The sequence below is a fragment of the Orbicella franksi genome, chromosome 6 (assembly GCF_964199315.1).
Source record: "Orbicella franksi chromosome 6, jaOrbFran1.1, whole genome shotgun sequence".
NCBI classification, from domain to species: domain Eukaryota; kingdom Metazoa; phylum Cnidaria; class Anthozoa; order Scleractinia; family Merulinidae; genus Orbicella; species Orbicella franksi.
Genome location: NC_138150.1, coordinates 21,167,907 through 21,312,085, shown reverse-complemented (window position 1 = coordinate 21,312,085; position 144,179 = coordinate 21,167,907). Strand labels below are relative to the sequence as shown.

Genomic DNA, 144,179 nt, shown 5'->3' with positions numbered 1-144,179 from the left:
AACATATAGCGTAGAGCGTAGAGGGTTAACTCAATACAGAATTGTACTTTAAAAAGATTATTAAAAAACTGTAAACCGTAATAACACTAAACATTACCCGTGCGCTTTAACATTTGCTACAATAACTGTAAGCCTCTACGCCCGTACATAGAACCATAGAGCGTCGAGCGTAGATGGCGTAATAACACTTTAATATATATGAGATATATGCGAGGAATATGCTACAAATTGAAATCAAATTTTACGAAATAGGCAGGTAACCATAGTAACAATACACAACTACGGTAAAAGCTGTGAAGTAGGAGGTAATGTATCTTTCCAGTACATAGGAGGGGACTGGTGACAAGAGCGTAGAGTCGTAGAGCTCTACGAAAATTTCTACGCCAAATCGAGCTTCACAAAACGGGCACCAGTTGCACTTGCTTTGTCGGGATTGCTATCTTCCTGATAACCACCACCCGTACAACCACTGCCACTACAACCACCACCTCCACCTCTACTGCCACGTCCACCAGCACTGCTGCGTTCCACCCCCAACACCAACAAACACCTGAAACATGGAAGAGGGTGGGGATGGAGGTGTTGGAATTTCATCTTTAAAACTTGAAAACTTATCTTCTCTCAGTTTAACAGTTGTAATTCTGACAATCTCAGCTATCAGTTAGACCACATCCAGCCCTTGCAGAATAACATCGCTCTTATTTGCAATACTCTTCCTGTATTTCTGGTTTTGGACACCATTTTGTTCAGATTGATTACCCAAAACAGTTCTACTTCAAGAAATAAAATAAAATGAATTATGATATTTAGAGAGGAAGCCACATCCGCCTTAGCTGGTTTTCATGCGGGTGACCTCTATCTTGGTCAAATTGGAATTTTGAGTGTTGGTTTTGTGGAGAAAGGAAACTTGAACTGGAGAACACGGAGAAAAACCGTCGCGAGAACCATTAAAGCAAACGCAACCCGCGTATGGCGCAGGAATCGAACCTGGGTCACATAGGTGGGAGGCAAGCACTCGCACCACAGCGCTGGCCATCCCTGCCAAAACTGTACCACACTTGCCTAAGTTCTACTTGCCTAAAGGAGAGCACTCTAATCTTTTGATGTTTGCTTATGTTTCCTTCAGATCTTCATGGTATCTGACAACTAATAAAACGTATTAGAAATATTTTGATTTAATATTGCGTTGTCCGCTTTTTAACAGATACGACTCGCAACATGGGAGATCTCTGATTCCTATCATCATTTACCTAGTCTCCTTGCTGATGGGTCATACTCGGATGAATTAAGAGATTTTGTTGTTCAATGGTATGTTTTAAGTCTAGTATTCCATATGTCTATGGTGCTACGCCATTGTGCTCTTGATATCTACCAATAAGACGCAAATGTTTGCACTAAGAATTTAAAGTTCTGAGAAATGTTAGAAACTAGCAGCCAATTTCCCAGACATTATAAAGTACTGACATTTTGTAGGCATGCAAACAGTCAGCCATTCGTGCCAACCATACCTTGTAGAGACACTACATTTCAAACTTCCCTGTGATAAGTAAACATCTGTCCTATGTGATCTTCCTTGTTGCTGGTTTCAAGAATATCTACTAACATGAAATTTGAGTGCTTTTAACTTTGTTTGTAATAAAAAATTCAAATAGGAACCTCGTGATAATGAAAGAATAACAGTAAGGAAGAGATGGATGGCGAACTTGAGGATATAATAAACTGTTCTTTTATTAACTTGACTTGTAGCTTAAAGACGCGTTATCTTGAAGGACCTAACCTTGCCTTACTTTTGGTGAGTATACATCGAAACTAAGCTAGACTTAAATCGGTGGCAAGGTTGTTGTCGTGACTTGAAACAACCCCTCCCAAGGACAGTTAAGTTAAGAACCTTGTGAAGGAAACATTTGTGAAGGAACTGAGATATCTCATATATCTCTGAGTTTCCAGGGTGGTGGACTGGAGGTAACATTATTCACTAGATCACGGAACCCCAACTTAAGAAAGAAATGCTTATTTTATTCCAGCCCTTCCTCCATTATAACTAATTAATTTACTCTATTTCTTTTTCCTCATTTACCAGGAACATGCGTTCATAAAAGGAAGCAACGCACAGAACAATTTTGACACTAAACGTTGGGTAACAACTATTCTCCAAGAACTGGAACAGCCCAGTTAGTAGTAAATATAACTTCAATAGATAAAAAATTGAAATCAAAACGGTCGAACCTCCCTTAAGCAACCGCACCAAATGCCAAACCGTCACTTACAAGAGGTCAGACCACAGGGGATCTAAATTTTGGATCAAAGCCCGTAGTCGTTTAATTTCAAACCCAAAATGTATTATAGTACAAGAGCACATCTAGTAATTTGAAGAAATTTCGGTGCGTCCAGTGCATTTTCCAAGCTGTAATACTGACAGCGTTTAAATGAATCAAAAGTCCCTCGCAAATAGCCAACGGATATTTTCATGGAAGAACAAACCTTATGATCTTATCACGTTTGTAAGGCGTCTTGTTACTCAATCACCCAGCCAATTGTGAAAAACAGCTCCGAAAAAACTGTCGGCCGACTGTTGGCCGTCTATCGACTGACTGTCGGTCGTACCAGAGGTTAAAAACAATAGAAAATTTCAAACCGTCAGCCCTAAAAGAGGTTACGGTCAAGTCACAAGAGGTGGTCGCGTTCATGGAGTTCTAACTATAGTGATTTGACAAGCAAAATTTTGGCGTTTGTGAGAAGTGGTCGCTTATGGAAGGTGTTCGCACAGGGAGGTTAAATTGTAAATTGTATTTTTATCATTTGCAATTTTCATTGAGATAACTCAATACGTAGATATTTTTGCCCAGGTGACGTATTTCCTTCAGTACTAGCAGAAGATAAACTTCTGTCACTAGATTGTAATAATTACTATCAAGAGATTATCAAGATAAGAGATTGAATCCCACACATAGGCCTTACACCCAAGGTAATCCCTCTTAAGTTATTTTTAGACATTGTACCCAGTTCTTCCGCGGATATTACCCGCGTGTTGCGTGGATGTTTTCGTGGAGGATCTGTTCATGTTTCGTTTCGTTTCGTTTCGTTTCAAAGCAAAGGAAAACCTCCAACGCTGTGGAGATATCTTCTTTGATGTTTTGATTACAAGCAAAGGAGCTTCGGCTCTCGGTGTGTTTTAATACATTTCTATACTTTAATAGGAGTTTAAATAAGAGACGGATGTCCCCTGCTCAAACAATAATAACTGAATGAACGGCAGAGAAATGTTTAGACAAACGAGTGCAAAGCAAACAAACGCCCAAACACAAGCTAGGCAACCGAACAAACAGATGGTCGAAAGTGCAGGCAGACGCTCGCCGCCCAAGAAGCAAAAGGCGGTTTAAGCAGCAACGGCAACAACGCCAAAGACAACGTCGATTAAAAAATGACTTGATACTCATTCAGTTTTTCTATACGGTCTGAAATATCCCAAACAGAATACGTAAGACAGCTTCAAAGTTCGAAAAAAAAATTAAATGCTGGTCGTCGTATAGTTCACGTTCTCTCGAATATGCGGAATGTGGCTGTTTCACGTTGTTGTTTTATGACCTTTTGTAAACAACGGCAAAAAAATGAACAATGAATTATAACGCACGCTTACACAGCCATTGTACTCCTTGCCGTTGCGTTAAAGTTCAGCTTAATTTAAACTCCCTAAAACCGAATAAACCGCAAAATAATGAACAGCCAAACGAGCACAAAACAAAGGAAAGCCCGGCCGAACAAAAAGGCGGCTGAGAGTGCAGAAAACATTTCTGGTATGAAACGAAACCAAAACATATGAAATGACGTTCCCGCCATTTCGTCTCAGGTAGTTTCGAGAAAAAAGTCGCTTCGGCTGCCACGCATTGCGCGAGTAACATCCTCGGAAGAACTGGGTACCGTGTCTAAAAATAAGTAAGAGGGATTACTTTGGGTAGAAGGCCTCTATAGGGGATACACTCTCTTACCTTGATAATCTATTGTTAATATCAATAATTATGTTCATTTAAAGGTTAACACTTTCCTGCTCGGTAAGTGAAAGAAAAGGCAAAATTTTAAGTTCGGTATTGGGACAAGAAAGATAAAATGTTCATCATGTCACCATCGAACGTGAAACAAAGAAAAATGTCGAGTATCCGAGGATAGTTGAACCGAAGAGCTCCCAAACACTGGGCAGGTGTTCTATTCAGTGTGCCATGAAAATACTCATCATAAGGAAGGCAGTTTACTAGGTTCATAGGCGACTTTCGTGCTTCTTAGTGCTAGGATCAGCAATTTCTACAGCATACCGTATTGTGATAAATGAAGAAAGATGGAACATTTTATCCTTGGTGGTGAAATGAGAAAGATGTACTGTCCATTATGTCACAAGCGTGGGAAAAGAAAAAAGTTCTGTTTTAAATAAAATATTCTGAAAGTGCAGCTGCCGCGGTCCGTTCTTTTAGCAAACGCGGTTTTACAAGGCCATAGACATACACATTATGTTTTTAAAAGCAGTTCTTTCCATCAGGCTAGGTAGGTCTTCTAAAGATAAGTGAAATGCTTTCCTTGTTTTTGACTGGAGTTCGTTCACCTAATGTGGCACCCTTTATTTCCACAGTAGTACCTCCAGAGATTACTGTACGAGGACGTTTGGCTTTGGAAGCCTACAAAAGGGCCCTTGCTGAAGGAAAGACTTGTGACAAAAGAGTGCCAGTCATGTTGATTGGCCAGGACAGATCAGGAAAGACCAGCTTAAAGAAGTCACTCAGGGGAGAGCCTTTCAACCCAGATGAAGAGAGCACTGTAGGGATAGATGTTGATCCTTCTCATTTCAAAGTGTCAACTGAGATTTGGAAGATAGGGGAGAAGGATCAAGAAAGAAATTCGGAGACGTCTATTTCCTATGAGTATCATGCAGCACGAGCAACTGTTGAAAAGTTGAAGGAGGAACAAATGGCTCCCAGTCCTAAGGAGAGGGTTCCAGAGACCAAACAGTCTGGAAACATCCCTATGGTGGACAAAGTCCCAGCAAGTCCAACCGGTTCTACAGTAAGACAAAACGACAGATCTGATGAGATGTCAAACGATCCAGAATCTGCTCAGGCATCCAGATATCCTGTACAAGATGACAGCATAATGCCAGATGTCACAAAAGATACAGGTAACCAAGGCGACAGATCTGATGAGACTTCCAACGATCCAGAGTCTGTTCAGGCCTTCAGATATCCTGAACAAGATGACAGCATACCAAAAGATATAGAAACCGAGATTACAAAGAGACTGGAAAATGACAGTAAAGTGGAAGACGAAGAAGCTGTACATTCCGTTTTGTGGGATTTTGCTGGACAATCAGTTTACTATACGACACACCCACTTTTTCTCACTCCAAGAGCGATCTATCTTCTGGTGAATGACCTCAGCCAAAATCCCAGTGAAAAGGCGAAACCTGTTGTGAAGCAAGGAATGTACAAGGAATTACTAGACAGTTTTGGTTTGAAAACTAACTTTGATTATTTGGATTTTTGGATGTCTTCGATTGCTTCTCTGGCCAGTCAAGAAGAAAGTGATCAAGAAAATGTTGAATCTGAGGTGTTACCAGAGAGACTTCCTGCAGTTTTGTTGGTGTGTACGCATGCTGATACACCTTACAAAAGCCAGTCTGATCCAATTACACTAGCCAGGGAGTTATTTGGGTCTCTGCAGACCAAACCATACAAAATCCACCTGCATGATCTCTTCGTTGTGGATAACACCATGTCGGGTCATGGTCACGAGTGTCCAGAAGTCGTGCGCCTGCGTCAAGAAGTACTTGTCGTTTCTAAAGCACTGCCTCAAATGACGGAAACCATTCCAATCAAGTGGCTGAAATATGAGAAGGAACTCCAGGTCATGAAAGAAAGTGGTAAGAAATGGATAGACCGAGACGCAGCGACAACAATCGCATCTGAAGCTTGCAACATTTTTAATGATCAAGAATTCCAGACATTACTGAACTTTTTGCATGACAAAAGAATTGTGATTCACTTCAATGACACTCCAGAGCTGGATAAATTGGTAGTCTTGGACCCACAATGGTTGATTGACGTGTTCAAAATGGTGATAACCGTCAGGCCTTATAACCCTAAAGAGAAGAAATTTGTAACACTTTGGGATAAGCTTGAGAATGATGGAATCCTGGAGGAAAAACTTTTAGAGCGTGTTTGGGCTCCTTTATTTGGCGACAGAGAAACCTTTGAGAGTCTTATCGCGATCATGGAGAAATTTAGCTTGGTTTGTTCTTGGCCTTCATCTGATGCTTCATGTAGCAAGCAGTATCTGGTACCGTCCATGTTGATGTCACATCCACCCGAGGGCATAATGAGCTTGGTTGCAGCAGCTCGTATTCCCCAACTTTTCCTTAAATTTGAATCTGGTCAAGTTCCGCCTGGCTTGTTTCCCCGACTTGTGCTGCAGTTCTTTCAGTGGGATCAAGAAGAACAAGGGAAGCCTCAACTGTACCACAATTTCGCCAGATTTTACACCTCTCAAGAGGAAGACTGCTCCGTAATCCTTCTGTGCCATTCATCTTCCATTGAAGTTGTTGTTCACCAAGGGACGAGTCAAGACTTGGCAGACAGTCTACAATCAAATCTCTCTTGTTCTGCTGATGTCAGCTATGACACATGTGAGGTGACCTGTGCTCATGCAGTGCGTAGGCAGCTGGAATTGATGCTTGAGTCCATTCGAAATGAGTTCTGTTGGCTGAAGAATATGAAATATGAAGTCAGCTTCATCTGCCCAGTCTGTTGTCAAGGAGGTGCGGTTATCTTCTGTCGTAAGCATGCTACGCAAGGCTGCAAGCAAGAGGAATGCCTTCACTTCTGGTCTGAGACTCAGTTGTGTGATGTCGAGAAGGTCGTCTGTTGCACCAAATCAGCTGTTGCACAGAGTAACAGAGTTGACATCAAGCAGTTTACACCATGGTTTGCCCCTCCACGAAATCAGGTAAATGGCGCAAAACACTATCATGATTGTATCACAGTTGTTTTCATGTTTTCATGCAAAAGTCCCAGAGATTAAAGTACAACGTTAATGATAAATTTATGATATGTTATCATTGAATACAAAACAGTTTTATCGTTTAAAGGTAGGTCCTAAATGCATGTTTGACACCCCATATGTATTCATTGGTTACTAAGTGAATAATAATGTGTAATAAGGCCGGAATGCAATCTTCCTGTTTTCTGTTGTTATTTTTTCCACAGCTGACAGTTGTTGATAAGCATAATGGAGGAGATTTGGCCAATATGCAAGGTAACCTAGTTTGATAGTGATCAGGATCTAAATGCCTGAACTAAAGATGGAAGCATTGGACCACTTTCCACGTTTATTTAATTCCTTCCGTAATGAAGCAAAGAACCGTGCAACTGAAAGTAAACTATATACAGTTGTTCCAAATCTAACCAAGGATATTAGTGTGGAGACTTTCTTCCACCTGGTAAAGACCATTTTGGTGAAGATGCTTTTAAGTGTAGCTTTTAAAGGTATTATATCAAACACAAGAGACCATGTGGTATCACATTACCAAACACAGAGAGGAGAGTCTGTATACTACAGGCAGCGGAGTATTTTTGCAGAACTTCTAGTTGTGTGGAAATGTGATTAAACACTGCATACTCTTAATCAAAGCTAAACCTTAGAAGAAAAGGGAGAAATAAAGTCGTGCAAATCTATGATAATCAACATCACTGATCAGATATCTATTATGGCTATGATTTCCTTTCGACTTGAAGAAATATTAAAAAGTTTGAGAAATATATATATTCATTCTAGCTTCTTAGTATAGTACTTTATAACCCCTTTGTGTATTGTTTAGGTAAAGGGTCCCTTGGATAACCGAGCCTTCGAGCTCAATGGCCGACCCTTCAAAAATACATTCAACACTTCTGTTAGTGTAAATATGTGTTGTAAGGGCCGGTATATGTTCATACGTTCGTGAAGACAGCTTTCAAAGCTTTCAGCTTATACTGCTTAAGGATTCTTTCCTCTGCAAATTGGATCAGGAGGACCAAACTACTTAACTTTTGTGTGTTACTGTAGTATGTCAACTTGAAATATGTGACACAATCAACTCTGAATACTTTCATCTGAAAAGCTACTATAGAAAGATCTAATTTTTGTGAACTGTCCTTCATTCGTAGGAAGTAAAGCAATTGCCCTTCCTTGTGAGGTTCGAGAATCCCTTTTGTGCCAGACGTCTGATTCCAGAGAAGTTGTTCGTCAACTGCAAGAGACTCTACAGCCGGACCAAGCCTCACTGAAAGAGCCAGAACCTGAAACCAAGCAATTGATACGTTGTCTAGCAAGGGCAGCTAAAGATTCAGACAGGCTTGATGTGCTCGAACATTTGAGAGAGATTACACCAGCTGGAACGACTGGTTAGTCTTCGTAGTAACATCTTCCAATTAACCCGTATCCCGCTGGACCAGGGGGTCTTTGTGTTTGTTTTGCGTGGAAGTATGCGAAATTGAATTCATGTCGGGGTCGAAGGAACATATTATTTTAACCATAAATTCGCGCCAAAAGCTCCCATCGTTCCGAGATTTCACCAAGAGCATGCTCGATAGCTGCCCTGACCATGGCTTTCCTACATCGCGGACCGAGTGGGAATTTAAGCTCGCAAATCTCACGGACATTTTTCATCGCGACCCATCGCGAAGCCCAACGAATTTACCGAAGGCGGAAAATAGCCATGAATTTGCTTGAAAAGCTTCCATTGCCTCCAGGTTTCACCTTTATATAAGAACATGTTTGATAGCCGGCAGGCAAACGAATATTTCTCATCGCTGCCCGTCAAAACCTGGGTCAAAAACACTGGAAAACAATGACGCCAAAACTTCCTGAAATCGCTTTACTTCGACTTTACTACCAACACTACCTAAACCAACAGCATAAAAACGAGTTACATAAACAAAGCCAGGGAAGGCGATTTCAGTGTATTTCTTTTCCACAGTGAAAACTTTGAAGCTACATGAAAATTTAAAATTCGAACCGAGGGGGGAGGGGGGCATTTTTATGTCTCTTTGACACAACAATAACAATGTGGACAATATGTATACTCTTACTATCAAATATGTACAAATTTGAAGGCGAATCACATTCTGTTATCTTTTTGTTGAAGAAAATACAACTGCAAAACTGAATGTACATGTTAGCATTTCCGTTTGGATTTATTTCTACGCGGAAAGCTATTCAAAGTTAATGGCATTAGCACATCGACCAAAGCATCCCGCGTGAAAGCCTTTAGGCTTCTTGCTTCCCTATAGACATCCATCATTTAAGAAACATTTCAGCCTGATGCCGAAAATCAAGGGCTTTTATATCTTGGTTTTTACTTCATCGCAGTTAACATTGGGCCAATGGAAATACGTTTGTGTGTTGTAGTTCTTTGACGTTAAATAAGTTTAAATTGTTCTAGTGACTTGTTTGTTAAATTGTGCTTTATAAGCATTTCATATTAAGTATGATCTGAAAGACAGAATTTCCGCTGTTTGTCAATAACCAATCTCGTTATAATCTGACAACATACTCAGAGGTTGCATGCAGTACCACCTTCAACTATTCGTTCATCTCTAGGGGATCTACCCGGCGTGTCTTGGGTTGGTGGAGAAGTTTGCGTGATATGGTTTGCTCTGGGGCCCTACGTCCGTGCGCCCAGGAAACATCCCTCCCCCTTTTTTTCCCTCTCTTATTATACTCTTTTCTTTTCTTTAGGTCCTCGGATGTCTGAGCACCTTGATGTCCAGAATATCCCTGGTTCTAAGAGAAGAGACCTCACAGTTGATTTGTGTGGTAAGTTGTGTAGAAAAGGTGTCTGATTTAGACATTTAGTGGAGCGAAAACGTTTTTTGTATTCGTGACTTATTCTAGATCACAGGAATGAATGTTTGATTTTGTGTGTGTGTCGTAGGTGGAGAAGAGTGGAAATTGGTTGCTGAGGAACTGGGCCTCACTCCAAAAGAGATACGTTTCCTTGACAAACGTACTCTGAACCCTCTTGACGCTGCCCTGACTTTCGTTGCTAAGCAGCGTCACATAACTGTGGGAGATTTGTATGACCTGTTAAGTGATTGTGGCTTTCCCCTGATAGCTGACCTTACGTTATAAAAACGACTCTGCGACGTAATTCATCAGCTGTCCTGAGATGCAGACGTAACTTAGTGATGACATCAATGAAATCAATGAATAATCGCTCGGTAGTCGATTGGTAATCAGTTAAGTAGTGATTAGTCATTTAGTAGGTCATTAGTAGGTTTTAATTATATTAAGTGTCCCGATTAGTAGAGGGATGTTTCCTCTCGCCTAAACATTTCGGCATGTTAATAAAGTTTATGTTTGTATGTATGATTATCATCGATCATCAATTAATATTAAATATAGTTCATAAGTAAAGTAAATGAAAATAGTAAAAAGTTAAGAAATATAGAGCCGTAGGAAAACAAAATTTGTATGCGATCGGTGTCCAAAGGGTAACAAATGAGTCGGCTTGGTTGCCAGATTAAGCCCTCAGGCAGGTGAGGACAGAGTACATTGTACAAAGGTTTTAAAAGTTTTCGAATCAAAGCATTTCTATGAACGTTTCTGGTTCACTTTTGCAAAACATGTTTCTTATTCAGCGTGGATTGGGCTTAGGGCTATGCGTATACAACTGTTTGGTACTACAACTGATTACGGGCACTGTATGGGGTAAGCTGTCATTAAAAACTTACAGCGTCTCCAGAATAGAGCAACATTTATAATAGAAAGAAGGGTTACGATCCAATGTTAGGTTGGATAAATTTATAAACAGTGAAAAATCCATAGGCGTATTTTAGTCTTGAGATTTTTGAATGGTTTAGTCCTATAAAAAATAACATTCACGTCACAACACTAGACATAGAAACTACATTCAGTTGCCTAACCATAAATTAAGTTTAGGAAAAAACGCATATTCTGTGTTCGGTCCTTTCTCTTAAATTCCTGAAAATAATGGAAGAAGCTGCGTCGCTCTTTTTTAAGAACAAGAAAACAACGTTGACCAGTTCTTTTGTAGCCGGTTTTAATCGATAGTTAGAAAATGTAGTTCAGTCCTAGTTTTAGTAACAATTATTGTACAGATTTAATAAGCTTTTTAAAGTTATATATATATTCTTTTTATATTGTGATATTTTTATATTGATAGGCTTTTTATCTTGTTGTAGCCATAAGTTACGCCGGGCGGCCCCTATTGATTTCAGCCCAGTGCTGAAGGGGTCACCCCGCATGAATAGAGAGGACTTGACTTAGCTTAATTCGTTTTCGTCCCCAGAGTCTGCGCTCCTCTAAGTGAGCGTTTCTTGGTGCTGACCAAGAGGAGCGCGGACTCTGGGGACGAGAATGGGGTTTGATTTGAATAGAGAGGATGAAAAGTAAAGGCCAGTTCACACTAGCGACATAACGACATAAACGACATAATGACAGCGACATTTAACACTTAATGACGGGTCCCGAGGGAAACAGTGAATTTTGTTTCCTGAGAAGCTCAATATTTGCCGAGACGAAGTCGAGGGAAACATAGAGATTGGAGGGAAGCAAAATTTACTGTTCCAATGGGGACCAGTCATTAAGTGATTGATATTTAACAAAACAAATGGGTCAATAATCACTTTATTGACAAATGACGTGCAACAGCGGTCAACATTTCGCGGGTAACCGTGAACTGTGTCCGTTTGAAGTCATAGTTTTCGCAATGCTGCCCGCTCATGGCTTTTGGTGGGAAACAGTTTCATCGTTAGATGTCATGTGACCATGAACTAGCCAATGAATGGGTGCGCTGTAGCGGGTAAAACACCAGCTATACAACAAAATAGTTTATGTGAACATCGGCATAAAAACATAAGGAAAAGATCTTTTTTTTTTTATCCTCGTGTCGTTATGTTCAGGTTGTTTTGTTGCAATTGTGTGACTGTGTCAGGATGTTCACATTGCAAACATAAAGACATAACGTCCTTCTGATGTCGTTATGTTTATGTCGTTAGAACGGTTTTCATTTGAGTGTCGAAAAGTAATTGGTTTTGCATCAACTACGCTTCACGATTGGCTTAAACAACTCGCGCCTTTTTCTCATCCAATCAGAAGTCAAGCCAAGACCAATCATAACAGATTCGCCCACGTTTTCCCGCGCTTTGCGTCAGCTACATGTAATTACTTCGAGTTTTGATTGGTTCGCTGTATTGTCTGTGTCCTTTGTGATTGGCTAGAGTGATTACTTTGGTTTTGGTTTTACGACACTCAGTTGAAAACCGCTCTATATCGCTAGTTAGAATTAGGTCTAAGAGACTTTATTCCTCCATTTAGGTCTGATCCTCTCAGGTTATTTTTAGACATGATACCCAGTTCTTCCAGTCAGCACAGAAATTTTTACCTTTTCCACGCGCGATGCGTGAATAGTTTCGTACAGTATTCCTTAGGGTCGAAATTCTCATAAAGCCACTCGGACCGTCCAGCTGAAAACTTTGCGTCACGAGATTGGCTTTTTCTAGACCATCCCTGGATTTCCGAACGAGGGAGTGACCTAAAAATAACTTATGAGGGATTTCGTTGGGAGTAAGGCCAATATGGTGAATTAACTCTCTTATTCTGTTAACCAGTCATAATCCGCGTTCAAATTAGCTTCCAAAGCATACCTATGGTAAAAAACAACCGACCAGTGAGTTTACATACAATAGAATCCCAATGTTTCGGACCTTCAAGGAAAACGAAAATTGGTTTGAAAAATAGGGTTGTTCGAGAAATCAGGGGTAAAATTGCAGTGTTCGACTGAGGGGAGGTCCGAAAAATCGGGGGTACGAGACGTGCGGGATTCCACTGTATCTTTTTTTAATAAATCAAATCTCAGTGTAGTTAAGGGGTATTTTTAGTATTACAAGTTAATTGCTGTAAGAATCAGCCGCGTTTATAAACGGTAAATAAAGGTAAATAAATTCTCGGTAAATGTAGCGCCTTCTTTTACATAATCGTGCAGCGACAAATCTGATGCTTTAGTCACGAGTCATACCTGTGGATCAAAAACTTGGATGACGGTGCCCGATTTTAAAAGCATCGAATTTGGGCGGCGCGGTGGCCTCATGCTTAGTACACTCCTCTGCAGATCGAGCGGTCCAGGTTCAAGCCCTTCGAGTCCTGGTCGGCGACATTGCGTTGTGTTCTTGGGCAAGACACTTTGCCTATCTCCACCCAGGTACGCATAAATGGGTAACAGCGAACTTAATGCTGGAGGTAACACTCCCATGGACTAGTATCCCATCAAGGGGTGTGTGTGTGGGGGGGGGGGGGGGGTAGAAATACTCCTAGTCACTTCATGCTACAGAATCCGGGATAAGCTCTGGCCTGATGGGCCCCTTGGCTCTTATGTAGACCTCGAAACGTCTTCTGAAATCTTCGGAACAATCTCTTACCTCGAGTCTTCTTCGTTCCTTACTGTGCAAGTTTGAGGGGACGAGCAACGCTCGAGAGTTTCGTTACAGGATCAATTTTGATCGATTTTAAAAATAAGAAAACTGACCGGAAGTAAAGCACGAACGAGCCGACCGAGTCACGCGTTTCTCGGCTACGTATGCGCAATTGATCCGGAAATCCCATATTTTATGATTTTCTAGGATCGCTCGTTTCCTATACGTTGGTGAAGAGGAACGTCTCACTTTTGAGAACATTAGTGTAGCAAATAAAATACCCAGTTGCTAAGTATTAATCAAGAAATTTATATATCAAGCAGCAACGTTGTGGTGAACTTCACCGCAGCACCTCTGAATATACTGTAGTTAAGGTGGTATGGTACCCTCAAATGGACCAAAAAGTTTGTTTAAATATGGTGAAGAAAGATCAATTGTGTGCTATTGCACTCAAGAAGAGAAATTAAATTTCTAGAGTTTTACTCAAAATGGTTGCTATGGAAACCAGCCACAGCCTTTTGAAGTAGTGTTTTATAGTATTGACGCCAACACTTCCTGCTCTTTTACAAAACAAGATTTGACTGTCAAATAAACATATCATGTAAGTTCCTGTTTTGTTCTGTGCAATGAACCTAAGTTTTGACAGTTAACTCTTATTTTCAGTGCTTTTTACAGCTTTATTTGGAAATAACCTTATTTTTTTACCACACCCAGTGGACAGATCATCTCAGGTCACGTGACAGACCTTAAAATGTTACGATTTTTTGATCAGCCCAAGTTTCGGGAATTCTACTTAAAAGCCTTGCAAAGTAGAAATGTTGGCGCGAAGTCAGTCGGCACAAAAGTAAACTTTTGAGAAAAATGCACTTTAAGTTTCTTACACGAAGTATTAAGCATTTAACGAGCCACAAATAGTGGGGGGGGGGGTGCAGATTGGATCTCGGGGGAGGGGGTGCAATGGTTGTTCTATTTTGTAAAAAGTTACCGCAGTTGTGGGAAATATTCCTTGTCATAGGGGAAATGAATGAGCCTGTGATGGCAATTTGAGGCAAAGTTTTTCACATATAATTATACCAATCGAGTTGTGCATGTCTTAAAAAAATTTTTTCTAGATAGTTTCGTTCATATAAGTTAAAAATAATCTATATTTTTGGTCACGTTCTTATAGTAAACAGTCGTTGCTATGGCCGTTGCCACGTGAAAAAACTTATACCACTGTGTACTTTCCTTAAATTTCACACTGGAGGGAAATTCGGCAAGATCGTTTCAAAATGTTTTTGACACGTCCTCAAGGGTCTTAAGTCTTGTATTTCCAAGAAATTGAATTTTTCATGAACATCGCCATATTTTAGGGTACCAAACCCCCTTAACAGTGATATAAGAGGTAGACCAAACTTTGCGACAAGAGGTAAGAGAAACATAAGGGTTTCACAACCTAAAAGTGTGAATCCGGCGAGTCGCCTGCGTGGAGCTTTATCCTCTCCCCCCCCCCCCCCGCCGCCCCCCCCCCCACCCCCCATGTCCACGGGAGAATCGTTTTCCCTCGGTCGTTTTCCCTTGTTTTTTTATATCCCTCTGTATTTATGTGATCTGCATGGGTAGGCAGCCGTCGAAGAAAGATTGCATGACTTGTCCAGACAATTGTGTGCGTGTTACGTGCGTGCGTAGGAGGCGAACATACGTGACTATCACGACCGAAATGGAGTGTGGGACTTCTTTAGCATGTAAAGCCTTGGAATCTCACGTAAGCGCTACAGTGGATGATCATGCAGTTTTCTGCGTACTTTGTCAGTACAGTTCTGATGTTATTGAACCTCTGGTGAAATTGTGATGTTCAGGAAGTGATATTGGTTGTCTTGCATTGGTTTCTATCGAAATGAGACCTGACAAATAACAGTTGACGACACGGAAGAAGAAAAACATTGCCGAGAGGTTATACGTATCAAGTATTCAGCGTGAAAGACGAACAAACTCATCCTGTAAAGTAACTTGGTATCATTCAATCTTATTTGGCAAACTAAGCCTCCAACGTAACATGAACAACTGATGACGGCTTGAACCAACACAACAAAAGGAAGACGACATGGAAAATTTGTAGTTCGTGACTTCCGCGGACACAACTTGTTAGAACTTCAATTTAACTTATACTCACACTTGATCGTAAAAATGAATATTCCATCGTTTGTTGGGCCTTTGGCCAGCGCGTTATTGTTTCTGTTAACTGTCTTCGGATGTTGCTACTATTATTGTTACTTCAAGCCAAAGAGACAAAGACGAAAGGACGCAGAAGGTAAACGTGCAGTTTCAAACTCAAGTACTGGATCGCCAAGTTTCACTTCACGCTCATATCCCACTGGGACGGCGAGGAAATATAGTTACGACGAGGAGTGTTATTCGGGGTTGTCCCCATATTCAGCTGGTTACTGTTTTCATGGAGGCTTTCCGATTTCTTCCTCATATTATGAACCAAACTGGCAACGTCCAAGTAAATTCCAAGGGCCTGCAGTTGTTAAAGTAATAAATAATAAAACGGGAAGTGGACAGAGCCAGAAACCCAAAACACAGCGTGGTGAGCTTCGTATCGACATGTTAAAGGAACGATGTCACGGAACAGTAGTACCAAAACACGGCATTTCTCGTCAGTTGAGCACAGAAAGTCACGGGAGTAGTAGAAACTCATGCCATCTCCAAGTTATCCAAGAGTGCGAAGAGGAAAAGGAAGAAACCGAGGAAATCTCAGAGACCAACAACAAGACGCCAGACGAAGGGTGTGATATTGTTAACACCTGTAAAAATACTTGTTCTGTTACGACTTGAACTGTTTAAAACAGATCGAGCTCCAACAGTAAGACTTCCAGTTCCTTTGGCTGCCTAATTTACTGTAAGAAAGGTAAATTATTTCAGTAGCCGTGGTAATATTTTTTAAGAAGGCAAAGCATTTACATCCTGTAACATAATATTCTTGTACATTTAGTTAGTAATTAGAAGATTATGAATGTAAATATGTTTCGGGTAAATGATCCCGCCTTTAAATTTTTTGGAGATTTAGGGTATAAATTCTCTCTCCAATTCACTCAGTTGGGAATCATAGAAAACCACATAGAAGGCTTTCACTTATCAGCATTCCTTTGAAGCAAGAATGCTTTCTATGTTACCTCTTGTAGCCTGCATCAAGCAGTTGTGGCACTAAAGTTACAAAGAATGCAAATTTAACTCTCTAATACTCTGGGTCTAAATCCCAGGAAGGGGGATACTTTGGGAATTTCTGGGTGGGGATGTGCCGCTGGGACCCAGGGACCCTTAGCCTATACCAGAGCTAATCAGCTGAACTTTGCTACCCTAAACTAGAGTGAACTCCCCAAATCCCCCCATCTATCAGCACTGTTGAGGCTGAATTGCGTAAATTTAAACTTGCTGATTTGATTTTTTTATATTTTTGAGTGTCAATTCCTGGTTTCCTTAGTCTAGATAAACTGTTCAACCAAGTAGTCAGTTTTGTAAAAAATGATGCCCTATTCTAGACCTAAACGCTCTGATTTATATACCCTATCCTAGAGTAAACTGCTTGAAAACCATACCCTTCACAGCGGCACATACCCATATAGCCCATATATGGCAGTGCCCCTCCCTAAATCTTTGTACTCAGAGGGCAGCAAAGGGGTGTGGGGGTATGATCACGTTTTGTGCACAAATTTTTAGAAAATTCATGGTCATATATACTTTTAGCTGCTTTTAACAATGGTTGTTTCATAAATTCATGAATCACATGTGTCTTTTAGTTGCTTTTCATTGTCACACGCTAATTTTTGCCCTCATCACGTCTCATTGTGTGTCTCGCATTAATTTTTTTCATGTCAGGAAAACATTAGAAGACATGTTATATACACCTTAACAATAGTCACTGGAATGTCAAGAGCATGAGTAGAAGATGGCAAAGGGTTAATTAACCCTTTGCCATCTTCTACTCATGCTCTTGACATTCCAGTGACTATTGTTAAGGTGTATATAACATGTCTTCTAATGTTTTCCTGACATGAAAAAAATTAGGACTTGGAAAAACTTGAATTCCAGCTTGCCCTTCGGACAAACAGCTTTCGAATTTTTTCTTGCCCTGGACAAATCTTGGTTTACTTTTACATTGATTAAGTTGGCAGATGACTTGCTTAGGCCCTTACCCATAGACTAATAAGAAGGAAAAGTTACTTGCCTGACATGAAAATCTACTCGTCTTGGATGACCGGATGGTACTCTCTTGAGCCATGCCCCTGGGAAGATTTCTATAAAAATGTGGTAACATGAAAAGTAAATTGATTTTAGTTTTGCAAGTTGTTAGGAGAAGTTGTGAAATGATTTCAAAGAAGAAACTGGGTACTTCAACTAATTGAAAACGGGTATGCTTTTAGATGAATGTCATTATTTTCTTTTCTTTGTTAAAGCTTTTGTAAAAATTGTAAGAACACAATTTTTTAAAATGATACACTAATATTGATAATGATAACAAAAGATCAGTGATGGTAGTGTGTAGTCTTATCGTTATAATGTCTGCAGTTTGTTTGTCAGTTCAGTATTTGTTAATTAACTTTGTAATATTGCTTTGGCCTTCACAATGAATTGAGTCAAGTTATTGTTAGCTCTCAGTAGTTAAGTTATAGTGTTATTTTTATAGTTAGAGTTTCTGTAGTCACTATAATGGGTGATCTGATGATGTGAATCAGCCTTTCTGTTGTGAAAGGCCAGTCCATGTCAAGTCAAGTCAAGTCAACACTGGCTGGCTATACTCTCGGTATTTACAACATCAGCTTGAGCCATTGGATATTGGATCATATGTACTCAAGGCATCCATGGTTGAGTGTCGTTCAATATCCTTGATCGATACCCTCGATTGACCCGCAATTGACATCTCAATCTACACTTGACTGACATCTCAGTCAATACCCAGGCAACACTAGATTAACACTCGATCAACATCTCTGTCAACTCTCAATCAATAGTCTTTCAATAGTTGGCAGAGTGTCAACCGACTCACATGTGTCGACCGACACTCGATTGCACATGTGCAAAAAGTAGTTGACTGTCGTCAGACTGTTGACCAAGATGTCAATCGAGTGTTGACCAAGTATAGATGGATTAATGCTGATTAAGTATTGATTGAGATGTCGATGCAGTGTCAATCGAGGATTGATCACGGGTATCAGTCAACACATGACCGCAGATGCCTTAAGTACACACGACCTGAGCCAATTGATCTGTCACTCCTACACAGTCAAAGCTAATGAAGGAGACACATCCATTGGCAGGATAATGTATGTAGAACAGATAAAGGATAAAATCAGATCAAGAGACAAAAGGTTTTATTGAAGAGTTCACCCTCTGTAAAATGGTCTTATTTGTAACTAATTATAAATTAAATTATGGTGAACATTTTTATGAGTATGCATTTTTGATTAAGATTTACTATTGTGATTTTAAAGTTCTGGATCAATTTTTCAAACAATCATTGTTTAGTTGTTTCTGTTGTTTTCTCCTCTCCCATTTTGCCTATCCCAAGATACTGGTAGACTGGATGCCCTTCCCTGGGGTGGGAGAGAGATCATCCGTTTAAAAAGGGCAGGGGTGCTCTTCATGCTTTTTAGGGGTTAAAAAAGCAGGTTTGGTGCCCTTTAGGGTGTTCAACCTCAAAAGGTCCAGAACGGGAGCTTTTACAGTACCTTTTAGGGTACTGAGCCGAAAAAATATAGCAGGGGATAATGTGTTGTTTTAGAATTAGTACCTCTTAGGGGTGAAAAAATTTCAGGCCACGCCCACAAAACAGGATCTTGGTACCTCTTAGGGGTTCTTTTCAAAATTTCTGACGAGCATCCCTGTCATTTTTATATGGGAGCCTCCCTCCTGGGTGCACTTATAGCAGGTCTTTGTATACCATAAGGTCCCAGAGCCAGTTGTTCAAAGTGTTAGTAACTCTAACTGCTAAATAAAGACTATCCAATAGATATGGGCAAAGCAAAGTACACTATCCTCTGGATAGTGAGTTTTCTAGTGGATTGCATTATCCACCCTTTAAACTCCTCAGGGCCTGGTGGCTTGATAAGTGGAGTTAATATCACTTGTTAAAAACTGCTGACTACGATAATTACTATAAATTGTAACATTCAAATATGTTGTCAACACAATCTCTGTAATATTAAATTGTATATTAAGGTAGATATAATTTACCTTATTAAGAATAATTACGAGTAGTTTAGGAGCAGAACTAAAAATAATTTTTGTTTTCTTTTTTCTCTCCCCCCAGTATTAAAAAAGATTTATCTGAGTACCCTCTTATAATATTTGTTGAATAGAAAGGCAAATTAAGTCTGCAATTGAGCCAACGAGCCCAACAGGGACCCCAGCAGGCTAACCCTTGCATCAGGTTTTAGTCGGGCATGAACATGCGTCCATTATCCAGAACCTCCACCTCCCATGCTAACCCTTTGAGTCAACGTTTTCCAATATCTTTCTTTTTCTTTAGGAAACAGCTCTCGTGGAAGCTTTCAATCAACCCCATTTAAATAGTCAATCATACCCAAGCAGGAGCCCATGGGCTAAGAATTACCCTTTCTAATAACTGGACATAACTGTGGCAGGACTGGGATTCCCCTTTGGCCTGGCCTCTTCCAGGCGTTCATATGGTTGAGGCTTAGCATGAGAAACGGCAAGCAAAAGAGGAAGAGAGGGGCTTGGTGAGAAGAGGGCACTGCGCCTTCCCGTGCCAAGGTTCTCCCCCCATTCTTTGCCAGCCATTTTTTGCGCTGCGCCCTAACTGAACGCCCACCGTTGCATTTTTTATTTGCAGAGATAAGATATTTTGTGGGAAACCAGAGACCCCTGTGGTAAATACAGTTCTAAAAATAGAATGATACGGGGAAGGGTAGACTCTTAGTTATAGTACGTATGGAGGCTCCTAGTAATGGGCTCCTAGCATGAAGTGGCAAAGACAGGTGCAACCAGGACAAGTCGCTTGTCTCTATATCTTTCTAGAGACGTGATTAGAAAGTCTAATAAGGCCCTTACAATATTGTTTGTGGCTGGGGATTGGTGCGAACGGCGCCCAGGGCCTTATAACGTAGGCAATCAGAAATCAATAATTTATCAGCATGGAACTTCAGCATGGTTCATCGCGCTTGTCTTGTGGTGTTTGACCTACGACGATTTTGAAAAAAAAAAAAAAAACAGAGACATCGGTGAAACTTCGTATATAAAATAAATCTTCGAACTGTTAAGTCCGAGCAAAAATTTGCGTTTTGCGTGCACGTCCTGGTGACTTCACGTTGATCCACCCACACTGCTCTGTTATCCTGGGTCTTATTCGTGTGCGTGGTTTTATACTTGGGTAACAAAAAACAACTTGAATTTCAATAATTGTTTTGAAAGTCAATTATGCATATGAACTTTTAACACTGGCAACCAGGGGGGGCAAAAAGCACACAAAAGCAAAACGCACCTGGAAGGAGCCTTCTGTTTCGTCGACGAAGAGCAATTTTGTTGTCGGCCGGCCGCCGCCGCAGCGTATGATACGTGATGAGCCGCTTACTCGCAAGCTAACACAATTACGATCTCAGTAATAGCTAGTAATTGTTTAGACATTTAATTGCTCGCATCCAACCTGCGTAATAATTTAATTGTTGCGCTGAAAATGAGAGATGTAGAGTATACTAAATGAATTACATTTTCCGGCGTGGCTAGTGCTGTTAATATAGTCTGTAAAACCATTACTTCTTGTTTTTAAGAGATTCAGAAATTTCGTGCCTACTCAAGTGGTTATAACTTTTTTTCTGTTTATCCAAATAGCATTAAAAATCATTCAAATACGAAAACAAAGCACTTGGAATAGCATATTGACAACAAAGCAAATATCAGAGGCCATGAAATGCCAAAAACGCAAAGATGTCGTCATAGACATCTTCTTTTCTCTTCAATTTTTGTTCCACTTCAATGATTCTCTGCGTGAAACAAATATTCAGGAATGTTAGTGAAATCTTTTCTCTTGTTTCTCTTTTTTCAGTTTCCTAAACACCTATCACCCCTGGAGTTTTATACATAATTAACTAATTTCGACGTTGTGAAAGAGGATGGAGATGTTTCCTAGCCATAACAAAGAAAAGTACGGCGGCAAGTTGAGAAAATTCATATTGTTTCGAAGTGAGGGTGAAAAATAAAGGACGGATAATGGGATGAACTGTCAATCGCGAACTGGCTTAATGTAGCGTTCATCCTTCAAATAAAGGTAGATTTCATCTATAACGGCGAACGTCGAGGAGAATTTTATTTATAGTCGGTCGCAGACCTTTTATTTGAACACCTGCTTTTTACACGGAAAATACCTTTTATTGCACAGAAGGAACTCTCTTCATAATGGTCTCAAAGTATTTATAAACGGTAATTTTAGACTTAAGGTCATGCCTTAGACGGTCCCTTATCTCAACCCCTCCCGCGCCCCACCCAAAACACACATACTGAGTTACTCAATGGTCAATACACAAAGAGCACATAGCCACATGGTATATGTGCAGAATTCGAAGTCAAGTTGCTTATCTTAAATTGTTCTAAGATGACACCCACGAAAGATTAAAAGAGCTATGGGATATCACCTCCACTGAAAAGCATTAAGCCTAATTTTTTTACATGCCAGTTATGTAATCCGTGTCTTAATCACCTTTGGTCGAACTTAGCTGCTCTTTTTAATTCCTCAGTACAGCTTTGCGTACACTGCTTACCACCCCAGGCAATGAGAAACGTCGAGGGGAGGGGAGGGAGGGACTACCGTTTTATGTCACCCTATTGCCATTTATTTTTTTCATCTTGATTCACTGCACCCGGATCATTATTCAGTTGACGTTTCCTTCCACTTATATGGCTTGATGATGCGGTTGATGTTGCCAAACTGGGTCCGTCATGCTAGCCCCGTGCAAAATGTAGTCTTCACGAAAATAAAGCGGCATTACATATAATGTAAACAACGAAAATAAAGGTTTTCCCTCACGCAAAAAACCTTTGTGACCACTGAAAGAGCTATCTAAAGAAATAAATAATAAATAATAAATAAATAAATAAACATATTTATGCAGGATGACCATTTCAGTTATAAAAACTGCTATCAACATGGGACTTGCGTAAAATAAATAAATGAATAATTAATAATAATAAAATATAAAATATGCAAAGATCTAAAAAGCTATATAAGAAATCTAAAAATATACATATAAAAAGAGATATAAAAAAAACTGGAACTAGATTGATATACAACCATGATTAAAAAGATCTGCCCCTTTATAAAAGAAACATGTTTTTTAGTTGATTCTAATTTAACACTATCAATAACTAATTTGTTCTTAGTCCTAACGTCATAATCATGAATATTATGTCTTTTAAGTTGAAAATATTTGGAGAAATAACTGGGGGCCGTTCCCTTTAGGCACTTTTCAGTAACCAGTTCAACGTTGTGGTTTTCTTTTCTTCTCGTAAGATTGTCCCAACAGAGACTTGCAACCATCTGTTCTGTGGACAAATGGGCAGCTTTGTAGGAATAATGATGAAAATTTTCACATGTAGGTAGTAATTTCGATCTAACAAGATTGAGACTGCCACCCCTTGACTGCGATGTGAAAAATAGCCCTGCCTCGCAGTGAATGAGTCTCGATCGCTTCAACAAGCAAGTATCGGCAACAACAACAGTTTCAAAATTTAATACCGGCTGATTCACAAAAGCGCAGTATTATGGCGGCGGCAAAATTATTATATACCACCTCTTATTTTACTGATGATCAGTCGCTCATGTGTATGTAACTCAGTAAGCTTTCTGTTGCCTGGAGAACCCGGCTGTGTTGATTTTTCGCGGGAACTGAGAATGAATCATCTTCCATGGAGGAATTGCAATTGATTTTGAAAATAAATAAATAAATAAAAGTTAAATGCCAATATGAGAAAAAGAGAGGCGTTCATTGATAATTGGAGAAAGTTATTCCCTTGAATTTTCCTCTGCAAATTTATTCGAAACTCTACCAGACAAGTTAGTGGCACCTGCAGCTACTTGAAGAGGATAACGTTTTCGTACTTTATCGCAACTGAAAGAAAATCGGTATTGAAACACCTTTTCATTCACTAAAATTTCATAACAAATTAATAAAAGACGGTATTTTCCAATTTTCGCTAAAAGTGGTCAAAAGGTTTCGATAACGATGCTGCACTTGGAACACGTGCCTAGAATGTTTTGGCAAGAAAATATCGCTTAAATTTACGGATCGAAACTTTGCCGTTTGGTGTGTTCTTTAGGGCGTCAATTTATTTCTACTGATTCGTATCTCTAAGATATCCGTTGATATGGCTGCTTCTTGCCTTAAATATGTTGAAAAAACGACACGCCAGTCTGATACGGTTTGTTCAGTTCTGGTGAAGATAACGTGCGGCTATCTTTTGCCAACGAAAAAGAAAACAATGACCGGTGGTTTTATTTACACTCGCGCTGAGCCCAACAAAGGGGCTGATTTGTCTTTTTACAAACGCGTTAATCCATATATTCATCTTCAACGAATGCATTTTTTAAAAAGATTCTAATCTCGTTTCGAAGCTTGGAGGAAGTTTTTTTTGATGATAAAAAGTTTGACAGCTAGACCAAACACGATCTCCATTTGTCAGAATATATAGGTGGTCTTTATAGGTCTCTTTCAGCAGAGCATTTTTAAGATTAGGTACAGTTGGGAAACACCTGACAGCAGCTAACTGTAGCTTGCTTAGATCATGGACAGTTTCGAACATAGCATATGCAACAACACGAAGCTGCAGAGCATCGTAAAGCGCAACGTTTTAGCACAGTCTCCTTTGCGTCGTTGAAAATGCACTCGCTCCAAGTTGTGCGCGGCCATGTTGTAGAAAAAGCTGCCGTATAAGGAACGCCTGCGTGACGTCACTTAGTTAGCGGAAAACCAAAGGTGCAGATGGTTGAACGCTAACATGGCGGACTGGAAGGAAACTGGAAGCGCCAGAATAGCCAGAGGAATAAACAGAAGAGGCGCGTTCAAGCAGAAAAATGTAGTGGCTGTCAAAGACCACCAATTTATCGCTCGGTTCCTGAAACAGCCAACGTTTTGCTGTCATTGCAAGGATTTTATTTGGCAAGTGTTCAACGGGTGTTATTTTCTGTTATTTTATTCTTCATGTGCGTTTCTATTGTCGGAGATCTATGATGTTTTCTCTGATTTTCACGTTAAGGTACCTGAATGGTTATTTTAAATCTGTTGTGTTGTTTTTACAGGGGTTTCGTTGGAACCCAAGCCTATCAATGCCAGGGTAATGTTGCCAATTTTCGATGCTGTAAGATATCTGTGAGGTTTGAGCGTAACAAGCTTAACCCTCTAAAGCCGAACAAGACATTGTAAAGTGACAATAACATTGTGGTAATGTTTATCTCTGTCTTGTTTAAAACTTTGCTGCAGTGTGTTCGTTCGTGGTCCATAAGCGTTGTCACGGGTTTGTGTCGTTCGCTTGTCCTGGCTCAGAAAATGTCACTGGTGCAGAGGTAAATAATAATGGAAGAATTCTTAATTTTTGATCTGTATTTTTTGGTGCATAGCTTGTTTTCAATATTCGTTTAAGGGGTAATTAGTCGAGATTCGAATCGCTCGAAGCGTTTCGGTTAATTGTAAACTTACGATCTCTCTGTCTTTAATTTAGTATCCCGAATCACCTCATCAATTTAAAGTTCACACGTACAACAGTCCTACGTTTTGCGATCACTGCGGATCTCTTCTGTATGGTCTCTTTCATCAAGGGTTACAATGCACAGGTACGAGCTGTTACCTTTCAAGTTTCCATAATTTCTCTTATTTTACTTCAATGTTGTTCTTCAGCGCTATGATCTCAATGGTTCGTTAACCTAATTGTGAAAACTTTCGATTGTGCCTTGATCAACCGTGAAGAAGGAGATAAGTGATTATTATTACGTTAGCTCTTCCAAAGCCAGAGGAATAATCATAAGGACCTAAGCCTATATTTTTTTCGCAGTATGCGAGATGAATATTCACAAAAGATGTGAGATTAACGTTCCAAAGCTTTGCGGTGCTGATCACACAGAAAAACGGGGGAGACTACATATAAAAGTTGCTGTGGAAGAAAAGGGCGATGGAGGATCTGTGCGAGTGGAAGGTATGCAACATTTGCATATTATGTTTTGTCAAGTTTATCCTTTACGACACGAATGTAATGTTTTCGGCTTAGTGATAAATAACTAATTTACAAGTCGCTCCTAAGATCGGCACACGCACTTGCAAGAAATTATAATGTTCACGTATTCGTTTGCAAACCCTGATTCGCGTTTACTTGCCGATATTTTCGCTTTAAACATCTTGAGATTTACCAGTTACTTCATTTGAGCAACCATTAGCAAGATTTTTCCTTCACTTTAGTTTAATTTATAAAAGTAAAATTATTTTCCTGTTTTACGTAAGCATTGGTTCGATCGACCTGTCAAATGGAAATAGAATCGACACCTGCTTTTGAGGATCTCGTATTCCATTCAGTGTTGAGCCCTGAATAGTATTTTTGGTTAAATATTAATCATGTCAAATGAAATTGTAATCGTCTGGGCTGCAGGCTCTATTGGTGTTTTTGAGTTAAACTGATTATAGGACTGGACTTCAGTTGCAGAACGTTGAATTTACATTGTACTTATTTTTTTTTCTTGATGGGTTATCAGTATAAAAATGTTTTATTAAGAACAAAATTTTTAGAGGGAGGGGGTGCGGTATGAATTCTTATGAATTTTTCTTCCCTGTGGTGTGAAAAATTTATTTACTCTTGTAAGATTTTTTGATCTATTGGCACAAATTTTAATAGATCCAATATCCCCTTGTGTAAGTAAATATATTTTGCTATGGCTTTGTGATCATTAATTTTGCAAAGAATATTTGTTGCAAATTCACCAATGTGGTTAGAGCTTGTAGTATTGTAAAAGGAGAAAAAACATATTCTGTCTTAACTAACAACTGTATGTATGTCACCATAATGATTTTTGTCTCCTGGAGAGTTTTTCTTCTATCTGTTGTGCTACTGGCTGTTTAAAAAATATCAGATTGATGATTGAAAGTGAAAAAAATGTAAATGTATGTACATAATGCTTTTCCCTTCAAAGTGAAAAAGAAAGAAACTGTGGCATGCTGTTGGGCAAACTAGACTGTCATGTTTTAGTGACAATGAATTTTATTGGTCTCATCTGACATCTGATAGGTAAATATCCTTTTTTTTTTACAAAAAACATGCAATTTGTGAACCGAATAAGTGTACTGGTTTTTGTAGTGTTTTCATATTTTCAGTTTTAATATGTTCAGATGTACCAGATGGTCTTTGTTAGGAAGAGTGAAAACGAAACAAAAAAGAACGAAAAAACATGTAGACTAACATCTTGTAGAACTGAAATAAATATGCAGCCAACAAGTTTATTCTTTTAATTTTTTGAGATCAGGGTCAACAGTGAACACTTTATACATGTTGGTAGCTGTCTGAGCATGTGTAGTTAAGTATTTCTATACAAATTAATACCTTAATAATAGTAATAATAATAATAATAATAGTAATAATAATAACAATAGTAATAGTAGTAATAATAATAATATTAATAATAATACATGTAATAATAATAATGATAATGATAATTAATATTTTGGGAGGAGACATTCAATCACCTAGAGTTGGTTTTTAGGAGGGTCCTCTAAAAGACATTCATCAACTGTCTAAAATACAGAATTAATAAAAACTAAAAACGGCTAAATGTACGGTTTAAAACTAGAACTAGGATTAAGAATATTACAGCTAACTAAGATTAAAAACGGTTAAGTAAGAACTGTTTCAGTTTGTGTTTAAAAGTCATTTTTGGCATAAGTTTCTTAAGTATGCCAAGACAAATGTAGCAATATTCAATATTGCTATATTTATTTAATTCAATCCTTATTCATTCAATTTAATTTCCATATTCATTCAATTCAATCCTTGTTCATTCACTTCAATTCCTGTAGTCATTCTATTCAATCCTTATTCATTTAATTCAATTTTCAGATCCATGCAATTAAATTTTTGTATTCTTTTGATTCAATTTCTGTATTGGTTCAATTTGATTTCTGTATTCATCCAGTTCAGTTTCTATATTCATTCAATTCAATTTGCTATATTTATTCAATTCAATTTGTAATTCATTCGATCCATTTTTTATATTCATTCAATTCAATTCATCTTTATTCATTCAGTCTTTGCTCTCATTTATTCAATTTTGGGGTCTGGGTCAAGTGGGAAAATTTAGGCGGGGAGCTGGGACCTATTTGGACAAGGCTACTTGGATGAGGATGAAGATTCCGTGGTGAAGAGTTTCTTTGAGTATGTAATAAGCAGAACAGAGAAAATTCTGAGTCAAAATTCATTTGCTAACAGCGAGCGCTGCATATCTGAGGTTTTAACCCATAAAGATCTCTTGGAGAGAATGGTAAGATCAGTTGGTGAGCATAGTTACCGATGATACTGAAGGAAAACAATTAAATGATCTGATAGTGGTGTTTTCTGAATTACTTGAGAAGTTCCTCCAACACTTTGGAAGCAGTGTGTCAAGGCCATCGTGAGTTACAACTGTCCCTTGTCAAACAGTAAAGAATGGACCCCAAGGTAGACAATCGATACATAGTCTATCTCGTTGGACAATAATGTGTTGAGTTCGGTTGTTTGACCTAGAACATTTATGCCTCTTCAGCACCATGACCAATGAAGAAATAGACAGTATTATTTGCGACTTCATTGCACGACAACGGTCAACCACAGGCGAAACGTATCTACGAGGACACTTTAGAGCAATGGGGTACACTCTACAAAGGAGGTGGTTCAGTGGGAGCCTGAACCCGCTGAAGAGGCGATACGCTTTGCATGGAAAAATGTGACTCTTGAGTCGCTAAAGGAACTCGCACATTCTATGCCTAGGCGCTTAAAAAATGTCATTAAAAATAAAGGTGGGCATTCTGGCTACTAATAATTTGAATGACCAAATGAAAAATAAGCAAAAATAAATATACCTAAATTTCAAAGAGGTAGGTTAAATAAATAATGAAATGTTAGAAGAAAACAAATTGGAACGAACTTTTGAAACACACTGTACAGTGTATACTCGTCGGAGTCCCTAAAGCGGGAGAGTCCAGAAGCGCTAATTAGAACGTATTTTCCTCGCTTCAAAAGTGTCAGAGTCCACATGTATGTCAGTTTAACAAATTGATGTCAGTTTTTCATACGTTTGTCCTATTATTGATCATGAATTCCGTCATAACATTGTCAAAGTAGCTCCTTAGGCAATTTATCATCAATAAGATCCAAACAATCAACTAAGGAGACTAAACTGACACAACACATGCTTTTTAACTCATTTCAGACAGTTTAGAATGACAGCTTTAACATGATATTCTTTAGATGATATCTCGCCAAGCATTTACAACAGAGCTGTTAACCATATCTCGTTTGAAAGGAAACAGAAATAACCTCCTGGTTAAAAATAGATTGCCTTCGTAGAAAATAATACTTCGTTTACAAAAATTCCAATCAGTAGAACCAGGGTATAACTGGGCGTCTGTTCTTTACTGTTTGACAAGGGACAGTTGTAACTTGCGATGGCCTTGATACACAGTTTCCAAAGTGTTAGAGGAACTTCTCAAGTAATTCAGAAAACATTAGATCGTTTAACTGTGCATCAGTTTTGTCGATATTTTGTGGGTTATTGATTATTCATCGATTACTGATTGATCATCGGCAGTAATTAATACCTAATCAAGTGATTACCCATTGATTACCTATTGATTACCTATTGATTACCCATTGATTTCATTGATGTCATACTGAGTTTGTTAGAGATGTGCTCTGGTTTAAGCCCAGGTTGGGGTCTTTGCAATGTGTCGATTCTTGGGCGAGACAGCAGCTTTATTATTATACCCACACTGCATCTCACCATCTAGGTCTGTAACTAGGTTCTGCCAAATTAATGCAAGATGTGCTGTAGGCTTTGGCAAGATGGTACATGTACTTTGGCATTAAGGCTGCCTATGCCAGTTCAAACCAATTTCATTAGATTAAATTTTGAATGTTTATCCTCTGCTTTGTAAATCTAGGCTCTTACTTACAAACAGTTCCGGTTGGGAAAAGTTTTGTTATGAGATCAACAATAAACTAATATTTCTCTCAGCTGGCAATTAAAAGTCAATATTATTTATAGTAAATAATCTTTTTCTACAGCTTTTTTTGTTTCTGAAATCCCAGTACTTATTATTTCAAAGAATTTTCAATTGATGAATTTTTCGTGATTGGAATCCACTGTAAAACTCAAAATATTTTGTCTAGGGCGAGAGTGCCTTTGGCATCTGGTCTGTCAATAAAGAAATTAAAATTTAAATTAAATGGTTGCTTGGATGTGGGCTATTTTGAAAACAACACATAATTGATTAAATAATATTTGCTTTATACAATGTACCTTAGTTTAGAGTCATGCAGACAGGTGTACGAGATATGTTCTGAGCTCAAAATATCAATTCCCTATTACATATTACATTACATTTTGTATATTGTTTACTGTGGGAATTTAGTATTGCACGAAAATAATCTCCTTTAGTTGTTGATTTCTTAAATCTTGTTAGCTATCTGCTCAGGATCAATATTGTAATAAACTTTAGGGCATGGCAAAAGTGAAGTCTGGTAGCTTGGGGTTAGTGGCAAAAAATGTCTGTCTTTTTTATAATTTATTATCATAAACTTTAGAGAGGATTGCATGGCAGACATTCCTGACAATTAACAGTTGTATTTTGAGCTAGCACTTCTTGTTACACAGCCCCAGGCCAGTAATGTAAATTAAACTGAGGTAACTTGTTTTCATCTTCGTCACTTAAAATGAATCCTGATTTCTTGGGTACTTCTTTGAACCCTTTATAAATTAAATATGATTTCCAGTCTGTACTGCATATTACATTATAAGTCTCACTTGATGGAATGCAAATTGATGTTATTTATTATGAACCACATACCTTATCTTTGAGTAGTGGTGTAACAATTAATCGAATTCTTGATTAATTGTGATTATGACTGTTTGGTTTGATTCACGATTCTTTGATTCCACGTTTTGCTTTTGGTTCAATTTTTTTGCATACCTTTCCCAGAGTGCCCTCAGTGAGTTATTATATTGTGAAATCAGAATCCAGAACTCTTTACAATGTGCGTTTTTGATTGATGAGTAATGACGTTTGCAGTTCCTGCGCCATTTTGTGTTGCGTAGTAAAAATGTTGCCCTTCTTCCACCCCTTGAGAATTTCCAAATAAGGCAAACTATGTGCAACACGCTCATTGTATCCTAAAATTGAGGGTTTAGGGTTGTATGTTGTAACTGGCATTGTGTATCATGTTGAAAGAATTAAAAGACATTAATATTTTGCATAATCGAATTGAAATGATTGAAATTGAAAGGCGATAATCGAAATTGAGTTGAATCGCAAGGAATATGAATCGTCACACCCCTATCTTTGAGGCCTTTCAAATTCTTTTTCCAACAGCTTCATTGATTTTTGCAGCTGCGAAGTTGTTTCATCAAGTGCCATGAGAAAGAAGGAAGCATGAAGCTTCGCATCCATAATGCCATTGACATTTACTTTGTGTAAGTGGTTGCAAAATGTTTACATTTTGTGATGTCTTACATGAAACAATTTCACCCTTGGTGACCAGAAATTCTGGGTTAGATGCCGTAATGGTGACTACATTTCTCTGTGTAGACAATCAATAATGATTATTTTCTCAGACGTTATGTCCTTCCAGAAATACATAGTGAAAGATCTTTGCTTCTAAAACATTCAGCATAAGAAAGTCTATTCATCCCTTTGCTTTGCTTAAAAGGATTCTCTTGCATCTGCAAACTTCCAAATGGTTGACCACGTTCAAAATTGCCATAATATATAGATTTAGTGAAGCCTAAAAGTGGAGCTCCTGATTGCAATTACTAACCATAAAGAAAAAGAGGATTTGTTTTCCTTGGATCAGAAACTAAAAAAATGATTAACTGTGAGCATGTACATACATACATACATACATTTTATTTGTTATCAAATTAAAATTACAATTGTAACATGCCCGCGGATAGCTGAGCTAATCTAGGCGGGTCGTGTAATTGTTCCGTGTGTGGTTTCGTTATTTTTCCCACTTAAATTTTTACAAACTGACAAGAGGATAATGGATTGTTCAAGGAATATGTGGAAAGAAAAGTCAGCAACATGCCAGGAGTTAATTTGTGCTGAAATTTTGCCTTTGCAAGTACTTCCTCCCTCTCCCCCAGAGTAATAACCTGGCTTTAGCCCACGATCCAATCGAAAAACCAGCCCCTGGTCAGCAGTCAACTTCAAGCAAACATGCAATTAACCATAACGTGGATGCTCAAAATCAAAGATGTAGCTATGGTAATGGTGCTACGGACGTACAGACGTATGTACGGACATATGTACGGACAGTCACGTGACAACCAAAATTTTTTGGATCTATGGGTTGCCAAATTTTCTAAGGTATGGCATGCATAGGAGCTCCACTGTAATACATTGCAAGCCCTTGAGTATTGAGTATTGTCTCTTGTAATGCACAGATCCTTCGTAATTGCATTGGCAGACATTAGCTATGTTTACAAAATTAGTGGCCAAAAAAGACTTGGAAATTTTTTTCTTTACAGATGTTAGGCATTGAGTCCTTTTCAGAATAAAATTCCTACTTGATTTTTATCACTTACTCGCCATGTGGTGAACTCAAGAATTTTTTAATTTTGAGCCCTGGACTCTGACAGTTTTAGCCGTAGTTGATAGGTAACTCATACATGTACATGTACCTAAGCGGAAGTGTTCCTCTTTCCTGTAAGGCAGGTAGGTTAAGTCTGCATATGGGCCAAGTGGCTCATCAGGGTGGAGCTTATCCCTGTGTCTGTAGTATGAAGATTTCTGCTCCTCCCTGGATAGGATGCTAGTTCATCGCACAGTTACCCCAGCAGTTCGCTGATACGCATTTATACAACTGGGTGGAGAGAGGCACTGTGAAAGTAAAGTGTCTTACCCAAGAACACAATGTCAGCGCCCAGGGCTTTAATCTGGACCGCTTGATCCGGAGACAAGCATACCAACCTTGAGGCGACTGGGCTTCCCAGTCATCTCTCCTGTACTTGCCAAATAAAGTACTCTTCAGAAATCACCCTATAAGCATTATATGCATTGTGATATGCTGTAAGCAATTCATGTATGTACATGTGCTGTACCCTACAGTCAACTTTGGTAGCATTCAATATAAAACTAGCAGGGTTGCTTGAATAACATATAGCCAGGAGATGACCAGGAGAGATTGGTGCGGTCATCTAGTGGACAAAGTAGTTACGTAGTTAATCATAAATGACAAATATTTCAAATTTAAATGTAGTTTTTAATAATTTGTATGGAAAATCTTTATGCTAATGAATTTCATTATGCTAATTGAATATACTAATCAATATTATTATTTTTTATGATAACTGCAGAAATTCTCGCACGCTCATTGGCTAATTTGCATTGTCAATAAGTGGACAGACACATGAATTTATAATTTATGCGATGTGCCAATGAGCGAGAGCGGGCAATTTGACAATTTGTTAATCGTAAAAAACAAATTGTGGTCAGTTTTTTATGCGTCTGTCCTGTTATTGACGATGAATTTCATGATAACATTGTCAAAGTAGTCTGCAGATCCATTTTGCTATCACCTCATGGATCCACAGCTACTTTGACAATGTTATGATGAAATTCATGATCAATAACAGGACAGATGCATGAAAAACTTCTGTCAATTTGTTAAATGCTAATTGATATCTGGTCAAATAGATAAGATGTCCGACCTAAATGATGATTTGAAAGGACACATGTCTGTTAAGAAAGAAAAATTATTTCCAGCACTGTAACAATGGAAAGATGAACTTAACTGGTTTGAGTGGCCGTATAAATGGGGTAAAAATTTGAAACGATTATACAGGTTGGGATTTTAAAAAGTGGCTGTTGGCCATTTTAACACAGATTAACGGGGTGGCTGCATAAACAGGGTTTTCTTATAAGGAAATTTGTGGGCATTTCGCCAGGATTACAGTAGGTAGTTTATCGGAAGTGAACCATGATACTCTGGATAAATACTTTGGAAAGCTCAAATATTTTTGTGGCTACTAAAAGTTATTACATGGGTTTAGATGGGCATAATTTGCACGAGGGGTAAGTCTTTGCAGTTACCATATGCCAATGAGGCAAAATATTGACCCAATATGGTGCAAAGCTCTCATAAAAGACCACTTCCTGTAAGCCACCACCTAGGCTTCGCATTTTGGGTGGTCGCTTACAGGAGCTTCCACTTTACCTTCTTCAGCTCTATCTTTAGTAATAGTGGTATATAATACCTGGGTTATCTAAAAGTAATTTTGAGGTCATCTTAAGTTTGTAAAGTGCTTGGTTTTGACAGATTTCCCCTCTCAAAGAGTAGTCAAGATAGTCTTTAGATTGATTTACCAGCTGCATCTATTTGGTTCTGTTTTGGCTATATATATATATATATATATATATATATATATATATATATATATATATATATATATATATATATATATATATATATATATATATATTTTTTTTTTTTTTTTGTATTAATACCTGTGTTTACAGCATAACAAAATTGATAGTATGTTACATTTAAAGTCACTGGTCTCTTTTAATGGTGTCATGATAATATATTTCTGTGAGATGTAGCCTACTTGTTCTCAGTTATTGTAGTGTACATGTAGTGTAATTTGGTGCCATGTTTGATTTTCTCAAACATCTATTTCTTGTCATGCAATTTTTCCACTTTGAAGTCTGCAGAATCAGGTTTCCTTTGTACATTGGTGTTTCCTATTGAAGCAAATTTGGATACTATGATCCCGGATAGGACAGCTAGCTGATTCACTTCAGAATTTGTTTTCTTGTTGTGGTTATCTTGCAGTGCGGGAGGCAAAGAATCTCATCCCTATGGACCCAAATGGCTACTCGGATCCCTATGTTAAAATCAAGCTCATCCCTGAATCAGCCGAAATCAACTCAAAGATGAAGATGAAGATGAAGACCAAGACTATTAAAAAGTCACTGAATCCAGTTTTCAATGAGTCTTTTGATATGTAAGTTAGTTGTTCTGAGTTTGAGTCACCATGCAACAGACCATTTCCAAGTTGCTTTTTTCCTCTGTGTCAAAATGGCTCTTCGTGCAAAACCATTCATATGAAAATGTGTTCCGCTTTCAAGAAGGTTCATTTTCTTGTAAATTGAACTCATATGCATGTGAAAGGCTTTACACAATGGCTCGTTTTGGGTTACGTTTAAGGTTTACTGAAAAAATGGCACATTCAGCATCATACAGTGCTGGAACTCACATAGAGTTTGAAGACTGTTGTAGATTAAAACATGGATTGTAGGCTTAATATGCTCTGTCGAATGTCAAAACGTCACGATATGGCATTTAAAACTGTCTTAGTGTTAATATTTTTGTTAATTTTCTCTGCTAGTGCCATCTGCGAATCCGATGATGATCGGCGTTTGTCTGTCGAGATCTGGGACTGGGACAGAACGTCTAAAAATGACTTTATGGGGTCAATGTCATTTGGAATATCTGAGCTGAAGAAAGAAGGAGTGGAGGGTTGGTTTAAGCTTCTGAACAAAGAGGAAGGATGTTTTTATAACATCCCTATTATTGATGATGATGAAGGACAAGCGGTATCAGAGTTAAGAAATAAGTACAAAGTAAGTGCATCAGATAAAAAGTGTGTCTAAGTGGGTGGGGTGTGTACGAGCTTGGGGCTTTGATCCTGGATCCAGAGAAACGGCCTATGCCCCCATCTCTGCTTTAAAATACATGGAGTGCACTGTGGCTCTAGAGAGCAAACTTCGTAACCCTCTCAGCCCCCTTCTTGAAATGTTGAACATGATTCAGGGTTGTTATTAAGGACCAGAACCCCTAGTATAACTTAGTATGCTTGATAGGCCCTTGATGTTCTGAGTGAACTTGCCTGTTATTGGTTTAACTCACTCAGAAAGGGACAAATTTGTTATGGGTGCGAAGATCCAGGTAACAGGTGACTAAAAAACTTAATGACAGCCCCAAGTATACTTTTTGAAGAGCTATGTCCCATCCCCTCTAAATGCTAGGAGTGATTGATGGTAAGGGAAGTAGAAATACTCTTAAACAGGAGTAAAGAGATGGCATGACGAGCCCTGCACAGATTCTCCTTACTTATCTCCATACACCTCGGAGAACGTGATCATGTGTTCTTTTCAGATATGCTCTGTTAATGCGCAGCTCTTTTGTAAACAGAAGCTTTAATTTTTTGTTTCACTCCCTGGTCCTCTTTGAGTGGAGCATGAGGCTGCAAACAGCTTTCCCCTGGAGCAATCATTGTCCTCCCACCCATGAGGAAACTCTCATCAGGGATGTCATGGGCCACACCCTAGATAGCATTTGTTACTGATGTAGTCTCTGTAACGGATTGAATTTTTATGGGAGTGGGTTGCTGGTCCTTTACCCAACCTGATTTTGTGGATCAGGAAACTCATTGATCCATGTAGCACCATGGGGCACATAAGGCCCTCACAGTCTCTCTCTTCAGTGGGAGAGGTGTTGCCACCTTCCTGATTGCATTCCAGGTCAGGTGCACAGACTTAAGTTCTTTCTCTGCTGACCCTTTCCAAGTTAGTCTTTGCCTTCCCAATTAAACTGGTAGCCAGTTATGTTTCTTGTTTGCCATGTGCACAAATTCTTCTATTATTAAAATGAAGATCTTTTCCTCTAAACTTGAAGAGTTATATTTTACCACAGACTGTTCAATGCTAACAGATTACATTGCTCTTTAATTAGTTTATGCAAGCTCAGTTAAAAGAAGAAGAAGATAGACAGGAGAGGGAGTACAGTACAGCGCATGCAAATCAATATGACGGTGAGGGTGCAATCAGGTACAGGCCAGAAGATTTTCATTTTCTCAAAGTTCTTGGAAAAGGAAGCTTTGGCAAGGTTGGTAGATTCATGGTTTTTCTTTCAATGGTTTCAGTTGAGGGATACTCTTCTTTAAGCTTATCTAAATCATTTCATAAAATTAAGACAAGTCTGTCAAATTATTATGTCAAGTTTAGGTTTGCATCAGTCTGGATTGCAGTGGCGGGTGCCATAAAGGACCAAATAATTGTACATGAATGATTTGTTTCTAGCAGGCTTTTAGCCAGGGTTTTAAAATTGGGTGTCTGAAATGTGCTAAGGGCCTGCTGATATGAACAACTTATAAAAGAAAATTTGAAAAATGAGACATTGTTCATTCAAACGTGGGTGAAATAGAACATTGGACGCCCAGCTTGGTAAACGCCGATTTTCTAGCCTTATTTTCCACTGACGGAGGGAAGGAACTGAGTTGTCATGTTGAAGTAGACAGTTTCACACTGTTGCCACCGGTTAGGAAATGGTCAGGGAAAAAAGAAATTCCTCGAGGTCAGGGAATAGTCGGAATTTTATTTTGAGTCAGGGAAAATACACATTTTGAAATAATTTAACATGGCTGAGTTAACACCGTTGAAAGCTGGAAAAAACTTTTGGGGTCACTGTGATCTCAAAGATATTTTTACCCAATGAATGAGTGTAAAGGATGTCTGTAGGTTGAGGCCAGAAGGTGCTACAGGATCCTATTTATTTGGTCAGGGTAAAATATCTATTTTATCAGGGAAAAGTCAGAGAATTTTGAAAAGTGATTTTTGTGGCAGCCATGTTTCACTTAATGTACATTGTGTGTTTTCTTTTAGGTCATGTTGGCAGAGCGGAAAGGGACAGATGAAGTTTATGCCATCAAAGTGTTAAAAAAGGATGTCATCGTTCAAGATGATGACGTTGAGTGCACCATGACAGAGAAGAGAGTTCTTGCATTACACGGCAAACCACCATTCCTCACATCTCTGTTCTGCTGTTTCCAGTCTTATGTGAGTCGCGTATTCTTTTAATGGATATTATCATTCGCCACATTTTTTCTTCCTTTTCAATGGCCGAGAGCCCAGCATGTGACTTGCAAATGGTCTGTCCATGCGTAGTACTGTCTAATTGGGGTTTGGTGCTAATAATATTCTGCTCGTGCACAATGAGTGTTGTTACCACGTTCTTGTGTGAAAAATGGCAGATCGCTTCACTGAGCTTTCAGAGAGTGATTTATATATGAAAAAAAAACTTGGTGATTGAATGGTAAAACGTTTATTGAACTTGGTTATCACAAAATAGATTTGATCATTTTCAAAAACTTCCGTTTTCATAATGTTCTTCGTCCACAGTAGAACACAAAACCTGCATTTTCAGATTTCGTCCAGTTTGAAGAGGGTTTTTGAAAAGCTCAGTTTTTGTTGCGGATTAGTGTGGATGGCCTAAACGGTAAAAATAAAGCTGCAGAGCTGGCTATCAAGCCAGGACACTGCAAATGGTTTAACAGTTGGATAGCCAGCCCTATAAACTTTAATTCGATATAGGAGTTTAGGTATCTAGAGTTTACAGTGGAGGCGCTACATCACTTGGACATGAGACACCTCTAAAGGTATATGGTAACGTTTCTTTTCCCTTACACTGCCCTCCTCATAACGCAACGTTTCAATCCCAAGAATACAATGCAGGGATCCTGCCAGGGCTGGAACTCAGTTCAATTGATCCAGCATCTGGCACTTTAACTGTTACATGTAGGTCGCTGTATGGGATATAATTCATGGTAGGACGCATGTTTATAGTTTGCTTTTATTTACTGCCCTTTGCTTGCAGTTAGCATTTATATACTGTGTTTGCTTGCGATTAGCATATATTTACTGCTGTTTGCTTGCGGTTAGCATTTAAGGGGTGAAGGGGAAGGCGACTAAATGTGTGTTACCATGAATTATATGCCCACTGTACCCTGGGGTTTCATGGAGCCCGGCTGGGCACCAGGCAAATTGACCGGCTTTTGGGGATGATTTGACCATTTAGAGGAAAGTTTTTCTTACAAAGAAGTCCAGTTCAAAAAGTTTTACAAGGCTGTAAACCCAGTTGCCCTCCTGCTGTAAACGTTAATGAAACCCTTGTCAGCACCTCACACACACTCATGGTGTCAACTCATGACTGATATGCTCAACACGTGGTAATTCATTGCAGGATCGACTTTATTTTGTGATGGAGTTTGTAAATGGTGGAGACCTGATGTTCCACATCCAACAGCTTGGAAGATTTAAAGAACCACAGGCTGTGTAAGTAATGCAGTGGTATTTGGTAGTGTTGATGAAATGAAACAAAATGAAATGAACCTTGTTGACGCAGTCGCTCTGTCGACACTCCTGCATGGTCTGACTTTGTGGGTGTCCAGTCCATAATGTGCCAAAATGGAGTCCATTTATTTGGAACAAAATGGCTGTTTCATAGAACTGCTTATTATTGCAGTGTCTTTGTTGTAAGGATGTCAGTTACAAACTTAAGGTATTTTAATCTCTGTCTGTCTGTCTGTCTGTCTCTGTGTCTGTCTGTCTGTCTGTCTTTCTGTCTGTCTTTCTGTGTCTGTCTGTCTTTCTGTCTGTCTGTCTGTCTGTCTGTTTACCTATTTGCTGAGGGGCCACTGAAACCATTACCAGGTCCCCACCCTAAACTAGGACAATGGATGGGAGTTCCTAGCAATCTACCTGGAAGTTTTGTCACGTAATTTTTACTGTGCTAAGTCATAATAAAAAAACTCTGAACACTGTCACCTAAATCTTGACGATTTTGTGAGGAAATCAAAAGCATGTGTGCTTTTGTTGATATGAGATCCTGATAACACAGTCTAATATTTTACTTGCTTAACAAAGCAAATCTGATGAGAAAAATGTCACAAATTTGTTTTCCAGTTTCTATATAGCAGAAATTGTGCTTGGCTTGCTGTTTCTTCACAAAAGAGGTATAGTGTACAGGTAAGGAGGTACAGTAATCTCTTTCTGTCTTGTTCCACAGTGGTCGTCGGAGATGACGTGGTATATCAAAGTTTGACCACACTTTCAAACACCGAGAAGAGAGTTGAAAATACGACGCGCAGCGGACTATTTGGAAATGTGGTCAAACACTGTCTCGAGTGCGTGATATATATCTTGTCAATCGAAACTAAAACTAAGGAGTAGACGGAGAACTAAAATCGTAAAAATCCATGCTAATTAAGATCGGATATCCAAACACTGTCACGGTCATGATTTCCTTTGTTTGAACTTGATGAATGACTAATGCGTTTGAGAACTCAGAAGTATCCTGAAAGTCCATTAAATCAGTTGATGTTGAGATCCCGGCTATTTTGAAGTCACTGTGAACTATTTCAAAACCGACCCCGTTGATTTGGAACTCCATCAGGCCATGTGAGAACTGGCATCCCTTGATCAGTAAAAGCCCGTTGTGTCATCACCATTTTTTCGCGTTTCTTCGTCCTTCAAATACATTACTCGCAAAACATTTCGGACGTGAAAACTCGAGACGTTTAATTTTCGAACACTTTTTATCGCATTTCGGGCAAAAGTTCCGGGCACTTTGCGGAAACATAACGAAAGTAAATTTATGCGTACGAAACGCGAATAAGACTGAAATGATAGTTTTACCGCACGCTCAAGGTTTTACAGATTCTGCTTCAGACTAGTTCGCTCCATAAAGAGCACTAAGAGCTCTGAAGCTACTTAAAAGTTTAATTCTGTATTGTAAATATTTCGGACGATAAAAGTTTTCGAACGGTTTTATTTCGAACACTTCTTTCGTCCGAAATTAAAATCGTGCGAAATTGTTGGCAAGTGATGTTAACCCACCGTGTTTGAATAAAAGATGTTATTGTTGTTGTTGTTGTTGTTGTTGTTGTTGTTGTTGTTGTGATGTAAGGGCTACGTATGTAAAGGTAGTCTTATGAGTGCGGGTGGAATTAAGGATGCAGAGTACACATGACATTTGAAAATTCTTTTGTTTTAACGTAATGTTATAAGTATCCCAACAAGTCTTACTCATCTATTTTAAACCTTTTCAGAGATTTAAAATTGGACAATGTAATGCTGGATTGTGAAGGTCACATCAAGATTGCTGACTTTGGAATGTGCAAGGAGAACATGAACGATGGGAAGACGACACGGACCTTCTGTGGAACACCTGATTACATTGCCCCCGAGGTATAGTAATGAGAAACTACGTTTAGCTTACCGTTGCTAATGTTCATCAAGTTGATCAAATCTTTTTTCTGATAGTCTGTTTAGAATTTGCTCTATAGGGCTGATATTTAGTCTCGGTTGCCCATATTACTAGAAGGGTTCGCATTACAGTCAACTCTCGTTACAGTGGACACCCTCAGGACTAACTTGCGATCAGGGGGTCCTTTTTTCCCTTTCATGTGCGCCGAAAAAAAAGAGATGAGAAATAAAAACTTCATTTATTCAATACGTCCAGGGTATATGTCGTAACGAGAGAAGAACGCATAATAAAAATATTACTTTGGGACCACATGAAGTGTCCGCAATTCCGTATTAGCGGGAGTTGTTCCTATACTTTTATTTGTAGTTCGGCCGGGAATTTAGCTTCTTCCCGAAATAGCGTGTGTCCGGAAATATCTCGGAAAGTCCTAAATATCCGAAAATATTTAACAGTTATTCACCGAATTGGAGGTAAATATCCATCACTTTCACCGACACTGAGGTGAATAATTGTTTTAGTATATACCACACAAGCTGAATAATTAGCGGACCAAAACGTTATATTATGTGTGACAAGCGGTCGGAAATTTTAAAATCTCTCGCGGCGGCTGCTCGGAGGTGAATAGTACTTGCTAAATCACCTCCAAGTTAACCAATCACAGCGCGCGAAAAGTCCTATTCACTCGTGTGGTATATACTAAATCCAGATATTTGTGGTAATTAAGGTGGAGCTTGTTCAGCCAACTGACTCAGTCTTCTTTCTATTTGTGTCGCAGATTGTTGCTTATCAGCCGTACAGCTTTTCTGTTGACTGGTGGGCCCTTGGAGTCCTTATTTACGAGATGTTAGCCGGACAGGTCAGTGAGAAACTTCCACTCTCTGTTGAAACAGTAGAAATCTAATTTAAACTTATAAGAAACAATGTGAAGGAACTGTGTCCTCGGAAAATGGCTACTAAATTGAGTGAAATATAAAAATAACCACTTGAAACAGTGAAGGAGCATTTCAAGAACACAACAAGTACAAAAAAAGCCACGGATGGAAGGAAGAGGAGGAAGACGTAAAAACTTGAAATCAAGAACGTAAATTATATAACTATAGAATATGTTGGCAACCCCGTTTCGCCTTTCAATGTTGTAACTATAGTTTTATCAGATGAAAAGTGTTTTTTCACCATTTTACAGGCGTGGGAAAAGGCAAAATGGGTAGAGGTAAAGTTTTCCAGCACTTTTGACCAAAATGAAGCTAGCATTCAACCATTACAAGTGCTCATATCGAAAATGTATAACATTATGTTAGTTGTTGTCCATATATATGTCTGAAACGTGGATAAACGGCAAACAAAAGTCATGCATTAACCAGGAAATAGGTATTCTCCTAGCCACAAGAAAGATCGTGGCGTGTGACAAAGTAGAGACAAAGGGGAGGGGTGGTTTATCTGACTCCACCTAGACCCATCTTCCCCTGACCCGCCCCCTCCTCTCTATTCCAGTGCTGACATTGTCATGAGGTTGTTTTTCTTGATGTTTTCGTAGCCTCCTTTTGATGGCGATGATGAAGATGAACTGTTCAACTCCATTTTGGAGCACAGTGTGTCATATCCTAGATCAGTATCAAAGGAGGCGGTGCTCATTGTCAAAGGGGTGAGAAGAGTCTTAGAAGACGTTTCAGAAGACTGCGGGTAGTCCCTCTCGCTTAGTCCGTCGTTCGTGACGCGAAAGGAAACAGCGAGAAAAAAATATGGCCGCTCGAAATCCTGGGGACGAGAAAGCGCTTCTTGCCCCCAGGATTTCACGCGGCCATTTTTTCCTCGCGTTCTCGACGGACTAAGCGAAAGAGGGATTACTCGTAGTCTAGCGTTTTAGATAATATGTCAAATCATTCTCGCATTGGGATTGCTTAAGCTTCTTACTTATGTTGCCGTGTGTCTTTTCAGTAATAGATCATTGAGGACGTCAAAATGTGGTAAGAACATCAGTGATGCACTTGGCTATCCCCTCGTGTGCCACTTTTTTGTTCTTACCATGTTTTGACATCATCTGTGATCTTGTACTGAACAGACGCACGGCTATATGGAATCTATTTGTTGACTAGATGACTTCTTTGTACTATGTTTTCCATTTCTATTTAAGCAGTAGAGGACTTTTTTCCGTGTTTACATAGCCCCTCACGAGGGGGGCTGGGAGAATTCGAGACAGTTATGCAAACCCGGGACGCAGTCGAGGGTTTGCATAACTTTCGAGAGTTCTTCCAACCCCCCATATTTTTAGATGTGGTTATGTAAACACGGAAAAAGTATTCTGTTGCTTTTATATAATATTTCTCAAACATACACGCGAATCCAAAACGTCACAACCGTGCCGTTTTACATACTCTGATCTAAACACACCTATCGACCAATGAGAGCGCGCGTAGTATTTCAGTTGTTTTATAAATACGTGTAGTAACAGTGAATACTTTAGAGCAGCTTTCAATTGAGTGTAGTATAACCAAAACCTTACCTATTACTTAGCAATAAGACCAGTCTTTTAGCCAGGATTTGAAAAGTGGGCGCCCAAAATGCGCTATCGGGTGTGCTCAAATGAACAATTTGTAAGCAACATATGAAAAATAACGCCTGGAAGTTCATCAGGCTAAAAGCCTGAATAAGACTACTCGGCCAGTCTTGAACCGCAGTAAAACCAAAACCAAAACCAAAGTAATTGCGTGATTACTTTCGACACTCAATTGAAACCCGCTTTAAAACTGTGTATCACGCATGAGTTGTAGCTTGATTTTGTTGTTCCTTGCAGTTCTTGACCAAGCACCCCGCCAAGCGCTTGGGCTGTGGAGAGAACGGAGAACAAAACATCAAAGACCACGTGTTTTTCAGGCACATTAATTGGTTGAAGCTTTTTAATAGAGAAGTTCAACCGCCATTCAAACCAAAAATTGTAAGTATTCATGCAGGTAGACTACGAGTAGTCCCTCTTTCCGCGAAAAAAATAAAAAAATGGTGGCGGGGAAACCCCAGGATTTCGCGCGGTCACGTTTTTTTCTCGCTTTTTTCTTTCGCGTCACGCACGACGGACTCAGCGAGAGAGGATGTACGTGACTGTTTTGTATCTTGATCTTTGGTATTGGCGGTTTTCATACTAGGGACGCTTAAAATCTGCCTCAGTGGACGAACTTGGGCAAGGTTATGTTTTTTTAGTGTAGAGGGGGTAAGTTTCTAAAGAAACTGTGGTGCTGCGTCGGTGGAGAGTATAACAAAATGATTTGGTTTTATCAACTGGGTTGATAATGTGAATTGGATACCGTAAAGAGATCCGAAAGCTTTTTTTGTTTTAGTGTCTGATCATGCGTCTCAGTAGAAAGGCAAGCACAATACGGATTAAATTTCAGTCTGAACCATCCTACTTTGGTTAAAGTTTTATAACAAGGCTGCAAACAAAAAGAAATCGTCTAGAAATATTAAAGTTTGTCTGGAGAAATTAAAAATGGCGCCAACTGGTAGCAGGGAGATGTTGTCATTAGGAGAGAGAGAAAAAAACAGCAACAACAAAATGTCTTCGCAGTAAAAATTTCAGTCCTTGATTGAGTTTGCATCATTGAGACACTACTCTCAACAACTTCCTCGACCCAGGGGGTCCGTTTCTTGAAGGTCCCGAAAAGTTTTCGCACCTGGGAAACCGTAGCAAAATCTCAAACGTTATGATTACAGAGCTGTTTTATTCACATATTCCTAATATTATCAGAAGTTCTTAGAAGTTTCAGGCGTATGCACCTTTCTGTTTTTAGACACAGATTAACTAAAAACGGCTTTACGGGCCCGAAAAGTTTCCGGGGCTTTCGAGAAACGGGCCAGGTGTGTGAATAAGGTACGGCCATGAGCTAAATGATAGAGACTTGCTTGTAGCAGTTTTCATCCCAAGCACTATTTATTGTGGCCAGAATCAGTTCTATTTTCTGGATATTCAGTTTTTGCTTGTTTATCAACAGAAATCCAAGCGTTCCTTTGACAATTTCGATCCCGAGTTCACAGACGAGGCGGCTCGACTGACGCCGTGCGACAAATCATTCATAGCCAACATTAACCAGAACGACTTCCACGGATTTTCGTTTGTCAATCCTGAATTTGCTGCCAAGGAAAAAGGAGCCCCAAGCAACAGTGACGTTAATGTCTAAGAATTGCAGGGTAGTTTTAGTTAGTTAGGAGATCAATTGTATTCAGGAAATATTTCTGGAATTGTTCGGAGAAGTGGTAAATATATCTAGTATTATTATGTAAAAAAAAAACAAATTTGGTTAGTAAGTTTACCCTTGGAAAGCGCGTGGAAACAAATCGCAATGTTCTTGCGCTGGTGAATCTGTGAATGGGAATTCAGGGGTGTCCGGCTTGCTTTGGGGGTTCCGCGGAATTCCCGGGGATATGTTTAGCCCGACCAGATGTGGAGCGCGAAAAGGACGTCCGTTTTGTGTCCCATCACTCGTCAACCTTGTTTTCGTTATGTTTGGTATTAAGCAATAAGTGTTGTGTATATCAACAGGTGTAAGGTTGAGTGGTATAAATAGTTGTTCGGCAGGGACCTCTTTGTTTTTCTCGTTGGTCAAGGGAAACGATATGGTTTGTTGCTTCACTAAGCAAAAAATAATTCAGTCATTGACTGGGCAATCAAACCAAGATGTCTGCCTCTTTGGTGGCCAAGGAAATGGTGGATAAATTTTGAATATAACTTAAATTGATAGCAAACCGATAGGGTAGACCTTATAAATTGCCATGTTGGTGAAAGAATGTGAAATGACGTTAACGGAGCTACGTCACGGTGTTTAGCTTAAATTTTTCAAGTTCGTCGTTTGTAATCCGTGTTAATCTTCTCCATCCCTAACCGTCCTTTTTCCTTTATGGTTTATGATGAAGTTTTTGGTGTTTTCATTTTAGTAAACTACTATTTTCAGGTTTCCTTCAATTTAAAAATAATTTGAATTGGCCAAAAATAACTCAAAATACCGTGACTGAGCTCCTTTAAGTGAACTGCTTAGTCATTTGAGTTTTAGTGTACGATAAACGAATTTAAACGAATTTAAACGAAAGAGCCAGTATCATAAAATTAGTTTTTGTGATAATAGGGTCAGATATAGAATTGAATTGTTTTTCCATGGGTCCAGTCGTGATCGCGGCGTAATGAAATTAAATTCCAGATGGGCCATGCCGCAGTTTTAAGTTTTTTTTTTTTTTTTCATCGCCATTCCAAAACTGAGGCAACCTTTCTTGCGATTGCGGGTAAATGTGTTATACATGTATCACAGTTCATTGGTGTTACTGTTGTTCGTGTCTTTGTGTCATTTTATTGATAGGGGTGAACTTGTTTTGGCGTGGTGGATGGTGATTTAAAAATATATATATAAATCCTACAAGCATACTCTTACCAAAAAAAATTCGTGCACGCGACCACTAAACTCGTTTAGTGAGCTGAGGGAAAAAACATGTTACACAGTGCATGAAAGGGTTGAAAAAATGTGTCTGTACCAATCACTGACTCACTCGCACCCTCAAACGTCAAATGGTTCACCACTAAGGTTAAAGCTTACGCTATTTTGATGCTGATTCTGTTACATTTTTGTCTTAAAAATCAAGTCAAACCTTTCAAACACGATTTTGAACGAAAGTAACCGGGCTGAACAGAAACCCTTAGAAATCATTGTAGAGGTGAGGGGTGACGGAGACTGGTCAGATTAAATAAGATTAATTTAACCGTCGAGAATGTCAATTTCCACGAGATCTTGGTGAGCAGTTTAAGATCAACGATGGAGGGAACCCTTAGAACATTAGTATGGCCCTTTAAGATTGTGAGCGTGCTAAAGGACCGTTATATTGTAGGACGTTAGTTAGCATTCTTTTATAGGCCTTGAAAATTTTCCAGTTAACCTGGCAACTTTTATTAAGTTATGGTCATCAGTCAGAATAGAATAGTGATCAATATCTGACCAGCGAGGTGACGAGAATTAAGAAACTGGTCAGCTTTACGAGAAAAACCGGATTTAGCCACTAATTTCCGTAGTTCAGTTTTGACAGAACAGAATTAGATGTAAACACACTCTGCTGTAAAGAATTCTCGTTCGAGAGGAGATTTAGCAATTCTTCCAGCTCATAGCTCCGCGCAAAATGTCTCGTCGTTGCCTTCCATAGATTTCTCAAGCTCATTAATAATTCATCAAGTTTAAACAAAGGAAATCAAGGGCGGCGTTTGGATATTTTATCTTAATTAGCATAGATTTTTACGATTTTATTTCTCTGTTTTCTCCTTAGCTTTAGTTTTGATTGAGAAGATATATCAAACACTCAAGACAGTGTTTGATCACATTTCTAAACACCTCGAAGTTGGTCAAAAATACTCCGCTGCGCGTCGTATTTTCAACTCTCTTCTCGGTGTTTGGAAATCTGGTCAAACACGGCCTTTCGTGTTTGATATATTGCGTAATATGGTTTCGTGAGAACATTTTGGAAAACTGTAATTCAGAGAATGATCACGTAATGCACGTCATGGCAGACAGCACTTTATAACCATAATTGCGTTTCCCTGTACTTACCATTGAGTATCTTTAATAAGATTCCATGGGATATTTAGCTGTATCGTAATGATGTCAAGACTGAACAGTTGGTATAATTTGAAATTATCCACCTATTATGCACTTACAGTAGTAACCTTAATTTTTGTTTTTGTTTCTTTTTTTTAATTTTAAGCGACGCACGTGCATACGAAAGTGAATAAGGCCTACAGTGGGTGGCTGAATTTCTCAGCTCTAATTGGTTGAAACGCAATTTATTTATCGCTTATAAGGTCACTGTTATCTCCGTGAATATTCGGAAGATATCCGAGCGTTTCCGAAGGCCGAACGTTCACTGCTGGACGGTAGTAACCGCTCTAAGGTCCTCGGAGATGTAAAAGTACTTTTTACTTGCTCTCGGTTGGACAAGATTGATACATCTCTGTTTACAACATCAAATATCTGTCATTTAATCATTCCTCAATGCGGTTATGTCCAAGAGAACAGTTGTAAAAACATTTCTTGTATCCGTTTCATCTATTTACATTTCCCGCGTTCCTAAATTGTATCTTTTTTTTTCGCAGGGAATGTGGTTCTCGTACCACATTTCCTGTCTGTTCATATCAACGTTATTTATGAAATTTTTTATCTGCCCTCTGTTTTCAGATTGATTTAGCATTTGTCCACGCCTTTTTTGTCAATATTTGTGAATTCTTGGAGCTTAAGTGTATCCTAGTTAACTTCTGTGAAAGATCCTCTCCGATGTACCTCTCTTTTTCGATATATACATAATACGAATTTTTAGTAGACCTGTCCAATCTGTTGTAGAATAATCTTATGTTAGCACTTTGCAGTCTCAGCTTGTCAGAGAATTGAATTAACTTATTAAAGGTTATATTTTACCGGCATATACAATCAATTTAAGCTGCGTTAAATTCTTTTATTGATTTTTCGTGAGGGGAATTTCTTGTCTTTCACTTAAAAGTAATTTAGCGACAGAGCGACGGTGTTGTAAATGCTCAATAAACAAGCACAATAAATAGAGTGAAGTCTGTTGTTGAGTTCAATGCATGCGACCATTTACTGAGTACAGCGGTCTTCCACTGACTGTTGTAAGCAGGCGCAGAAGCGGGTACTGTTTGAAGCACGTTTCCAGGACTCTCGCCGGTAACCAATGGCAGTGTAGGCCTTGTAACAAGATCATGATTCCCTCTTCCTCTCTTCCCTCTGGTCCACGCGAGACTAAGCTCCCGGGAAAATTCTCTTGCCCTTTTTCAGGGAAATTGATCGTAATAATTTTTCCGAGAAGCAAGCTTGATTTTCACAAGAACGCAAGCACTTGGGCTGGGAATGGAGCTGCCACTCATCGTTCCTGGCCGGAATTGGCTACTCCAACACAAAAAGCCTGGTTCTCATATGCCGCCGACAAAACTACGACGTCACCGCCGGCTGCAACTGACAACGTTTGGCGATCTGTTCCAGTCGGTCTCCGACGCACCTACTATGGATCGCCGACCAACTCAAATTATCGTAGAATTGGAGCAATTTTCAACCATTCCATCTGTAACCATGGATCGTATCAATTTTACCCGTTGGTCGTTATAGTGCTCGTGACAGAATTTGTCACATAGGCCGGTACTTTCGTATTTCGTCCATTAGCATCGGTTGATTCGGACCACGGGACCTCTTCACATTTCGCCATTTTGAAAGTGGGGAATTGTGGGAAAAAATCGAGTTGCCACGTGATACATTTCGCCGCCGGTTACCGTAGATGATGTGCACAAAAAAATATTTTCACCTGCGACAACCGCCAGCTTGCCTGCGAAGTTTACTGCGACTCAACTTCGTAAACTGGCGGTCAGTGTCTGGGACAGATTATTCTTCGACGACAAATGTTCACATAATGCCGTAACGGTATACCAGTTCAGGTATGTGCCAGGCATGTCGCGGCATAAGGAAACTGGGTAAAAGAGTTCTAACAAACACTCGCAAAAAAAAGGGCAACCACAAGTCAAAGGGCCCTGGGGTCGATAATGGCCGCACTGCGCCCAGGGTGTTAAATGACGGTGCATGACCCACACCATGTTGAAGTAAAGTTACTCGCAAAAGCGCCGCCCTTAAAATGAACGAGACATTACAACAAAAATACCCAGGCCCCGTCCATACTACGCTGGAGAAATTTGAAAACGCGGCTTTATTGAATTTCTACGGTTAGGCGTACCATTCCCAATGATCGTCACGAAAATGGAGCTTTTCAAAAACGCTCTTCAAACCGGAGGAATTGGAAAACGCCGGCTTTACGTTTTAGTGTGGACGGAAAACGTCTTGAAAATGGAGCTTTTCTAAAGCGAAGATATTACGATTCACGATAATCATGTGATTTTCCTGACCTGGTTTTCCTTAAACACAAATCCAGAATAACCGATGATTGTGGCGTTTTCAAATTTCTCCGGCGTAGTTTGGGCCAATTCTGTGAAATTCTTGTTGTCAAAGAAAAAATTTTTTGTGCAAGCCGACCACCTGAAATCCATCGCTTTTTTGTTTCCGTGATTGAGATACTTCAGTAGTTTCAAAATGAAAGATTTCTTCCGATGTTGTCCTGCATGTCAAAGATGAGTCTTTGGAACGAAATAGGTCCAAGGCATATTATCGACATTTTACTGCTCATTGGCGCAAATCGAGCATTACTTCTGCCTTTGGACAATCCACTTTTACGGACAAGTTAATTTCCCGGCTGAACATTCAAAGAAATGTCTGGACCGAAACTCCCGCTATTACGAACCCCAGCTTTTACGGAACTGCGGGCACTTCAAGTTGTCCCAAACAAACATTTTTATCGTTCTTCCTCATAACATACAACTTAAACGTATTGAATGGCATGATTATTCTGCAGTCTTTTTTGGTTCTTTTTTCTTTCTTTTTTTTTTTTCTCATCATTTCATTATATTTACCTTATATTTATTTATCATTGTTTACACTGGTCCCGAAAAGCCCCAATGGGGAGTGGCCAATTAAGTATACATACATACATTTTTAAGAATAAATTACATGATTATGGATCAAATAATATACATGAAAAAATTACTCGATGCCGATTGGGTGAGAGAAGTTCAGTTTAAGTGTAACACCAGTGAAAATGATACATAATTCTGGATTATGATCGGCTGAAAGACTATAAGAAATTTCCTAGGCCAATGATATCACGTATTAAAATGATGACGAAAATTTTGTGCGGAAACTTTGAAAAAAGTTTTCTCGAATAAGAAAAAATGGCTTCAAGAAAGATCTTCCGGCAGTTCCTCCACGCGAATTTTTTTCATGTTTATTTTATTAATAAATAGAGGATATTACACGGTGGCTCGAAGATATGAATTTTATGTTCTCGTGGCAAGAACAATATCTCACGAGTGAGCGAAGCGAACGAGTGAGATATTGTTCTTGCCACGAGAACATAAAATTCATATCTTCGAGCCAACGTGTAATGTTCTTTTTATTATATGGAGAAACCAATTCAACAAAAGCAAAAGGCGGGAATCGTGACTTCATTGAACGATACGACACTCACAAAGGTGACATACGGAAAATACGCCACTCGGGTCCCGGATGAAGTGGCGTATGGAATCTACGAGTGGTTTAGTTCCCAGTAAAACACTCTTCTCCATATAATAAATAATCATACGGTTTTTCTCGTTCAATTTGGAATTAATTTGCACTTGTGAGTTTTTTTAAAAGTCACTCGTGCAAATTAATTCCAAATTGAACTGGAAACCGTATGATTACCTAAACTAACTAAATGTGCATTACAAATTAAGAGAAACTGGAGACCTTAAATGAGTATAACAGTATACGTTATATTGTACACTTCACAACCAAAAATAACGGAGTCTCGCTATTACGGACACCAAGTGAAGGTCGCGAGGGTGTCCGCTGTAACGAGAGTTGACTTTATAGTGCAATTGTAACCATTCATAAGTGATGACCAATTTGTAAAATCCCTCCAACACACACAAAAATATGTCAGTGTTCCACGAAGGGTTTCAAGTAAATATTTTGTTTTGTTATCTTAAATTCTCGAAGAAAATATCCTTTAAAAGCAAAATATAAACAATTTTTTTTTTTGCATTTCTCTCAGTGGGAGATAAATTGAAAAGCTTTGGAAGCATGCAAGACAAAAGAATTGAAAGTAGAGTTAATTCAGCTTAAAAGGCATTGAAAATGAATTTTGTTTGTTTGTCCGTATCCATGAGAATCAAAGAAACGTTTCAATCAAATCTATTCTTCGAGAAGTCATTCTTGTGTGACCAATCCATCCGAGGGGATTAAGATGAAAAAATATGAGCGAACAAACAATGGCAGGTTTGCTTAATCGTTTTTATTTTGTCTTTTTCAAGTGCGTTTTCAGAAAAGACTACAGCAAAGCGATTTATCACTGCAACCAAAATCTCAGGCACAAGTGCCCCAATCCAACATTTAACAAAATGTAAATGTTATCATCCCTTTTGGATAAAATAGGGCCCGTCTACATGCATTTCAATCTTGATAGAACAGCTGGGCTGTAAAGGACAGTTTAATCAGTAAATCGCCATTTAAACCTCCGACAAACTTGACAAATATAAACATACGGCTTGATTTTTTGATCCTTTATTCCTTGCTGAAACCATTCCTGATTTTCCAGTTACTATCATGGTTTCCTGGAAACAAACTGGAAACTATGAATAATTCATACTCTTCCGATAGCTGTATGCTCTCTGCGTTTACATAATTATTAACTATCCGCTATAAGACCACAATTGTAAGTGCGCAATATTTCTTCGTTGGACTAGATGGCACAAGTTGAACATACACTGGTTTGAACATCTACTGGTATTGTCATCACTTACTGAAGATGAACGCTCGCGTTGCACCTTTCGTAGGTAAGTTTACAGAATGTGTCCTCCGTGTAATTACAACGCTACGTAAGCTTGATAAGCTTAAATATGTGCGAGATGCACTTCCTTAGCTGTTCCCTGCGTTGCCTTAGCTGGCAATTGCTCTTCGTTTAATAACTTGTTGCCCCCTTACTTAACGGTGCGAGCAGTTTCAGTTTGTTAACAGTTATCTATGTTTGAAATCACTGATGCAGATTTGGAAGATGGTATTGTCACTAAAGACCACGATGTAGAGCTGACAGAGGCCTCGCAGCTTCCTGGCCAAACTGCTCAGACGTCTGTCCACGACAACACGGCGTCTAACCTACGGAGAAGAAACTCTGGAACCAGAGGTTCTCTGAAAGACAACACTGAGTTGTCACTACAGAACCTGGCCATGACTCAGCGGTTACCCAACCGTAGTTCACAGAGGTCTGTACATGGAGTCGGAGTCAGGAGAAACTCTGCTAGACGAGCTACTATAAGAAACGACATCGAGCTCTTGTCCGCGATTGATGTTGTCGACGATTTAGACGTGGAAGAAGAATTGGCAGATCCAAAAATTGTTACGCGGCCAATGTCAGAAAGGAGGCGATTGAGGTAAGATCAAGTCTGTCACTGTCTTAATGAGTTAGTCACAAAGCTCTTTATCTTTATTTATTTATTTATTTATTTAGTTATATTTTTATTTCTTATTTTTTTTTACTGTATTAGCTAAATAAAGATATAAGTCGGCTTAGCACATCGCACAGTTCAATTGCGAATAAAATCTGTAAATATTAGCCAGCTGGCATGGCCGGGCTTCATTATGTCACTTTAAACGAGTTTGACGAGCACACTCTTTCGGACTTTTTCGAAAGAAAAGTATTTTATCACCCGCTGATTTTCTGTAATGTCATGATTAAGGTTCAATGATCAAGTTTTGAAAGGTAGAATTGTTTACTCGGTTCTGCACCTGTCGTATAGCGTTTCGTACGTGGTATAAGGTTCGTTGACGCACCAGCGTAATAGTTTATTGTTTCACCTCGTTGTTTGATGAACTGATTGTAAAGACTGAATTAATGTCGAGCAATTGAAAAACTTTGCGTAGCATTTGCTATTTATACAAGCAGCATTTCATAGTAAATGGTTTTAACCCAGGAGTATCAGAACCCAGGAGTATCAGTAGTCACCAACAACAGTTCTTTTCAGAACTACACTCACCCGGACGATCACACTATACGAACTACAAGCAACATTTGTCAACAGGATAAAGTTTCGATGAGTTCAAACAAAAAACGGTTCAAAAAACAAACGGTTTGGCTGGCAAATTCATCTGTTTTGTTATGCACCGATTGTAATCATGGCAGAAAGAAGTGTGAATAAATAATCTTGATTCCCAAAGGAGGGCGCGCAGTCATTTTGATTACCTTTCACATGGCAAATAAAGTTTAAAGTGACACTATAGGACGGTTACACTTCAACCAAAAGTTCCGAACTCTCGAAACGGGGGTAAATGGTACAGAAATCTCTTAGGAAAGTTTCCGGAAATTCGGAAAACTGGATTCACGGAAACGCAGCTTAATTTCTACGGTTAGGCCAACCGTCCACACTAATCCGGCACGAAAACGGAGCTTTTTGAAGACGCAATTCAAACCGGTGGAATTTGAAAACGCCGGCTTTGCGTTTTAGTGTGAACGGAAAACACTTTGAAAACGCAGCTTATCGAAAACGATGACTTCACGACAATCAAGTGATTTCCCCCGCCCAATTTATTTTTTTTAAATACGAATCCACAATGACCGGTGATTGTTGCGTTTTCAAATTTCTTGGGCCGGCGCAGTGTGGACGGAAAACATTTGATGCGTCAGTCAGGGTGAAAACGCCATTTTCAAATTTCTCCGGTGTAATTTGGACGGGGCGTGAATTTTCGTATCGTGAAAGATTCAACCAAAAATTCCTGAAGAAAATCGAACTGGACAGAAATTCCCGATAAAAAGTTTTCGAAAATTTGGGCATACCTCTTAAAGTTGTCTACTTTTACTGAAATTCTGGAATATACTGCTCCATTCGCCACTAGAAATTTCTGGAAATTCAAACCGTGCCGCAAAAGGCCTTTAACTCGATCGCGCTCGCACTGTTTCCGTTTTACTAGATAGCCAGTGCTGAGGAAGCCCAGAGAGATAAATTAAAACGGTTCTCCGTGACTGCAATTTGGTCCAGCATTTTAATCAAATTATACACAGTTCAAACAAGCGTAGTCTTTTAACTTAAAAGGAGAACAGCGTGTTTCAAATTCACTGCACATGCGCTAGGCCTGCCGTGAAGTGCCGTTCACTCAGAACTCAAAGTAACATCCCGGACCGTCCTAACCGACCGTTCTTTTAGCGTTATTCAAGGACTATTGGCTTCCTATACAATGCCACACCAGAAGTTGTTTGTCTCGTTCAAATGGCGTGTAGGTGTCCATTTCAGCAATAGACCTTGGCACATATTATGATCTCAAAATTGAGTTCAATTTCCCGCCTTCATTTGTGTCATCTTCGAAAATGGGCTATTATGATCGGAATTATGCTCGACTCTGGCTACTATGCTGTGATTGAGACAGTTACTTCGTTGTTATTGGTTGCTATCGGACTCAATTTTCCTCCGTAATTTTCTTAGTAATTGTCTAGTTAATTTTTCTTTCAAATTTCACTCGCCTGAATTCGAAGATTCGAGCAACTTTGAATGAATTTTCAATTGTCACTCGTACTGTAAATCCTTAATTGCAGTTGCATTCATTCCATTACCTAAAATAATTATAACAAGACAGAAGGTTGTCAAATTGAACAGATGTAACTGGACACCCCCAGTATAGCGCTGCAATTGCTAAACGAACCAATCTGAAACACGAATTATTTTGTTATCCCACGATTTTGTCACTACTTGACTGTGGTCATCATCTTAATAAATCAAAGAAAAATTATAGCTCTCAAGCCTCAGTTTACTGTAATTCGGAAATGGCATTCATTGTGTAAGGCTATTCCGAGGAATAATAATAAAGTTTCTTGGGGCTGCATGCACGTGCGATAAAAGAAATATTTACCGGAGACCAGGATAAAATTGACTTTGTTTCCATTTAATTCAGGCTGATTCGTGTGAATTTCTCTAATTTCAGGAAATCAATTAAAGACAGAGAGAAAGTCGTCAGGGGATTGAAAAAGAACCGCATCTCAAAATGGAAAGAGTTGAAGATGCGAGTTGCCATGGTTAGTAACAGTTACTAATGTTAGTAACGTGAAGTCTTTTGTGAATAGCTTCCTTTATTCCACGCGTGTAGTACCGAGGGTCTCGGTCAATAATCTTACGCAGACCCATAGAGTATATTAGCCGGTTTCACGCGCCGACGTAATCAGAAACGGTAGGGGTCTGGGTTGGAGCAAATCGCGTTTCTCAGCGGCCGTGTCTGTTGTGTGATTTGATTCTCTCCCAGTCTCCTGTATAACTCTGCTTGCTTCTCCGATGTGTCATTGCCGCACTAACAGGGAATCACGAGACCCACGCCATCTTGGTTGCGCTCTTATTGATAATTGTCCAGTAAGTCCTTGTGTCTTCCGGAGATAAGTTTTCAATTCGTTTGCTTATGAACACTTCACTTCACTTTCGTGTTTGGGGATAACAAACGAGTCGTTTTCTATCTTTCTAGGCCGAGTCATTTGGATCCAATTAATTTAACATAAGTCAGTCAAAACTTTACTTCGCTGACGAAGATTTAAGAAGGCTTTCCTCGTCCAGCGCAGGCTCGTTGATAGCTGACGAGGCCTAAACGAGATAGACAGGTCCTGCCACAATGGCCGCGTTGGGGGAGGGGGGAGGGAAGGAGAGAGATAGGCAGGGATGAGGGGGGAGGATAGGGGCGATGTTGGAGTATTTCAGTTGAAAAATCGGTCCAATTTTAATCAAGGATTAAAATCTGTTAGAAGTTTGAATTTCATGTGAATAAAGGTGCTTTACTAAAATTTTATAAGCTGAAAACAAAATTAGAATGACTCGACAAAAGTTCAACAGAATCAAAAACAATTTGCCTTTTGCCTTTTTTGCCTTGGAAAGTGGGGTTTAGTCTCTCTGTCAGAGCAGAGGGAGGGGTGGCTTAGTTGACGGTGGACTTCCACCTTACCAAAAGGTAATAATAATAACAATGGGAATCTAGAAAAATAAATCGCGTTGTTCAAGTTGCATGGATTTAGCTGGCGTCTTGCATTCAATTCCTTTAACCTGCCATTCCTTTTCTTGTCTGTCTTAAGTCGTGGAAGTTGACTAAATCATCAATATCACATTGGAGTCGGGATTATGAGGTGTGGAAAGGGCATTTAAAGAGAGTGGAAGGTATGAAACAATCTAACAATTGGTGGACTTTTTATATTCTATTTGGAATTGTCTCTGATCCATCTCGTGAGATCCACGCTTGAATAAAATGATCGTAATTATCTTGCTCAATCAGTCAATCAATCAATCAATCAATCAATCAATCAATCAATCAATCAATCAATCAATTAATCAATCAATCAATTATTTATTTTAACACGTTTCGTCGAGGAGCCAAGAACTCGTTCAAAATACGAACGAGTACAAATGATAACTATAGTAATTACAACTAATAATATTATTCTGTTCTAGCTAAGAATAATGTTATTCTATCTTAAAATAACTTCATAGATATATATAAATTAGAAAATAAATACATAATATATAATTTGCTAAGCCCTACAAAAAAGGAAAAAAGTAAAACTATAAGATAGCTAAAAACGTGACAGAGAAGCTATAAGACACGTTTTAAAAAGCTACAATCTTGCAGTGTACTTATGAAATCATTTACATCACTTGAAAGACGTACCTGAGAGGGCAAACTGTTCCATAAAAAGAAAAACTGAAACTGTAAACGCCGCGTCTTGATAGAAATGTACGTTCATCCCATTTCATACTTACCACTAATACACACAGAAATGGCTCGAAGTTTTGATAATTCCCACCTTTAAAAGTCACACAGCGGCACGCTACCGCTGTCTAAGTAAGTAATTATTACTGAAGCAGTTTCATTAGGTATACTATTTCATTTCTATTTTAATCAAACCAGCCGGGGGAGGGGGGAATTCCGATATGGAAAGGTCGGGGATGGTCGTCAGAGAAATTGAATTAAACCCCTAAAGGAGAACAATTTAGACGTAGCCTAAGTTCTATTTGACCTCTAAAAGATACCAGTTAAAACGGAATAGGTCCGATGACCAGCCTCTGCTCAGGAATGGAACCCCGCGCTAGTAGATGGGACTCGAGAGACCGACGGAAATCGAGCCTGGTATAAACGGCAATAAGCGCCCCGACCTCGTCATATGGGTGTCACCCCGGGAAAACAAGTATCTATACAGACGAAATAAGGTACAAAAATGCTTCCCACATAATGTTAGAACCTAATTACGTGTCACGTTGTTTTACAGGTCGTTTTGGAACTGGAGTTTCCTCGTTCTTTGTTTTCCTTAAGTCACTGCTCTTCCTTAATATTACGACCTTTATTTTGGAGTTTGGACTGGTTACACTACCATCAGTTATCATCGAGAACAACATCACTTCTGGTGCTAACACAAACTCCTGCTATTATGACGAGCTGCACACTCAGAATAAAACAAGTTTCATGACTTTAACACAGCAGGCTGCAGACTTCATTTCAGGGAAGGTAAGGAGCGCCTACCCGAACAATTTTCTGTCCGTTAGAAATGATTTTGTTTGAAGAAGTGTACAATCATTTCAATACATAAGATTTTAACAGTTGAGTGTAATTCTAAAAGGAGGTCGATGTTCACGTCTAGCATTTGATCTCTTTTCTACTGAGAATACATTTAACGAAAATCTGTAAACTTTAGTTTTCGCGAACTAGTTTGAACAACCAATCATAGACCGTACCGTGTTACGTCTCACCAAGGAATTTTTCAGGTAGAGTTCTAAGACGCCCCCCGTGTCTTACACTGATCTTTCTGTTTTGGTGAAGGTAACAATTTGGGCGCAAGATTAGAAATAGGGATTGTAACGGGTGGAGTACAATTCTGGAAGTAATCGCGCGTGTAATTTCCAAATCGGACGAGCGCGCAACGCGAGGCCGATTTGAAATTACGAACTCGATTGCTCGCTGAATTGTACGACATACTTTTCTTGAGCGAAGTCAGTAGTAGGAAGTCATGAAAGCGCAAGTAATCATAAGTATCCAACGACATAAAATTGTAATGGAATACCTTTAATTAAGTAGAAAGAGATTCTTCGTTCTCTGTTTCCGAATCGAATTTGAATTTGGGGGGTTCAGTCAAGAATTTTGCTATAGATACGTACGGTTAACAATGTTAATTACTATTATCGTTTTAAATTATACTGTACTGTAAGGCAAGAAGCATGCTTAAAACGCTGCTACACACGTGATAGTGTTTGTTGAATTTCAGGGCTGGATTAACAGAACTGTTATGTTTTATGCTGGGTATCCTGCCTCCATGTTAATATCAGACGCTGGTGTCACGTACAACCTTCCATTAGCTTACCTGCTGGTTGGTTGCTCGTATTTTGTTTGCAGTCTTTTTATGGTGGTAAGAAGGTCAGTCACATTGAGATTCTCTTCACGATGCCATTTTTTCAAGCAACAGTTTGCCTAAAATATAAAACACGAAAGACCGTGTTTGACCACATTTCCAAACACCGAGAACAGAGGTGAAAATACGACGCGTAACGGAGCATTTTTGACGGGATTTTAGGGCCAGGTTTTTTGAAAGGCGGTGAACGCGTGCGCTAACCCAGGGTAAAAAGTCATCAAAGTATTAATATTTCCTTAAAATAAAAATGTTTTGCACTGCTTATGTTTTGTGTAGGTTAAGACTATTCAAAGCCAAAACCGAGGACAAACAATACTAACAGAAAAACTCACCAAGAGTTACAAAACTGGAATCAAAATTCTCGCTTATCCTGGGTTAACTTAATCGGGCTTTGAACAACCCAGGCCAGGTGTTTAAAAACTTGCATGGTCAAACACCGTCTTGCGTGTTTGATATCTCTTCTCAATCGAAACTAAAACTAAGAAGAAAACGGAGAAATAAAATCGTAAAAGTCTATGCTTATTAAAAGCATATATTTAAAAGCCGTCATGGTCATAATTTCCATTTCTTAAGCTTGATGTGTTAATGCCTAATTCCCTCTACGAGATGGAGAATCATAAAAGTTGTATCATCAACTTGGCCCACCATAATTCCCTGCGCGCGCGTTTTAAGGAGGGAATCAGCCATCTTAATGATTCGAGAGAGACAGTGCAATCAAAGGTTTCACAGGGCTTAATTTAATAAGGTTTAACAGGCTCAACATGCTTTCATCAGGGTTGTACGTGCATATTTGACAGATCTTTAGAGCCTGGTTTTACATAATTACGCACAGTTTCATTTAGGGTTCACATGGATTCATATAGTTTACATATATCAAGGTTTCTGGTAGCAGTTTCTCACTACGTTTTCACCTTGTTAACATCACACATATTTGGGTGGGGATTTAAATTGAGTTTCATTTGGTGTGACATGTTTGCTTAGGGTTCCAAATGATCATTTGTGATTTAAAGTGGTTTTATACATGCATGGTTCAGAGATCTGGCTCACAGCGTTTCATTTTGGTTTTTGGTGTTTAAACTGCGTCTTACATGAATTAAACGTGATTTCAAACGAAATTATATGTTTTCACATGGCTTCGTAGAATTTCCCGTTTGTCAGTGTTTCAGTGGGGTTTCATGTAGGTTCCGCAGGTTACCTGAGTTTTATTAGGTTTTTTTTTTACCAGATTTTTCAGAATTCCACAGGGTTTTAGAAGACTTACCAACGTTTTATCAAGATATCGCTATGCTGATATGATTCTTGTCATCCTTAAAGTTGGCGGTTGTTTGACTTTATTGTTTAAATCCTGTTTGTTTAGTTTAGGAACGAGTCTCCGAGAAAGCTACGTAGAAAGCGGCGGAACATCCACGTCTTGCAGTAACAGTATTTTTGCTGCCTGGGATTTCTGCATTACACATGAAAACACTGCCAAAGCAAAAATTCAGACCATTGCACAGAACTTCAGGGTACGTTCCTCTGGAATAACTTGATTTCCAGTTTTTTTAATCATCCCTTTGCTGCTCCTTCTCTCTCACTACCTCCCCCTCTACCACGCCCCTTTTCTCCCTCTCTACCATTACGTCATGCCTACGTGTTTTAAGGTTTCCATAGCACCTGTGGGGGCTCGTGCTAGTTTTCGATTGGATGGTATGATTCGGACTTCTGCAACTCCCCCTACGGCGTGACTGGTTCCTCAACTATGAAATGAGCGCAGTAACCATAGAAACAGTTCGACCTCAGATTGCGTGACGAAAATAACAAAACCTTATTGTTACTTATTCGAGAGGGAAAACTTAACTTGGCGAAAATGGAACTGGCATATTTCGCAAGACTTAAATTTCGCGATTTGGCCAAAAAATACGTTAAAAGGAACTAAATTTCGCGAAAATTTTCGAAATGCTAATTTTCATTCAAAACCAATTAGCCTCAGAATTGGTATAATAAATTTTCTATAGCAATAGTTTCCAATGATACTTAACAAAACCATATAACAAAACTAATACTCAAAACAATTTGACATGCTCCTTTCCAACAAAACAAAACCGTACAAAGTGCATGACACGGTCTATTTGCGCTTACAGCGGTAGGACATTGTCAATTTCTTAAAATGAATCCTGGAAGGAAGAGATGACTCGCCCTTTACTACCCCAGCAACTCTTGTCCTTTCCCATCGCTCATTGCTAGTCAAGTAGTGGTGAAGGCTTAACATCCACGTTGTATAAAGAATTATGTAGTAGGTTATCAAATATCGTGCGGTTAATATCCACTATAATTAAAAAATTGAGAAGTCTGGCGAAAATAAGTAGCAAGAAGGTATCTCTGCCGGCTTCCCAATTCTTAGTCAGTTGATTGTCAATCTCTGGGCGAGAGTTCGCATTCCCCTTTAGTGCTGCATTGATAGTAAGAACCCATGTCACGAACTCCAATACGCGGTATCTAAGCACGAGATAGGCTAGATTACCAGGCGCCGTCCTGGAAAGGTGCCCGCGCTCCTCCGTCAAAGTCTCCTCTCGGGAAGGAATACAGACCAGACACGAGAGAGCAGCGGAAATTGAGCGTAGTCACGAGATGACTGTAATGTATGTTGTCATTTTTAGGCACAATTTGCAGAAGAGGAACGACGGATCAAAGTAGAAAGTCGAACAACACAGGAAAAGTGCGGACTTTACACTTTGAGAACGTTGTCCACTCTGCTGGTATTGGCGCTGTTAGGAGGTGCTATTTATGCCATTGTTTTTGCCGTTGCAATCTCTACAGACCCTGTAAGTACACTTACTAATATACGGCTACCACAGAATGACACAATACTGTCACTGATTGGCGATTAACATAAAGGCGCTCCAAGACCACACGCTCAAAATTAAAACAAGTTATATCAGTGTGGTCACGTGCTACAAGAAGCAATTCGCGCAACTTTACCCGGGTTAAACGAGAGGCTTTGAGAATCTGTCGAGGCTGTTAGCTCTCAGAAGAATTAAGAACTGTCATGGCAAGAAAAAGATAAATAATGAAATACGGTAAACTTTCAGTTCGGTGAATAAATGGCAAACGTGAAATGTTTATTTTCTCAAGAGCGTGAGACAGAGAAATAATCTAAGTCACCGAGAGGATTCGAACCCATGACCTCCCAGATACCGGTTTGGAGCCGGCTCTAATCGAGGTCATGGGTTCGAATCCGGTTGGGGACTCAGATTTGTTCGATGTCCCACGCTCACGACAAATGCAAATTTCATCTTCATAAAAGAACAAGATCATTATCGTGTTTGATAGCCTCCCATAAAGACGCTCTTAGGGTTCGTCCCGCGTTCCTTCGTGGGGAAGGAACACGTGACGAGCCCTAAGAGCGTCTGCACGGGAGGCCACGTAATAGACTGTTTTCGATACATTAAAATTCAACTCGGCAGTAAGGCCTAGAGGACACTAACAAAGGGACATGATTGACATGTTTATTCAATTCTTTTGTTTGTGTCCTCTAGGTCTCACTATCAAGCTGAATTTTAATATGTCGAAAGTGGCCTATTGACTGTTATAGCTAAATTTCGAGAAAAATGACATGACTGATAGTTGGGCGCGTGCATTGCTCGCAATGCTTTAGATAATGCTAAAACATACGTTGAACTCACTGTACGGCAAGAAACTTAGTAGCGCCACTGTAATGAATTCATCAGTTCAAAGTTGAGTGTTGCTTCGGCGCTGATGCTGTTGATAAGTCCACACCTTGAGGTTGTTGCGAGCAATGTCAGTCTTACAAGTAGAAGCCGATTCACATTCACCTGCCACACAATGTTGAGCGGAACAATTTCAGGCTTAGCACGCGTGTAGCTGGGTGACAAACCTCTGGTTTAGGAGCAAAATAAAAATTTTACTGACAGTAGATATGAGCGATCAAAAGTAAAATGTTTTGGAGCACAGAACAAAGGTACAAACTTTTTGCTCAGAGTTAATTGACCAGAGAAACAAAATGATCAATGTTAAAACATTGAGGATCACAAAGACGAATCTTGGCCTACATCGATTCACTCGCAATTGAGCTATTAAACTTTACAATTGCACTTTAGAGACAAGACGGATTCTTTATCTTGCCTCAGTACGTTGTTTGGCCATCTTTCCTTAAGCGGAACAATGTATGACTGAAAATGTTTTCGTTATTCAGGTATACGAACAGAAAGCGAGCGAAGCATTTGAAGGAGGAGAAAAACTGTTACTTTTTGGACCCTCCTTGGTAATCACTGTTCTCAACTTGGTATTTCCTTTCATCTTCGACTTTTTATCGCGATTTGAAGACTGGAGCCCAGGCTTCGAAGTCAACATCACCTTGTTTAGGTAGGCACCCTCATGTTAGTACTTCGTGTATGCCATAATTTAAAATACCACTGCACCACCTGTAGTATTCACTTACGTTTATTAATATAAAAATCGCCAACCAAGTAAATGAGGACAATAAATTCCACATTGCAGTTATTCTAGTCGCCTTGATAAATAAATCTTGCATCAGAAAATTTATGTTTGTAAAATTCGCGAACACAATGTACCCACTGAGAATAACCCTTGGCCTATTGGAATGCAGTGGAATTCCAATTTTTCGAAACTCCATGTGAAACGAAAATTGGTTCGACCGAGGGGAGCGACACGACTTTTGGCTCGAGTTATTGGGAGGTTCGAAAAATTGGGGGTTCAAGAAATCAGGATTCCACTGTACATGTTCCTTTATCCACTGTACATGTTCCTTTACCTCCTGTTACATTGCAGGATCTGATTGGTAAAGTTAGCAAATGTGTTCCCTCAACTTACATTTAATTTTGCTTCTTGACTGCTCTCTTCCGTTCGCCTAGTTGGTACAGACGGCCTCGTTTCTCACAAACTCTCTGTTTTTACAGGACTGTCCTGTTAAGGCTGGCGTCATTAGGTGTACTGATGATAAAGATCTATTCAAAAGTTGATGAAGCATGCGAGGACAATCCACAGACATGCTGTCAACAGGTGCGAAGTTTCTGTGCATTTGATCAGATTGTTGTCGTTGTCGTTGTTGCTTTTATTAGCAGCAGCAAAGGCTTATCATTATCCAATTTGAAGCACAAAGAGCAAACTCATAAGTTCATCGATTTATCTCTTCAATTTGATGAATCAGTGGTTTTCTTAATTTGTTTCAGAACTGGGAGAACGAAATCGCTTCTCAGATGTACATGTTGATATGGCTTGACTTTTTCTCGCATATCTTTTCATCCCTTGTGGTCACTTCAATCAGGAAGTAAGTTCATTAACATTGTAAATGCTGGTGACTAGTGAAAAGAACTTCCAGAGCGTTGAAAATATTTTACAAGGTATCGAGTTTTCCATATGATCGTCGGTTCTCTCGTGCACGAGACGGGAATACTTCACCATGAGCGTGACGCGCGAGTCTTAATAGTCCAGGGACTGGGGAGCGAAGGATCTAGACTTGAATCATTTAACAAATTGACGTCAATTTTTTATGCGTCTGTCCTCTTATTGATGATAAATTGCGTCATAACATTGTCAAAGTGGCTGTGGAACCGCGAGCCGCAACTTGCCGTAAACAAAGATAAGTGAATTTTATTCAAAATGACGCGAACATTGGTCAGTAGCTTTTCTCGCCTTTTAATTGGCTACTTAAAAAGTCAATAAAATCTTATTGGTTAAAAAGTTGGCAGTTTGAAAGCAGGAAGTTGAACTCGAAAGCTTGCATAAATTAAAATTTTATCCGTCTGTACTCTTATTGATGATAAAAATGAGCTAATCAGCGCGCAAGAAATTAAACAGTTATTGTAAAAAATAGCTTCGCACTGAGGCAGGAATGTTTGTTTCACTGTCACACTCGCGCTTCGTGTACGTCACGCGTGTGTTCCTTTACACTTGAGCGACGAATTTTAACAAACAGGCGACTTTAATTTTAGACCTTCAACATAAACACAACATCCTTCGACATATTGACCTCGTGCTCGCTGTCACGCTCGCAAGTTCTTCTGGTATATAGTTACTACAATTCTAATGGCCAGCGGCCGCTCCAGGCGCTTAATGCCTTCCTGAACCACTCGTGTCTAATTGAAACTTTCAATTAACAATTGCGACAATGCTCTTAAAACGTCTAAGAATCTTTGCATGCAAATTTAAACCTATCATTTATTTAATTTCACCTTATTTCAAATTGCCGATGATTTATCATGATTAGAACTGCTAGTTGCATCAGTGCTTTCCAAATAGTTCCTATCCAGATTTAAGTAGCGTGTATTTCAGTGTTAAGTAGTGACCTGTCTTAATTTGAACTTCTTTCGCAGACTGTTGTATAAATACACAGAGTGTTTCAAAAAAGTTGGCTTGCCTGTCTTTGACATTCCAAAGCAGGTTTTACGACTGGTGTACGGTGAATGTCTAATCTGGTGAGTTGTTAGACTTGAAGCAATAATTGTCACAACTATCTAAACACGGCACTCACAACCACTAGAGCGGTTTTCAACCGAGTGTCGTAAAACCAAAGCCAAAGTAATTAGTCTAGCCAATCACAAAGGACACAATCAGGCAATACAGTCAACCAATCAAAACTCGCACAAAGCGTGGGAAAACGTGTGAGAACGAGTTACGACTGGTTGTGGTTTTACTTCTGATTGGATGAAAAAAAAAAGCGTTAGTTTTTTAAGCTAATCGCCATGAGTAGACTTTCCGACACTCAAGTGAAAAGCGCTATATTAGCACACTAACCTTATCAGAACACGCAACCGCTAGTTCCACGCGTGAGAAAACTGGAGGAAAAACATCAACTAGCGGGTACACAAACGAGGGTGGGGACGTTACAAGGCTGTTTCGGCCACTCCAAGATGGCTGCCAATTTTGGGCTCAACGTGCCGAATTCGAACAGCTAAAAAAGCAGTTTTCGCATACCGTTCGCGAGAAAAGTGGACAACATTTTAAAGTAATCTCAGATACAAAAGTTTCGTTGAGTAAAACTCGAAGAGCATGTTCCTTTACCTTTTTTAAAGTTATTTCATATTATAACTTTACAGCTAATTGAGGGCCAAGCAAAACGTAAAATATAAAAATCAGTGTTATTTTATAAAAGGGTTTAAGACATGATTACGTCGATGATTATAAAATCGTAGCTAAAGTCTATGAAAAGAAATGGTCTTGTAAGCTACAGAACTCAGTAGTGACTGTTCACAGTGAAAATCTTCCAGTATCGTTGCTGACGTTATTGGTCTTGGTGTAAACGTGATCAATGATCAGGCTCTCCTTTCCAACATCAGAAATACGAGAAAGAGCGAAGGAAACAAAAGAGAATGTACAGAATGTTTCCGTACAGGATATGTTAATGTGAATGTTCTTTTTACTTGTAGGATTGGAACCTTCTTTAGCCCTGTCATGCCAGCGATGGGGGTTGTGAAGCTCTTTATTATATTCTACGTTGAGCTGGTATGAGCTACATTTTAACCAAAGAATTACATGTACCTGAAGGACAAGTTTAAGAGTATTGAGCTATTTATAACAGCCGTTTATTCTCAAGGTGTTATCCTCAAAATTGTGGTCCCGGTCACGTGCTACTTGTTTGCACCTAATCGAGTGAGCCATGAGAACTCCGTCAAATCTCTCGAGTTTGGCGCTTATGTTATCTTTGAAACACTCTAAATTCCAATTCAGCCAAGTGATCCACTTGAAAAAACCTAGCATTTCAGTAAGAATAGTATGATATAGATAGGTATGAATATGATTTGAATATGCATGACATCGCCTTCAGAGACATGCATATTAAATGCAGGTTTTCTTTGACAACATAACATTTATAATATAGCATTATTAGTCCGCACAGCATGATAGCATAATAAACCTTTGGTCCGCAATGCGTGCAGAGACCTAAATCTTATTTAGCATCATAGGCTTGCAATGCTTACCCAGAGCTACATAATATCACTTTTGGTGTACACTTTCACGAAAAGAGAACTTCTTAAAGTAGAAGGGTTCCACCTGCATGGCGTGTGTCATGTCGTGTCTCACCACAAGCTAAAATTACCTTTTTTTTCTTTTAAGCTTGCAGTGCTGTTAAACTACCGGCCCTCGCAGAAGGCGTACAGAGCAACTCGTTCCAACCACTTGTTCACTGTTTTACTTCTTATCTCATTCTTCTTGTGCCTTGGTACTGTCGGCTGGGGCATCGCAGGGTAAGCTATACAAACCGTTAGCTTTATGGGTTACTACAGATTACCATAAAATATAAAACATTTCCTGTACTCAAAGCGCAGTATATATCTATGGTTGTCAATTATACTTATTCATTAAAGCCTAGCGCATGAAGAAATAATTTTTATCTTAAGAAATTCTTTTTACTCTCTGTGCAACTGTATTCCACTGGGGTCATCCATTAGAATAGCTTTGTTTTTTGGACGATCCTAACTCGCTCACAGTTGAGACGTTATTATATTTAGTCTGTATTTGTAAAATGCTGATTTATCTAAGGTTTAATCTGTGTACTCCATAGTTAGCTGAACTGCGCGCAGTTCAGCTAACTACGGAAGTCCAATGTTCTCTTTTTGTCTCGTGTTATCGACTTTTGAAGAACTCTCGAGTGCATTGCTGGTGGGTTGAGGAAGGGCTGAAAGCGCCCACGAGTAAGAACATAAATTTCCGGTTGCCGTCCGTTCTTCAAAAACTATGTTCCTAAGTTCTCTGTAAGTCAAGCCGAAAGTCATTCGGCCATGCCACGTGACTGATTAAGTTTTGTTATCGACTGGGCGTAAAATATATACCCAAAGATACGGAACTAGTGAGTGTAATGTGATTTTTGTTATTGTATTTTTCAGCGTGAGGCCATCATGTCTTGGACCTTTTAGGTACGTATTATGAGAACGAAGTTTATTAAAAACTCGACAAAACACTAAGATTATGAGCTCGAGGCCCCTAAGAGTGAGAGGTGACAACTGTGGAAAAATCTGAATGAGGTATTAATACTACCCTTGGGTGCTATTTCAGTGGAGACTTGGAGTGAAGCAACCTAGCTCTTTAGGCTTGATCTAAGCCTGTGATGGGCTCGATTCACCAGCCGCTGTTCGTGAAAGGAGCCCGCACTCCTCACCCCAACCTGTAGATCGGACTCGAAAGAGCGGCGAAAATCGAGCTGAAGCCTGAAACTGTCTGGTGTTGTAATTGAACCATAACAGTTATCAGTTTCTTTTTTCCTCTTTTTTTCAGCAATGTATACTGTAAAGCAGATGCCAGGTTCTATGACGTTCTTCAAGTCGAAATCTCATCTTGGCCATCATGGATTCAACAAATAATCAACTTCGTGACCACAGTAACCTTTATTTTCCCTATTCTGACAGTGGTCTGGTTAGTATTCAATGCCACTTTTTCTGTTACGTTAGAAAATCTGGTGAACAGCTACAGCAGCTTCAGCTATCATAAATTGTCAGGTTGAACTGCATAAGGGACCTGGTTATTCCGTAGCGCTCACCAAAAACTTGCGTTTTCTTTTAACAGCTTGTTGTTGTTTTACTTCAAATCCATGACAACGTCGTTGTTGCTTACGATCGAAACGCTGAAGGATCAGTTGGCGCTGGTATGTTACTCTATTGTTATAGACTCAGATTCCGTGCTTTTGTGTGTGGTCAGTGTTTATATTCAGTCCCTACCTTATACCTTCGTGGGAGGCGCAGGGCCTGGACCCCGGATCGGAGCCCAGCTGCGCTCAATCCTTGCCGTCGAACCCTCAGGCCGATATATTACCCCAGTTACGGCCCGCGTGCTTGGTTAATAAGTCCTGATAACTTCACTGAGAACTGCATATTAACTTGAGGCTCTGGATGCTTATAACTAATAACTGGTCAAACATGACTGTCAGCTGAAAAATGAGACATTTTTTAAACTGAAAACTGTTATCTGAAATCTGCAATTTTTACTGACAGTTGAGACGTGGGCTGAACTTAAATCGGGCATGATGGCTGCTATAATCGCCGAAAATTTAACTGAAAACATAAATTACAGTACACCCATGCAGGCCGTCTAACATAACCCATATGTAGAGTTTGGGGATACTTGATATACTACGACGATTTAATTGGTTAATCTCTGCATTTGAATGTAAAATTATCTGCTTGGTGTTTCAGGATGGTAGAGACAAGAGATTTCTCATGGAAAAACTTTTTCGCTACGAGATGGTACATGGTAGAGATGTGGACGATGAGTTGTACTCAGGCAGTGTGAAACCGAAGAAATTGAATCAAGTGAATTTGACAAAGAAACGAGAATCACTTGCGCCACCAGACGACCTCTTGTTCCAAGTGAATCAAGTGAATTCGCCCAAGAAAAGAGATTCACTTGCACCTCCAGGCGACCTCATGTTCTAACTTAGAGATATAAAGTAGCAAGCGTGTTCTTTCAGTTTAGGGTCATCAATTCAATCTTTCGTTCGAAGGGCGTCGCTGATGTCACTTCCGATGACGCACGTATACGTACCGAGCACCTCAGACTCGTTTGGTGATGAAATTCTGAACGCCATATATCAAGGAGCAGCCAGTCGCTCCTCAACTCAGAATAAGCTCAAAAGGGTGATGTCAGACGAGAGAGGATGGTGAATGACGTAAATGAATTGGTGACGATCGACGCGCAACTGAATAAATTTAATTAGAACATATATTTTGCATTCAGTTCAGTTTTGTCAAAAGTCATTTACCTCTCAGAGAACTTGCCGAATTCGCTCTAAACCAGCTCAAATAGAGTACATTGTGATCATGGTGCACTGGCATGGAACGTTCAGTCGAATCAGGCACAAGCGAGATTTCTGCGACTCTAAGATTCTCTAAGTACATTCGACGTGAATAAAATACGACTTACTCGTCGGGCGTTACCTTTTAAGTAAGAAATCTCAAAACAGAAGTACGTTAGAATTAAGTGTAACCAGAGCAAAACCAGAAATTCAAGTTAAATTTTCTAAGATATGACAAAGGTCCTTTCAGGAGTATAGGAAAATTTCCTTCTGTTACATCGTTTATTCTGTAATTATGAAATACATGCATGACCCATTCATTGGGGGCCGTTTGTGACGCATTTATCTTAAAATGATTATTTACATAGATGGTTTTTATCAGTAGATTGACGAGTGCAGAGTGACAATCTTTTGAAAACTTGTTTATTTATTATTTTTAATTACCTAATTAATATTTATCAGCTCATTTTTTATTTTATAATATTTTTGCTCACTGTATGTAATATATTGTAACCTCTGTAAAGGAACATCAATGCAGTCGTTTTACCACAATTGCTACTAATCTCGAAATCTGATTGGCTAATTTGCCGTTGTCGATAAGGGTACAGACAACGCTGTACGCGTCAATGTGTCACGCAATGCCTTTTTAGCTCGCGCTCTGACAAAAACATTTTCTTTGACGTTGATATTGTGGTAAAAAACAAATCGAAATGTAGTTTAGCGTGGTCTGTACTCTTATCAACAACGATACAGTCGCTGCGCCCTCGTGAGTCCACATACAACATTTTGATCACTGCGATGACGCATATCGTTGTCCATAAGAGTACAGACCACGCTAAACCACATTCGATTTGTTAATTCGACTGTACGTTTTTAGTCGCAAGTCTCACCATAATAAACCATTTCCGAGTAACCTTGTGCCTCTGTTTCAAAACGAGGCCTCTTGCAAAACCTTTCACATAAAAATAAGTTTGATTTACATGAAGATGAATCTGTAGGGGGAACACATTTTCACATGGATAGTTTTGCTCGAAGAATCGTTTTGACACAGAGGTAAAAGCCAACTCGGAAATGGGCTATTATGACGTTAGCAAGAATTTCATGCTCTACTCGGGTTTTATTTTAATGTACTGAACCAAACAGAGTGAAAGACATGCTATTTGTCAAGTGGTGCGTGAAAGTTACTTGAAGACCGGAGCTGCGGGCAGCGGTCACATTAAAGAAAAGGTTACCAAAGCAAACCATATGACGTGTGTTCTTTTGTAAAAAAAGCGATGATACCATGCGGTTTTCTTAGGTTCCGTGAAGAATGGTGAAACAGCTGAATGTCCTGGGCTGGGTTGTTCGAAAGTCGATTAACGCTAACCCAGGATTAAAAATGAAGCATTAAATTGTCTTTTATAAGATTTTTTACACTGCCTACGTTTTGGGAAGTTTGAGACTATTCAAACTCAAGACTAAAGGACAAACAAACAAACAAACCAACCAACTAACCAACCAACCAACCAACAAACAAACAAACAAACAAAACCCCACCTCAAAGTTACAGAACTCAAATTCAGTAATCAAAATTCTCGCTTATCCTGGGTTAGCTTAATCAAACCTTGAACAACCCGCCCAGGAGTAACTGTCCACGGAGGCACAGAATGGGATTAGTTTGGTAGACATATAATACGAAAATATGGCGGGGCGGAACTTCACACTTTTTCAAAGTGAATTATATCTTTGCTTGACTGGCTATGAGGTTAACCTATTTACACCCGAGCTATCTTGAAATTCGTAGCTATGCCATCCCTGATAAACATTGTAAATATACAATTGCATATTTATATAGACCCTATTCATAAATGGCTGCCCATTTAAAATTCTTTTGTGTGCATTTAAATTAGCCCAACTAAACTCGTTTGAGAGTGAAAATTCTTTTGAATTATCAACTCAAAAACGAGGTTAGTTGGGCTAATTTTAATACTCACAAAAGAATTCAAATTTAATCATGTGGCAGTCATCTACGAATAGGGTCTACTCTCTATTTTCCAATTGCCCATAATTCACTCTGTTTGCCCCCCAAATTTTGCATAAACTACTGTTGCGAAATTCTCTTGGGAACCTCCCAAGAGAATTTCGCAACAATAGTTTATGCAAAATTTGGGGGGCAAACAGAGTGAATTATGGGCAATTGAAAATAGAGAATATAAGGCTGATTTACCCCAGATAGTACCAGATAGGAGCTGGCAGTAGATAAAGACGGGCAACGTTCTCTCGCCTGATAGATACAATGATGATATTTTCAGATCCTTCAATGTATAACAAATAATTGTTGTGAAAGTAAAGACGTTTTTACACTAGGCAACATCCTGAGCAACTTTTCGGGCAATTTTTGTTGCGCCGTTATGTTGGCAGAAGGCATAAAACGTTGTGGCAGCTTTGCCAAGATAATCGTTACGAAAAGTAGAACTTAATTCGACTTTGTGCTATGCCTGCTGCAACGAAATACAACCTGTCATCAGTGTCGCAACAAAACTCGCAAGGCAAGTTGCCAGTGTAACAAAAACCGCATGTTTTGGAGTCTTGTCACGTTTTCTTTGTTTTCTCCTTTTTGTCTAGACGGCACATCGTTTTTTTTTTTTGAGAACGCAGGCGGGATTCGGACGAAAGGTCTGTAAGGATTATTATCAAAACGGAGGTTTCACTAAGCAGTCAAGCTACTCTTCTTGATTTCTTTTCATTCTGTTAATCATTTCAAGGCCCACTTAGGAATAATAACACGAAAACGCTTGCCGCGCTAAAATATAGACATCAAATTACGTGTGAAAATCTGCGAAAACGAGAAATGTTGCGAGGTGACACGAATGGTATGAAAGAGTGCACTGTTAACACAGGTTGCCACCTTTCGTCTTTTGATTCGTACCCACGCCAACATTCTGAGGTTAAAACGTCATCTGGAAAACGTTCTTAGATCGATAGTCGAGGTTAAACATAGGATTTTACATCAAGTAAGGTTAATGAAGCACGCGGCAGCACTTTTGAGAATAAAACATTGTCATAATATAATCCGTCCTGTAGCAACATGTTGGATCGTTTAGTCAAGAAATGGAAATGCCCGGTAAACACTGTCAAGAGTGAGTCATTGTCAATTACAAACACGGGCCTTTTGGCTATTTCTTTGGTAAATTAAACCATTAGAAAACAAGATATGAAAGTTGAAAATTGGTCGCCGAGATGAGATATGACTCTTACAATAAATATGAAAATGGATAAATATGAAATCACGGTAGCATCCAAGACGATCCAATGGTTGTCAGAATACCTAGAATATTGAAAGTATGCTGTCAACACGATCTGTCTTATTTGTGATGTTCATCAGCTGCTGAAGGACCATTGGGATCACGATTAAAAAAGCCATTAAAAATGATATTTACAAATTGCAAAGAGGTGCCAACAGAAACTTAATCCTCACATTAAGCTGACTCTCAGATCTAGGACTGTTTGAAATGAAAAAAAAAAAAATTGATTTCCGAATGCAGTCAATTACACGAGTATTGATGTAATTACAAAACTCTTCTTTACTAGTTCAGGTTTCCGGAAAAACGCAATATTCAAGACTGAATTTCACCGATGACTGGATGCAATGTACATCGTCTCTTATCAGTTTGTTTTTCAAAATATTGGTTGCTATTGAAAGATTTTTGGCACTGTATTTTAGTCCGATTGACGGCAAACAACCCACTTGTGTTTCTAAAAGTGGAAATGATATTACAAAGAGAGGGTTAAAGTCTCTCTGATAATATTGCTTCCCCGGGATTGCTTCTCAATCGCCGGGGTTAAAGTGGACAAAAGTAAATATGGCATACGTTTTCACGTGAAGCGATAGCTTGGTTTCTATTCTACTTGGTTATCGCACAGTATAGGAATAACTGATTTTTTAGGTCCCTTAGTGAATCAGGGCGAAATACTATGCTTAAACGTAATTAAATGATATTTTGAAATCTTTCAAGAGTAATGTGTTGTTTTTGCCCGTGACCATGAAATCAGAGGGTGTCGTTTACGTAGCAACTACTTTACCAATCGTCGTCGCTCATTGAAAATTCGTAAGACCAATCAGATGTCGCGTTTTATTTAGCACACGCTCACACTGAGTACTGTTCATCACGTTTCAGGAAGTTCGAGTAATGGCGCGTAATGTTTATGATTTTGCCACCATTTTGGCAGGATAACTTTAGATTCAGCAATGTTACAAGTACTACATGAACTTTAGTGTTCTTACTCTTTGGATATGAACGGTCGAGTATCACCAGGTCGCAATATATCGCAGTCTATGGAACTGCATAACATCGCCCCCGATGCACCGACCGAGTGTGAGTATCGCTCCTGAGAGATTTTCTGTGTTGATTGTCTCTTTTATCGCATCGTCTTGTGAACGATCACGAGATGTTTATATTTAGCTAGCCTCGCAAAACTGCATTTTTTTCCAACGACAACCGCGAATTTTCGTTGCAGTTCTGTATGGCGATTTGGAGGACGATTCTGCGACCGCCAGGTCAGTCAGCGGAGGCTTTCGAGAGCTTCCAAGCCGCAGCGCTCAGAGATCCATGCACAACACAAGCACCAGGAGAAGAAGCTCTGCAAGGAGAGGCTCAATGAGACCAACACATGATGTAGAGGTTATAAATGTCGAGGATTTCACAGATGAAGTTGAAGATGATCTGGCAAGCCCGAAAGAGCTTACACAACCCATGTCGGCAAAAAGGCGATACAAGTAAACTTATAAGTTCAGTTTCTTTAGAACTCAAAAGGCTTTTGGTTGGTTTTGTATTTTCCGCAAAGAGCGAGCAGCAGCTGTAGTCTCAACATCATGATTACGGGATCATTCAAGTTCCGTTTATCACGTAGGTTAGATTAAGGTTTCGGTTTATGATTTTTCGGAAATGAATACTCCAAGTAAGAACTTACAGCTGTATTTAAAACCTATCTTTAGGTTTGTGTTACGACTGTAAAGGTACTTGAAGCTAAATTTATTTCCGTTTTGTGTTCCGTGTGACAGAAGTTGCAATCGATTTGCGGATTAAAGTAACGTACATCAACTTGCATTTGTGTTGCGCTTATGATATGCCTTAATTCGTGTGGATTATCTCATACCGTAAGAAACGTGTCGTTTTCAACGCGTTTACGGTTGACAAAAGCAAATTTACAATATTAAATACCTAAAAGTCTTGAGGAAAGAGTTTAATTTCTTAAATTAACTACTAAAAGTTCGGAGAGGTGAACCCCTTCGTCATCAGGATAACAAATTGATGTTGTATAATCCGCCATATTTGAACTGTGTCTAACTTTAGCTTATAAATATTGAACTTACACCTAGCAAATATTGGTTTGTAAGTTTTATAACCCTTTCATAATTCTATCTTAAATTGAATTTTCTTTTTTTGTACTGCCGGCATGTCCTTGCTGTTCTTGTCCATATATGCACGATCAAGTTAGGTACACATCACACCAGCCCCTGCTTTGAGTCAAAATGGTAGTTAGTTGTTTACTCAAGGCTGTAACCAGACTTCAAACACAGACAAGGCAAACACAGCTTGCAAGCGACATAAGCACAAGCCTCTAGAGGGCTGTGGGGGCGTATACCCCACATCCTCAAAGTATCAAAATTAACTGGAGACGAGACTTAATTGAACACTCCTCTGAGGGGCTTTTTGGTGATCAATACAAATTATGTTAAAACCTAAATAAATGTAAATTAATGAAATGAATTAAAATAAATGAATCAAAACCTAAAATAAATTTGTTTTCTCACATTGTTTAATTCTAAAGAAAGATCATTTTACCATTTACTCCATGTTTCTATTGAGAATGCAAACGCTGCAATCTGATTGTGTTCTTGTGGAAATCTGCTTATCTGATTGGTTCTCTCATCATTTTATATTCAACAATTAGGTTATGAGCCAAGATTTCCCTCGTGTGAAAGTTGATGAGTGTGCAGCCTGACTCAACTGTTACGGTAGAAATCGAGAGCGAATAATCTGTAATCATTTTAGTATAAAACTACTAGTCATCCAAAACTTTAACTAAATCATTCTTCACTGACATGAAAAGGTAAACAAGCAGCTGCTAGTTTGTTAACAAGTGTGCCTTGCTATAGACTACTCACTGTTCACAAACTTAAACTGTTTAATACTTAAAGTGTTCCCCCATTTGTAAATTGTTTATTTTTTAACAACAGACATGTTTTTTGTTTCTAGGAGATCAATTAGAAATATTCAGAGGCAGAAACATATCTCCAGGTGGACAGCTTTCAAGTTAAGGATTGCTATGGTTAGTAACATACTGTACATGCAGTCTTGTTAAGTCTTTCCAAACCTCATCCTAAGTAATTTTGCCTTAATCCTCTATTAACCCCCCCCCCCCCCTTCTCTAACAAGTTGACAGTTACTTGTGATAATACACTGTTCATGGCTAGTCTTACGCAGCTCGTTTCGTCCCGGCTAAGGGACTCATCAGAGACCTTTCTGTTTGGCAAACTCGTTGGGCATCGCGCCCAAAGTCCCATTCGCTGACAAAATGATGATAGCAATCTCGCCTTATATCATCCCCTCTTTTTACCAATTTATTAAGCCTCCCACCTCTCTCTGCCTCCCCATTACTTTACAACCAGGGCTGGGTTGCTCAAAGCCCGATTAAGCTAACTCAGGATTAGCGAGAATTTTGTTTTCAGTTTTGTAACTAATCAGTAATGTGAACTGATCATCGACCAGGAGGGGAGGTTGTGCAGCTTATTGGTGTCCTGAGAGACACTTAGTAAGAAAAAATTGTACCTGATAAGAGGGGTGCTTATTCAAGGGGGACGCTAATTCAAGGATTGACAGTATCTAACTCTTTTACAAATGAGTGAGAAACTGATCACCTTCAGGGAATGCAAAAAACGAGTGAAACGAATAAAATAATTTAACTAAATAAGCTTTTTCTGATTATGTCACTGTCCCTTGTCCAAAAGTACTGGAAGCTAACCACATCATCAATATCTGAATGGAGTCAAGATCTTGAGCTGTGGAAAGGACATTTAAAAGAAGTGGAAGGTAAAACAAAAAGCAGTTCAGTTGGTTTGTAGACAGCCAGTAACAGTACTAATGGAATATACAAACTATTACTTAACTGCACTTCCCTTGCTAGTTCATGGGTTTCATTAAGGGCTGGGCATTGGGCAAATTGACTGGCTGTGGATACAATAATTTTGCCTGGCTGGTTTGACCATCTGGAGGAAAGCTTTTTTTATGAAGAAGTTCAGTTCAAAAAGGTTTGGCCCACCTGCTAAAACTAGTTGCCCTGCTGCTGAAAACATTAATGAAACCCCTGGTTAGTTGTTGTTGTTTTTTTTTTTACTAGACTGATTTCCATTTAGCCAGAATCAGATCTGTGAAGATGTTATTAAACCCTTATAATTATACTGAATGAAGTAATTTCTTACTCTAGATAAATGTCCTTGGAGCTGCATGTAATGCAGGTATGAATTTAAGTATGGCAATATGGTGTACACATCACTGATGTTTTATCCCTTTTGCAGGTCATTTTGGAAATGGAGTGTTATCATTCTTTATTTTCCTAAAGTGGTTACTCTTTTTGAATGTGGTGATCTTTACCCTGGAGTTTGCATTGATTTCGTTGCCGTCAATTATCATCGAGGCAAACATCACCTCGCAAGCCAACACAAACTTCTGCAATTTTCGAACTGAGTCAAGATCTACTGCAGACCAAGTTATAGACTTTGTCACAGGGCAGGTGAGTAAGGAATGTGTATATGATCTTTTGGAGTTGATCCCTACTTTATTAAGGGTTGGGGAGAGGGGTGGGTGAAGGGGGATGGGGTGTGTTTGAGAAGCATATATACAATGTTAGAGTTGCTGGAGTCCTGACTGAGAACTGTTCTGACTTTTTGCCTGTTTACTCTAACCAAACCTAGGGCTGTCATTTAGTTTTGAGTTGCCTGTTGGCCTGATCTTCCCACCCATAACGAGGATGAGGACCAGGGCAAGGGTGAATTACATCTGTATTCAACAACTGGCAGGTTCACTCATAACACCAAGGGTCCATTGAGCATGCTGAACTGTAAGGTGTCACAGGTTACAGCCCTCAGAGAAAGCTCTGCTAACCTCCACTAATGTTCAAACCACTAAACTGGCCACTTCCGCAATGACTAGGATATTGCATCCCAACCCCATCGATCCATACTTTTAACTCTAATCAAAAGCTCCCTTCAGTAGTCACTCTCTACAGTGGCCAGTTGATTCTGCTTCATGTGGGCTTTGGAAAGAGGTTCAATGGTAATTATCTAGAGTGAGTCCAGATTACTGTACGGGTCATGGAAAACCTGGAAAGTCATGGAATTTCATAACGGAATTTCATAATGTCATTTTCCAGGCCTGGAAAGTCATGGAAAAGCAAATGTACTTTCAGAGAATAAAAGTGCAAAAAGACCAAAAGTTGAAAAAATAACAGAAAACCGTTTTTAATTCCAGTAAAAAATAAACACTACCACGCATTCTATGCGTCATGATGTGGGAAAATACCTTAAATAATAGATGGTTTTGACAATACTTTGAGAACAACTGCTTAACATAGGTCATGGAAAACTCGGAAAGGTCGTGGAAAAGATCATGGAAAATCATGGAATTTTGACAGCTCAAATGATTACGAACCTTGTGTGTTATTCACTTGGAGATTTGTTCTTTGTAGTAGTTCAACTTTGTGCCTTCCCATGGTTTAGTTGTGGATTGAGTAGGCCAGGCAAGGTGTAGTGTTTGAGGACTCTACTGACAGACTGTCCTAATCATTGAATCTTGTGTGCTCAGATTCCTGATTTAGATGTGATTGTTGAATTTCAGGGCTGGATTAATACAACCCTCATGTTTTATGCTGGATACCCTGCCACTCCATTAATATCAGAAGAAGATGTGAAATATGACCTTCCATTAGCTTACCTTCTTGTTGGGGGCTCGTATTTCTTTTGTAGTCTTCTTCTCATGGTCAGCAAGTAAGTACATGTAATGCATGTCCTTTTCATCTTGGTTAGAAAAGAGTTTACTCGGAATGTAAAATGAGAATTACATGCAGCCCCCTCCCCCAGCAAAATCAACACATGCACAAAATATGCATAATTATGGAGTTTATTTTGTCTGCATCAAAAGTGAGACATTTTCTTTCTGGGAAAGCCAGGATTTCCCAAGATGACCAGAACGTATCCAAAAATCCAAAAATCTTGGAAGGTTTCCAACAATGGTGCAAAAATGTCCAAAGTTTCCATGAAAAAGGTGATGTTGGAATGTTGGAGGAATTGGAGGATAATATTTTATACCATCCAAAATGTTGAAAAACTACATCTTGCAGATTTGAAGAATACTGCAATTCAGGATTACAATTCTGAAGTATTGCAAGAATATCGCAATACTGCCAACCCCTATGTCACAGTAAAAGTACATGTCATGTAGGGTAGCTTGTTGCAAACATTATGGGTCATACAAACTTGAACTGCTTTGAGTGTTACTTTGCATCTTGCTACTTCCAAGGGCCAGTTTGTATGTAATTTCTGTTGCAAATTATGTTTGGAGACAGTGAAAAATGGAACTTTGTTCAAAATTGTGTCAGTTGTCTCATAGCATAGTATGAGCTTGTGTATGGTTTGACTTTATGGTTGCTCTTGTTTTTCTTTAGTTTAGCAAAGAATTTCCAACAAAGTTACATTGAAAGTGGTGGAACATCCTCATCCTTTTGCAACAAGGTGTTTGCCTCATGGGATTACTGCATATGTGATGAAAACACAGCCAAAGTTAGAAGTCAGAATATTGTACAAACTGTCAAGGTATGTGCTTTCTTGCAAGTGTTGCCAGTATACTGATCACGAGCAGTGTATTTGGTAGATGGTGCTTGTTACTGTAGTAACAGCTCAAAGTATGAAAGAAGCCTTCTCTTCTGTCAGGCCTGATGTTGTAGTTCAATGTAACTGCCAGTGTTAGGTTCGAACTTGGTTCTTATTATGCATGTAATAACAACAGATATATAAATGACCCATCAGTGTATTCAAGACTTTTATCAGAGGGGTCCTGCAAGATCAAGGAGAAATAATTTTGCTGATTCAAAGAGTATTTGATAAGAATGGTAAATGTTGCACAAGAGGGGCTGTGAGGGGCAAACGCATTCAATGGTTATGTAATGACATAACTCTGCAAAAAGAAACCCGGGCCTGGTTGTTTGAATGCCAATTAATACTAACCCAGAATTAAAATCTGACGGAAGTATTACTGTAATTTTGCTTCACTCCATAAAAATGTTTTTCAGTACTTATGTTTTGTGCAGTTTGAGATTATTTTAACTCAAAACAGAAGGACATACTTGTAACATAAACTGACAAACTTACCGAAAAGTTTCAAAACTGAAATTAAAATTCTTGCTAATCCTGGGTTAGCTTAACCATGCTTTGAACAACCTGGCCGAATAATGGCTAAACTCATTTAATTAGTGAATAAAAATCCTGGATTGTTTGAAAAGTGCTAAACAAGGCAGGTGTTTCATTAAATTTTTAAACAGGAGGGCAACTGGTTTTCATAGGCAGATAAAACTATTTGAACTGAACTTCTTTATAACCAAAACTTTCCACTAGATGGCCCCTAATGAAACCCTTGCGAGTGATTTCTGGATTATAGAAGACAGTCAGTTACTGTATGATAGTACCTTTGTCTGTGTACTGACCTGATTAGCAGCGAATTGTTACGCAATAAATTTATTTTATCATATGCCTTTGTGTTCTGTAGGCAGAATTGGCTGAAGAGGAGCGACTGCTTAGAGTGCAAAATCGAACAACAGGCCAAAAATGTCGGCTTTACACTGTTCGAGGTTTAATCACTCTGCTGGTGACAGGACTACTTGGAGCAGGCGTGTATGCTATCGTTGTTACTGTTGAACTTTCTACAGACCCTGTAAGTACTCTCTCTCTCTACTGTAGTTTATTTAAGAAGTAGAAAACATGTACCGTGTTTCCATTGAGTTATAGAAACACGAATGGAAGTTTGGGAGAACGAGGAATGCTGTGGGAACATGAGCCGTAGGCGAGTGTTTCCACAGCTTTTTCGAGTTCTCCCAAACTTTCACGTGTGTTTCTATAACTCAGTAGAAACATGGAGAACATGTTTTCTATTTCTTTTAGAAAACACCGCGACGAAAAAAAGAAAAACATCTTGTTTACTTTGATCATAAAAATGTAAATTCTCTTTGCTCGCGCCATCATTATGTCAACAGCTCTTGCTAGTTCTGTGTGTCTATCGAGTTATAGAAAAACGATTTTCAACCAATCAGCGTGCATATTTTCTTAGGACTGTTCTCTAATGTAATATAATTAATATGTCTTGAACAGTATTCTCCATGTACTGTATTTTATTGATTAAATGCGTTTATTTCAAACTTGTCATTGTTGATCTGGCATTTATTTTTCATAAAAAAAGAAAACATATTTGACTTTTGTAGCTCATTTGACCGTGGAGTTTGTTAGAGTTTTATTCATTATTTGTGAGAGCTAAATATTTTATTATTATACCTGAAGCTTATTATATATGTCGAACATGAAGTCCTTGAGACGTTTAATCGAGAAAATACGTATGTAGGTTTCAAAGTTTGAATAAAATTTTAAATGCTGGTTTATATGCTGGGTTTCAAAGTTTCTGGTTGGTAGTCAGTTCCCCTGTTGTTTGCGAGATTTCTGTTTCCTAAATTAAGATGTCTTAAGAGGACATTAACATTGTGCAGTTCCTGAAAATATCCATACTCTCCCCACAGAGGGGAATGTAAGGTTACTGTAGACCTTAAAGGGCTGATTTTGTCCAAAGGTGTCTTTTTAAAGCGAAATTGCATTTGTTTCCAGCTTGAAGTGGAAATACATGTAAACTGTCAGATTTTTAGCTTCAGACCAGGTTCTACATAGACTTAATTAATTGTGTTTCTTCTTGATCTGTGTTTTCATTTAGAAATATCAGACGCAAGCAGCTGAAATAAGTAGCTTTCTGAAGACAGTGTTAAGTTTCTCACCATCACTGACAATCACCTTCCTGAACTTTATTTTGCCATTGCTTTTCAATGTGTTATCTAACTTTGAAGACTGGAGTCCACGGTTTGATGTGAATATTAACTTGTTTAGGTAGGTGCAGGATGATTCTGTTCTTATTATTCACTGGGAGTTGATAGTTGAAAATTAAGGTGGTTTACTACAGCTTTGATGGATTATAACAGCCCATCTCTTTTGAAACTTGAACAATTAAATTTCGACAAATGGCCAAAATGAATGACCAAGCACCTACGGAGAGAACGGGTACTGGTAGGTTAAATCATGTTTTCTCAAAATTTACCCATACGACCCCACCTCAAAATTTCAGGAATAAGAAATTGGCTCTGATTTAACATTCATGCAGAGTAAAATTAAAATCTTTTAGACAGATTTTTCACATACTAAGAAAATGTGAAATCAAAAATAGCTAAAAATGTTTCTTACAGGGTTTGACTTTCGGGAAAATACCTTGGAGCCAGCTGGCCCCTAAGTTTTTAGATTTGATTGCCAGCAGAAGTATTTGTGTGCTTGCCATTAAGCAAAAAAATTCTGGGAATTTTGGTTGAAAGTCAAATGGAACAGTAATTTTCCGGAAAATCCATTTGGAAATTGTAGACTACCTCCAGAGGTAGTCCTCTTTTTCTGTTTGGAACAGAAACATGGAAATTTCCTTACCATTTGGTAAATTTTCCAGTTTCCAGTCCAGAATTGGAGTGTATTAAATTTTGCAATTTTTGTTCTGTTAATTAATTAATCATTCATCGTGAACAATAGCGAACATAACAAAGCATACAATGTAAGGTACTGTATTCCCCAATAGGTACCTCTATATTTACACTCTGATAAACTTTGTTCTTATCATGTTCTGTTTGATGGCTGCACAAGCGAGATTTTGAAGAACTTAGCAGCAGAGGACAGTTCTGACAGTGAGAATGGTGTAGTGGAAGTTAACTGATGGACAGAATCAGACAAAAAAAACTCCTAAACATGAGGCTGAGACATGTTGGAATACCTGTAATAATTTAAAAACAGTTCAACAGCTTGAATTTCATTATTAATTGATATTATAAAGGTATTAAATTTTGCAATTTTAATCTTCGTGTGTCATATATTCTGTAAGTATTAAATTTTGCGATGTTTTCAAATCGCGAAAATCGTGAAATTTAGTACTTGCGAAATTTAGTGAGAATAAGGTTATCAGACGGAAGATTGTTCCAGTCAATGGTGGTTCTTGACTAGAAACTATTCTTATAGGTGTCAGAGCATGTCTGGAGCAGGATGAATTTCAATGGATGAGATGATTTAAATTCTTCTATGTACTATTTGTTTCGTAGGACTGTCCTGTTAAGGCTGGCGTCAATAGCTGTACTGATGATAACACTCTATGTAGAGGTGGAAAGCAGATGTGATAAAAACCCAACCACGTGTTGTCAACAGGTAAGGCATCTTGCAGGGGTTTCAACAAGATTTTTATCAGGAGGGCATCAGAATTTGACATCCAAGCAGAAAATCCGATATAAAATTAGGGTTTGTTTTTTACTTAAAATAAGTTCAACATTTTAGAAGACTGTTAGACAGTCTTGTAAAAAAGACAAGAACAATACCACATAAATATCGATGAAGCAGATGTGCAAATGCTGTTTTACAGCTGGTCAATTTGCCCAGTACCTGGGGCCCGTTTCTCAAAAGCCCCGGAAACTTTTCGGGCCCGTAAAGCCATTTTTAGTTCATCTGTATCTAAAAACGGAGAAGTGTATACGCCTGAAACTTCTTGTATGAAGGGAACCTCTGTTCATATTAAGAATATGTAAACAAAACAGCTCTGTAATAGTAAGGGTAGAGATTTTGCTACAGCTTTCCGGGCCTGAAAAGTTTCCAGGACTTTCGAGAAACGGGCCCCTGGTCCTTAATGAAATCCCCGTGTCTTGGATCCTGTTTGCCCTTTCCTAGGGTGAATTCATAATGTTGTAAAGTCAGAATCTCTAGATTACATAAATTTTTGCATGGAAACGTTGTGAAGAAATAATTACCAGTAAACCGTCTGAAAACTATCGTGAAGTAGCAGTTTGTTTGTAGCCAATCAATATCAATGTTAGGAAGCATGATAAAATAAATTATTCAATCATAGGACATTACATTTTTAAAGCACAAAATGGTTCATTGAATTTTTCCTGCATAGCAGTACATGTATGTTATGTGACCTTTGTGAGTCACAAATTCTCCTCCTGTGGGGCAAGTATCTTGGATTGAAAACATTTTTCATTTCTCTAGGGTTAGAACAGCACGATCTCAAGAAAAGTGTCAAGAGAATAAGCACAAGTAACGATTAGATCTCTATTGATATACTCCTAGTATGCAGATTGAATATTTTTAATATAATTTTTGAATAATATCTTTTTTTAATTTCTGATTTCAGAATTGGGAAAACCAGATTGCTTCACAGATGTACATGCTGATTTGGATTGACTTTTTTCTGCACATCGTAGTGTCACTTGTGGGTACTACTATTTGGAAGTAAGTATAGTTCATATTTATCACAGTTCAGTAGTATTATTGGAAGTGGAGTGCAGCAAACTTTAAGTTATTGGATATAACACTAAAATGCTTTTGCATTGTCTACGTTGCACACCAGATCAGACCTATACAAGATTTTTTGCTGTATCTCACTGATGTAATGTTTAATTTTCAGACTGTTGTACAAACACACTTCTTGTTTCAAGAGATTTGGCTTGCCTGAATTTGACATCCCTAAACAGGTTCTACAGCTGGTGTATGGGGAATGCCTGATATGGTGAGTTACAGTAGTGTACTTGACATACAAGTTTCGTAGTGGCAACTACTGTTGATTTTATCTTTAGCGTGAACACATGAAAACATGATCTGGATAAGAATCAATCATTTGGAGTTTGGCGGACCAAGGTTCTAGAGGGGTTCAGGGCCATGCATGCTCCCCCAGCAAAGGTTTTGGATTTTAACTCTCTAAAGACCCCTTTCCTGTGTTCCTGAGTCATTAAATGAAAAATCTGACTGATTTTATGAAACAGTGGAAACTGGTATGGTGTCGTTCCTGGTACCCATTCACCACTTTGTATGCCATTTATAAGTAGACAGTGTACGTAGGGCATACATGTATGTAGCATGTTTATTTACTTAATATGTTATTGTGAAATGCAGTTTCTTATTTTGTGAACAAACATTTTTAGATGTGCAGCACACTATTATAAAAACTTGAAAATGTTTCTTTGTTGCAGGATTGGAACCTTCTTTAGCCCCCTCATGCCAGCAATGGGCGTTGTTAAACTTTTTTTGGTGTTCTACATCGAAAAGGTGTGTGGTTGGTTTTTCACCAATGCTGATAACGTGAAGTTGCCTGGGTGGTGGATTTTGTCTTGCTATCCATACGACACACAAATTTTGGATTGTTCCCTGTGTGTCACTGAATCATATTTTATAAATTTGTTCCAGTTAAAACAGGGGTTAATTTGCAGTTAACTAGTCCTCTTTGTCCAGGTAGGGACTCAGGGGCTGAAGGCTGCAATGGGATACAATGATTGCTTGTAGCAAAAAGATGTTTACTGGCTAATAAAAGATGCATTGTCTATGCAATGTGGAAGTGTCACCTCACTAATTAATTATCCCCAGTTAACACATAACATCATCAGCTTGCATTGTTTGTTTGAGTTTGTCAATACAGCAGTTTTAACTTGAGTGTCAAAAGTAACTTGCATTGGCCTTGGTTTTTCATAAGTAGGCTTAGCATTGTTGTAAAAAACATATGCCATTCTCTTTAGAAACCAATCAAAAAGTAAAATGAAAACCAATTGGAATCACTCACATATGTTCTCCTTTGCTTCACTCCAGTTACCACTATTTGCTTTGAGGCTTGGTTGGTTTCAGGGTTTGTATGCATCTTGAAAACTGTTGAATTCCAGGAGTTTGATTTCAAGGCCTTGAAAGTACTTGAAATTGGTTTTCGGTCCTTGAAAGTCCTTGAGTTTTCCATAGAATGAGGTTGAAAAATATTAATGCTTTTGAGGCTTTAAATTGAATAAAAGCTAGTGAAATCAAATGTTCAGGTAAGCAAAACAGAACGTTCTCAATACTCATGAAATGTGTGAAAACACTTGTTTTTCGTTCCCAGTGCTCTCTCTCGTTACTCTTGCGCATGTATGGTGAGCTAAGGGTGCACAGCATATGTCTGGTTTGCACGTGTTTTCAAGCTCTCATTCTCTGGCATTTCTGTATGTGTGTTGGGGTTTAGTTGGGTGCCACAATGCCAGGCAGGTGTCATTCAACACAAACATTTTGCTTGGTTTGAGGTAAATTGTCATAAAAAACAGTCCTGGAAATATCTAAGAAGGATCCTGGAAAGTCGTTGAAAAGTCCTTGAATTTTTTGCCTGAAAAAGTGTATGAACTCTGTGGTTTGCTGGATTGTCTATGGGTCCTTTGTTATTGGCAGCTGAAGGAGTGATCTGTTGGGGTTAGTTTCTCAACACCCAAGTTAAAACGTCTCTATCAGTTTATGAGTACATGTAACAGTAGTGGTGTAATGATTAATCAAATTCTTGATTAATTGTGATAATCATTATGACTGTTCGGTTCAATTCACAATTCTTTGATTCCACGTTTTGATTTTAGTTCGATTTTTTGCATACCTTTCCCTGAGTGCCCTCAGTGAGTTATTATAATTATTGTGAAATCAGAATCCAGAACTCTTTAAAATGTGCATTTTTGATTGACGAGTAAAGACGTTTGCAGTTTGTACGCCATTTTGTGTTGCGTGGTAAAAATGTTGCCCTTCTACCACCCCTTGAGAATTTCCAAATAAGGCAAACCATGTGCGACATGCTCATTGTATCCTAAAACTGAGGCTTTAGGGTTGTATGTTGTTTAAATTGTGTATCATGTTGAAAGAATTAAAAAACATTAATATTTTGCATAATTCAATTGAAATAATTGAAATCGAAAGGCAGTAATTGAAATTGAATCGAATCGCAAGGAATATGAAACATTACACCCCTATCTAACACCATAACACCTTTCACCACTTGTACTGTTTGACTGAGTGTATTACTGGGCACAAGAAAACAAAATTTTCTTTGATTGTCTCTGTAAAGGTTGCCCTGATGTACAATAACAAGCCTTCGGACAAGGTTTACCAGGGAACTCGTTCAAATTACCTCTTCACTGTGTTGCTTTTGATCTCCTTCCTCATGTGTCTTGTTGCAGTTGGGTGGGGTGTCACAAGGTGAGCTGTAGGCATGGTAATAGTTTTTATGCAGTCGTGAACTACAATTTATTAATTTTATTGGCTTGATTAAGCTTCAGTAATGGCCGGGACATTCTAGCAGATTGTACTCAATTCCTGGTCTTGTCAGAAAATTCAGTTTTACAGAGCCTGTCTGGGGTGATAGCAAAAATTTGGGGTGGTACTTTGTTTACAGATTGTTGCTTTAATAGGGTCAACTCTGTGCCATCTTTACATTATCTGGGTTTGCTACTGGCTGGTTGTCCCGAAAGTAACAATCCAGGTTGTGAATGCAAGGATTTTCTTTAGGCATGTACAGTACTTAGTAATGTGTAACACTTTTGGTTGCCACTATTTTCAATTTTAATTATTATTAACTTGATGTGGCAAGTGTGGTGGCCTAATGGATAGTGTGATTGGACTCTGAATCAAATGGTCTGGGTGTGAGCCCTGGCCAGGGTCATTATGTCAGGGTCAATCAAGGTCAATCAGAATGTTGATGACCATGCCATTCTAAGTCAAGTTTATAAAATTGTGATATATTCCTATTTAGAATGTCAGTGTTATATATTATTAATCACTGTGTTCTTGAAACCTTCCAGGGTGAGGCCATCTTGCCAAGGACCATTCAGGTATGGTGTTGGTTCATGCCGTTTATTAGTAAATACTGCCTGTAAAACCAACAGCTGCTAAGTTGAATAATAATGTCCATGGAATTTTTTGGTGTGCTGGACCAATGTACATGTGGTGTGTTGACCTGATTGTTTGTGCTTTAGTAATTCAACTCTGAGTAGAGAAGTCTAGGTTTGAGCTCAGACCATGGTCATTCTGTTGTGTCTTTGGGCAAGACACTATTCTTTGTCTTGCAGTTACCTTTCTGTAGATTGCAGCACCTCTTTTGAGTATAAATGAGTGCCACCAAACTAGGGCAATCCAATGAAATACTGAGAGTTACAATGTTATACAACATGTGATAGGTATTCAATGCAGGCTTGGTTCATGCTGCAGAAACCAGGCTAAGCTCTGGAGCTGAGGGCTACTTTCTGGCATGAGCAGAGCCATCATGCCTTCCTTTCTGTAGCCATGTATTTGTTTTTAATTTAAAGTGTAGGTACATAAACCTTTCGCCCCTGTATCAAGTCGTGAACATACACCCCATCCCCCTTCTCGCGGCTAAATGACTAAATATTGTTTCTTTTGTATTTTTTGTTCAGCAATTTAAATTGCGATGCAGATAAGAGGATCTTTGGTGTTCTCAGTGATGAGATTGATTCATGGCCTTCATGGATCCAAGAAATCATAAACTACATAAGTACTGCAGCATTCATTTTTCCTATTCTGATGGTGATCTGGTAAGTAAAATATGCACTGATCTAAGGAGGTTACTTCATGAAATGATATGTGGTATGTAGCACTGCCTTTGCTGTCATGTATCTAGTCCACCTTACAGTGAAATTTTCAGTTTACTTCAGAAAAAGGCTCTTGTTCATGTAACTGATTTAATTGGATTTTATTATATGGCCAGCTCCGTGACTGGGCAAGATGAACCAAATCCTGTGCTGTGATTTGCTACCAAACAGGCAAGATGACCCTATCTTGCCCACTCAGGACTACCCTCTGTGTCCCGCAAGAAAAATTTCCCAGAAAGCCTTATAATAAATCCTTTATTGACCAAGCTTGATCAGTCAAGATGGCTGGATATTGGCCTTGTTCTTTTTTTGCGAGTTTGTGTGTACATCTCGACTCTGTCGTGGTCTGAATGCAGCCAATATCCCATGTATAATGCAGTCAAACCTTTGCCATTAGTCAGCTCTCTGCATTTGCCAGGAATTCTTGTTGTGACTATGCACCGTTAGTCATATTGAAACCTTCCTGTATCAGCCAACACCTCTGTGATGACCAGTTAACTTTCCCTCAGGGCAGTTGTTCTAGAGAGAGATACATATGTTTACCATAATTTGCCAAAGTCTGCTATGACTCACTCAGCTTGTTTGTTCTCATTTGCAGCTTGATGTTGTACTACTTCAGATCCATGACAAAGTCTCATTTGCATATGATTGAGATGCTTAAGGATCAGCTGGTGCTGGTAGGACAATTTTAGATCACTTTTTTTTTTACAAAAAAAAATTAAAAGGCTAGTTCTTGGCAAACAGGTGAACTCAAATGGAATGCATGAATTTATTGTGAAAACAAACCACAACCAATGAAAGCAAAGTAAAACAAAACCAAACAGGAAGTACTGTAATATATGTAATAATATTAGCAATTATATTCCACGGACACGCATTGAATATGAGATGATAGATAGTCTGCTGGCAGCCAGTTTAATCTCCAAGGGTCACTTGGACGAGTGTTTTAGTCATCGCCAATGCAAAAGGATAGTATGGCGGTGGCCGAGTAGGGAAGAAGGTGTGCTGTGCCCATGTCTCATCCCATTCCCCTTTAGGCTAAAGTGTCTTGCCTCATAACCCCAGCTGAATTTCAAGAGAAAAACAGACTGCTAGCAGTCTAGATGATAGATAGCCTCCCACGCAGATGCCCTTAGGGCTTGTCACATGTTCCTTCCCCACGAACGTCTGCTCAACGGACCGGTCACTTCTGTTCACTGGCGGTTAGCCAATCATAGCCTCTCTTCCTATCCATGGAAAGCTGGACTTTGACCCCACACTTCAATACGAGAAGTGAACGAGTTACACTAGCAACTATAGATGTACAGAGTATTTTAGAAATACCAACAAGTGATGAGATCCACTTGGAGGACTGAAACCATGTTGTTACCTGAACTAAGTCAAACAGTGGGATATACAACATGCAAAACAGTCAACTGATTAGCACGTAAATGGCTAAATTAGAATCATGTGGTGCCAGAACGGACTAAACCTATACATCGAGCTCGAGAGACATGAGCTTGATCAAATTGATGGAAGAAACGTAAGAACATCTCCAGAGAAATGTATAGCTTTCTTGAAGTAAAGCTACGGTGTCTCTGAAGAAAAACCGGACAAGGATAAATATGATATCTGTGATAAGAAGCAACATACTGTACTTGCAAACAGTTTTAATCAAACTGCAGCCAGGCGTGGCATCACAGTATAGAATGCAAGTAAGCAACATGTCATGGAAAATTTCATATTTTGCCCTTCAAAAGCAAATACTGAGAAACTTAAAAACATATCTTGCAATAGAAATGAGCCTAAAAAATGTATAAGCACATGGCAAACAGCAGAGGTGTCAAACGCTGTGAAGTGTCATGCAGATAACAATGGATTGGTTCTTTCAAAACAAAGGCTAACAGCCAGTTTATGGAAGTGGTGTGTTGAGCAGATGTTCGTGGGGTAGGAACACGTGACAAGCCCTAAGAGCGTCTGCATGGGAGGCTAGATGATAGATGGCCAACAAGAAGTGCAGTGCCGAGTTGGCGATAATCATCTCGTTTCCAACGAGCGTGAGTGGAATAATTGTTTTAATTATTAAAAATGCCCCATAAATATAGAAAACTAGAAATATAAAATAAAAATAAAGATGCCCCCAAAAATTATGGGTTCGCTTACTATAGTCGTAGAGCCATGGTATAATGGTTCATGTAACTTGATCCAGTTTTTAATAATTACTATTAAGGATAGTGAATGGAATTGATTTAAAAGATTATTCTGTTTGATATTTTAGGAGGGTAGGGACAAGAGATTCTTAATGGAAAAACTTGTGCAAGATGCAAAGAACACTGGAGATGATGATTCCTCCTCAGGACAGACACAGCATACTTCACTCCAACCACCCAGCAACTTACAGTTCTAACTTACATAATTATCAATTTCTTCAGGCTTAAGTGTATTTGACAGATATTTTTATATTTCATCATCTTGTCCTCTTTGTCCCACGGGGTCATACTGGGCATCCACATGAGTTGCCTTCTTTTCTGTCGGTCTTGAGCCGCTCTTTTAGCCTGGCACAAACTCATGTTGACCCCCATCAGGTCTTTCTGGATGTTTTTGCGCCACACGATTCTCAGTTTGCCACGTTTCTGTGTGCCTTGTGGGTTCATTTGCTTGGAAAAACAAGAACATTGATATCTTTGGTAAATGTTTATAATTTTGAAACAATTTTGAATATTATGCTTGATTGCCTTATTCCTAGTATATTTCACTTGTCTCTATTTGTTTGGTTCAAACAATATGTTGAGTTACCTTCTTGTTTTGATGTCACAGCCTGACTATAGTCCAAGGTCCTAACCCCCTGCAGTTTCTGACCCAACAAACATTACGATATCCATTTTTTTTCTTTTTGATTTCCATATCATGATCTTGTGTACATTCCATAAAGCAAATTGATAAGAAAATATCTGTCATATACACTTATTATTGATAAATGATTAGCTATTAAGTACCTGAACAAATTTATTTAGAAGTGCTGTATTTAGCAACTTCACGATTTATGGAGATGCATTCAGTACATATTTTATCAGATTATAACACCTGCATGTTGTAGTTTATTACCATCATTTGCAGTAGACTTGAATCACTTTCCTTGTAGCTCATAATTCAAAGAAGCCAAATTCATAACACTGGCAATTAAACGATGGTCATATTATTTTGGCTAGAGTGATTACTTTGGTTTTTGTCTTACGGCATTCAATTGAAAACTGCTTCAATAGGAACTTTACAGCAACACATTGCATAAGCTGTGGCAGCATGACCATGAGCAGAGAGAAGTCTGAAAGTTTAATTGATTATGGATGGGTATCCTAATTACTTACAAATACTGTTGAATCAACAACATATACCATACATATTCATAAACAGATTTACATTTCTGAAGTTGGTTTGTTTGGTTGGACTTAAAGACTAACTTAATTTTTATGCCATTGTGACAGAAGACATTTTAGAATAATATTATTACCTAGAATAATGTTGTTTATTTTTTCCTTAATGTACTTTTGCCAACTTATTGAAGGTAGTTTCTTGTGTGAAGACATTTTTCAAGATCAGTACTTTTGTACTGCAACTTTATTCAACTATACAATTACAGTGGCAATTTATGTAATAATATTATAGTGCCAGTGGTTGTTGATTGTAATATAGTGCCAGAAGTGTAAATAATTACTTCCAGTTTGGGCCACTTTGAGCAGATGTTGCAGGAATTTGTCACTTGAGGTAACTTTTTAATATTTTGGATTGTAGAGCAGGCTGTGGCCAAGACGTATTTAATAATATTATTATTTCACTGTGCATTTTAATAACATGTGCACTCAGAAGTTCAAAATGTAACAGTAGAATGGTAGCAAAAAACAAGATTGTTAAATTGAGTTTTAAACTTTTGGGTCCACATGCTGTTGAAAGGTGCAACATTTAAGGGGGTTTGGATACTTTATGTTAAAAATTTGTTTTTTGTGTTCTCTGACATTTGATAGGTGTCCAGAAACATGCTGTTCATGTATGCAGTTAATTGAAATTTAAGTAACAGTCAAGGTACACCAAACATTGGTATTGAGAAAATCTTTGTGGGCTGGACAGAGGACTACTTCTGTTATTTTACAAGCCCAGGGCAATATTTTTGTTACAGTGACATATGCTTTCAGAGCAAAATGGTTGTGATAACAGTTTGTTTTTGTTTCGCCAGAAAAAAAGCAGTGCTTTAGTTTAGGATTATTTGAGGAGTGCTCCTTAATTGCACCCATAAGTTATGAATTTTGAATTTATAGTCCAGTGGTTGTGCTGTGCACAGAATAACCTGTACATGGAACTTATTTAAAACAAGCTGCAGGGAGCAGCTTTTAATAAAAGGAGGTCTTTTATTCTGTATGTCTGTTGTATTGTTGTCTTTTATTTGTCAATGAGTACCTAGAAAAAATGTGGAAGTGCAATGGCCTCATGGTTAGTGTGCTCAACTTAGGATAAGGTCTGAGAACCCAGGTTTGAGAGCCCTGGCTAGGGACATTGTTTTGACTTCTTGGGCAGGACACTTCACTCTCAGTGCCTCTCTCCACCCAGGTGAATGAAGGTGTACCAGCAAATTTAATATTAGCGGGTAGCCCTGCGATGGACTAGCATCCCATCTAGGGAGGAGTAGAGATACTCTTAGTTGCTTTATGCTACAGGAACAGAGGATAATCACTGACCTGACGGGCCACTCGGCTCTTATGTAGACTTAGCTTGCGAACGCAGACGTATTTCTGGCTGTCACTTGTCTCTGCCGAAAATAACATCTGCGAATCTGAGCCAGGAAACGATTTCTGTGATGTAGGAATCTTAAGCCAATCACAGTTTAGCTCAAGTAGCCCCAGAACTACTGCGCGAGGTATTCCCTGTGAGGAGCACTCGAGTTTCATTCTATCATGGAATCTGATTGTCCAAGGAGAAACAAAAGTCATTACGTCACAGAAATCATTTCCTGGCTTGGTTTCGCAGATGTTATTTTCGGCGGAGACAAGCAATGGCAGGAAATACGTCTGCGTTCGCAGGCTAATGTAGACCTAAACAATTGTTTTTTTTAAACCAAGAAAATATAGGTCTGCAGTGCATATACATTTGTGCTGCAGGTATTGTTTTGTCTGGTAAGTATGCATGTGGCATAGAATACAAGAGGATAGGCCATGTTTCTTGGGCAAGACTGTTCTCGCTGGCTCTGGACCACCTTATCTTGCATTATATATTTCCACTCCCTCTCCATCAGATCAGTTCTGTCATGCAATTCCAGAGAGGGTTAAACAATGCACTGATGACTTGTTAAGCTCCATGTTATCACTAACTACAATTTTTACACCAAAAAATTAAAAAAAGAAATGATTAATGACAAAACTATGTTTTCTGTTTTATTATTCTATGGTCAAACTCTGTGAAGAACAAGAAATAAATGTTCAAAATGTGATTTGTTTGTTCTTCTACAGAGTTCAAATCTTACATTGCACGCTGTACAACTGACACTTGTCAAAGTTTTTGATTGATGTTTTTCTGATGGTTTCCATTTTAAACTGACCAATCAAAGTACAAGGACTGTGAGAGGCAGAGTTCTCAAGTTCAATGTTTGCTCTCCAGCAGTATCATTAGCAACTCTGTCCCCCTCACTTGCATTTTTGGTAATTAAAAACAAAGCCATCAGAAAAGTTGTCAAATAGACATTAAAAACTCAAGTTGAAAATCAATAAGGAACTTTGTCAAGTGGCAATAGTTCAGTTTCGAGTTGAAAGCAAAACATTTGCAAATACCAGTGAGAACATGCACTAACTGCAATGCTGTGTACTGTTTAAGCTCATGCTTCACGTTAGTGCAGGTATTTTGTGAACAATTTTCTTCAGATTTAGACTAACACTGTACAGATGAGTCGTCACTCTGTTTATTCAGTGGTCTCTGTTACAGAATTTAACCCAAAACTGACAATTCTGTGGTACACTGCACTGTTAAGGTGAAGAGTTTGAAATGCAGCACCTTTCTGATGTTGTGAGGTTTAATTGGCTTTAGGGACAAGGCAGTTGGGACTTTGCAGGTTGACGTAAGGCCACATGTTTTTACTTTGGTCACCAACCTAGTCAGAGTATCCTTCTTTGTGAAATTGCAGACTAGACATAAATCCAGTTGACCTTCAATAGTTGGACTGTCTAGTTTTAACTTGAATGTAATGATTGAGTTGAAAACCATAACTTGATGCAAGGTTTCTGGCAGAAGTTTCTTTTTTTAAAAATTATTTATCCCAATACACATCATAATGCTTCCGTAGTCTGATCTGCGAAATTAATAAAAACAGGATTTGTAAGCTTAGATCCGACAAAGAGAGATAAAAAGACCAATTTGAAAATGAGTATTAAACTAGTCTTATGAACCTGACTGACCAGGGGACGGTCAGATTCTTAAACAAGTTTTTATGATTTTCCCCTAGGCAAGACAAAGTCCCCTGGTCTGTTTGTGTTGGAAAAGGCATGGACTAGCCTGCCTCCAGAGGCCCCAGGTTCCAATCCATCTCCGTACTGCTTGATGGATTTGTGTCGTTGTTCCCAAATCCAAATTTCCCATGCTTTGTAAATAGCCAACTTGTAAGCCTCTCACCAGTTGGGGTTTTTAACAAGCTTTAGTTCAATTTTCGATACTTTTTTCCTGATTTATTGACGGGGGGTGTCTGGCTAGTGGTTTGATCTGCACAGTATCGAAAGAATGTATAATTCCGAAATTGATCCATTCTGTTTCTTGATGCCGAAATCGGTAAGATATAAGTTTATTATGCCTTATAAGAGAAATGGTTACATCATGAAAGCCAAGTAAACTTATAAGCTTCAACTCACAGTTTCTTTGCGGTAGCAGTCCCAGTATTCCGTTTGTTTTCTATGACATATACTAAACCAGCTTCGTCTCATGCATTCCTGAAGAGCAACATGCTCTTTAAAACAAGCTTCCATAGCCCTGAACGATCAACAATTCAAATAAGAACAGGTTTTATCACAGATCAAATGTCAGAGATCAAAATTTTGCCCAATAGACTCACATTGCTTTAACTACATATCTTATTAGGTCCCTGTCATTCTTTGGTTTTTCATTAGGAAATAAAGTCTTGCCTGCGTTTCCGAACGCCTCTTCTACTTTCGTCAAAACTTCCTTCACATTTTCCTTGACCTCTTTGATGTCCTCCATGTTGTTGATTCTGTGGCCTCTCTCCTCCCCGGACAGTGTTGATTTAGTGTCCAGTCTCCTACTCTTCTTTGATAGTCACGTCCAGTATGGCGGCCATCACAGCACAGGCGAACCCCGAATTTAAGTCTTGCTTTATCTTCTAACGAAAATGTCAAAGACCAATGCCAGTGAAGGGTTTCGTCAGAAAGTGAAGCAGTTCTTCGGCGTGAAGAAAGGCCATGTAATCACAAGTAGCATGTATGAAGGCCCCAAACCTGATGAGTTGAGCTTCCGCCAAGAATTACTGCAGGTAGGTTCATGTTGTTCCATTTAACACTCTGTTCTTCCGTGAAGCTGTAAGTGCACAATGTGTACTAAAGGCAATTTTATAACACACAAGCTTTCAACACGTCAATCAGTTTGTGCTATTTACTGTTAAGCCGAATCAACTTAGCTCATTAATTAAGCAAGCGTTGAATGTTTTCCCAAAATTCGACAGCTTGATGGGTAATCTAGTGTTCTTTTAAGTGAGGCCTTAAACTACTGATGATGCCGTGGATCGGCGAAAGCCTGGAACATTGATGTCACTAAATACTGTATTTTGAGGCCTCATGCGAAGGGGCACTAGATTATCAGCTCATTACAAACTACAGTAAGCCAAACACCTGATTGGAAGCGATTTTACAATACTGGGCCACTTATTAACAACTTTAACATATCTCTCAACGCTTCTAAGAACGACGCATATAATGATATAGAAACAAAATGAACCATCAAAATTCAATGAGATCCAAATAATTGGCTCAGTATTCTACAATCTAGCCCCTGATTGAATGGTACGACCCTGCATAATTGTTTGCCGAGACCAAGAAAGATGGCATCTGTGTGCAATATGCGTGGAATTCCATGCAGCTTTGACAAATTCTTTACAACATTTTATCCTTATCTCTGGTTTGAAACTCGAGCAGAACCTATACCTGGAAACTGGCTCAGAAGCATGATATTTTTGGCATTCTATTGACTGGTCTTGGAAAGAATTAAATTTTGTTTTCACTGAGTGCCCGCTCAGAAAGAGGTGATCGCCAGCTGGATTTTGGCGGACGATCACTTGGTAAAGGACAGCAAACAGTTTTTAGGTTATGTACGTGCAATCATTCCACACCTGAACCATTGTTGTACCATCTTAGAAATGAAAAGTTTGGAATAAATTCCTGCCTATCCTGTGTATCAGTGCCACTATAATGAGTAAAGTAATAATGAAGTGGAAGATTGTTTTGAGCACTTGTTTAGTGTGTTATCTTTCTGTGTACTGTGTTTGCAATCTTGTAACCACGAAGCTTGGTAGCTCAGCATTCAAGGTGTTGCAAAAGATTGGGAACGGAAATTTTTTTCCAGGTCTCTTGCGAAAAATGGTGACTGGCTCAATGAAAATCTTAGCTGGGAGACTATTTTCTTAGCTAGAACTGTGCATTTGTTACCGTGTCTACTGATTGAAAGACATGAAAAACATAAATTTTGGCAAGTCTAATAAATTACCTTCTTGACTGATTTGTAACAGGCTAATCACCTTGGCAGACTGGCAGATCAAAAGCAAAGTTTACAAGCTCCCCTGCCCCATCCTGCTTGCAAATTTTTTTTGCACTCCTCGGCTCGCCAATTTTTTTTTCCCACCCTCACTGGAAGCCTGTTCACAGGCTATTTGGGGGTCAAATAAAGCTCCAGCCATGCCCAAATTGGTCTCCTTTAAGGGTTTAATTCAAATTTTCCAACAATCAGTTTTTACCTTTTCATAATGGTGTCTCCCTCCTGGGGTTGCAACATACAGTTGCATGTTTGACCCTGAATCTGCAATCTCCAGGGATGTCTAAATTACAGGGATCACTTCCATTTATTATGGCTCGCTACAGTGTAAGTGAGCAGGCTGCCTGATTGAGCATTGGGTATCCTGCCTGCTTAGAATTAACCACTGGTCATGTACGAAAATGGTGTTTCTTTTGCTCCATGTATTTATTACATGGCCTGTGTTTGTAGCCGATATAATGTGCACTCTGATTGGCTTGCATGCTCTGATTCCAGGGCATTATTCTCCCGTAATGCCCACAGGCCAATTGCAGGTCTGCAAAAACAAAGCAAAAAGCCATCTAATAAGCAACTTATTAACCTTGAGTGTTCAGTTTTTACGAGAAAATCTCAAACCTCGGCCTTGCAGCATTAATCTTGCTATTGCTTGGTCGATACGGCAAGGTCTCAGTTTGAGATTTTGCTGAAGAGACCTCATTCTGAGTAAGTAGAACTTCATTAAACTAAATTAATCCTTTACTGATCAAGCTTGTTCTCTTTGGCTGGATTTTAGCCTCATTCTCTTTTTACATGTTTATGGACATAGACTGATCATGATATCTTTGTCTAAAGACTCATGCAAAGAAAAGAACTTGAATGTCGAATTTCCAGCTGTCTTGACAAACAGTCATGGCCAATATCCCATATAATTACATCCCACATCACTTGTATGGCAAGATCTTCAAAATATTATAGTCGCCAGATGTTTACTCATCTTCTTTTATTTCATTCAAATTTGAGCTTGTACTATACAACAATTTACTGATGATCTATTGAGGAAACCTAAACTTTCATCTCAGAAAGACAATATGACATGATCACAGATTTTTGAGTAAAACACCAAAGTAGGTTCTCTACATGCATGCCAGCTTACACCAAGCATTGCGGCCTTGATGATAGTATGGCAAGACTGTAAACTGTGATCTTATATATGCCAGTATGCAACATGCTTTTGAAATGAAGGGCTTGGTTCAACCCTTGCACCCAAAGTGCCTCTTGTCATCTCCTAAAACAGTTTTAAAACCAACTGCTGATTGAACAATAGGAACTTGATTAATATCAGCAAGTGCCTCCAATCAACCAAAATTGGGCCAAGATTAAGCCAGTTAGATTTGATGACCCAGTCATTTAATGTCGATAATATGTTTTTGGATGTTTGTCATAAAATTTAGATTCTAATGCTCATTGTAAATAATCTAAATGGTTGTTTTCTTTATTATAGGAAATAGGGAAGGAAAGTCCTTTGTCAAACCGTGTGAGGGTTTTAAAGGAACTTTGTGACTTGCTGGCCAGTAGGCGTGTGGAAGATGTAGTAAGTATAACGAGTGGCCACCTGCTCAGTGGAAGTGTTTGAATTACTGTATATACAATACTCCTTTGCTTGTTGCTAAATTTTAACTGATGCAAAAACATATAAATTGAAAAGAGCTCATTGAGCTGCCAGACTGGCTCAAAGCTTCTGTTTACCATGCTTGACCTAAGAAAGTTTTGTAGTTTTGTGCATGGTTCATTACATTATTCAATACAAAGACTTTGAAAAGGTCTTCATATACTTCCAGGGTGTTGCCTTAATGTTGTTATTTTATGGAATTTAGTGTTAGTGTTGTTAGTCTCAAATGCCAGCCCTGGAGGACCATGGTATGAGTCTTGACCCCACTTCTGATCTTTTTCATTTGGGAGACATTGCAAGTACAATGTACAATCCCCTTTCTACCATCAGCCGGCATTCAATAGGCCTTGCGATTATTGGAATCCCCCCCCCCCTCCAGGGTACTCCCTATAATCGCCTATATTGGCAGGCTCCACCCAAGAGAAGTACCTCTTTCAGGCTTGAAGTATATATATATATATACATACATACATATATACACACAGAAAGGGTACATGGGATTTTACAAGTTGAGGTGTATGAAAGGGTAGGGAAATCTGATCTGTCATTCAGGTATTTAAAAGGGACTTTAAGGAAAATATTCCAAACAGATGCACCTTACGGCTGTATCATCTATGCATCATTAACTTCATGTTAAGGGTTTAGAAAAATAGATGAGATGTTCTTAAGTAAGTGAAAGGGGTATATTTTTCAATGAAAAGTATATGAAAAGGGTGCCTTTTCTGATCTTTGCAAGGGCTATTGGAATCCACAAAGAAAAAAGAGGGTAGCCGCGCATTTTTTCGAGATAATTAGCCTTGAATCTCAAGAAAAATGCTGACATCAGCATTTTTCTGAAAATAGAAGGAGAGGATATTTCTTCACAGCTTTCTTTAGAATTCGCCTTTACATACAGAAAAGCAAACACATTTATAAAGATCTGAAAACTACATGGTAAATGGTAACATAAAAACCATTTTTGGTATGTTTTTAATAACAAAATCGTTGCAACAGCACTTTCAGCGTCTCTGACAGCCTTCCTCTGTTTCAGCTAAAATACAGTCTAAATATCTTTTGCTCACAACTAGGAACTAATCACCTGCTGAATAGTCTTGCCAATTCCATTTCATAACATAAAATATAGAGGTAACCACGTGTTTTTTAAAGTTATTGATCCTTTTTTAAACTTTTTATGGTGCCTGTTACATTTTTTTTTGTCACCTCCCCAGTAAGTAAAACATTTGCGTATCTCGCACTTGTTTTGCGCGCACACTACGCCATCTGCAGGTAAATGTTTACAGTTGGATTTCAGTATAATTTTCGACAGATAACAGCTAGTTTTTCAGCTGGAAGACGTTAACAGTTAGTGGTTAGCGATATGCTGCTGTTCTGGTGTTCCAGGTTTAAGTACAGGTTCATTAAACTTGATTTGGTCACGAGATTAGGTCACAGTCGGAAAATTTTGCTTTCAATTTAGTTGTGTACTTGGTAGCGTAGTTGATTGCGTCATGTCAACCCAGCGTGCACGTGGCACTTAAACCATGCCTTGCGTGATGCGCAGAACTTGTGCGCACTAACAAAAGTAGGGACCATCCTTAATGTCATCTTATAAGACAAGGGATTCTGAGTAGTGCTTATTTTTATGTTCAGCATGCTGTTGAAGCAGCATGGGCTGCAGTTGATGACCTGCTCAGTCCACACAATCCTATGGAGGCAAGGCATGTCACTCTTCAGTTTCTAACAGTGATGATCTCAGTACAGGTAATATAACTGGTCGTCATTAAAGGAGGTCAGTCTCAGTTTGCACATTTTGAAAAGTTTAGCCTAAATTTTTCAAATTTGTCATTTGCAATCCATGTCAATCTTCGCCATCCTTGTTCCTTTATGGTTTATGATTATCTCTTTGATGTTTTTCTATCTTAGTAAACTATTATTTTCAGGTTTCCTTCCATTTAAAGGAGATTTTGTACATGGCCAAAAAAAGGGGCAAAACACCGTGACTGAGCTCCTTTAAATTACTTTTGAATGTGCCATGATAGTTACATGACTGTATAAATAAATTAAAATGCTGTGCACATTATTTTGTTTTTTTATATATTATAAATGTCCTACAAGATAAGTTTGGGTATCAAAATTCTCCAAAGTGTGCCTAAGTAAACACATTTTACTAAATGTGTCTCTCTCATTTATCTCATTATACCCGTTCTTACACCTAAACCAGATGAAAATTGGTGTCCCATTCTCATATTAAATTAAATGCTTTGTGTCATTGAATTCATAACCACCTTGTTGACAGTATAAATTTATAAAAACGTTATCGTGATTATAATTTTCTTTGTTTTTGCAGTTCAACAGACTTGGGATTTTAAGGGCTCATTTCTTTTCTGTTGTAGCAAATCACAGGATTCCTGAAGACATCACACCCAGGTGGGAGTCTTTTAGTTTTAAATGATTAGTATTGGTAAAAGCAAAACCCTAGCAGATATACATTAATCATGCTTTATATAAAATATGTACAATATATGTACCTTGCAATAACTTTCTCTGCTTTGTTGTCTGTGGTTTCAACTGTGGTATAAATAATTATTAATAAATTATGTTACTTAACATTAAATTGCAAATAATATTGTTCCCTTAAAGATCTCAGCAGTTTTTGTGAAAAAGGTAAATTAATTGATTATTATAATTAAATTAAATATTTCAAGAGTGGAATCTTGAAATCTTGAATTGTGAATCCATTTAATTTGTTTAGATTGGAATTGTTGAAGGCTCTGAGTGATAATGGAAAAGACATCTCATATTTTGAGGAAATGACAGGCAAGTAACAAATGATAAATTTGTTGTTAATCATTAATTCTTACTATGATAAGAATGTTATTATTAATAAATAATAATATTAATATTCTTATATTAAAATTATAACTGTACCAATTATTGGTAATTAAAATTAATATTAATAATGGTGTTCTGAAAGTGTGATTGTGTAGTACAGCTGTACAATGTAATCCCAAAAATTGGAATGTTTAAATCAAGTTTGCTGAACTATACAAAGCCATCTGTTGGAAAACTCAGTTCTAGAAAGGCAAGTAAAGTATTAAAATAAAACAATGAGCATTGATCATATAAAAAGAATTATAACTACTCAGCTTTCTTTTAACATTGCACCTTCTGCAGGCATACATTACATGTATACTGTGATAATAATTAAAATAATTACGTTTGGAGAATGCCAGTCCTAATGCAGACTTGAGCGAGGTTTTATGAGATGGTGGGTCGAGGTTGGTAGGATCTTGCAACATCGATTTGGCTGCCCTGCAGCAGGGGCGAAAATGAATGACATCATCGCCAAACCATGTGCTGTACCTTTCGTGTCCATCTGCATACATCATTCTTGTTCTCTTATGTGGTTAAATGTAATTTAAGCTAAGTTAAACGCAAAACAATGCTGGTCAGCAGCCTTCCCCTGTTTTGGACAAGCGCAGTGGTGTGGAGTCTGCTGGGGGTCATGTGGTTTTACAGTGTGGCTTTTGAGGTCAACTCATTCTCACGTGCATTTGTGCCGTTTCGACTGTGCTTGGTGATTTAGCTCCCTGCCCTCCCTCCCTCTCTGGTAAGTATGAGGTAAGTATCATGGTTCCACTGTTTTTGCAGTGTGACGGTGCCTGGTGGTTGCCGCTCACAGGGTTGTCATGGTTGCCCTACAACTTGGCTCTTGTGCACAGGGTTGTTGTGGTTACCCTACGCACTTGGCTCTTGTGCTCGAGGCTCCACTATCTTTCCAGGCACCTTCCCCAAGCTCATCTATTGTTGATGAGTTTAATTGTGGTTTCTTTCATTTTGTTCAACATTTTGGAGTTCTCTTTGAACTGGTTTTTCACTCTGATTGCATTTGACAAAGAAGGGTATGCAGTCTCAATGCAGACTGGAGTGAGATTGTTTTTGGCCGGGTGAAAACAAATTACATCATCACAAAGCAAGCGTATACAAGACGATTTGCTTTTTTGGTCGTTTGCAATGGCTTGTTTGTAGTAGTTTTGATTCTAGACCGTGCATGGCCTGTTTGGTAAGGATGCGAGATGATGTGCTTTTGTTACATAAGTGGGGTAACAATTATTTAATGTTCTGTTCAGGAACACGATTTTGAATCGCCTTGGCTTTGGGATGTTAACTGTGTGAACAGCTATATTTCATTGGCTATATTGTGATTACATTTGTTGACTTTTATTAATTAGTTAAAGTGGCCACAAATAGTTCAGTATCCAACAAAGGTCAAATTTGAATCAATGGAAAAGTACTCTAAAGCCAAGATCTATAAGAGTAAGCCAGAACTAATGAACAGCTATGTAAATGCTGATTAATTTTATTCATCAGTGGAAATAATTGAATCAGGTGCCAGTCGCACAGAGTTTGTTTACGATAAAACCACCAATAAACTAGCATGCTAGTGCAAATGTTAGCTGATATTAAATATCAGCTAACAAATTTTGTGCTTCCAGCTTAGAATACTACATGTAACATAAGTATACTTTTAAAAATCAACCTTTATGCTTAAAAATTACCAGTAAAAGTGGAAATGAGGTGTTAGCATGAATTTTGAGGGCAAATGTTCTATTAAACTTGTGACTTACTGAAACTGGAGCCTTCACACAACATGTTATCAAAGGATATCAGATCATAACTTCCTAACAATAAAGCAAGGAAACAAATAATCCACAGAAAATTAGTGGACTTTGTCATTATGTCATATCTGTCTGTTACACTCATCACAAATAGATGAGCTTGGGAACTGGTGCCTGAAAGGTTAGCAGGGAGCAGAGGCTGTAAGCGGAAGGGGAGGTATCCATGGCAACCCTGGAAGCAGGAACACCCCTGAAAGCAGCCGCTAACTGGCACCGTCACACTGAATGAATCAGTGGAAACAACTTACCAGACCCATACTTACCTAGAGACCAGCAACCAAGAGGGAGGGATGGGACAGGGTGAGAATCCGCAAAGATTCGCCAAAATACAAAGCAAATGATCTGCAATGATCAGCTGGCAGCACAGTATTTGCAATGCAATGTGACACAACAGCCCTGCAAATCTCCTAAGGGCTGCCCCGTAAGTCACGTACTGTAAAAGGGGAAACTGCTGACTGCATTGGTTTGAGTCTAACTTTACCTAAATTATATTTAGTCACATTAAAACTTCAGCTCTTCACAAAGGTAACGATTTCAACAACAGACAGCAATTTAAATTATATCGCTGGTGTAGAACGCACTCATAATCTTTGATTACTACTAGTTATTATAATTATTCTTATCCACACCTGTCTGACCTTGGTTCAATTTGCAGAACTGTTACACTGATGGTACATACATTGTGCTGTGGATGTGTTAGTCAAGCACAAACATTTTGAACCATGATCATGATAGTGCCCTTTGATGATAAATAATAAAAAGCTTTTATTACAATTTAGTAGATCCTGTTTCTAAAGGTTTCATTTGAAGGTTTGATGTATCTTAATGGATCCTCCAAATCTACCATAAAACCCAGAATGAAGTGTGCTGATACATGTAATCTTGCTTTGTAATTAAAAACAGAAGACCAGAAATATACAGTTATTATATTATATTAAATATATTATGTAAAGTATTGTCTAAACTGATGTTCATAAATTACTAGACAAGTACATTTTTTATGATATGAATTTTCACAGGTCCATTCCTATTGTCATGGATGCCTGAAGTTATGCTGAAAGAAAGGTCAGTTCCTATACTTTGTAAAGTTAATTGTATGCAATTTTTATTAGTTGATCATTGCTTTAGGCTCTGTGATATACAGGTAATTATAATCATTGTATGAAAAGTTAATAAAATACAGAAAGAATTGTATGATAAGAAACTTATTTGTTAGCATGACAATGGGCTTGGCTTGCTGTTCAGAGTTTTTGTCAAAGCTTGCATTTTCCTTTTCCTACCTGTAATGTATGCATGTATGTACGTTTGAGTAAATACATGTATGCAAGGTCTGTACTGGGACAATACTGGTGTGAGGTCTTGACAGTATGGACTGGGCTCAGCAAGCTTGGTACAAAAAAGACCAAGGGCCTATATTCCTCCAGCACAGTCCCAAGCAAGCTGGTAAAACATTGCAAACTTGTGCAATTTGAGCCAACTAGGCATATAGTCAGGTCTGGTATTAAACAAAAAAAAGGAAGAGTTGGAAAAAAAGAGAACAAAGGAATCTTTAATGTGGATGCGAATTCCTTCAGAAACAGAACACAAAACTACCATTTGAGAAAATCTTCAAGGGTGATTGTGCAGGATCATTTGGGATAGTGCACGGTCCAATACTTAAAGAACATTGGACTGGCAATGGAGCAATCTTATTGGTCGATTTTAGTTATTAGCCCTCTGAACTAATTAACTTAGTCATGTAATTGCTTACATAGAGTAACAACTTTTAAAGGAGTGTGTTTAAAACATGAAATGGCAAAATGATGAAATGGCACTTAACAATGAGGGATATGATTAACCCATACAGTTATTGAGAGCTAGCCACTATCAAGTCAGTGCTATTTAGGCTTAGTAACCTGAGTGCTGTGTGTATATCTAGACTAACCATTAGTGCCATTTTGTACTTTAAACAAGCCTCTTTTAAAGGTATTAATGCATGATGATTCTCTTGTACAGTCATGTAACTTAACTTCTAGTCCATTGTCTAATTGCTTGGGGTTCTGAAATTACAGAATGGATGTTTTCATGCCTCTCCTGAGTAATGTGATTCACTACAACTCCAGCTTTCTTGATGAGGACGTTGTGTCAGGCATTGTTAAGTAAGTGGAACTGGTGCTTCGTGTTATTTGCCACTCAACACACACTGCTTGAGAAATAATCTCACTTTGTCAACTGATCAGGAAGGGTAATTAAATGTGATATGTTTATCCACAAGCTGAGCAATGCTTTCATTTCAGCTCTACTTTGTACAACTTTGAGTATTTTGTGAAAAAAGGAAATATATTTAATATTTAAAATCTCAAATCAATTGGCATGGTTTAATAGGAAATGAAAATGTGATTAATATAATATGTTATAATTACCTTTTGCTTACTTGTCACAATCGTCTTCGAAAGTTTAGGGTGCGTCTTATAACCGAGTGCGCCTTATAAGTGAATAAATACGGCATGTGAAACTAAATGTGCTATGTTTATCCACAAGCTGATCGATACTTTTATTTCAGCATTAGATCATGCAACCCTGATTATTTGTGAAAAAAGGGAAAGAAAGCACTTATCTAAAATCCCAAGTTGACTGGGTTGTAACTTTCATGATCACGATCTGCCAAAACAAGACTTGGATCTAGACAAGGTGTCCTTCAGATACAGATAAGTGACCACTAATAAAATATTAATGACATCATTAATTCTTTTCAGAGAAACTTGCCGTCTTTCAAGAACAACTAAGGAAGATGAAAATGTTGAGGTAAAAATTACAAACACGATTATCTGAACTTGTTTAAGTCGTACTGTCTTATCGGTAGAACTGTAAGAAATTGGAATTCCAACTGAAAATATTCTGCATTGTTTAAATGTTATTTTTTTTATACATTTTAGGGACCGTTCATTTTTTGTCAGGTAGGGGGGGCTGGTGGGATTTGGGGGGGGGGCATGCGAAAAGAAATGGCTTTCGAGGAGGGGCCATCCCAAAAAAATAAGGGAAAAAGGGGGGGTCACGTGAAATATTTTAGTAAAACTTTAAAATGGCATAATGTTTGAATATCAAAAAAATTGCTATAGAATAAACATAGAAGGCAGGATACAAATTTATTACAAACTTTCCTTCTGCTTTAAAAAAACGTTTGGCGACAAAAAGCATTTGTAGCTACTGAAAAGAAGTATTTAACACTGTTATTTTCGAATGCAACTTTCACTGGCACTCATCTTCATCTTCGCTGTCGTCCAGTTCTTCGTCGCCGCTTGTGCTGCTATGGGAGTCTCTTTCACCGATGCTGCAAGAAGCAGCAATGCTTTCCGTCAGAGTGTACTCTTCAGGGTATATGAAGGTGTAAACATAATCTCTGACTTCCTGCTCAAGGTTGGTGGTGATTCTGCTTCTTGCAGCATTGGTGAAATAATTCCCTTCCAAGAGCTGTGCGATGTATGGCCCATCTCTTCTAAATAACGACGTGGCAACATCCTCAACTTTAATACACTCTTCCGGGACGGCCGTTCTAGGAGGGTACACAAGGCATTGTGGAAGATCATTTCCTAGCGGGTTTCCAACACAGATTCCATAAACTCGTTGGACGTTGTTTTCAGTCCGCTTCCTCTTTCTCTCATTTGACTTTCTGCGGTTCTCTTTTTTCCTTCTCCTTTTGTTGATGTGCTGTTTGAGTATGCCCTTGAATATGCTGTTATAATTGCTCTTATTTTCTAGTGCTTCCGTGTCCTGCTTGACCTTCGTCAACTTAGCTTCTATACATTTGATCTGCTCTACATTAAAACTGTGGGCATTCATCAATTCAGATGAGGGAGATGCCAATGAGAGGCCAAATGCCACACGCTCAGGGCGAGCCATAACTAGGAGATCCGAAATTGACATCTCTTTCTTTTGATATGTTTTTCAAACAACAGCTCTCTGTAGTATAGGGATTGTAAATATTGTCTTCACAGTGAGCAAAAAACGTGAAGTAGGGGCATAATAGAGAAATATTAAAAAAAGTTGAAATCTAAATATTGTTTGTTCAATTTTTTTTTGGGGGGGGTCATCCCAAAAAATGACCGCTATAAGGGGGGGGGGGGATGTGAAAAAATTGGTAAGCTGAGGGGGGGTCATGCAATTTTTAAAGCCCTCCCTCCCTCATAAAAAATGAACGGTCCCTTATCCATTAAAACATAAACCTTACCATTAAAATATTAGTAGCATTCTGAAGGCATTGGTAAACTCCAAAATATTTTAAAAAGCTGTTTGATATAATGACTGTGCTACTTGATATTATTTTGTATTCTTTAGCTCTGCTTGAGCCTGTTGGATGCTGTTGTGCGTTACTGCTGTCTGCCATCTAATGCCTTGTTTGAGTTCATAGCCACTGCTTGTAGAGCCGTGAACATTGAGAAATTCTGCCAACACAGCTGGAAGGTAATTGGGGTTTGCATGTCGTATAACTTTGGGACTCAGAAAACCGTGAACACTTTAATTTGATTCTGACAGAACAATATGGTACTGACTAATCACAATAAAGTTCAGGATACGAGAGGAAACCTCAAAACAAACTAGTAACCGTTGCTCTTTGCTGTTTAGTTTTCTCATGCCTAATTGGCTTTTTCCTTGCTACACAATAACAGTCCATAAATATTTCTGGTGTTTACAGTTTTCCAAGTCTCACATTGAGCTATGGTTGAACCTTTGATATTGCATGCCTTCCACTGACTGTATAAGCTGAATGTAGTTAAGAAAAAAAAACAACAGCAACAAACAAACAAGCAGATAATGGCTGAACACTGTTAAAAATTCAGTTAAAATACATATCAAGGGTTAAGTGATTGTCACCTTATATTATGCATTCACACTATCCACTTAGAGTTAAGACATATCGGCTATAACAAGAATTTCCCCAAGCAAATTAAATTTGACCTGAATTGGATTCAAATATATGTTGTACTGTCATTAATACAAGATTTTAACATCAATCAATTTTACAGTACAGTGGAACCTCCAGCTGCGACCATCTTTCGTAAGCGACCACCTCTCCTCAGCAACCAGTTTTCCAAAATACCAAAAGTTTCCCAGTCAAATCACTATATTTGGAACCTCTTGTAAGCGACTACCTCTCGTAAGCGACCGCGACCAGTTATAGAGCTGAACATTTGAAATTATCTTTTATTTTTAACCTTCCGTAAGTGACCACTTGACAGATAATAGAGCGAAAATTGGATAATAAGGAGTTGTTACATTATTGCATTCCTGGGTAGTACCCCATTTTTCTCGAAATAGATTTTTCACAGAATAAAACTTTAAAACTTTAAAGAGAAAATGCACATACACTGTACTCTACCAGTCTTAAAAGAGACAACCTAAATGTACTAAAATTACCATATGCTAATAAGCAACATTTTGACCCAATATGCAGTTCTAAGCTCTCGTAAGCGACCACCTCCAGTAAGCGACCACATAGGCTTGACAATTTTGGGTGGTCGCTTACGGGAGGTTTGACAGTAGTTTCAGGCCTCATTTGAACTTTTGTCAGTTTTATTATAATTCGTAATAAATTCGCATTATTTTTGAGCAGTTTTCAATTGATTGTTGTAAAACCAAAACCAAACCAATCACTCACCAATTAGGCTACTCAGCCCGACAATAGCAAACCGTAGAAAAACTAAAACTAAAACTAAGGTAATTGCCTGATTACTTTTGACACTCAATCGAAAAACCGCTCTATACCTTGTATTTTAAAACTAAGCTTAAGAATTTGTTTTGGATGTTAGATTATGCGAAATTTGCTTGGGACTCACCTAGGACATAGTGGAGTTTACACCATGTGCAGTATTATGGAGGACAGGTAGAGTTGAAGATCTCATTGCTCATTATAATATTAATAATAATTATTTAAGGTAAGTATTACGTACAGTGAGTAGTACCTAGCTACACACCCTTAACGTGCATTGGAATCTCTGTACGTATTGAATGCCCACTATGCTAGTTAAAGAAAATAACAGCCAATCACAGCTAAGCATATCGCTCCCATGCAATTCTTGCGAGAAGAAAACAAAGTCTAATTCTCAGAACAAAGGAACCTTGCAAGAAAGGTATAGCGAAGAGTGAATGTTTTAACCGAGAAAATACAAGATTCTGTGGTAGTTGTAACATGTAGGTTTACCTTTGAAGCCAGGACTTTGATTACTTCAGTTATCAAGTTACATGACATTCCAGAACCAAATGCTTATCTATATCTGTGATGCAGCATGCATTAAAGTCAACAGAGAAGTTGGTTTTAGTTTTCTATTGTAAAAGACATTTTCTACGTGGTCTTGTTTATCCACATTAACTTGAAAACAATATAGGCCTAGAATGTACAACATTGTTTCGTTCAATGCAGCGTTCTTTCCTTTTTGTCAATGTACAGTGACCATGGCTCAGATGTGATGTTGTTGCGAGGTTCTGTGTTTTTCATTGGAATGTGTTTGTGGGGCTCGCAGAGGGTAACAAACCTCAAGTATTCCAATTCAACTGTTTTGCCTTCTATGCTACAGGTGAGGCTTCTAAAAGTCAACAGGATTCAGTGATTCTGTGGCAGTCACTGTTTATGATGTGTGTCATTGTGATTGCATGGCCTGATCCAACCTCAACAGTTTTATAAAACAAAGACTGTAAAATGCAGTGACTTATCATTGCTACATGTATGATGCCTGAAGCAAAATGTCTACATAACAAATGCGATCGAGCATGCGTAACATGATTGATTTATTTCCTTATGTTTGTGAGGTTTCTAAAAGAAACCTCTCCCTGTTTGCATGCAGGTAAAAGTGTTTTATAATGCGAAACAACGTCTGTTAAAGGAGCTCAGTCACGGTATTTTGTGTTATTTTGGCCATGTGCAAAATTACCTTTAACTTGAAAGAAACCTGAAAATAGTAGGTTGCTAAGATAGAAAATAGCTAAGAGATAATAATAAACCATAGAGGAACAAGGATGGTTAAGGATGGAGAAGACTGACACGGATTACAAACGAAGAAATTTAGGCTAAACTAGTTGATAAAGGTAAAACGATTAAGGAGCAAGGTGATTACTGCAATCCCATAAAGATCACTATCATACGTTATTGTTTTTCTCTAGGCTCTGTCATGTCATCACAGTTTAGTGGCCTTAGAAGTGACACTGTCGTTACAAAGGCTGGTTAAGAAGTATGGCCATGAACTTCATGTTGTGGCTTGGGATGCAGTGTTGGACATCACTGAAGCTCTGCTACAGCAGATTGAGGTATGGAATGATATTAGTGATTCTCCGGAGGGTATGACTTCTGTTGTTTCTTTAAAGTATTAGAAAAGTGAGAGAAAGTCTGTTCTTACTGTATCTGTCCGTTCTGTGAGCTGTCACAATCGAAGATGAAGTGAATCGTGCAATCTCATTGATATAATGAGAAGTCCAGAATTTTTTGGTCCACTGACGTCTTTAAGCCATTTTATAACAGCAATTTTTTTTAAATATTTCGTAAAATAAATTTTTTAAAGACAGTTTATTTTCTGCTGATCTTAGGAGTATAGCCCAGGAGATAATGCGTTGATAGAAAATCTTCACACGCTGTTGACCAGTATAGAGGATCTTTACGAGTCCGGAAAGTTCAATGGCCCAGAAGAAAGGTTCTTTGGTATGGTAGAGAAGACCGCCAGTATGCGACCAGTAAGGAGCTCTGCAAATTCAAACAACTTGACCAACACACTAAGAACCAGCAAGCCTAGCCTGTTCCAGTCTCTCGGTCAGTGGGGACGACGAGCGGGGCGACCAGCGGGGTCCTCCGCCTTCTGTTTTTCCCTCCCAGACCACGCTCGTCGCCCGCCCGCTTTTTTGACCATTCCCACTTACTGAGAGCTTGGAACAGTCCATAGCTAACCAAGTATTTGAAAACTGAAAATTACTTGACTTGTCTTACTTGACCATAGGGTCTTAGACCTGGAAGAAAAGATAGACTTGGTTATAGTTAACTGATGATGTTATTTATGTCATAATACAATATGAACTTAAAATATAACTAGTCTGTAGGCGAATTAGCGTAATTTTCTGACCTAAAGTTTAGAAGTTCCTGGAAAGAATTAACACCTACCCATTCCTACTTAAAGGATATCCTATTTAACAATTAGACTACGATCAGGAGTTTTCTTTTAAACAATTAGATTATGAACTCGAGATTTCTATTTAAACAATAGAGTGTTTCTGTCGAGGAACTGTCGGCTGATAGTTGTCCCCCGGAAATTTGATGTTCTTAAAACAAATATTTGCCCGAGAAGCGAAGCTTCGAGGGCAAATTTGCTAGTTTAAAGAACATCAAATTTCCAAGGGGCAACCATAAGACCGATAGTTCCGAGAGATAAACACTCTATTGTCTTTATTGTTCACCACTAAATTTTCTTCCGTGCGCCAATTCAAGAATCATATTGTATTATTTGCAACATTTTTAGATGAAAGACATGACAGTCAGATGTAAAATTTGAAAAAGAAAACCGACAAACACTCAGTTCATACAATTTCAATTCCTTATTTTCTACAAACACGCTTGTTTACAGAAAATTTTTCACGGACGAGTACTATCCATCCGGGTATTTTCCGCGGACGGGCACTATGGGCTGACAGTGTCTCTCCGTGGACGAACACTATCGCACCACGTGATCAATTTAAACCAATAAGAATCGGACAAAATTTAGTGGTGAACTATAACACGTGGTAGTTGACAAGGGCGCAGCCCGAGTCAGCTATCACGCACAGAAATCGAGAGCGAATAATCTAATTGTTTTAGAATAAATCTGCTAGTCGTTCAAAACTTTATCTAAATGCTCTTCACAGACACTTTGAAAACGTCAAGAAGCGGCCGTGATTTTGTTAACAAGGGCACACTGCTACGTTACTCACTACCTATCACAGAATAGATAGACTATCACGCGATAGAAATCTCGAGCTCATAATCTAATTGTTAAATAGAAAGCGGGGAGAGAACCAATCATATTCGCGGATTTTCAAGAGAGCACAGCTGAGTGGCTACTAACGAACGTTAGATTATCATTTCATCGTTGCGTTCAGTGTGTCGTTGCTGTCAGAATCTTTAGTCCAGTTATACACCAATTAACAACACATTTTTATTTTTTCCAGGAAAAATCTCTTCATATTTTAGTTTCGTTCAAGGCTCAGACAGTTCATCCTGCGCAAGTGGGATGGCTTACGAACCTTCACAATTTGATGGAAAAGTACTTTAGGTACAGTGGTGTTACAACAATTATGATTTATTTGTGACTATGTTTGAATTCTCTCGTTAAAAAAACCCTGTACATGTAAGTTATCGTAAAAAAAAAAGCTAGCATCTATACGTGACAAGTGTTCAGAAACAACAACCTTCGCCTGGAAGATCACACTTTACGAACTACTGCTACTCCATTTACTTTGTCACTGTTTTCTTTATCAGATACGAAATTCGCACTAGTGTCAGAGTTAAAGTCCTTGCTGTTTTATCATCTGTGTTGACGTCGTATGTTCACTGGTACGAGGTAAGCTTAATAGTCGTGAGTACATAACCATGAGAAACTAACAGTGCCTCATACAGGCTAGTGTGCCAAACACCCGCTGTTATTTATGACCTGGGGAACTTAGGAGAATGACTAAGAGAATAACGCGACTTCTCTGGGACAGAACTGTATTTGAAACAAACCAGTGGCATTTGATCCCTGCCAAATGAAAACACATATCGTAAAAAAAGAAAAAAGAAAAACAAACGAAAAAGAAGAGTGCATGTTGCTACTTTAGAATATGTGGAAGGCTGGCTTGCTTATTGGTTAGTGTGCAGTCGGTCTTAGTTCACAAACCTCCACATTTTTTTAATCTCTGTTTGATTTTTATTTGTTGTTGTGTGGAAATTACGAAACGTGAAACTAGCTGGACTCTGGATCATTACCAGTCCGAATTCGTACCCTGGCCGGGGTCTCTGTGTTCTGAACCACCCGGCTTTTCAAGTCTTTCAAGTTTTACAATTTGTTTTGTTTTGTTTGTTTGTTTTTAGACCAGGGGGCAGACATCGGGAATTAATTGTAAATTCATCACCCTTTTAGGAAGAGCTGTTAGAGTCTGCAGTGTTGCCATACCTAAATCACATTGGTGAAGATCAAGATGTGACTGTCCGTAATGTAGCTGTACAAATTCTTCTGGACTTGTGCCAAATGGTTGATTCTCAGAAGTGTCAAGATTTCTTGGACATTATCGAGAAGGTATTTCAAGTTCGTCAAGTTCATTTATTCTCTCTTGTGCTATTTGTCTCAGGCTAAGAACTTTGAAAAACCAAACTAGAAAATGGTTTCTCAAACTCATTGATAATTCATCAAGTTTAAACAAAGGAAGTCATGACCGTGGCGGTGTTTGGATATCTGATCTCAATTAGCATAGATTTTTACGATTATAGTTCTCCGTTTTCTCCTTAACTTTAGTTTTGATTGAAAGTTTTTTTTATTTTTTTTAGTTTTGACTCAAGACAGTTTTTGATCACATTGACAAACACCTCGAAGTTCGTCAAAAATACTCCGCTGCGCGTCGTATTTTCAACTCTCTTCTAGGTGTTTGGAAATGTGGTCAAACACGGCCTCTCGTGTTTGATATATTACGTCAAATACTAAACTGAGTGGTAACAACACCTAGCAATACTGTGGAGTGTTTTTGCATGACGTCATGGCAGCCATATTGGTTTCCAAACAATGAAGTAGCGGCGTTGTTGGTGTACCAAACCAATCCAGTGGGAGTTGAAATCTTTTTTACGTGAACACTTTCTTGTGCTCCGATAGATGTGTATGATTCCTGACCGCGTGAGTGAAAACGCTCTATAAAAGAGAACATTGATTTTGGTTTCAGGTCATCAGTAGACATGTGGAACTACAAGGGAAACATCCTCCTTTTGAGCAGCGGGAACAGGTAATGGACTTCCAGCAAGTTGCACTGCAAACTAGTAGTGAGAACTGTCGTTCGGTTGTTCTTGCAAAAAAGAGCTCGCTGTTTTCAAATTCTGGTTTCAAACAACAACTTTATTGATTCACAACAACGTAAAGTGAACTGCAGGATAAGTGACCCTCTGTCCGAAGAATTACATATCGACTAAAAAAGAGAGATTATTACACACGGGGTTCTAGTTTTCATCACACTATGACTTAAGTTCATTGCACTTATTTTAAGTTTTCAATACTACTAAAACAAATAATTTTAAACCTATGTTACCTTATCTCGCCTCCTGGCCCATTAGCAAGTTTAACTTGACTTTAAGCATACGTGAAAACTATTGAAACAAATTAATTAATAAATCAGTCTTTCTAATGTTAAAAATCACAGAGAAATTGCACGATCATCGTTTGGGTGCAATCGTTGGTTTTTGTGAAGTGGTGTTTTTTTTAGTGTGATACGAGTGCATTTAGCTACCAGTAACTTAATTTGTTGAAATATTGCATGTTCTTATCCGATAATGTGCAGTTGTTGCAAGAGGAGAAAGAATTAAAGGATGTCAAGACGGCGATCAGTGGACTTGTGGAGGTCTTCAAGGTGGGAATTCCTGTTTTATTTTTTTTCTGTTATCCTGTTCCTGAACGTTAACTTGAAAGCCCTCGTTAAGGTTATGAAGAGTTTCCAAAGTTTATTGTGAAGCCAAAATTCAGTTTACAGATTTACTCACGGCCTTTCACTGACACTAAAACAAATCATTTGGTTACTTCACGTCACTTTGGGAATCAGTCAGGTCTCCAAAGCGACTACGATTTGCATTTCCGAGCGCCAGGCCTGATGTTCAAAATTTAGTTTTTATGTTAGAAATGACCCTTAGGACAAGAACGTAAGTTTGCGAAGATTGTTGACATAGAATAACCTCTATTGAGATGTCATATTGCTGTGAGTATATGTAGAAAAACAGTGTCATTTTCCATCATTGCTATCTTATGATTTCTCAGGTAGAAACCTATTTACACGTGAGATCGTTTTCCACCCACACCGCTATATTCCTATTTCATTTGTTTTTTTTTCCCTTTCCTCCCCCATGTCAACCTTACGGTTAGTGTTCGGGCTCAGTGCACTTGATGATAGATTTCCTGCATCCCAAGAAAGTTTGATACGGCTGCAAGGTTTTCTCTTTACACCAAATAGTAATATTACCAGAACTTTTATTCCTCTTTTTAATTAGTATTCGTTCATTTGTTTATAGCTGAAGTTGTTTCGTTTGCCTCATGGTCACGCTGTACGAACGTTTGAGCTGTTGGTGTCGCACATGAAGGCACATTATTCCCAGGGCTACAGTACCTACATTGCCAGTGTCATCAGAAACTTGGTATGCTCTACGTTTATCCTCAAAAGCGTTATGATATGTTGGAAATATTATGCTGCCATAAAATGTTGTGGGGATCGCTGCGCTTGGATTGGTCGGTTCAAGGTCATTATATCTCCGTAGAGTACGCGGTTGGTTCTAGCCTGCGAGTACAGATGGATTTGCAGCTTTTGTTTCACGCTGAAACAAAAACCGGAATGGATTTGCAGCTTTTGTTTCACGTTGAAACAAAAGCTGGAAATCCCGTCTGTGTTCGCAGGCTAGGCTACGTCACATGGGAGCTCTATCGAGCTGTAATGTTCGCGGCTTGCGTCGAGTTTGAGCACGCGCAATTTCTTCAACATTTTGTAAAGGTGATATTCAAATTGATTTTCGTGCGTTGTTGAGCTACATTTTGTGTCTTTTTGTGAGAATTGCGGAAAGTTCAAGAAGCACTCGTTGACGCCTCGCCTATATTTGCACTTCTCTCATGTCTTAACCAAAGGTAGAAAAAACGCAAAAAGATGATAATTCCCCTTAGAGGAACATTGATGGTTGATATTAAGGAAGATTGAAACGGATGAAATTTAACAATTCAGTGTCTTTGTCTTGCAGGCGTTCGAGTGCTTTCTGAGTTTGCGGTGTGACTCCACATTACGGCTTGGTTTATGCGACACCAGCGAAGAAGGAGGCAGTGCAAAGTTTAGCACTTACTTTACTTGTTTGCCGAGGTAAGGTCTCCTATATACAGGTGGGAGAAAAAAGGAAGTGATCGTTGTCCGGAGTACCCGAGCAGCTACGAATATTCTTGTCCAATCAGAGTGCAGTACGAGCACTTTGTAAGCTCTCCGAGAATGGTCGTGTGTACTTCGTGCCATCTTGATATGTCATGTTACTTGGTAAACTGTGATAGAAGCTGCGGGCTCCGAAAATTGTCAGACTGCCGACTGTATGATCACTCAATTCTGTACCATTGGAGCACCTACAGTATATAGATATGGGTCAATTGACTAGCAGTTGGTAATTTCGATTCTCTGAAGCTAAATGTTGCTTAGTATTTTAAGCTATCCATCTGTAAATTCTTTTTACTTAGTGTTGTTCTATTTCAGTGATTCTGCAGCATCCTCATATCTTGGTGTGATACCTTACTCGGATGTGTTTGAAGCTATTTTGAACTGTTTACAGTATGTAAGTAATTCTTCATCTTTTCAACTTTCTCCTTCGCTTTATGATGGCCATGGTATTTTGTACTAGGCAGAGTGGAGTAAAACGCAAGTCATACATCCTTATTTGTAAAGTTGACTAATTAGCGTTTTTTGCCTTCTTTAAATAACTCCAACAGTTGAGATTTTGTTCAGTCGATTGTCGCAAAACGAATTTCATCAATTATGCATGTTTCGTAGCAACCGCGCTTGCTATGTACATGTAACTATGAGCTCGATAATATATGTAGAGTGTTTCCATGCTCAACTTGTTCACCTTGTAGGAGTGGGACTGGACAGTACTGGAACCTGTTTTGACCGCGCTACCGGAGGTCCTACAAAATAAGAGCCTGATACTCTCAGCCAATCCAGCCCTGAACACGATGACAGCAGTACTCTGCCACATGGTAAGTAACTTTATTTCACTTTACCAGAGTAGCCCATTCAACAACGAGGCTGATATTTATAGGAGTCCTATGGATACTAGCTAAGAAAAGAAGAAAACGTCTTGCCCTGGCCTCGGCCTTTATTGTCCTATGCAAACTGAATTCGTTGTGACAGGGTTACAGAGGACATTGCTTTTTCTCAAAAATGTGTTATTTGTTACGCAGGTATCAGAGCCTTCCTGTATCATTGATCTCCGTCGTGTTCCTCACGGTGTTGGTAGAGCAGGATTACAAGCTTTGATATTCCCGGTGTGTATCAGCTTTTGGTAGTTAACTCCTTCGTCTAGAGAAGTAGGGTTATGGACTATTTATAGCACGTTCTAGTTATCTTCAAGAGAGGATGAGGAGTATGAGAGTTCATCTCCCATATAAACCTTATTCCCAAGGTAATCCCTGGCAAGTTATTTTTTAGACTTGGTACCCAGTTCTTCCGCGGATGTTACCACGCGCGTTGCGTAGATGTTTTCTTGGTGGATGAAAATGCGCGCAAAGCCGTTTGGGCTGTCCACCTGAACAAAATCCGCATCACAGGATTGTCTGTTTCTAGACACTGATGAGATTTCTGAAACCAGGAGCGATCTAAAAATAACGTTGGGAAGAAAGTTTATATCATTATAGGGGAGAAACTCTCTTACCCATCGTCCTCTCATGGTAGGTGATGTTGCCTGAAAAGGATTACGTGCGATATATCCCATCATGCGACGGAGAGCTTGAAAGTGGTTTGGTGTTCGGGGATATCCATAGCTTGTTTGAATGAGTGTGATCTTAATTAATACTGTGCAAGTCGTGTTTGTGGCGTATTAGCCTAGTCCACTATTACGAAAGTTTAGCATGTTGCACATGTAGGTCAAGAGACGCCATTTAATCATAAAAAAAATTATTACCAGTAGGTCAAAAGAACGCTCTACTATGAGTTCGGGTCTCGGAAAAATACTACGCAACTCGCAAAATATCTGCGGGTATTGTTCAACCATCAAATATTGTGTATATATATCACATTTACGAAGTACACCTTGAATACCCTAGTTTTTGAGGCATACTTTTTCGACATGTACACTTTTCAAGAAATGTCTTTCAGTTGTCAGGAATAAAAGCGCCATTTTCTGTGTCCTTATACGATTCTGTGTTGGCTAGGAGTTAAAACAAGCACATGCGATGGCCATATTTGAGACTAAATCGAATCATTGCGGTAATCGTTTGTACATCTGTATGCATCGTCATCTGGTGATAGACAGTCAACATGGTGTCTAATCTAACCTCACTGTTATTGTAGGTCTTAACGGTTCTCGCTACATATCACTCCAGTCTGGACAGAGGAAGACAGGTGAGATCCGTGTTTCCGTGTTTGTCGACATCATAATCGCTAGAACATACGACATTTGAATAAAGGTCTCATTTATGTTCATTCACGCAATTACCTCTCCAGCACCACCACTTAAAATGAGGCACAAACTCCTTGTGTTTTTTCTCGTCGCCATAACGTTTACTGTTTGTATAATTATAGTTTGAATTGGTGAGGACTTTAGAGTTGGGTTTAGTAACCAAGTGTGCTGTACTGTGTGTTTCATCACTCACCCTGTGCACTATGGAAATGCAAGCAGTTATGAAAAGGTGAGCCAGTCACGTGATCATAGTAGTGATGCTCTTTAGATTAGACCTCGAAACGATGAGACGAACCTGTATAGGCGAATCTTTGTTGACACTTTTTGCCTCATCAACATATGCTTATCTCTATCTGATGACGCTAATAAAAGAAAAACTCTGAATATTGAAAGGGCATAACAGTTTCAGTTATCTCTGAAAATTTGAGCCCAATACACGGAATGGTTTCGGAGAAATTCTCTTCTAAAACCTCGAAATTTTACAGAGAAATGTATGGCTCATTAAATTTTTTGCCACACAGCAATTTCGCAATTTTTGATGGCTGATATTTCCTTCAATATTGCTTGCAAAGAGCTGAAAATTGCACAAACTGCTCAACTTAATCAACTTTTTCAACTTTTGCATTTAGGTCATATATACGGCCACGGCTTCTCTGAGTCAAGTCGTATGCTAATGAGGAAAAATGTAAACAATGACGTCAGCAAAGATTCGCCTATACAACTTTCACGCGCGAGACCATGACAAGATTATGTAAAATCTGTAACACGTGAGACCCTGACAAGATACTGTATACAGCTTTCAGGCGTCAGATGTGACGTGACATTGAAATAAACGGCCGCATTAAGACAGTCACAAAAGCTGTCATGCGTGACAAAATGCTCTATACAAATGTCATGTCTGCGACAGTGTGACAAAGCTGTTGTCCAACACAGTTGCCTGCTCAGTTAGATCATCTGAGACATTTTTTGAAAGCACGTCAGGTTTACTTCTCTCTGTCATATAGGAGTAAGATAGCAAACACGAGAGACAGTATTTCAGCAGGTTTCCAAACACCGAGAACAGAGATATACATATGACGCCGAGTGAATCTCAGTTTTGGTTTTTAATAGTGTTATAAATTACTTCTTATCCCCGTTGTTTTCTTCAGTGCCCTGTTTTGATTTTGTTCACAGTCTTCTTCCAGCTCTTTTGGTCCGCTTGACCCAGATCTCCGCTACGGTTTCCATGGCAGCCCCTATGCTGGAGTTTCTTTCAGGTAAAGCCTCTTGATGTTTATATTTTTGCCACGGAGTTCATCGGCTAGATGAGATAGCTACTGTCGCCTTTTAACAGCATGTTTAATCTCACTCCTGTGGGGAATACCACATATACCGTAAAATGGTAATTATAGACCCAAAGACCACACAGGTAATATGACATTTGAAAGGTACTGTTTGCGGAACACCGTAAACCATACTACCAGCCATAGAGGAAGACACAGTTTGAATTGAAAAGCATTCAAAATGAAAAGTAGAAAAACGTCGAAAAATATCTTGCTCCTCCTACTGTTTGGATATACCCCTAAGCTACAGCTTAATTTGCAGCTCTTTATGTGTAGGTTATTGTCAGGTAGCAATTTGACCTCAAATGTGTTTGGGAAAAAGTTGCAAAAATGAAGGGGTGGTTAATCAAGTGTCATATATGAGTGGGGTATGATTTTCAGTTTTCAAAAGACAGATCTGTCCAGGAAAAGGGGATTTGATGCTTGCATGTGGAGGTCGTGAAAAATTCGACAATTCATTTTGCTTCAAAATTTTTGGTATAATTTGAGAGCCTGTTTTACAAGCTTTAACACGATATAGGGGTTTAGATATCTACGGTTTGAACCGGGCACGCTACATCGCTAGGACGTGAGACACCTCTGAAGGAATACGGTAACCTTAAGGTGTCAGAACCCAGTGAAGACACCTTTCTAAAAGAAAACTTACTTGTTTCAAGAATACTAAAGAACAGACTTACTTGCCTCAAGAATACCATGATACTTACTCCCTTCAATTTAGCCCGGGGGACTCTCATTTTAGAAGGCCGTGGATTCCCGTCATCTCGCTTAGGGGAATAAATCAACGATTCTTTTCTCACTTAGGGTGCTCAGGACGAAACGCCAGTATCTTTGGCCATCAGAATACATCTTAGAGTTTACTAGAAAAAAATAATAGAATAACGCTGTCATTGCCCTTCTAATTGGTATGTTTTAGTGGTAAATAAAGTTCGAGCCACACCCAGATTGGTCTCTTTTAGGGGTTTAATTCAAATTTTCCAACGACCATCCCCGACCTTTTCAAATGGGAGTTCCCTCCCCCCTCCCGGGGCAGTGTAGTTTGTGACTGAAGAGTGTTTTGCATTTGACATCGGATGTTTTAGACTCGTAGCGCTATTTTGTTTACGCCTGAAAATTGTTTAGTTTATCGAGGATTTTAGATCTATCAAATACTTAAAGTGGTAGAACCCAACGAAAACAACTTTCTAAGGAACAGACCTACTAGCGTTAAGAACCACACAAGTAGCCTGCGAGCAGGCTGTCATCGTTGGTGACACGAGCAAAGCTGTCGGCCAACGAAGCGCGAGTCGGCCAACGAAGCGCGAGTCGGCCAACGAAGCGCGAGTCGGCCAACGAAGCGCGAGTCGGCCAACGAAGCACGAGTCGGCCAACGAAGCACGAGTCGGCGAACGAAGCGCGAGTCGGCCAACGGAGCGCGAGTCGGCCAACGAAGCGCGAGTCGGCCAACGAAGCACGAGTCGGCGAACGAAGCGCGAGTCGGCGAACGAAGCGCGAGTCGGCGAACGAAGCGCGAGTCGGCGAACGAAGCGCGAGTCGGCGAACGAAGCGCGAGTCGGCGAACGAAGCGCGAGTCGGCGAACGAAGCACGAGTCGGCGAACGAAACGAGCCGGTCTCATCGTTGTTGGCATAAGCAAAGCCGTCGGCGAACGAAGCGAACCGGTGAGAATGCCAGGCCCCCCACCCACTTTGATCTCTCGCTACTTTACTCATCGACTTTGCCCCTGCCGCAACGCATGAGAACCTGCTCGCAGGCTACCACATGCACGAGGTACAGTAAAATTTTTTTGTCGGCTTCAATCCGACGCTTTAATATGCACAGTCTTAAATACGGCTGTAACAATCGATTTTTTATCTTTGCAACAGTCGTCTTTAGCACTGTGTATATAAATGCGTGTTTGCAGCAACAGCTCTAAACAGATCCAAGAATGAGCGACACTGTCACTAAGAAAAGTTACATGTAACTACGATCAGCGTCCGATAAGTTGATTTAAAGTTTCATGCGAACCGCCATTATGGATGCGAAGCTTTATGCTTCGTTCTTTTTTATATCACTCTACGAAACAACTTCGTAGCTGTTAAAATCAAAGAAACTGTTGGAAAAAGAATTTAAAATGCCTCAAAGATAAGGTAGTCAGTTCGTAAAGAATTACACGGATTTGCATTCCATCGAGTGGGACTCGCACTGAAACATTAGAGTGCTGAGACTGCGCAGCACGGACTGGAAATCATCTTTGAGAAACTCATGAATAAGTTTGTGTTCTTTGCAGGCTTGGTTCACTTGCCTCATTTGTATGTTAGTTTCCAGGACAGTCAGTACAAACATGTGTTTGCTATTTGTCTGCCTTACACCGATCCCTTCAGGTACGCCCAGTCCGTTGTTTGCACTCTATTTAGACCGGTGGTAGTCTGTTCTCTCGACGTCAGGCAGGGAGGTATGGGACGATTTTTTTCTGCAAAATGGCGCAAACCTGTAAGCCGCGTACACGTTCTTGGAAAAAAAATCTTAGAAATTTGCAGGGAAATTAAAATCGCTACTGGACACTTTCTGGCACAGCTACATCCCTCAAATTGGATCAATGCTGTCCCTTGTCTAGTATCTCTACTTTGCTCTTAAGAACTGAATTGTTCATAATTCAATTCTGAAGAAAATTATTTGCCATCAGATTTCCATACAAACACTATGATTTAAGACGCTGTTGCCTACCCTTCAAGATGGCTTCCAAAACCGCGCTAAGGTCTATGAGGAAGTTAGAATAGCTAACGGTGGCGGGCTGGAAAGGATTGCAATGTGGAAGAACTTGAAAGAGGGATGCTTAAGTTTTCATTTCTGGCAAAAACTTATGTTGCAGTCAAAATGAAAAAAAAAAACGTGTGAATTTGCTTCTCTTTTACTTGTAATTCATAGTTTCTATTCTATAAATTAAGTCAACTTTAACTGAATTTATTATGTTTAGTAAAAAGCGAGTTAACCTTGGTTGATTTGGTTTTCGTGTAAATGTTTCTTTCCTCACTACAGGTATTCTCAGTACACAGTGACACTTGCCTATCACGTGATTGCCGCGTGGTTCGTGCGATCACGTGTGGCTTACCGCAAAGCATTTGTTGGATTTGTGAGCAAGGTAAGAGAGAGCCTGGACATCAGAGGTCACGCAGCTGTCGCTTGGGATATCTCAAACCCCTTAATGATTCTTAATAATTCATCAAGTTTAAACAAAGAAAATCATGACCATGACGGTGTTTGGATATCTGATCTTAATTAGCACAGATTTTTACGATGTTATTTCTCCGTTTTCTCCTTAGTTTCAGTTTCGATTGAGAAGATATATCAAACACTCACAATACAATGTTTTACCACATTTCCAAACACCCCAAAGTTCGTCAAAAATACTCCGCTGCGCGTCGTATTTTCAACTCTCTTCTCGTCTTTGGAAATGTGGCCAAACACGGTCTCTCTTGTTTGATATATTACATCAAATGAAATTGCAGCAGGATTCCTTGAAATAAAAAGGTTATTAGTTCATTTGAGTCCGAACTTAGTCTTTTGCCCAAAGCCAATGTTTTTTAGCCAAATGATCAAGAATCGCGGACTGTAACGCAGAACATGTCCAGTCAGCCCTCCGAGTCCTTTCAAACAGCTGGACATATCGTGTTGAGCAACGTTCCACATTTTCTTTGCTTTAAATTCAATTCAAACAGTGCTTCTAAGGTTAACTTTGTAATCTAGACCATTGGCTAACCTGTGATCAGACGATCTGTTTTCCTCTTCTCCGCCACCGCGTAAAAGAAAGTGTGATCGAAGGTCAACCCCTGCTTATCAAGAAGTTTTTGCCTCATGCCATTTCAACAGTGGTTAATCTCCAAGAATGTTCCTTTCGTCATAGGGTCTTAAATCAAGTGCTATTATCCCGGAGCGTTATGACGCGAGACCAGACAGCCCTCATTTAGCAGCATCCAGATCCCGAAGTGGAAGCTCTACCAATCAACCCTCGCCCCAAGTCCATCATCGGTCGAATTCGCCCGTTGTTCACAAGGAGACTGACGCGGCGTGCGAGCTGCATTCTGAGATGAGTGAAGTGTGTATGGATATGATGGCTAGATACACATTTGCTCCTTGTATGTCACAACCAAACAGGTCAGGATTGAGACGCTCTTGTATTGGTTTTGTAGTTAAAGTCCGCTTTGTGTCACGGATCGTATTAGCCCGACAGAAGGCACAATAGTATCAGTGTTTCCCTCAGTGAAAATTAACCAAAGAGCGCGCGAAAATTTCTGCAGTTATTGTCAAAATGATTGTAAACGTTTGTTGATTAGGACTAAAGCTGTGGAGTTCATGCTGGCTAGTGGTCATTCACGCACATGGATGATTTCTAACACGATCGTGACGATAACAACCTCCGGTACGTACATTGGGCTGGACGGTGTGTGTGACAACTGCCTGACGCTGCGACAAAGGACTGCGAATCATACACACAAAGAGAAGACTAAGGCGGATACATCTGCAAAACAGAAAAGCACTGGTGCAGATGGTCCGACAGAGGATTCTGCTTCCCAGGCCTCTAGCGACCAAGCACAAGGCGCGGTACAAAGTCGTGTGACTGGTACTCAGGCTCCAGCGGGTACTCAGAGAAAAAGCAGCATCGAGGGGGCGGCAAAGACAGAGGAAAATTGTAGCAGCGTTGTTTCTGACCGTCGGCACAGCGAACCGTTTGTTCCTATCAATCTACAGAACTGTCAATGTGTGTGTCAAGGCTGGGCCGAGATCTTTATCCGTCGACCCAGCGGAAACATATCTTGGATCATGCGCATTCAGAATAGGGCTACTTCATCGTATTTGGATAGTGACGTCAGTACTGCTATAGTGGATGATCCTCAAATTGGTGAATGTAAGTTTGGTTGTTTTTCTTGTTTCTTAAACACCACCTCGGTTCCCTTTATCTTTAAAAGATTCAAACTTGGTGACAGTATTCTGTTGTTTTTTGGCCCTTACCACTGAAATTTTCCCCATATCATTTAGCACCTTATTCAGACGAAAACGTTTGGGATTAACACAATTAAGGTGAATTAATGTAGGATTAAAACTTGTGTGGTATTCGAAAAAAAAATGTGTATTGTTTATGAAGTTTTTTTTCATCTTGCCGCTAGAGTCTTCCTTACATGAACGCGTTTTTGTTGTTATACTTGTAAGTGGGTGTTTTTGTTCAAATTTGACTTTGTTCAGTTTACGTTTCTTTTACTAACATCGAGCCAAAGTTGTCGCTCAGACAAGAGAATGCAGTACATGTAGTGTTTGTAGACTGACGTGAACAGTATTTTCATATTGGCCAACTTGAATAATGTGCGCGTGTTGAGCATTAGGCTATTTCTGAGTTATCTTGTGCTTCTGTTTCAAAACGTGTTCTTGTGCAAAACCTTTCAAATGAAAATGAGTTTGATTTACATGAAAATGAACCTATAGGAGAAACACATTTTCATATGAATGGTTTCGCACGAAGACTTGTTTTGACACTGAGCCAAAAGGCATCCCGGAAATGGCCTATTCGAAACTTTGGGACCAACTGTCTTTGGACTTAACAACTGTAACTTGGTTGTGACTGACTAAAGATTTGGAATGTCTTTTTGGATTGTGTTTGTATAAAGGGGAAAACTGCGCTTGATTCCAGCCTTAGCAATTGCAGGCCTTGTCTAGTTGGCGTTGACAATTACGAAGGTCAAGTTAAATAAAACGTTGCTTTCATTTACCTGGTCAGTGTTTCTGCTGATGTTTCTCAAGCTTTTCCTCTTCTCTTCAGTTTTGTCTCCACACAGTGAAAAACACGGAGATGTGGTGAGCACCAGCACAGATAGCGGCTCAGTTATTATAGACATGGTCGGTCGAATCAAAACTTCAGAGAGAATTGGTGGACGTGATACAGGTTTGTCAGTTCATTGTGTCCCGGGACTAACTGGGTGTCCTGTGTTGTTGCTGTTGTTGTCGTTAAGCCAAGACCGGTACCGGCAAGTACTCTTTACTCGGAAACGGGAATTGTGTTCTTAAAAGTGGTGTGATTAACGTGCAATTGCTTCGGTTTTGCATTCCTAGACTTGGCGATTGGCACAAAAAACTTGGGCCACCTTCTCAACCAATCAGAAATAATACTAAAATTAATTGTGACTCGCCCGCACATGTATTCCCGCTCTTCACGCTGGCTATATACCTCTTATTAACCGAGTTCAAGGTCTTCACTGCAAGTTATGGACCGAGGTTTTTCCTCTTCAATTTACGGCTCAAGCTTATCCCGCCCTACGGCTCCTTGCTCACGAGACATCTTAAGGAATGCAATTGTTCTCGCTATTCCTTGGTAGGATTGTAAGACTCTGAAACTATCCGAACGTCCTCCTCAAGGATCTACCGAAACCGGCACTCGTTCCTCAAGCTACTATTGGCAGCCCTTCGTTGTAAGGTCGTCAAATTGTTTAACCTTCCTGTTTTCTTTCAACGCTAGCACATGAAGAATCGCTTCACACTCGTGACTGGCAGCTGGACAGTACTGATAGCACTGATGAAGACAAAACCCGCGGACCGCCTCAACTAGATCCAGTCCTAATCTACACGCCAACCGGAAGCATGGACACTCCATCAAGCACACCAGCGGGGTCCATGGATTCAGAGGTCTATGAAGGAAGGGACAGGCTCCTTAGCAGGAGCCCTAGGAAGGGACCTAATGTTTTCACGGTGAGTCGAAATTTAAAGCAAAATGTTTATTAAATATAAACAGATATTCTGTGAAATGCATTGTTCCGGTGGTTCTTTTTATCACTTTAGATGAGAGAGTCAGAATGCTCCGACATAAGTGGAAGCTTGGACATCACTCCAAGTGAAGGTAAATTGATTCAGTTTTACCAATTGAAAGCTCTTGTTAATTCAGCGCTATTGGATTTGGGTTATTTGTTTGTTTGTTTCCATTCATCTGTCAAGGATTACAAAGTTAATTGTGACTTCTCTTTTGCTTGATTGCAGATGTCCCTCCGAGCAAAACCAGAAAACAGATGCACTTTGAAAAGGTAATAAAAATACGCTGGCGTTTAATTTCGATGATCAGTTTGTTGACATCCAGAGGCAAACAAAAGAAGTAGCAGTTACAACGATAAATATGCGTAACTCCATTCAGACGCTCTTCTGCATCCAATTTTCGTAGAGTCATTACTTGCTACTGTGAGAACTTCATGGCATTTTTCCCTAACGATTGCTACATAAACTACATGTCCCTTATTATACTATGTTAGGAAAAGCCCAAAATCTTATCTTTTTTTCCACCAGCACTGTCTCTAAATCTACTTTGTAGTGTTAAGAGAAAGTAACTAAGGTGTCGTTTTGTAGAGTACCTCAAGTAATTTTAAGTATGCTCAATTAGTGAATTGTGAGCTTTGTATTGTAATGTAAGTCATGTTTTGTTTAGCAATGTAATATAAGTAACGCTCTAAGTGACTGTTAGTAAGTGTCCATTAGTATATGTAAAAATAAGTACTAGAGATTACTAGTGATTAATCCAATAACTACAGTAGTATAATAAGTAGAGAGATGTTGAGTAATGTAAGTAGAGTAATGTAATGTAAGTTTAGTCCTGTACGAATGTTTTTTTTGATAATAATAGAAAGTTGAATTCAACGCTATTTCCAGGAATCGTGGCAGCGTTTTTCCTTGCAATGAGTGTATTGTTATATGCAATTTGCCACACAATTTTCTCTAGAGTTGTTATATAAGTTACACGATGCTTGTCGTGTAACCAGGCCTTTTAAGTACTTGGTTTCCCACTAAATGTCCTGTTAAGTCCTTACATTTTCCTTGCGAGACAGCTTAAAATTCGCGACTCGTCACCTATAACTTGACGGTTTTCATTTTAGCCGGAATTGGGTGTGTCCCCCGCTGACCAAATCCCAGTCTCCTGTCTGCCAGGACTGAACAAACTGGAGCAAAAGCGAAGGGACGAGACCAGATATCTGTCTTCATCTGAGATGTACCGGGTAAGATAGCTCAACTGTAAATCTGAATGTGGGTAATTTTATTATGATGTGAGTAATTTTAAATGTGACAACTTTAGGCCACCGTATAAATTCTGTTGATCTTGGTGATGTTGTGCCTTTCTTTGCAGCTTGCAAGTGATGAAGAGAGTGTACAGTCATTTAGTGTTGAAGATAGTGCAGACCACACCGGTAAGGAGCGTTTAACAGATAGCGCAGACTGCCGCAAACCCTAGAGCAAGGCAATCACGGAGATAAGTAACTGTCCAGGGGATGAAAAAAAAAGGGTTCACCCTCCAACACCCCACTTTAACTTTCTTAGAGTTGACCCGCGCTAGTCATGCTGCTGTCCTTCCATGTTATGAACTTTTTACCTGAAGTGCGTCAGGTCATTGTAGGTCTGCTGGATCTACCTATATAAAGCACGTATCTTTTGTAAAATCTAGATCATCACCACGACAAGTCCACATTAAATTGGTGGAATGGAGAAAACCATTTTCCGAGCCTCTGGAATACATATCCTAATTTTCTGGGGTTGGGGTATACCCACAAATCACTTAGGTGGTATGTGCCTTTCGTGCTCTCTCTCTTTCCTCCACCCCCGTTTCCCCTTGATTTCAGTCAAAATTGAAATTATTTTGCTCTTAATTTTAGGGGAGCAGAAGATGGAGACCGCAGAGACAGACCCCCCTCGACATCGCACGGTCAGCCCAGCTAAAAAAGCAGAAAGACCGAAATCACTTCCATACCACTCCCTGACCGTAGAGCCTCAAGCGATCAGGGAGAGCCCTGAATTTGCTCTAGATAGAGTTTTTCCTGGGCAGGACAAAAGCGCTTTTACCACAAGTCTCGACTCTGGCGCAAACAGAGGTCACCAGATTCCTTCGCGTTCACCTAAACTACGAGGACGTTCACAAGACCCGGACACTAGTGTCCAGACTCCTAAGAAAGTCAAGTTAAAGAAGGCTTCCAGTATCAGCTCACCAATCAGGAACAGAAGAGACTTGGATCATTCTGAGCACTCGCCATTTTCTTCTCCTCGCCAAAGAAGAAGCGTGAAAAGCAAGGAAGCTGAAGATAGGCTTGGTTATACTAGTAGCGTCCACGAACCGATGAAAAGCACGTCATCTCCAGAATTGTCTTCACCGCCCGCCTTTCCTAAAGGTAGCTACAGTAACAGGAATGTTTTCCTTGAGACTCACGCCTGCAGAAATCAAGGGCGAATAAAATACGGTTCATTAGCTTTGATAATTTCATTCCGTTAATTTTTACTTGTCTCTCTAGTGGCAGCACATGGTAAAAGCGATTCTACCAAGAGACTGGCGTCTCGCTCCAGAATGATGCCCCTCGGCGGAGGCCCTCAGTCCACAAACAAGTCATCTAGATCAGCACCAACGATGGGAGAGCTCCCGGATGCTGGACCAAAGGAGCCCCCTATACTGGTGACCCCGTCAGAATCGTTCAGGTATCCCTTGGACCCTTGCTTTGTCTTTCTTCAGTTGTATCACGCGTCCTTCTTGGGTCCAGCCCACGAAAAACCTCAGCCTCTTCCTGATGGCGAGGTGAGTTAATAGTGTGCTCTACAAACTTAACGTATGGCTTAATTAATCAATCAATCAATTATGGCAGATGTTTAACGACTCTCTTAAGGTTAATCCTCGAAAGTGGTTTCATCTTTATCTCCCTTAAGTTTTAGTAGGATGTCAAGTAGACAAGAGAAGAATGAAAATCATAAAATAGGGTGTTCTGTCTTGATATAGCACCAAATTCTCATAACTAATAGCATAAATGTATGGCAACCTGCAAGGAGAATTAGTATTTTGATATTGGGCCTGGAAGGGTTGACAATTATCATGGAAACAATGGTTGGAAATTGTCCTTTTAGTGACGTTTTTGTTTTTCGATGTGACGGAGTGAAACAATTCTCCTTTTCCGTTTCAAATTTCTAAAATGAAAAGAAAAGGAAATGTCGACCTTGGATATGTAGAGAGTAGGAATGGAAAAGTGGGTGGAGAAGAGTTGGACATTTTGCGTTCGCGGAACGCAGCCGAAGTGATCGTATGATGTTCTTGGGCATAGCACTTAACTCTTGCAGTTCCTCTCTCCATCCAGGTGTATAAATTGCTAGTGTTGATCTCTAAGAGAAAACGGAAAAACCTATAGGGGATGGAGTGATTGTCGAATGGGCCAGCATCCCGTCTGGGGAGAGAGTGGGAGTACTACTGACCCCTTCGTGCAACAGGGCTGGCAGTGTCGATCACTTGATACTCAAGCGTACACTACCATTATGAAAAGTGATTTCATTCTCCCTTGCCTAATATATAGGACATCATAGCCCCGGCCTTGAGAAAGACTCAATAAACCAGCCCTTCTGCCGTAGTGCCAGCCTTGAATTCGGTCTTGATTAGACGAAAAGAATCCAGTAGTATTTGTTGTGTTTCTTGGTCTAGGTTATTGAGCGAGCTATCAAATGCTTGGACCGCATTCCTCCGTATGATACGCACAAGATCGGAGTCATCTATGTGGGGCCTGGGCAACACGACAACGAGGCAGCGATCTTACGTAATGTTTACGGGTCTTCCCGCTACATGAAGTTTCTCTCGGGTCTCGGGACGCTAGTTCGGCTGAGGGACTGTCCGCCAGCCGAGATCTACACCGGGGGACTGGACAGGAATGGAGCGGACGGTGAATTTGCATACAGTTGGCAGGATGATATTTGTCAAGGTAAAAATAGTGTAGTGTATTTTCACAGGAAAGAGAATAAAACTTGTGAAATTGCAAGCTGGATAAAATAGTTTACTGAAAAAAAAAATTAATGACTGAAATTTCAGAAATTTTAGCGATAAAGTACACAGCCTGTCTTTAGAAATGGCCGATTTCAGGTTTTCTTTCTTTTTCTTTGTGTTGATAAAACGTGCGTATTATGAGCATGCAAGAAGCTAATTAGCTATGAAGTTATGATGTCTTTGTTGCTTTTGCCCAGTAGGAAAAGATCTTTTTTCTTTTTTGATAATATTTTTTTCTTTTTTCAGTTATTTTCCATGTGGCTACCTTGATGCCGACTAGAGACTCGGACCCAGGCTGCAACTCGAAAAAGATGCACATTGGTAACGACTTTGTGACTATCGTGTATAACGACTCTCAACAGGCGGTCAAGTTTGGCAGAATCAAGGTAAGATTTAGCCTTCTGCGCAGACGCACTTTGAGCTCGTCACGCAATCTTTCCTCCCCTACGTTTGGAACAAGTGCGCGAGGGCCATAAGAATAAGGAGGCTAGGAAAATGGTGTTTTGTTTCCAAGTTATGCGGGCTTATCAAATTAACTGTCAATCCAGGGTTATTTCAGCTTTCCGTAAATCATAGTTTTGACAAGGTCTCGAGAGATCTCTATGTCGCGAGAAAAAAGCGAAATAATTCTTGCCCGTAGGATCCGAGGAAAGAGAAACGTTTGGACACTGTTCTCGATGGATGTCGTCCGGTTTTTGTATTTTCAAGGAAGTAAACACATTACAAAATAAAGGATATTGTATTTTCCACATTACTGCGAGCTCTGACGGATTTCTCCCCAACTCTAGGGCCAGTTTAATTTTGCTGAAGTTTTGATTAAACCGCTTGATAACGCATCCAACATGGTAACCGTGAGGTTCAAAGATGAGCTGAAGGATTTGCTCACTGACACAGGCACGCGAGTCATCTCGGACAATAACCTTCCTCGCCTAGTCAGGCAGCTTGTCGTACATATCAATGTGAGTAAAGACTCCTTATATTATTTTAGCGTGAATTATTGGCATTTGTTACAGATGAAGACAAGTTTTGAAGAAGGGGCCAAAGTTTCTCTACGCTTTCTTTGCTCATGATATGGTATATGTATGGTATTTATTTTCTGCCTGCTGATATTTCTTGTGCGTTACTGCGGGGCACACTTCGGAGTTGTCAATTACGGGAGTAGGGAGCCGGGAAGGGGTAAGGAGTACCAGGTAGGAGTAAGGAACACCGGGTAGGGAGTACCGGGTAGGGAATGGCAGCAACAAAAGCGACAACAACAAGAAGGTAGTAAGAAAGTGAAGTCTACGTCAGGTCAGTGGCCCATTCAACCGGAGCTTGTCCTGGTTTCTGTAGACTAGCGACTAGGAGTATTTCTACTCCCCCCTGGGTGGGATGCTAGTCCATCGCAGGGTTATACCCCATCGTTAAATCCACCAGTACCAATTTATACACCTGGCTGGAGGGAGGCACTGTGAGAGTAAAGTTTCTTGCTCAAGAACACAACACAATGACCCTTGTCAGGGCTCAAACCCAAACCGCTTGATCTGGAGTCCACGGCGCTATCCAAAACCACAACAACAACACGAAGAGCTCAATGTAATATTACTAATGATTAGCGCAAACAAGACAAAAAGTGTTTGGGGAAAGAAACACAACACTACAAAGGAAAACATTTAAAACGGCCAAATGTACAGTTTTCAAACACAAGATGTTTGTTTTTGTGAGATCTCAAAGGTTTGTGCTTTTAACACCCTCTTACAGTGGCTGTTGTTCTCATATTTCAGATGGCATCTGTTATTCATCAAAGTCAGAAGCGGCCCACAGACGCCTACGGCTGTAACTGGCTCGAACGATTACGTCAGATTAAGCGCGTGCGCACTAAGGCAGCAGCGGAGAACTTCTCATTACCCAGCAGTCCTATCGGGAAGATATCTCCCCTATCACATGGACTACGCATGACATCTGTACCGGTCAGCGGTCTCACAGACTTCACCGAGTACATTACGAAGTAGTGACTGTGGAATCATCCAAAAAAGAATCTGTTGGCCGAGAAAGAAGAGAAATACCTCGACAATTCACTTCAACTGTTGTCGCCTGTTTACTTGCCTAGTTCTGAAAAAGAAAATAAAACTTCCAGGGCGTTAAGGCTATTATTAAATAATACGTGCACAGCCTGTGGACTTTTACAAAGAAGCTGCTTTGCAAAAAATGATAGAACCTTATTGAAGGGAGAAGCTTTGGTCTAGATGTAACATTTAGTTATTTAAAAGTATACATAGGTATTTGTTCATTCCATACCAGATTGGTTTATAAAGCACATCAAGGTTTTTGTAGAAACAAGGATGGAAAAGAATAGAGAAAACGTATTAATATCAAAATGATATAATATATAAAAGCGTAATCAGTGATGTCAGAAAACTTTGATATTATTGTGCGAATTTCAGCGTTACTAGTTTAATTGTGTAAATTTAGAAAATTTAATTAAGAAATTATTGAATTAAAAAGATCAAATTTATTTCACTAATGGTCACCTAACTTAGTAGGTCAAGTACTTTGAGGGAGCAAGTGTTTTTTTTAAATTATTATTTCTTACCGTTGAATAAAGTACAAAATAGCAAGGAGAGAACCAACCTTGGATTCGAGCCCAGGCCACATTGCTGGCAGTTGAGCGCCCTCACTACAATGTGCCACTCCCCAATCGTCATATAGATAATGAATTCACCTCGTTTGAACAAAAAATCCACCTAACAAAGGTGATTTATTGGTTTTACGACGCTACAATTGTTTTATTGGGGTTAAAAAAGTGTGAAATGTCTTAATTTACTGAAAAGTTTTTCTACCTTTCTTTCTTCTCAAGCCCAGAATTGGTATTCCGCGTTGATCGCTTATCAAATTAATTTTATTAACCTGATTTCGGTTACTAATGACAGCTCAAAAGAAAAACACATTTAGTCGTTACTCTCTTTCTTCTTTATGAGAATATGTTTTATGAGAATATAGAGGCTGAAACTTGCGAAGCTTAAAGAATATTTTAAGAATAAACCCGAAGCTGAGATTTTGAAAAGAATTTAATTTTGTGTGTTGAAAATTTGTAAAATAATACAGTACAATTATGTTTTTAACTAAACGGTATAAAATTCTTCCTCTCTCTAAACAGCAGAACTAGCCATAACTCAGCATCAGCCGTACGTTTGATGCTAATGAGATTTCTGCAAGACGTTGTGTGGCGTATCACCCCAAAATTACTTTAACATCATAAGACACCAAATACATTCGAAAACAGAAATGACACACGCTATAATCTAAGAATATTCACAAGAATATTTTTAGCCTAAAATCGGCAGAAAAGATAAGAATATCCAGACTGCACTGGAAAGCAATATATCCTTATAAATTCTCGCGACCCTTACCCAGAAAGCGCTAATAATTTCGACCGTTTCCCTCACATTGGTATTGGACAGTAACACAGCACGCCGGCGCCTAAGACTGGTAGATAGGTAGACACGGAAGGCTTGACGTAATATATCAAACACGAAAGACCGTGTTTGACCACATTTCCAAACACCAAGAAGAGAGTTGAAAATACGACGCGCGGCGGAGTATTTTTGACGAACTTCGAGGTGTTTAGAAATGTGGTCAAACATGGTTCTAAGTGTTTGATATATCTTATCAATCAAAACTACAGCTCAGGAGAAACGAAGAAAAAAAATATCTATGCTAATTAAGATCAAATATCCAATCACTGTCACGGTCATGATTTCCTTTGTTTAAACTTGATGAACTATTAATGAGTTTGAGAAATGTACGTAAAGCTTATAAGAACTGTAGAAATTCGCTAAAATTGGGATTTACGGTCCGTGCACGGTTCGTCCACTCATTATTTTAAATTTTATAATCTATATTCAACAACAGTAAAAGCCAATGTAGTGTCTAATTTCACATTCTACCAATACAGAACCTTGTTTTACCTGAAACACATATCGTTTTATTATATTTTAAATCAAAACCACTTTGCTTGATTAATGTAAATAAGAAAAACGTCACAATCTACAAAAATTGCCAAAATTTAATAAATAATCATTACTTTACTTCTGCACTATGACAATAAGCGAAAAAACAAAATCAACTTCTGTTTTATCGTTTTTCTTTTTATGTACAAATTTAAACAGAAAAACGAAAACGACAATCGACTTCTGTTTTATCGTTTTCTGTTTTTTGCCCAAACTAAAACAAATAAACAAAAAAACAAAAATCAACTTCCGTTTTATCGTTTTCTGTTTTTTGCCCAAACTAAAACAAATAAACGGAAACCAAAAATCAACTTTCGTTTTATCGTTTTCTGTTTTTTTCCCAAACTAAAACAAATAAACGGAAAACAAAAATCAACTTTCGTTTTATCGTTTTCTGTTTTTTTGCGCAAACTAAAACAAATAAGCGAAAAAGTAAAAATCAACTTCCGTTTAATCGTTTTTTGTTCTTTGCCTAAACTAAAGCAAATAAACGAAAAACAAAAATCAACTCCGTTTTATCGTTTTCTGTTTTTTGCCCAAACTAAAGCAAATAAACGAAATAGCAAAAATCAACTTCCGTTTTATCGTTTTTTGTTTTTTGCCCAAACTAAAACAAATAAACAAAAAACAAAAATCAACTTCCGTTTTATCGTTTTCCGTTTTTTGCCGAAACTGAAACAAATAAACGGAAATAAAGATCAACTTCCGTTTTATCGTTTTCTGTTTTTTTGCGCAAACTAAAACAAATAAACGAAAAAGCAAAAATACACTTCCGTTTAATCGTTTTTTGTTCTTTGCCTAAACTAAAGCAAATAAACGAAAAACAAAAATCAGTTTCCATTTTATCGTTTTCTGTTTTTTGCCCAAACTGAAACAAATAAACGAAAAACAAAAATCAACTTCCGTTTTATCGTTTTCTGTTTTTTTGCGCAAACTAAAACAAATAAACGAAAAAGCAAAAATCAACTTCCGTTTAATCGTTTTTTGTTCTTTGCCTAAACTAAAGCAAATAAACAAAAAACAAAAATCAGTTTCCATTTTATCGTTTTCTGTTTTTTGCCCAAACTGAAACAAATAAACGAAAAACAAAAATCAACTTCCGTTTTATCGTTTTCTGTTTTTTGCCCAAACTAAAACAAATAAACGAAAAACCAAAATCATTTCCGTTTTATCGTTTTTTGTTTTTTGCCCAAACTGAAACAAATAAACGAAAAACAAAAATCAACTTCCGTTTTATCGTTTTTTGTTTTTTGCCCAAACTGAAACAAATAAACGAAAAACAAAAAATCAACTTCCGTTTAATCGTTTTTTGGTTTTTGCCTAAACTAAAGCAAATAAACGAAAAACAAAAATCAACTTCCGTTTAATCGTTTTTTGGTTTTTGCCTAAACTAAAGCAAATAAACGAAAAACAAAAATCAACTTCCGTTTAATCGTTTTTTGTTTTTTGCCCAAACTGAAACAAATAAACGAAAAACAAAAATCAACTTCCGTTTTATCGTTTTTTGTTTATTGCCCAAACTGAAACAAATAAACGAAAAACAAAAATCAACTTCCGTTTAATCGTTTTTTGGTTTTTGCCTAAACTAAAGCAAATAAACGAAAAACAAAAATCAACTTCCGTTTTATCGTTTTTTGTTTTTTGCCCAAACTGAAACAAATAAACGAAAAACAAAAATCAACTTCCGTTTTATCGTTTTCTGTTTTTTGCGCAAACTAAAACAAATAAGCGAAAAAGTAAAAATCAACTTCCGTTTAATCGTTTTTTGTTCTTTGCCTAAACTAAAGCAAATAAACGAAAAACAAAAATCAACTCCGTTTTATCGTTTTCTGTTTTTTGCCCAAACTAAAGCAAATAAACGAAATAGCAAAAATCAACTTCCGTTTTATCGTTTTTTGTTTATTGCCCAAACTGAAACAAATAAACGAAAAACAAAAATCAACTTCCGTTTAATCGTTTTTTGGTTTTTGCCTAAACTAAAGCAAATAAACGAAAAACAAAAATCAACTTCCGTTTTATCGTTTTTTGTTTTTTGCCCAAACTGAAACAAATAAACGAAAAACAAAAATACACTTCCGTTTAATCGTTTTTTGGTTTTTGCCCAAACTAAAGCAAATAAACGAAAAACAAAAATCAACTTCCGTTTTATCGTTTTTTGTTTTTTGCCCAAACTGAAACAAATAAACGAAAAACAAAAATCAACTTCCGTTTTATCGTTTTTTGTTTATTGCCCAAACTGAAACAAATAAACGAAAAACAAAAATCAACTTCCGTTTAATCGTTTTTTGGTTTTTGCCTAAACTAAAGCAAATAAACGAAAAACAAAAATCAACTTCCGTTTTATCGTTTTTTGGTTTTTGCCCAAACTGAAACAAATAAACGAAAAACAAAAATACACTTCCGTTTAATCGTTTTCTGGTTTTTGCCCAAACTAAAGCAAATAAACGAAAAACAAAAATCAACTTCCGTTTTATCGTTTTTTGTTTTTTGCCCAAACTGAAACAAATAAACGAAAAACAAAAATCAACTTCCGTTTTATCGTTTTTTGTTTATTGCCCAAACTGAAACAAATAAACGAAAAACAAAAATCAACTTCCGTTTAATCGTTTTTTGGTTTTTGCCTAAACTAAAGCAAATAAACGAAAAACAAAAATCAACTTCCGTTTAATCGTTTTTTGGTTTTTGCCCAAACTGAAACAAATAAACGAAAAACAAAAATCAACTTCCGTTTAATCGTTTTTTGGTTTTTGCCTAAACTAAAGCAAATAAACGAAAAACAAAAATCAACTTCCGTTTAATCGTTTTTTGGTTTTTGCCCAAACTGAAACAAATAAACGAAAAACAAAAATCAACTTCCGTTTTATCGTTTTCTGTTTTTTGCCCAAACTGAAACAAATAAACGAAAAACAAAAATCAACTTCCGTTTTATCGTTTTTTGTTTTTTGCCCAAACTGAAACAAATAAACGAAAAACAAAAATCAACTTCCGTTTTATCGTTTTTTGTTTTTTGCCCAAACTGAAACAAATAAACGAAAAACAAAAATCAACTTCCGTTTTATCGTTTTCTGTTTTTTGCCCAAACTAAAACAAATAAACGAAAAACAAAAATCAACTTCCGTTTTATCGTTTTCTGTTTTTTGCTCAAACTGAAACAAATAAACGAAAAACAAAAATCAACTTCCGTTTTATCGTTTTTTGTTTTTTGCCCAAACTGAAACAAATAAACGAAAAACAAAAATCAACTTCCGTTTTATCGTTTTCTGGTTTTTGCCCAAACTGAAACAAATAAACGAAAAACAAAAATCAACTTCCGTTTAATCGTTTTTTGGTTTTTGCCTAAACTAAAGCAAATAAACGAAAAACAAAAATCAACTTCCGTTTTATCGTTTTTTGTTTTTTGCCCAAACTGAAACAAATAAACGAAAAACAAAAATCAACTTCCGTTTTATCGTTTTTTGTTTTTTGCCCAAACTAAAACAAATAAACGAAAAACAAATATCAACTTCCGTTTTATCGTTTTCTGTTTTTTGCCCAAACTAAAACAAATAAACGAAAAACAAAAAGCAACTTCCGTTTTATCGCTTTCTGTATTTTTGTCTAAACTAAACCAAATAAACGAAAACAAAAAACGATAGCGAAAATCTACTTCCGTTATGTCACTTTTCCTTTTAGGGGCATGAGGTAAGAAGGGTCGAGTGGTAGGGTAAGGCCTATCCTTGGACCCATCCGTAAGAGGTGCCGGGGAAGTTGCAGGAAGTTTTGTAACGTGTGACTGGTCAGCAGCTTTAAGCACTGAATATATGCGTGTGTTATCATTTTGGTGGGAATTTTCGATCAAGAATGGCGATCGAGAGTCTCGGTGTCGATAGGTATCTTCGTAAACTTGTGGAAAATGACAAGAAAAGCCACAAGGAAGTAAGCATCCTACTGCCACAGGCTTACCCTAGAGTTGATGGATTATCGGAGAGAAGTGAAGAAGATTTTGCGCGCAACACAGCATTCGCAGTCGAGAAAGAAGCTTATCGACAGCAGACCTTGATGCTGTTGTTTCTTCAGCTGTTGCCGAGGTAAATATCTGTGCTTTATCTAGTGCATTTTTCCGTAGGGTAAAACACCCAGAAGCAATTTCCGCAATTTTCACAATTAGAGATATAATAATTTACACTCGCGCTGAGAAAAAACCGCCGAGCTTTGCTGAGGACCGTACACGCTGAGTGAAGCTTATACAAAATGCGAACGTTGATTTTTGTTCTTACCAAATTTTGCCTAGCCATAACAATCCTCAAAGGCTCCATCGTCCCGCCTCGGAGCAGGACAAATTTTTATCAAGCGTCAACAATCACTTTTTTTTAATTTGCACGCCGTAGTTTGAAAGAAACTGTCAGTCAAATAGATTTGGTCTTGCTTTTCAAAGAGTAAATCAAGGCAGAAGCCCACTAGTAAAATATTTCATTTTTACGCGATAATCAAACTGTCAACATGGAGGACAGAGAGCGTTCTATCCAAGAATATTCTTTCCTTACCGGAGAATTCGTTTTCAACGTGATTTACACTTTTTGGTTGTTCAAAAATTTGTTCTTTTTAAGTGCGCACACGATTATCAAACTGAAAATTTAGCGAAGACAAAATTTGCATAGAATTTTGGCACTGGCGCCAAACAAATTTTGTCAGCCTAATGCGTACGGGCCCTAAGTGATTTTTCTGCGCGCAAAACTTAAGTAAGATTAAATAGGGAAGGCATTTCCAGTCTATGTAGTACAGCGATAGTAAATGACCCCATGAGATCATAACCGTGCGACTGTTAATTTGAATTTTGGCGCTTTTGTTTTTCAAAGTAATAAAAACAGAAGCTTCCATCTCTAACGAAGAAATAGGAGTGGATTTACACTGAACTGTTTAAGGTCATTCCCCAGTATTGCATTGGGCATCCCTACTGCGCACGATTTCCTCGTTCTTAGCGCGCGCACATCAGCACGTGTGCGTACAAAACGAAAGAGATTTCCCTCAAACTAAGTTGGATAGCGAAATAAATGCTCCTTTTCTCTTAAACGAGCACGGTGACCCCCAATTTTTATTTCATGATTTCACTGAAAACAATATCCTCAATAACTGAGAAAAAAATTAGCAGAAATCTATGGCTACTTTTTTGGCAAATGAAATAAATAGTACAGGGGGAGACATAACGGGTCCAACAGCGCATGTCCAAATTATGTTCCTTTAAAAGATAAGAAAATGCAGGGTATTTGAAGATATTTTTTCTGGGACGTAGATGAATAAACAATCAAAGAAAGTCAAATTCTGTGTGATATAACACGTTACGTTGAAAAATAATCGAGCTTATTTGCTGCGCACGGAGATTACCAAAAGTCACCTAAATAGCCGTATTTGTCAGCATTGTGGCGTGAAAACAAGCACGGTGACCCCCTCGTTTTTAATATCGCCTTGTCCTGTAACAACAGCATACCAAGTCTCATCGGAAATCTATGTCGGGTTCTTTTACTGGGGAATCACCTTAACTCACTGACGCAGTTTCAGTGGACTCCTTAAATATAAGCGGCTTGTAATGTTTTTCTAGCTATTACCTTGACACACTTTCATCATGTTTCGCACAAGGTTGGTTCTACGTATGGAAGAAAGATGATGACAGACCATCTCAGACATTCAAGAGGTTTGTGGGTAGGAGTAAACAGAGCGGGACAACCACTCAAAAGATTCAACCCTCAGTATCATCGTGAGCGACAGACATCAACCACGCGGCATTTCAATCCAGTTGCGTATTACGCAGAGTATTTTGGTCATAAACTCCACCTTGATCAAAACGAGAAACTAATTCGCTACGGTGTAACAGAAGTTATTGCTGTTGATGGCTATAGCTCATTCATTACGCTAAGTCCGTCATGCCATTAAAAAACAACCTTGTTATTCACCAGGAAGTGTTTAGGTAAGTCCTTGATGACGATGACGAATGAAACTAAGGTGGCTTCTTGCCACCTTAAGAGGGGCAGTCTCATCCCCAGCTATGTTGCTGAGTTAATCTGTCGTACAATAATAACTGTAATTGCAATAATAACAATTAGTAGAATTCTACTAGTGTACTTATGCAAATGCTGCAATCTGATTGGCTGAGTTACTCGTATACTATCTGCCATTAGAGTGCAGTGGCTGTCGCTCGTCCACAAAATACGACGTTTTTATCGTTTTCCGAGGTCTTGGAAGAAACTTTCGATGTGAATGGATAATTAAATACCTGAGTAGACTACAAGAAGGACATCAGCGGTTTCTTGACATTAAAAACTTGAAATTAATGAAAAAACGGGTGCGTGCGCGTAAACAACTGCAAATTTACCAAGGACAATTCAATGCGTGCGATTTTGTCAAAGCATAAAGTTCAGTAATGTGTAGAAAAATAAAAAGAAACCGTTATTTGCATTTATTTTAGTTAGAATTCTACTAAAACAATTAGATTATTCGCTCTCGATTTCTATGAGGCGATAGTTGATGAGGCCGAAGGCCTCATCAAATATCACGTCATAGAAATCTCGAGCTCATAATCTAATTGTTAATTAGTATATACCACACAAGTGAATAATACTTTTCGCGCACGCTGATTGGCTAGCTCGGAGGTGATTAGCTAAGTACTATTCACCTCCGAGCGAGCGAATTTTTTCGTCCGACCATTTGTCGGTATATTGTCACAAATAAAGTTACTCTTTGGTCCGCTAGTTTTTCAGCTTGTGTGATATATGCTAAAACAATTATTCATCTCGGTGTCGGTGAATAATTGCTAATTATATATAATAGTAATAATCTTGAGGAAGACATTTTCTAAATGCTCTTTCTCTTTTGTTCTAGAGAAACATTACTACATTACGGTCTCTGGGATCAAGTTAGAGTAGATCATCCAGGAAATGTTAAAATTGCATCGAAACAACAATACAAGGTAGCCCTATGTACAGACACAGTCAAAACAAGTAAGTAATAGCGAAAGTAAGTGAAGGTCTTTACGGTGGTGCCAATTAGCATGCGCGCAAATTTCTCTTCTTATAGAACCATGCGGTAGAACGACTGTGGGTGGAAATGAACTGTCGCACTAACTATCCTGTGAAGCGTGCACTATAGTCCAGATGGAAAAGGAAGGAGTTATCGATATGGAGGATGAAGCCACCAAAGACTGTGTCTCTTGGGTAACGAGGCAAGTTGTAGAAGTGGGAATGGAGTATGCTGTTAGCTCTTGGAACTCTCACCCAATTCCAGGTAACCGACTTCTCCTTCAAATCATCCTTTTCTGCTAATTGATAATGATAATTAAAAAGACAGACGACATTTTACCCGCGATTTGATTAATTGTTTATTATTGTTTGTGAGTACTCACTGATGGTACGATGAGCAGAACGATCATTTGGAAGTTTTTTTTAAAGTTAACTTCTCAGTTCCAAAACCCAAACTAACGAGCAGTTTAAAGTCACATATGATGTCTTTCGCCTTTGACCGTACTTGAAAAAAGGGGAAAGTACCCTTCATTAATTTTATGACAAGGTCAATATCTGAAATTTTGTCATTTGTTATGGAAGCAAAGGTGTTCCATTGGGAAGACGATGGACAAAAAACAGGGCGGTGGCCATTAACCGAAACATTATACCAACGGTGCAAGTAGCTGTTCAAATGTACAGTGGGACTTTGACTACAGAACAAACGTTTGGAATCGATCCGCTGGAGCAACAGCTAGCAAAGAAAGATATCAGAAAAACAGCATTTAAGAATCAGTACTATTTCCCACGTTTTGATGTAATTTTTCAAGCAATTGCTAATAGATTGTTTTTTAATGCAGTTTCCGTTTTCCAAGGGAAACTGCGTGGTTTTCGACAACTCGTCTCACACACCACGCTTTTCAGTTGTCGATAACAATTAGTTGCCGATAACAGAATGTCTAGTCTGTGGAGGGTGACTTTTACTCTTAGCCGGGCTAGCGAAAGTCTCCTATCAGAGTGTTCTCTGTGAAAACAAACACCTGCCTGCGACTTAAGCAGGTTCAAAATCAATCAATCAATTAACTAATTCGGCTTCCCAGCATTAAATACAAAAATTAGGTCACATTTTTATTTATTATCATAGTAATTATTAGCAAAATGTTTTATATGTTTGCTCACCAAATGTGTTTAGAGTGTCTTTTTTGGTTTGTTGTTATCTTTGCATTTGTTTCAGTTTGTGGTTTGGTCTGTTAAATTTTGCACCTCCTCTCGATCTAAGAATATTTTGAGACACGGGGAAGAGTCACTGCTCAAAACATAAAAAACAAAACAAACGAAAACAAATCTTTCATAAAATAGAGATGCGCACTGCTATTTATACTCAGCCGCGAAGGAAAACAAAACTCCCAACCTCGGCATTTGCAAGGCTAAAAAATTGAAAACCGAACGAAAAGCGATATATTCCTTTTCCTATGTAAATAGTAGATACTCTTGGCAATGCTATGGTGATAAATGTTCTTATATTATTGCCACTTCAAATGCTGTATTACACTTAATCTTACCTTAAACACTGCCGAAATACCATCTGCTGTCAAGTCATCTTCATTAAAGTTGACTCCCTGCTGTCCGCGCCAAAGGACGAACGTTCTGTCCTCCATTACATGATCAAAGCACCACCAAGATGCATACACAGCACCCTACTCTATACGTCTGTACCCTGTACGTCTAGTTCTAACACTTTTGATAAGAAAAAGCAGTATCAACACCGACTGACGGTTCAACACTTTTGTTCATCACGATGCCCAAGTGTCGCGCTCAAAGCTTCGCGTAGTGCTGTACAAACGCATGGCTTTAGCCAATCAACAACAGCGACTTAAGAGCTGAAAATAAGTGGGCTTATCACCGGTCAAGAGTTTCCGCTAAAACTGCAAATGAGCCTCACACCTCCAATGTACAGGACTCCCCCTACTCTGCCCCTAAAATTTCCCATAAGGACATGTACCCCCAAAGGCACTTAAATAAAACAGAAAACGATAAAAACGGAAGTCAATATTTTTTGGTTTATTTGTTTTATTTTGGACAAAAACAGAAAAAAAAAAAACCATCAAACGGAAGTTGATTTTTGTTTTTCGTTTATTTGTCAGTTTTAGTTTGGGCAAAAAGAAAAACACAAAAAAAGAAAACGAAAGTCGATTTTTATTTTGCGTTTATTTGCTTTAGTTTAGGCAAAGAACAAAAAACGATTAAACGGAGGTGGATTTTTGCTTTTTCGCTTATTTGTTTTAGTTTGCGCAAAAAAACAGAAAACGATAAAACGAAAGTTGATTTTTGTTTTCCGTTTATTTGTTTTAGTTTGGGCAAAAAACAGAAAACGATAAAACGGAAGTTGATTTTTGGTTTTTCGTTTATTTGGTTTAGTTTGGGCAAAAAACAGAAAACGATAAAACAGAAGTTGATTTTGTTTTTCGCT

General features: G+C 38.8%; 7 protein-coding genes across 10 annotated transcripts in view; 6 read left to right on the top strand and 1 right to left on the bottom strand.

Moving 5' to 3' along the window:
- Positions 1-13,329, top strand: part of LOC145490726 (uncharacterized) — a 43,344-nt gene extending 30,015 nt beyond the window's left edge. For 3 of the 4 annotated variants that reach the window (XM_081469818.1, XM_081469816.1, XM_081469817.1), the window contains 8 exons: positions 1,205-1,308; positions 1,747-1,792; positions 2,081-2,171; positions 4,619-6,984; positions 7,245-7,293; positions 8,181-8,417; positions 9,754-9,831; positions 9,950-13,329. In XM_081469818.1, coding sequence (XP_081325944.1) covers positions 1,205-1,308; positions 1,747-1,792; positions 2,081-2,171; positions 4,619-6,984; positions 7,245-7,293; positions 8,181-8,417; positions 9,754-9,831; positions 9,950-10,146 — 3,168 coding nt within the window. In that variant the 3' untranslated portion in view covers positions 10,147-13,329. The remainder of the gene's footprint in view (positions 1-1,204; positions 1,309-1,746; positions 1,793-2,080; positions 2,172-4,618; positions 6,985-7,244; positions 7,294-8,180; positions 8,418-9,753; positions 9,832-9,949) is intronic. The other variant, XR_014049727.1, reaches the window with a different exon arrangement.
- Positions 13,330-24,411: 11,082 nt separating this feature from the next.
- On the top strand, positions 24,412-49,695 carry LOC145491342 (calcium-dependent protein kinase C-like). Its single transcript, XM_081470509.1, has 16 exons — positions 24,412-24,595; positions 24,736-24,770; positions 24,917-24,999; positions 25,155-25,266; positions 25,485-25,625; positions 34,500-34,671; positions 35,056-35,290; positions 36,402-36,554; positions 37,331-37,504; positions 38,688-38,779; positions 39,410-39,472; positions 40,555-40,693; positions 41,488-41,568; positions 42,247-42,354; positions 43,504-43,644; positions 44,693-49,695. Exons 1-16 carry the CDS (start codon positions 24,435-24,437, stop codon positions 44,876-44,878), a joined length of 2,076 nt encoding a protein of 691 aa, XP_081326635.1. The 5' UTR covers positions 24,412-24,434; the 3' UTR covers positions 44,879-49,695.
- A 2,429-nt stretch (positions 49,696-52,124) lies between these two features.
- LOC145490512 (uncharacterized) lies at positions 52,125-53,101 on the top strand. Its single transcript, XM_081469620.1, has 2 exons — positions 52,125-52,152; positions 52,362-53,101. Exons 1-2 carry the CDS (start codon positions 52,125-52,127, stop codon positions 52,748-52,750), a joined length of 417 nt encoding a protein of 138 aa, XP_081325746.1. The 3' UTR covers positions 52,751-53,101.
- A 6,579-nt stretch (positions 53,102-59,680) lies between these two features.
- LOC145490036 (transmembrane channel-like protein 7) lies at positions 59,681-71,137 on the top strand. The gene is made up of 8 exons (XM_081469129.1): positions 59,681-60,238; positions 61,370-61,534; positions 62,926-63,095; positions 63,650-63,752; positions 63,923-64,020; positions 65,066-65,167; positions 66,119-68,331; positions 68,879-71,137. The coding sequence occupies exons 1-7, from the start codon at positions 60,026-60,028 to the stop codon at positions 66,198-66,200; spliced, it is 933 nt and encodes a 310-aa protein (XP_081325255.1). The 5' UTR covers positions 59,681-60,025; the 3' UTR covers positions 66,201-68,331; positions 68,879-71,137.
- A 2,471-nt stretch (positions 71,138-73,608) lies between these two features.
- On the top strand, positions 73,609-92,606 carry LOC145489871 (transmembrane channel-like protein 7). Its single transcript, XM_081468940.1, has 18 exons — positions 73,609-73,832; positions 73,975-74,233; positions 75,717-75,789; positions 76,469-76,550; positions 77,036-77,250; positions 78,354-78,502; positions 79,180-79,327; positions 80,277-80,441; positions 81,483-81,652; positions 82,894-82,996; positions 83,976-84,073; positions 84,249-84,350; positions 84,811-84,886; positions 86,679-86,809; positions 87,412-87,441; positions 88,024-88,161; positions 88,817-88,895; positions 90,476-92,606. Exons 1-18 carry the CDS (start codon positions 73,751-73,753, stop codon positions 90,602-90,604), a joined length of 2,229 nt encoding a protein of 742 aa, XP_081325066.1. The 5' UTR covers positions 73,609-73,750; the 3' UTR covers positions 90,605-92,606.
- LOC145489882 (uncharacterized) lies at positions 92,421-95,425 on the bottom strand. Its single transcript, XM_081468953.1, has 3 exons — positions 95,279-95,425; positions 95,079-95,196; positions 92,421-94,525 (listed from the first exon to the last, which is right to left on the bottom strand). Exons 1-3 carry the CDS (start codon positions 95,422-95,424, stop codon positions 94,484-94,486), a joined length of 306 nt encoding a protein of 101 aa, XP_081325079.1. The 5' UTR covers position 95,425; the 3' UTR covers positions 92,421-94,483.
- A 53-nt stretch (positions 95,426-95,478) lies between these two features.
- LOC145489883 (tuberin-like) lies at positions 95,479-133,251 on the top strand. The gene is made up of 42 exons (XM_081468954.1): positions 95,479-95,713; positions 98,465-98,554; positions 100,262-100,372; positions 100,959-101,038; positions 101,364-101,428; positions 104,310-104,355; positions 105,342-105,428; positions 106,026-106,074; positions 107,605-107,730; positions 109,077-109,150; positions 109,715-109,841; positions 110,425-110,568; positions 110,845-110,988; positions 112,450-112,553; positions 112,760-112,841; positions 113,400-113,555; positions 114,190-114,249; positions 114,799-114,867; positions 115,520-115,642; positions 116,234-116,349; positions 116,728-116,806; positions 117,105-117,227; positions 117,432-117,515; positions 118,540-118,590; positions 118,771-118,877; positions 119,822-119,904; positions 122,236-122,329; positions 122,985-123,087; positions 123,850-124,100; positions 124,280-124,851; positions 125,758-125,880; positions 126,451-126,680; positions 126,771-126,828; positions 126,966-127,009; positions 127,850-127,969; positions 128,098-128,158; positions 128,621-129,130; positions 129,251-129,528; positions 130,417-130,690; positions 130,999-131,138; positions 131,541-131,711; positions 132,516-133,251. The coding sequence occupies exons 1-42, from the start codon at positions 95,573-95,575 to the stop codon at positions 132,741-132,743; spliced, it is 5,778 nt and encodes a 1,925-aa protein (XP_081325080.1). The 5' UTR covers positions 95,479-95,572; the 3' UTR covers positions 132,744-133,251.
- The last annotated feature ends 10,928 nt before the right edge of the window (positions 133,252-144,179 follow it).

Coding starts and splice junctions, on each gene's coding strand:
- LOC145490512 (XM_081469620.1), top strand. CDS start 52,125: ATGAACGCTCGCGTTGCACCTTTCGTAG. Junction 52,153..52,361: donor TCGCGTTGCACCTTTCGTAG/GTAAGTTTACAG, acceptor TCACTGATGCAG/ATTTGGAAGATGGTATTGTC.
- LOC145489883 (XM_081468954.1), top strand. CDS start 95,573: ATGTCAAAGACCAATGCCAGTGAAGGGTTTCGTCAGAAAGTGAAGCAG. Junction 116,807..117,104: donor TTTTGAACTGTTTACAGTAT/GTAAGTAATTCT, acceptor TTCACCTTGTAG/GAGTGGGACTGGACAGTACT. Junction 117,228..117,431: donor CAGCAGTACTCTGCCACATG/GTAAGTAACTTT, acceptor TTTGTTACGCAG/GTATCAGAGCCTTCCTGTAT.
- LOC145491342 (XM_081470509.1), top strand. CDS start 24,435: ATGGCGGACTGGAAGGAAACTGGAAGCGCCAGAATAGCCAGAGGAATA. Junction 39,473..40,554: donor AAAAGAGGTATAGTGTACAG/GTAAGGAGGTAC, acceptor AAACCTTTTCAG/AGATTTAAAATTGGACAATG. Junction 41,569..42,246: donor ACGAGATGTTAGCCGGACAG/GTCAGTGAGAAA, acceptor ATGTTTTCGTAG/CCTCCTTTTGATGGCGATGA.
- LOC145490036 (XM_081469129.1), top strand. CDS start 60,026: ATGATTCTTGTCATCCTTAAAGTTGGCGGTTGTTTGACTTTATTGTTT. Junction 63,096..63,649: donor GTCAACATCACCTTGTTTAG/GTAGGCACCCTC, acceptor CTGTTTTTACAG/GACTGTCCTGTTAAGGCTGG. Junction 64,021..65,065: donor GTGGTCACTTCAATCAGGAA/GTAAGTTCATTA, acceptor CTTCTTTCGCAG/ACTGTTGTATAAATACACAG.
- LOC145489882 (XM_081468953.1), bottom strand. CDS start 95,424: ATGGAGGACATCAAAGAGGTCAAGGAAAATGTGAAGGAAGTTTTGACG. Junction 95,197..95,278: donor AGATATGTAGTTAAAGCAAT/GTGAGTCTATTG, acceptor TTGATCGTTCAG/GGCTATGGAAGCTTGTTTTA. Junction 94,526..95,078: donor ACTGCTACCGCAAAGAAACT/GTGAGTTGAAGC, acceptor TTAATTTCGCAG/ATCAGACTACGGAAGCATTA.
- LOC145489871 (XM_081468940.1), top strand. CDS start 73,751: ATGAACGGTCGAGTATCACCAGGTCGCAATATATCGCAGTCTATGGAA. Junction 74,234..75,716: donor TCGGCAAAAAGGCGATACAA/GTAAACTTATAA, acceptor TTTTGTTTCTAG/GAGATCAATTAGAAATATTC. Junction 84,351..84,810: donor TATGGGGAATGCCTGATATG/GTGAGTTACAGT, acceptor TCTTTGTTGCAG/GATTGGAACCTTCTTTAGCC.